We start from the raw sequence: 121,984 nt of genomic DNA, 5'->3' as shown, positions 1-121,984 counted from the left end.
AATTTCCAAGAAAAAAATATATATATAGTGAAGAGACATTCATTAATATTCATATCAGCATTATTCATAATAAGATGAACATGGTACTAACTCTAATGTCCATTTTTTTATTCTTCTCTTATATATTACATCCTGACCACAGTTTCATTTCCTTCCCCTCTCCCCCAGATCCACACCCCTCTTTCTCCCTCAGAAAAGAGCAGGCCTCCCAGGGACATCCACACAATACTGCATAACAAGCTACCATAAGACCAGACACATACCATTACATCAAGGCTGGACGAGGCAACCCAGTAGGAGGAGAAGAGTGGTCACACAAGCCCACAAAAGAGTCGGAGACAGCCCCTGCTCCTATAAGGAATCCCACAACAACACCAAGTTACTCAGCTATAACATAAATACAGAGGACTTAGGTTAGACCCCTGCAGGCTCCCTGATCTCTGTGAGCCCCCATGAGTCCCGGTCATTTGATTCTGCGGCCTTTTTCTCGTGGTGTCGCTGACCCCTCTGGTTCCTCCAATCCATCCTTCTTCCCCCTCTGAGCTCCACCTAATGTTCAGCTGTGGGACTCTGCTTCTGCTCCGATCAGTTGCTGAGTGAAGTCTCTCTGGTCTCTTTGATGAGGACTCTGCTAGGCTCTGGTCCCTGAACACTGCAGAAAGGACACACTGTTGGTCTAAGGTTTTGTGGCTGAGTTGATATCACAATCCCTCCACGACGTTTTTCTTGGTTACAGAAGATGGCCAGTTCAGGTTCTTTGTCCTCCATTACTAGGAGTCTTTGCTAGGGTTGCTCTCGTAGATTCCATGGAGTTTCCACTGTAGTAGGTTTTCACCTCAACCCAAAATGCCCCCCAATTACAGTTGGTTCTACCAGTATTTTCTTTCCCCGACCTGATCCTTCCTGTTCCCAAACCCACCCACCCTAAGTCCACCAGCGAAATCCATTCTACTAGTAAATTGTGTTTGTTTATTTGTATATACACCGGAATATTGAAGATCAGTAAGAAGGATAGACAAAAGAGGAAATCACATTTCAAAAATACTACAATCAGAAGGAAAACAAACATACAAGTCTATACTATGTTTCCATTTTTATAAAATTCTAGAATAGAAATTAGTGATAGCAAAAAATAGCATGGAGCTAACCTAGGGAAGAGCTGTAAAAGGAAGAACTTTTGGTGCAATGACCCACTGAGAACCTTCTTTTCTCATATAAATATCATAATAAGTAGATGGGTGCATTTTTGAATGGAAATCTCATTTAAAATATAAGCATGGTAGTAGGTAAAATGACATCTTTAAGGTGTTTATAATTTTTCCCAAAATAAGAGACCAGTATGACTTTTTTAAAAAGAAGTTTATTATTAATTTCACTTTTTAATTCCTTTTTGTATGTCAGTATTTCATACAGCATTTCTAGAAGTCATGCTTCTGTACACAGGGCTGTGAGAATACAGAGGGAAGCTCTTGAATCGGGGAGCTTTGAGTGTGAGAGTAGAATTCTTTGTAAAATCATGGCTCAATTTCTCAAGTCAGTATAGAGTAGACATCTGTCATGATGCCAGGAAGGATGTTCCAAAGACATTGCTTCTAGGCTTCACTGGGGCTATGAAACTGTTTCTTACGATTGCCCTATTCTGCCTGTCTAGACCTGCAGCTAACGTTTATGGAGGGCTTAAGCTGACAGATGCAGATGAGCAATATTTATATAAGCATTTCCACATTCAAAAGTCAGTTACGAATTATGAGCTAAGTGATTTCTCATTGTGATGTCTATGCCTTTAAAAACCAAAATGTAGACATTTATAAAGCAATGCCTTTCATGTAAGTGCAAATCAGTAAACTCAGCATATCAGTGAATCTAATTACTAATGTATATATCAAAATCATCTGTAAATGCACAATGATATTTAAATGAACAATAAAATAATGACTATATGTAATTTTTAAAGTTAACCTCTATTTCTTTTTCACAAAAATAGTAATTATGTTCTAATGGTGATAGTTACATAATTTTTGTAATTATCAATTACAGCAATTACCTAAGGAATTTTTAATTTAGTAATTATTATATTTTTCACTGTGCCTAAAACTTGATGTTTTCATCCCAAATATAAATTCATGTAAATGTGAAATTTAAAATATTTTCCTAATAATAGAATCATGAATTAAAATAAACAAAAAATAAATTGTATAATTAATACATATCCAAATTTTTTATTTAATTCAATTTAAATCTCAAACAAAATTATTTAATAACCATTTAGCTTTTGAAATTTTTAAAAAGTTGAGTCTTAAAACTGAAATTAAACCTTAAATGTATTTATAAAATAAAAAATTTGCAATTTGTTTTCTTTTATGAATGATCCCTTAATCAGCATTGTAAAGGATTGCTCTTATGCTCGGCATATACAGACCAGAAGATCTAGTACAGGACAGACAGACGTGGGAACTAGATGAGAGGTCACACAAAAGAAAGAGATGGACAAAATGTAAAGGCCAAGCACATTTGCAGGCATTTGAATCGAAAAGCAGTTGTAAACACTTTGGGAACGTATCAGGCCCAGTGCTCAAGCCAAATCCATGGTCAGTGGCTGTTCAGAAGCCACTGTCAACTGTCTTTTGAAGCTGTTGACTCATGCAACACACTATCTGTTCTGCAACCCACCTGAGGCTCATGCGTACTAAGCAGGAAACGGCTGACAGTCCCTGCCCCAACCTAAAAGCATGACAAAACCAAACCCTGAAGCCGGATTTTGAGAGAAACAGTCTCTTAGTGTTTAATGAATCTCTCATTTTTAAAATCCTACTTTATGGGAGGCTGCAGTGTGGTCATCACCACTCTGAACATGCCAGAAAGTTGACCAAAATTGACAAAGGCTCAGTAAATAAGTCTGGCGGTAAGGCCAAGCAGAAGCAGCCCAAAGGCAAAATTCAGATCAAGCTCAACAATCTAGTCCTGTTTGACAAACTCCATAAGAAAGTTCCCAACTATAAACTTTTTTCTCCAGGTGCGGGCTCTGAGAGACTGGAGATTCACGATTCCTTGGCCAGGGCAGCCCTTCAGGAGCTACTTAGTAAGGAACTTATCAAGCTGATTTCAAAGCACAGAGCCCAAGTAATTTACACCAGAAACCAGAAGGATGGAGATGCCCCAGCTGATGGTGAGGATGCATGGACAGGTTCAATCAGCTATACATTTGGAGAAATACAACTTTATTTAATCAAAAAAGAAATCCTATTTTAAAACTGTAAAAGCTTTTCATCACTTGGTGAATGTGAGTTTTCTGGAATACTGCTCCAGATGCTGCCACACTTTCACAGATGCCATTTCTGAGATTTAGGACCATTGTCATCAGCTAAGAATAACGCCCCATTTATGACACCTTGTTTCAAACAACTGATCATTTGACCAGAATATGTTCTTTTCTCCTTTTACCATTTGTGGACTGACACTTCACTTATTACAGCATATTATTGATGCTCCAAAGATTTTTAATTTGATAAGTCCAGTTTGTTTGGTTTTGGCTTGTGGTTATCATTTTTCTCAATAGGCTATCCCAAAGTCTCAAAGATTTACAGCCATGTTGTTTTCTATGAGTTTAATACTTTAGCTCATTTATTTGTCTAAACAGAATATCTTTTTAAGTTTCAACTTCCCATATTTAAACTTACCTAGTACAAGATGGTATTTAACAATATTTATTATTATAGGCTCAGAGTCAAATAAAACTCATATGTCTTTTTGAACTGTTATTGACTTTTTGCTAGTATTGACCCTGGTGACATTTCCTGACTTGAGAAAGACAAACTTTTCTAATTTACTCTACAGCTTTGCCATGCAGGACTAATCACGATTTGACTTAAGTTTCACTTAAAGTAGGAATAATATTGCTTCCTTTATAGCTCAGGCCTGCCTCATGCTGTCTTAATTTTTCCCATGCATAGGTACACCTTGGGGTGCATTTTCATCCCTCACCTCAGTGCACTCTACAACAATCAACACCATTTATCTGCTCTTTAAACATAAACAGAATCAGAAAATGAGTGCATCGAGTGAAGGGACAGAAGTCCTTAGCACACGCTGTGAGCTAAGCATGTGCTTAAAGTGTTCCATTTGTTTACAGACTACACCGAAGACTAGAACATACCTCCACCTCCTTGAATTTAACAAAGAACAATTCTAAACCATTAACTCACCTGTCCAAGGTCACACAGCTGGGCAGTGACTTGGTCAACCCATCTGAGCATGTCTGTTAGACATCAAAGCTCATTATCTCCATCTTTCCTCTTCTTTGATTGTTATACACAGCAGTACCTCAGAAGCTGCCATGTCCTCTATTGACTCTATTCCTACATCAACTATATATTCGAGTTGTTCTTTTTGTGTTTTTTTAAATTTTACGTACAATATTTAAACCCATTGAAGCCTAATATGGCCTTGACATTGAAATACTTTTTTTTAAAAAAAAAGACAATGAGATATTTTCTATGTTATAACATTTAAGCTCATTTCATTAGAAGTTACCAAGGAATTTAAACAGATAGAAATGTATTTCTTCACAGAGAACTCATAACATTAGTTCATATCTCCTCTGAAGATCAGGGGATGACTTGAAAGATTAATGGGATTAACTTTAAAAAGTGATGAAATTTTCATAAGGTAGAATCTCATAAGATGTAAAACAGACTTAAATGCAGTTTAATGAAATTTTCAGTGTCATTTGAAACTACTCTACCTCAAAGAATTCTCTGGGAAAGAAATAGACAAAAAGCTATGCAAAAAGAACAAAAAACGACTGAATAGTACCAAGGTCTAGAACCACCATAAACTAGTTTTTCCTAGATTGATTAACTCTTTGGTCTGCAAAGTTAATTTCTGGACTTTGACTCAATAATGGTTTAACCTAGACTCAGTGGTTAACATTTATTTCAAAAGTAAATAAAGATCCACAGAAGTTCTTCATTTAGAGATGACTCATTGTTGATCATTGTTCATAGCATTGACCTGTACAGATGGATAACTGTCTTATGATTAACTACTTCAGGTCCAATTGGCATAGTTACCAAGCAAATTATTAGTGAGTCAAGAATTTTCTTTCTTGGTTACTTACAGTTTTTGCACCAAAAGAGGATACCATGGCAACCAGAATGTAGAGAAGTGATTGAAGGATGTTGCTGAATTGTGACAAAACCCTTTTTCAGGAAGTACTGAAGCTATGGGGAAAATATGAAACAGAAATTGAGTCTTGAAAAGGAAAAAAGTCACCATAAAAGGAGAAAACCAAAGAAAGTCTGACCTTTAAAAAAGATAAAACCTTCCAGATGTAATATAAAATGAGAAGTTACTGCAGGATGCAGAAGTAATAGTAATTCAAAATCCGAAGGATTTTGAAGACATCAACTGAAATTAGGTAGTTGCTCAATCACAGTTTGAGCAAGTGTGATGTGCTAACCAGTTGTCATGAACCATCGTCATCACCTTCCAGAAGCCTCTAGGAAGTGTGAAGCTCACATGGCCGATATTTTCTGCCAGTTTCTGGCATGACAGTTTTTGGTGTCTGGAGTAATTTCATACTTCTACTTTCTCCCTACCACAGTATTCCCTTACACATGTTTTGTTAGGAAGATAGAAATCATCTATACAGGAATATGAATGAGAATAATGATCAGAAATGGTCTTCAGTCTATCATTTAGTAGATCTCCAGAGAATAAATCTTGATAAATAGGCTGAGGTGCTAAAGATATTCAAGATAACACAGAAGAAAGTTGCTACAGAGTTTAACTGACTTATGATAAAGGAAATTTCATTCTCATCTCTAGGAAGGCACACAGGGAGCAAGGGAGGATATTAGTGTACTGCTAGAGGTGGGTGGAAAATAAACAAGAGTGGAGCGATTTGGGCTAGACACTCACTAATTTCATGATATCCTTTGCATGCACTGGAGATAAGTCAAACCATGGAAGAGCTTATGGGAAGACGTTGGCCAATAATAGGGAACCCTGTATATTTCCAAAGAAATAAAATTGAGTTGATTCTGAAAACCTACATTTGAAGGAGAGCAGAGAGGGTTTTGTGGTTTTTAGATTGGAGAATTCCAGAGTGTGATGCTCTCCTGGAATTCCTACTTTCTAAGCACAGAAAGGAAGATGGCAATTGAATGTAGGGATTAGCATAGTTAGGCTGTGGAATATTAGCTCAGTGGACACTGAAGTCAACATCTAAACAGAAAGAAGCTGCAAGAGAAATAATCTAACCCTATAACCATAATATGTGCTTTATTTAAGAAAAGATTTTAACATTAGTCTTACCCTCTCCTCTAATGACCTCAGGGTTAGATACCTTGGCCACTTGTGTTTCAGGGTTTATTGATACAGCATAGTGTAGTGGGTAGCTGTTCCAGGTTTGACCTAGAGGTACTACCCCCATTGAGGCTTCCGGTAACTGTCATGTCTACAAGGCAGGGCTGAGACAGGAGCCCTTAAGATCGAAGATCCAGATGTGCCGGCTCTCTTGGTTCCTGGATCCTGGACACTGGAGGTAGATCGAGGCGAGTTCTCCAGAGAATACCACTGGACTGCACTTCACCTCTCCCAGACCCTGTAACCTATCTCTTTACTTGTAAGTTACCCCACAAAATAAACCTCCCTTTTAACTATGTAGAGTTGCCTTAATACTTCAACCAATATCTGAGCATCCAGGATCCAGGAACCAAGAGAGCCAGCACATCCAGATCTCAGGTCTTAAGGACTCCTGCCTGGGCCCCGCCTTGTAGGCTTGACAGTTACCAGAAGCCTCATTGGAGATAGTACCTCCAGGTCAAAGCTGGAACAGCTACCCACTATAGCATAGCATTGCCTACACTTAATGGTAGAGAAATTAACTAATTGAACAAACATATAAAACTACAAAAACTCTCATTAACAGTTTGATTATTCACCCAACAGACAACATTTAAAGACCAAAGTAAGAGCCTATGGAGCTTGAATTGAAGAAAGACTTCCTGGTTCAGAACAGTGCTGATTAGAAAATGCCAGCAAATATAAGACTGGGATCCTAAGGTTCAAGGACTCCAAGAATGGTTAGTTTGCCTATGACAAAAATCCAAGCCAGAACTGGGGAAGGAGGGAACATGGATATGGTCTCCAACTGGGCTGATGTCTAGTAATTGGTCTCTAAGAAGCAACAATTACTTTTCAGGTGTCTGACAATGAAGACCCAAATGCAGGCTGCACTCTAAAAATTTCCCAACTATTTGTTATCTGCAAATCCATTACTTGAAAATAGCCTATAGCTTCTGGCCTAAAACACAGAGATTCATTTCCTTTCTGATAAATACCTAAAAAGGGAAGAAGAGGCAATGGAAAAAAAAAATATGACTAACCCATCACTCGGTTCACTTGGGTGACTATTTCCCTGGACCCTTTGTCGCCTCTCCTTCAGTATTAAATACACAGGCCAATTAAGCCTAGCTCTGGTTGTCCACAGGGATTCTTTTCATACAAAAAAATGCAATTCTTTCCAAGAGTCTCAGTATTACCTAATGGCCTGCATAGAATCAGTGTGATGGTCTCTGGCTACTTCCCAGGAGACGAATTGATCACCATGGTAATAATCAGAGGCTCTCATCCTATGGAGGGACAAGGTAAAATCCACAGAACCTCACAAGAAGCATATTTGATTATCTCAAGAGCTGCCTCCTCGGAGTAGGCTGCTGCCGCCGATTAGGCTGTTCCCACACACACTGTAGGGTCTGTGCCAAAGTGTGGAGAGAGACATATGGTTGGAAACTGAGATGGGAAAACATGCCAACTTCTGCTGCTGTCCAGCTGCCTCTGCTCCAGTGGTCTGGGTCAGCACCGAGTAAGATGCATGCTGCCCCAGGAAAGGGTCCTGATGGATATTACCAGAAATACAAATGGATAGCAAATCAGTCAGCTGCTCCACTGACAGTACAGTAGGAGGAAAATCCAGGCAGGCTGATCTTAGGAAAATGCTGTAAAAAGCAACAAGAGTCTAATTCTCAACCTTACTCTCGTGAGGTTACATTTTATGGTACTTTTGTGAAGATCATAACTGCCAAAGAGCAAACTACATATAATTAAATGTTTCCTGCCATACTGACCCCAAATAGATTGTTGACATTTATTTGAAGCATCCCTTTGCAAAGAGTAACTAACTAAAATATAGATAAACAGGAGAAATGTATAAGAAAATATGCTGCTTTTGTTTAACTGCTATAATAAAATCTAAATGCATGCCACATAGAACCAAGTACCCTCTTTGCTACGATGGTGTGAAGTCGGAGAGTTCTCAATGAATAACACTGGACCAGACCCAGTGAATGTATGCATTTTCATTATTATTATAAGGAGTGACACACACTTCCCTTCATGACTCTGTGAGTACAAAAGCCTTCAGGGCACACATTCACAGGTTTCCTTTCCCTTGTCCCTGAAAATAATTTAGGAACACTTTTCTATAGCTCATCCAGGGAGCAAAATATTTTCTACTTCCTCCTTGAAGCTTCCTACTCTTGTAAGGTCAGAGGTTGACATGCAGCCCCATAAGGCAGGAGAGATGTGGGCTAACAGTCAGACCACTTCTCAGGGGGGCTCTGTGCAATGAGCTCTGGGTAGAAAGATGGTCGCTTGCAGGACTTTAATGAGCTGTTGGAAACTGCTGCACTGAACCCAAACACAGAATGACTTCACAATTAGAATCTGGAATTGTCTGTTCTCTTACTGCTCTGTCACTTTTTTTTGTATTGGGTGTTAATAGGTCTTTCCAACCCTTTCTAACTAACACCTTAAATAGACTGCAATTAAACAATTCAGCAGTGCTACGCTGTGTAGGATAGATCATACTTTCTATTTTCAAAACTCAAATCTACCCCTGTCTTCCTTTGTGTTCTGTTGTGCTAACTTGTACTCAGTTAAGTGTAGGATGGATAGGGCATTTTACAGAGCTGTGCTTTCCTTAAACCCTTTGCTATTTGAAATACACAGCAGCCACCTTCTTTGATGTGATAGTTGAATGAATTTAATCTACATACTTGATCTGTGAGTCTCAGCTTCCTCGATGCTCAAAGAAATTGAGATGTGTGTGTCTATTTCACAGGTTTCTGAAGAGACTTTAATGTTTGCTACAAAATACCCTCTCAAAAAAATCAATGACACTTCTCCCTCCCTTTTCATTCACTGTAGCTAGAGTTTTCCTGCCTTGCCCACAGTCAGGACAAATCTTTGTCACCTGCCAGTCCCACAGCCACTCAGACCCAAGCAAGTAAACACAGAGACTTATTTTGCTTTCAAACTGTATGGCCATGACAGGCTTCTTGCTAGCTGTTCTTATATCTTAAATTAACCCATTTCTATAAATCTATGCTTTGCCACGTGGCTTGTGGCTTACTGGGCATCTTCACATGCGGCTTGCCCTGGCGGCGGCTGGCAGTGACTCCTTCTGCCTTCCTGTTCCTTTATTTCTCCTCTCTGTTAGTCCCGCCTATACTTCCTGCCTAGTCATGGTCAATCAGTGTTTTATTTATTGACCAATCAGAGCAACACATTTACCATACAGAGCATCCCCCAGCACAGCCAAGTGCAGATCATCTCAGACACCTGCACTCAGGCCCATGGTCCTAATCATCCTCTATGCGGACCTGCTGGGTAAAGCCACGAGGAACCCAAGAACGGGCTCCCACAGGACATACAGAACATCCCACAGCAATTCACAAACATCTTTTTGTCAAATCTTTGTGTTAAATATGCTTAAAGCACAAAATCCTATTTACTAGGTTGTTTTTAAAGTGTAGAAAAAGTTTTTAGAACTTAGGACTTGGGTTTTACTGAGTACTGGAGAAGCTGAGGAAGAATGCAACCGCGTACGTACATCTGCATAGATACACGTCTTCCATATCAACCAAAAGCATCTGCAAGCCAAGCCAGGATATATGGTCTTTGAAGAAGCTCATTGTTACTCAATTGTAGTCTTAGCACTTGCACACTCACTGTTTGGCCCTAAGAAAGTGTTGCAACTTACAGGAGGCCTTCACCTTTCAACATGTCACAGATAATGCACACTGTCTTTTAGAATTTTCAAAAACCTGGTTGGACTTGCAAAGATAATGACGCTCTTGGATGACTCACTTGCCTGAATTTCTTCCAAAGCTCCATAACCAATACATCTTTGTACTTTTTATTAAACAAATCTCAATTTGTATAAACTTTAGTTACCATAAATACTGTGTATGTATTTGTTTGGTGACTAAAAAGAAGAGAAATTCCTCCATAGATAGTATTATTGTGAGGAAGCAAATCTAGTCGACTGCATGTTTGAATCTGGCTTTAACTATAGAAAAGACTACCATTCAATAATGCTTATAGTTTATGCAATGTTTAAATCATCCTAAAACATGCCATACCTCAGGGCAGAAATACAGGAACCAACCTCCAGAAATGTATGCATTTATATTTTAATCTTAAATATGGAACCACATTGAGGGGTGTTACAAGTTAGGCTACAGTGAGTTAGATCATAGGATAGATAAAAGGGAGGAGTTCAAATGGAAGGGGAAATCTCAGAACAGTTTGAAGAGCGTGTCACCAACATGAGTTTTTCTTTAACAGACAATGAGACACCATTAATTTAATACTCTTCTTTCTTGCTTATACATTTGTTTCCTTGGCTTTTGGAATGAAGTAATCCTACTCATTCAACTTTTGTGTTTCTCAACAGATTCATTTCTCAGCATTGTATTTTTAAGAAGCTGCATCCTTAAATTAGCAGTGAGGCAAAATGGGCTTATAAGGGCAGTAAGGACTCTAGAAACAGCCTTGCTTAGTTTGTGGAGGAAAGAGTTTGTCTTTCTTCAAAATCAGTTGTCTGTAGGCTTGCTCTGTGTTCCTTAGTAAGACTATGGACATGTGAGGATTTCAAGAAGGTTTATTAAGTTAAATATAAGGATATATGGTTGAGGGACACTTAAGTCACTCCAGAAATACAACTGAGAAACCTGGATGGAAGTGAGTTCCAGGGAGGTGGGGGGGAGGGGGGAGGTATCAAGCAGAAATTAAATGGTGATGCAGCCAATCCTACTACCAGATGACATCTCTCTTCTGAGAGTAGAGTAGATAGATGTCAGAACCACAGAAGCCCTTCCATCTTTTTTTTTTTTTAACCTAGCCAGCTCAGGATTCAGACAGTAAGTTGAAGCAAGGGAACAAGCAGAATGTAACTAGAAGTGGAAAATTTAAGAGGGGACTTGAGATGCTCAGTAGATATACGTGAGACATGGGCAAATGGGCAGATTCTATTGTAGCCACTGGAGGCATAATGGAGGGGGGACTCCACCCAAATCCTCACTTTCATGCCATTTATAGCCTAGAAGGGAGCCATTGTGAGAGGTCCTTGTCTCCTGCTGTAAGAACAGAGCATAAAGAAAAAAAGTGGGAAGTAAAAAGAAAGCGTAATTGTGCCAAGAAGGACTTTTTAGAATGAATGCAATTCAGCCTAAATGCATCCCAAGACTGCTTATCAGTGAAATTTATTCCACATTAATATTTTGCTGCTTTTCTCCAAAGCTCTGCAGTCTATTCATTCAGAGGGCAGCACCTTTCTGCCCCATCCCCCTCTTTAAGTGCCCCCAAATGACCATCTAACTCCATCAATATTGATTGCTTTCCAGGGTCACCACTTACCAGATGTTACATCCATCAAGGCAAACAAGTACCCCTTGACATATTGATTATTTCATCTTTCTTGTCTTTCGGCCAGAACCTCCCTTCTAATTAATGTATTGCTCATTCTATCAGGGTAGACACAAAACCATACTGTCTGCCCAATTATAAATTCAGCTGCCTGATTCTCACAGCTGCTGTTTCCAGTGTCTGCTTCAATGGTCTTGAACCATGGTTTTTATGGTCTCACTTTAAGAGAAATGTGAACCCTTTGCTGAGTCCTAGTTACATTATCTCCTCAGCTTGTATTTATATTTCTCAAAGCCATCTTTGGTTTCATCACACATAAGCATCTTTAGCAATGAATAGCTCTACCTCCAAGGGCCTTCAGTAACCAAGTAGCCCCTCACTTTCTCTGTGCTTTTATGTTTAGTTCTGCTCACCTCCAGGAATAGTTGCTGGGCCCTGGAGGTCAACTGTATGGGCATTTGTGTTAGTAACCTCAGCAAGTCACCACACATTGATCTTTGGTTTCCTAGAACACTCATATTTCTCTCACTGGAATTAGAAGCTCAGCTATCTGCCCGGGGACCTCTTCACAGATATGCTCTGATTTGAACCAGCTGAGGATTCTTCATCATGCTGTTATAGAGGACTAAAACCTCAATGGCTTGTATAGTCCTTCTGTCTTAGTGAGGTTGCTGAATTCTTGCCATCCAGTCAAACCAGGGCCTCAGTCATCGATTAATCCCACCTTGCATATATCCTTGAAGGGGGAAATTTGTTGCTGTGGTTCTCTCCTTCATAAAGGCTTCAATTCAGTAAGTGGTTAGAATTAAATTATGCAATCACTTCATCTATCTGTTTGAAAGCCTGTCATTCCTATGCCAAATTTGCCAATTTGTCCCTTTAACAGAGGGTCTCAATACTGTGAGGAGTAGAGAAGGGAGTGAGATGATGCTGTATAATATAATTCAAAATACCATGAAGCCCATAAAATGGGGAGTAAGTGATAAATAATTTATATTTATCAGAATGACTGAATCTTATTACAAGTTCTGCAATATGACAGCCTCTCTCAAAGCATGCTGGGGTGGGCAAAGGGATGAGAATTTCAATACTTTACCAGAGCAGTGTTGAATTCCTGGTAAAAGGCCTCCCAACTTGATATGGACCTGGGGGGCTTTTACTTCATCCATCCCTAGGATAAAGGGGGATGCTTCTCTTACAAAATAGGGGTTGACAAATAAATAAAAGAATCTAATGTAACCTGGAAAGGGTAGTAAATTACAGCAGTAAGTAACAGAGATAAAAATATCATTGATGTTTCTATTCTTGCCTTGCTCCCAACTGTCCCTACATAAAGCAGACAATCCATTTGTTCCTTTGGCTTTCATCTATTTCTTTGTCATTCACTGTCTTGTATCCTAGACCATGTAAGATACTGGGTAAAGAACTGCACAAGAAGCATCAATGGAGTCTGGCTGTGATTCCTACCTCAAACAGCTTCCTCTCAAATGTGGCACTTACTCTGGACTAATCCTCAGGAAACCGAAGTCCAGATTTACAAAGGAAAAGTGAGTCTAAGGCCTAGGAAAGTACTGATTGATACATTATGTGTGTTCGTATCCTTCCATTTTGACGTATCTGCCAAGATCAGACTTGAAAACAGTGAAAAGTCTTCCCATGGAGCCAGGTATCCAATTTGAAGGATGTTATTAAAACAATATAACCAGAATAAAGTCTTTTTTTTTTCAAATGAAAAATTATCCTTTGTTTTTGATCTACTTTTGACAAAAAGAGAAATGACCAGTGACCAGTGACATACCTGTCTGAAAACGGATCTCTACACACATGATGCCAAAAAATCAGATTCCCTTTCTTGGACAAGAAATGGTACTTTAAAAATACTGGTAGATTCAGCTGAGGCAGTTCCAGTCCCCTCCTCCCTACATCAAGGCTGAGCAAGTCCCAGCATAGGCCCCAGGTTCTACAAAGCCAGTTCACGGACCAAGGACAGGTCCCAGTTCCACTGCCTGGGGGCCTCCTAAACAGTTCAAGCCAGGCTGGGCTGACTCCCCAGGGGAGACCTTGCCTTGGAGGAGGTGGGAACAGGGGGTGGGAGGAGAGAGGACAGGGGAATCCGTGGTTGATATGTAAAATTGAATTAATTATAAAATAAAAATATTTTTAAAAAAATACTGGAAGCTAGGCCTGGCAGTGCACTCAGGAGGCTGAGACAGGATGGCTGTAATGAACTTTCAGACAGTGGCTGCAGAGAAAAACCCTGTCTCGTAAAAGGGGGTGGGGCTGGCAAGACAACTCAGTCTTAAGGTGTTTATCGCACAGCTCTGAGGACCTTGGTTGAGTTCCCCAGCACCCACAAAGAAGTCAGGCACAGCAGCGCTGGGATGGCTGAAATGGGAAGATCACTGGGGCTGGCTGGCCAGTTGGCATCGCTGAAAAGAGGAGCTGCAGATTCAAAGGCCTGGGCTCAAAAAAACAAGGTGGCAAACAGTGGAGGAGGACACCTGATGCCAGCCTCAAGTAAGATGCTCAATTAAAAGCAACCTCCATTTTTGTCTTTTCTATACAAGGGGCAGTGGTCAGCTTCAACAGTAGGTCACTCTGTAAGCACTCTTTGGGCATGTGACTGGGTTCCCTCTTTGGGTGAGTGGCCAGTACTTGTTCCAAAAGAGGTTATTATTAAATCAATCATCCTCCAGGCCATGACTGCTCATCTTGTAGCATTTCTCTCCATTGAGTGCCACTAAAGAGATGACCAAAGTGGAAGCCTGAGACACACATGTGCAGGCTCTAGCTACTGGATTCCAGTGAGTGAGCAGAGCTGCTGTGCTGGCCCCTTCTACCAGTGATAGTGGAGCTCTTGGGAAGTATGTCGTCTCTATGAAAAGTATTGATCACACCACAGTGACTTACAGCCTAATCCCTTCCCCTCTGCAAATCTTGTTAAAATTTCTCAACATAGCCTTGCTTAAGAAAAGCCATGAAATAAAAATAATCTCTAAAATTCCCCCCAAATCACCAAGTCTTTGTGCCTAGCCATAAAGAAAAAAAAGCAAGGAACATTTAATTATATGTTACTACTTGACAAGAAAATATAATGAATAAAAGTTTATATCTGCATTTTTAATAGAACAAATTGCTTGAAAATGAATTCCAATTAATTTGGGGGCGTTAATAATTCATAATCACAAAACAAAATCCAACCCATCTAGATGAAAAGTTAGGTCACAGTTTCTTGTTTTTGTAAATAAAGCTTTATTGGAAACAGATATCTCTATCCATTTGAGTGTGGCTGCCAGCATGTTATATAATGGAAGAGTTGAATAGTTACAGCAGAGACTGTATGTTCTGAAAGCCTGGTCAACTTACTAATCTGCCTCTTTACTAAATAATACCTGCTCATCTGTGGTCTAGATACTTAAACTGATTATGTTTTGTTAAAGGTAGTTGGATTAATTGTTCTGAACGCTGAATTAGGATTTGGCTCTCATGGCAGGTTTGAATGTCCAGTTGTTTATGTGTCATTTATGTGTTCAATTAGAGGGCTGATTGGTGTTTTAATCCATAGTCATGAAATTATACTGCTGCTTCATTTGTTTGCTATAAATATCTTCAGAGCTCAGCTAACACAATGGTACGTAAATTTCTTAAGCAATGACCAAGCTTCCTATTCCCTAACCCTTTCATCAGGAACATGGACCAAATTGCCTTGTCAGTACGAAACAGCAGCATCTTTAGAAAATTCCTTACGCACTCATGGTGTGTCACTTCTACTTCCTACTTGCCTTGTCTGGGTGTATTTATAGATGTTAGAGAGAAAATAGTCACTTGCCTCTTCCTGATAGACGTTAATAATTTGTAAGAGGAAATAAAATGAAGGAGAGAAGGAAACCAGGAAGCAGACTTCGCTGATAAAAATGACACTTTGACAAGGATGGCTTTGTCGGGTATGAGTCTCTTGTTGGTTAGTTGATTGTTTTGGTGTTATGTGATGGTTCAAGGCTAGCCTAGAACTGGCAATTCTCCTGCCTCAGTTCCCCCAGTACTTCAATTATAAGCATACCCTCCCATGCCAGCTTCAAATATTTTTTTTTCTCTTTTGGATTAGTTGGCTAAATTAGATTGGGCTGATTTTTTAATCCATTTTTTTTTAATTATTATTATTTGACAAATTCACACTCTTTTTTTTTGAGACAGGATTTCACTGTGGAAACCAAGCTGTCATTGAACTCACAGAGATTTGTCTGCTCTGCCTCTTGAGTGCTAGGATTAAAGGTGAACTGCCATCATAACCAACTGTTTAAATATATTTACTTAATGAATTTTAGTCATTTTTACCTCATTCCCTTTCCTCAACCCTTCCCCCTGGTCCCTCCTCACCACGTTCTCTTCCTCCTTTCACACGTTTTTTTTCTGTAGGGGACCCACCTACTAAGTTCGATTAGAGTTACTTGCCAGAGCATGGGTAGGAGGTTATTCAGTAGAGAATGGGCAATTTATACATGCCTATTACCATAAAGAAAATGACAACCCCCCAACAGGTGTTAATTTTGAGAAGAAATGATGTGGAGTGCAGTGTCCCACTTGGGACAGCTAGAACAGTTCCCCCAAGCCTTGGGGAACATTGAGGAAGAGGGGGTGGAAAGAACGTAAGGGTAAGAACAAGCATTGTACAACAAAATGTCTTCTGGATACAACACAGCTGCTGCACTCATGAAGTCACTATAGCTGTGGTTATCTGCCCAAGATCTGCACGAGACTGGGCCTGTCAGGATTTTACAATGAATGATGGAAGGCCCATGTCTCCCCCTCCCAAAAGGACAATTAGCTTCCCTTTTTTAAACCACTATTTTATAGTATACACATAAACCTAGAACTTTTGGCATGTTTGAACAGAGAGCAAATATTTATTGCTCAAGTCACTTTTTAAATGACTATTTGTTCTTTGATAATTTTACACATGTATATAATACATTTTGATGATATTCACCCCCTGTTACCCTCTCTTACATCCTCTTCTCCTTTCCCGCTAGTTTAGCTTCTACTTTGTCTTTTGCCAAATCCTTTTACCTAGGATCCCTTTCACTTAAAAAAAAAAATGCAGCATTGAACCTACTATTCTAAATCTAGTAACATTTAACACGGCTTCAGATTCCCAGGAACCAGAATTAGAGTATTACATCCTATCCCAGATTTTACACACTAACTTGCTGTGTAAACTTAGGTTAGGTATTTCCACGTTTTCAGTTTCCCCATATGTACAAAGTGGTTACACCAATGTCTTCTCCATTTAGCTCACAGCATGATGTCATGATGAGATGAGGTAATGTTTGTGAATTTGGCAGGGTGTGATCGAGTGAAAGATGTTATTATATGATTTTGGTCTTCCCAAACTACAGATGATATTAAAAATGTGATGGTCATGACCATCTATGGTCACACTCCACGTCTGACTGTGAAATTCTCCTTGTAAATTTGAGAGTTCAGATTTTATTTTGATGTAATAAATGAGTGTAATTAACTTTTATTGTGTGCATTATTTGTGAGAATGTTTTACCACCTTAAGTATGGCCATATTTCTCAATGGTACTCAAGGGTTATCAAGCTGAGAAGAGCTGTCGTTAAAAAAAATAAAAACGATGATTTCATTTTGAGATTTGAGTTTGCTTTTATTGCTGGGATTAATAAAATGTTGCTGTTCAAAATGAAATTGTTTTCTTTCCAGGACTTTGTATTTCTGCCTGGTTAAAGAAATAGCAATAACATGATTAGACGTCAGTTAAATATCTCGGCAGAACAGTTTCTTAATAGCATATATTTAGAACACAACCATACCCCAAACATTCAATTACATGGATATGGCTTTAATATTTAACAGCTTGTTTCTTAACTACCAGCCTTCTGGTGAGCCGATGTTGACTGTGGATGAAGGAAAGCGAGCAGTTTAGTGTCAAATTAAGGGAAGTAGAATATATTATGATGGTACTTTTTATGTTTTTGCTGTTCTCATAATCAGCTTAGCATAATGTTTTTATTTAATATATCTAACTATCAATTTATCTTTCTTGATTTTAGCAATAGAAACCTTCAATTTTCTCTAAGCAAAATGAAGGTCTACCCAAGGACCAAGTCATTTCATATACGCATCATGAAAAACAAACAACTGTTAAAAAGCAATAGGTGTTAAGTAGGAGAATCTAGTCCATGAACTGTTAACTCGAGGATGGCGATGGAAGACTAGCACAGACCCTTGCTATGTGCAGTGAAGGAACTGAGGAAACTGGAGAACTAAGATTGGTCTGGTACCATTGTGACGATGACCTGAGACTCCAACTGGAAATCTCCAATCTTTGAAAAACCCAGAAGTGAAAAATTTGCATGGATGCTGAATGAGAATGAGAGGATGAGATTTGAAAACACTGAAAATCCTGCCACTTCCAGTGATGGGACAGGGAGACCAACCCAGCAACAAAACCTTTGATTTACAATATGTTCTGCCAGCAAGATGTGCTGGGACAATGGTGGCCTGGAGCTTGCAGGAGTGGCCAATCAATGACTGGTCTATCTTGGGGCCCATACTGCAACAGGAAGTTCATGCCAGACACTGTCTGAATAGCCTAGAACCAGAAGCTAGAGGGCCCAGAGACCTAGGATAGAACCAAACAGGACTGGCAAAATAAATAAATAATAATAATAAAATTTTTAAGTCAATGAAATTATTCCTAATGATATTCTGCTATATCAAAAGATTGTTGTCTAGCCCAATCATCATCAGAGAGGCTTTCTCCAGCAGCTGATGGGAGCAGGTGAAGAGACATTAGGTAGAGCTTGGGTGACCCTGCAGAAGAGGAAGAAGAATTGTGGGAGCCAGAGCAGTTGAGAACACCAGGAGAAGATAGCCCACAGAATCAACTAAGCAGAGCACATAGGGGCTCACAGAGACTGAAGTGACAATCACAAAGCCTGCATGGGTCTGTTCTAGGTCCTCTGTATACATGTTGTGGTTGATTAGCTTCGAGTTTTTGTAGGACTCCCAATAGTGGGAGTCGGTGGTGTCTCTGACTCTTTGGCCTTCTTTTGGGACCCTTTTTCTCCTCCTACTGGGTTGCCTCATCCAGTCTTGATGTGAGGACTTGAGCTTAGTCTTATTGCATCTTGTCATGCTGTGATCAGTTGATATCCTTGGGAGGCCTGCTCTTTTCTAAAGGGAAATGGAAGAGCCGTGGATCTAGGGGAGAGAGGAGGTGGAGGTATGCTGGGAGGAATGGGGTGAGGCAGTGGTTAGGATGCATTGTATGAGAGAAGAATGTGTGTGTGTGTGTGTGTGTGTGTGTGTGTGTGTGTGTGTGTGTGTGTGTGTGTGTGTGTGTGAATAGAAAATCCTGACAATAGTAGCACTGTTAGTGAGTGAAGTAAGTACTGACTTTGTAGAAAACCATAGTGTCAGACATCTTGAAAAAGAGAAATGGTGGATTTACTTGTCTACTTAAAAAAAAAATCCGTCTTTTCCCATGGGAAACTAGAACTATCTTTCCTGTCTTGGCCTGTCCCAAATGGGATGACTGGTTTGGGATTGGAGTGCTGCAAAAGGCAGTCTGGCCTTTGCCACTGAGCAGACAGATAGAGCCTGAGTCTTGAGCGCATCTTCACTATACTGTTGTACTTGGTAGTGCACATGTGATGTAGATGTAGGCCTGTGGGGGATTTTACAGTCTGAGAACGAGTGTGTGTGAGTGAGGCGGTACCCACTTTCTCAACTTCAAGCCATTGCAGCTTCTTTTTCCCAGAAAACAAAGGAGTTTGGTGTTGCATTTCATATAATAACTAAAGTTCTAGGACAGCACAAGAGACATGTTTTGAAAACTATTAAGAAGGATAATAAAGGATGGGCACACTTTTTGGCTTTGTTTTTAATTATTCTAGAGAGAAAATGCTGATGAATGGCCAGCTCTCTGGTCCTGATCTTTTCATCAAGTTGCCTCTCCTGGTAATATGGTTCATGTGTGAGTGTAGCTGTGGGGAGCGAGGAGAAAAAGGAACCTCTGCAGTTAGAGGATATAGAAAAGCAAAAGTATAGTTGTTATAAATAAGAAATACAGGCTTCAAAGACAGAAAAGCCACAACTCAAACCAAAATTTAATGCTTGAAAATTGGCATCACAAGAGCAAAGCTCTCTTGTGATTTGTTTTGTGGCAGTCGAATGTCTCCAGGACATGTATCAAAGAGTTTAGAAAACAAATGTACAAGAGCAATACATGCTCAAAAGTGCAAATTCCAGGAAACTATTTGAAATTGCAAATGGCAAAAATGTAGTGTTTGAATGATCTGATAAGATAGACATTTGGAAACTGAAGAAAAAGTAAATAAATAAAATAAAAGCTGTCATTTCTTCTAAGAGTCAGGAAAAACAAATGAATGTTAAAAAGCAGTAAGTGTTAACTGAGAGCCCAGTGACAGTCTCTGACTATCAAATGCTTAGGCCACTTGAAAGGACACAAGATATCTTGGACAGGACACAACAAAGCCACCCATGCTTCTCTTGGTAATGGGAGGAATAAAGAACCCAGAATCAAATCAGGGATCCTATTATATAAAGGTAAATAAATGAAGCTAATCACTGGTTTATATATGTTTATTTTTATTTTAAAAGATTTACACTTTCCCAAAATTTTTATTTTGATTCCAATTTTCATGACTGTTTCCTATATACTTTAGTCTCTGCCTGAGAAATTCAAGACTTTTTTGCTAAACAAATGAAAGAGCTAAGCAGCTACTAGAATTGGGAGAGTGAGGACCTTCAAATATCTATGAAGGCAGAAACTATTTCTGGATCCCCATGGCAATCATGATGGGGACTGTTTAAAGAGCAAGATGTTCACCAGTTACTGATTCACTTCTGCAGTGGAGAGCAATAAATCAGTAAAATAATACAGTGCTGTATCTGAAACACGGAGGCTGAAATCAAACCACCAGGCTCACAGAGGCTCCAGCCATTCCTTTCCTGGGTGACTCTGGGGCAGATGCTAACTGTCCAGTTTTCAGCCTGATACCCATGAGATGAGAACGAATCACAGTTTCCAGTTCCTGAAAATGTCACAGTATGTAAGCCTGGAGTGCATTTGGTGCTCAATTGATAACAGAACACAGTTGAAACGTTGCTGAGGAAGAATCGAGCAAGACTCACATGGTAGCTCAGTCGATAAAGTGCTTGACTTTCAAGCACAAGGACCTAAGTTCGATCCACACAACCCACATTTAAAAAGCCAGGCATAATCCGGGGGAAGTGGAGACAGCCAGATCCCTGGGGCTCACTGGCTAGTCAGCCTAAGCTATTTGGAGAGTTCCAGGTCTGGGATAGACCCTGGTCCAGAAGGGAAAAGAAAAGTTGGATGGTTCCAGAGGAATGACACTCAAGGTTGTTCTCTTACATACACACACGCACACCTCAGCTGCAAACATACTTCCACACACAGGCGCCTGCACACACACGTGATAGGAAATCAAACAAAGAGGAGGCTGTATATGAGAGAGAGGGGAAGGAGTGCCTTGCTTGGATTGCTGCAGATCTCCGGAGGAGGTAAGTAAAGAGGGATGTAGGAGGAGGGCTTTTATCAAAGTTGAATGAAAAGAGAAAATAAGCCACCCCATGGCTAACTTGGAACTCTTTCTATTCATTACAGTAGTGGGGTTAGCCAGAGAGATTCAGTCTTCCATTTCACCTTTGATCTTTCAAACATCATTCACGTGGCCTTGAACTTTTATGATGATGATGGTGATGACAACAGATGGTGACCAGAAGCAGTCGGAGTACACTAAATGAGAAAAGTTGTTCTTAGACCTCAATATTCTGATTATTAATTTGTGCTTGATAACTATTTGCAAACAGTTGGCATTCTGGTGATCCTGTAGCTATTCCAGACCATTCTCCATGGAGCACTAAGTTCCTTGCATGCAGATAAAAGAGGGCAGAGGGGAAGTACTTAATCTTTGCAGCAGATTGAAGACACTGAGGCCCCAAGTGAGACGCCACTGAACAACTCTGCTTTGTGCAAACTTCAGTTCATCTGAGTTAAAATGAGCAATGTAGCAAAGGACTGTTCCCTTCTGCCCCTCAGCTGCATTCTCTAGCCAAGATCATAATCAATGTTCCTTATCACTGACTGGCCTATCAATGACTGAAATGGAAAAAATAGTTTATTTCTGACTTGTCTTTCAAGCTCCATCCCAGAGCTGGGGACCGTGATAAAGAAGAGCAGTAAACATCCTTGCTGTGGTGGGGCTGCGAGAAGACAAACACTGCTCGTTTTCAATCTGTTAGGAGAGAAAACGAAAGCCTGTTGTAGAAGCAATATTTCTGCACAATCCTCTCTGATCATTTCCACTAGGGTCTGCTCAGCTTAAAAGGCACACAACTTAAAAAGAAAGAAGAGGGGGAGGCATTGCTGTGGATAATATGAACATGTAAAGGGAAAGGCGCAGGAGAATAAGTCAGAGAGATAGCATTAAAACCTCTTTTCACACCCGACACAGAAGAAACCTTATCTTCCAAAGCAGAAAAAAAAAAAATGCCTGATGAATATATGAGCTGCTAATGCTATACCAGAGCTGAGATTCCATCTTGGAGGCAAAAGGAATGATCTCATTGTGGTACTTTGAAAAGAAGCCACCAGAGAGTGAGGAGCAACTGTCCCCACTCTAAGATGGGCCACTGTGATACCTCACTCTGAGCTGTCTCTGTTAGAAGCTCTCACAGCATCCTAGATTTTTATGGGAGTTGACAGAAACAGGAGTGTATGGAGACTCCAGGGTGATTGTTGTTTTTATTAACCTCCTGTTTAGACAAAACAAACAGCAACAACAATAACGTAGTGTGAAGATGTTAGCTCAGAAAACGGTTAGCTATTTTAAGTGGGTAGTTTTAGCCAAGTCATGATCAGACAATGCTGAGGGAAGATGGACTACTGAGAAGTCTGGATCTATCATTTAATTAGCTGTCAACCTATCAGAAATAAACAAGCTGAAACCTGTTCAATTTGCATTAAAGTGACTTTAATGCAGCTCCTTAAAAATACGTTAGTGGGGACTAGAGAGAAACTCGGTGAATCATTGCTACCCAAGCCCACAGTAAGATGGAAAGAGATAACCGAATCCACAAAGTTTTCCTCTGAACTAGAGCACTATAGCATATGTACGTACACACACACACACACACACACACACACACACACACACACACACTTGTTAAAAATCTGTATATTAAAAAAATATCTTTGATCCCACAAAGAACTATCAATGCTGTGAAATGGGCCAACTACTATCTCTCACTTAAATACCTTAGCGCCTCCCTTGCCCAGGGTTTCTGAACTTATTGTTGGAAGGAAGGACTATCTTGCATTGTTCACAACATTTCCAAAGTCTTAACCACCAGAAAATTGATGTCACTCCCCACACATGTTATGATCAAGTTGTCTCAAGGATTGTCAAATGTTTCTAAGAAAGGGGATATGCAATATCAACCCCAGTCCAGAACCACTGAGGCCCACCCACTTTCCACTGAGCAGCACACTGCTTTCTACACTGCTGGCAAGGCCACCAACTTTTGGAGTACCTCAGGATTCACTTCCGGTGGGCCAATCCACTGTCTCCCTAGCTACGGACTCTGGTCATTGTGTCCCCTTAGATGGCCCTTGAAGAAACTACTCCAATACCATCCTCTAAGCTTTGGTGTCCCTCCCAAAAGTCACATGTTGAAGCCTATCTCCAAGAAAATGGTATTAGGAGTTTGACCCACTGGGGGTAATCAGGCTGTTAGTGGGGACCTCACAAGGAGAATGAAATTAGCCTTAAAGGAGATCCCAGAACTCCCCCTCCATCTATTCTGTCAGGTGAGGTAAGAAGATGCTATCCAAAAGGAGGAAATGGGCTCTCATCAGACAAGTCTACTGTTACCTTGATCTGGTCTTCCCATTTCCCAAGCAGCAGGACAGGCATTTCTGTTGTGTACAGTAGTAGTTCATTAGAGATCCAACACAAACTAAGATACCCAGCTAATTGATGAAATAGATAGCAGGAAATAAACAGCATTCATTGCAGAGCTGGCAGCCTTGGGTTCAAATTTCACCTTTAGGACTCAAGAGACATGAAATTTTTAGTCATCATTTTTCTTTGAGTCTTGTCTTTTTATACAAAAACAGTATTTTTAAAATGTCTGTCTGTCTGTCTGTCCGTCCCCCCCCCCCCCCCGCTCCCGGTCTCCTGTGTATGTGTGTGCACGTGTGTGTGCAGGTACTCACAGAGGACAGAAGAAGATATTGGTTGTATATTGCCAGATTGGGTGCGGGGAATCAAATTCAATTCCTCTAGGAGTCACAAGTGTTGGTAATTGCTGATCCATCTCTCCAGCTTCTCTCTTCCTCAAGACCTTAATTAATTGAGGTCAAGAGATACTAATCTCATGAGGAATTAGAGCATGTTGGTTATGGTTTAAGGTTAACACAAAGGTCTATTTTGAGAATATTTGATGAACTAAGATAAAAATCAAAATCATCACTGTTGAGAACTAAGGAGTGGTCAGGAAAGGTAAACAGGAGCACAAGTAGGCTCAGACACCTGGTCATCTGCAGGCAGCTTAAAGGTCACAATGAGGGTTGGAGATATGGCTCTGTGGTTAAGAGAATATACTGCTCTTACAAAGGACATGAGTTTGGATCCCAGGTTGAGTGGTTCACAACTGTTTATAACTCCAGGCCCAAGAGATCTGATGCTCTCTTCTGGTCTCCTTGAGTACTTGCATTCACACACACACACACACACACACACACACACACACACACACACATGCTCGCGCGTACGCTTGCACACAAACACTTCAAAACTTAATTTAAAGATTACAGTGGTCCAGCCCATAAAATAAAAATTATGATTTTTTACAAAGATGGAAATAAAAATAGCTGTCACTGAAAGTGAAATAGATGAGTGAAGTGGGAACTCAAATAGATGTAAATTAATCAAGCAGTGATAATCCTTCTCTGTTTCATTGTGTTTCCCTGACCACTCATTTACACCTCATTGATTTCTTGCAAATTTTTAATTGTGTATCTGTTTGTGAAAGAACTCTCCATTTCCATTAGATTTTACTTGTTCATGCTTTCATGGGTTGGCTTACTATTTCAGAATCAAAACGCACTATTGATGAAATTTTACCTTTTCATTGCACTCGTTATTGTAACACATGAAAAGGAAAAGTGCCTGGAAAATCTTTTCATTGTTGGAAAGCCTGTATCACTAAAGGAGAGGGAGTGTTAAAACCTCAACTAGTTTAAATAAGTAGATTTCCCAAAACATGCATAGTGTTGTTAATTTCATTTACAGAGTGCAATTCTTTATGTTTACAATAGCACATTTAAAGTAAGAAAGTAAAATTTGATAAGTACCCTAGATAGTATGCCCTTCTAACGCAGTGTAAGTATAAAATTTGTTATTTAACTGGGGATTGAGGTAGTAGGTCAATATATGCTTTTACTGTAACAATGGTCATGAAAAAATATTATTGTAAGGCATCAAAATTATAAAGGGGTAGCTGACAAGTGCATTTTTCTCTCTCGTGAATTCCTAATAGTCCCGTACAAGTACTATTAGGCCAAGCTTCCGTAAGTAGTGTTGGGAAAATTAAAGCAGACAGGCATCTCTTTAAGGCACTTGGTACAATTTAGTTTGACTTAATAGGATCTTTCTCTGGGAGTCCGCCTGCTCACCTAAACAGTTTCACCAAGCTTCAGAGTGGGTTAGTGTGAGAAATGTTGGCTGCTTTGGATCATGTTGGCTGCTGAGCTGTCTGATTTGCTTTGGCACGAGGCGGGGCTCTTACTGGGCAGTACGGTACTTTGCTATTCATCAGGGCTCCTTTGCTTTTGTCATAGTTTCAGCAAATGGGCAGCAACTTCTTGTTGGTCCTGGTCAGAACTATGTCCACAGCTCTTCCTCACTCCTCTCCTCTGCATCTCTGTGTGTCTCCCACGATAGCCACTTTTAGGTGTAACGTATGTTACCCCTTAACAACTAGTTCTGTCACTCTATTTCCAAACACCTACAAAAGAGCTCTTGTCCCTATCAAAATATGTCAAATGGCTCAACTAATAGAAGAGAAATCCTATGTCTTCTGTTTTCAAATGCCACCATTGCTTTAAATGTTCAGAATTATGATTTTTTTTACTGCATTGTCTATTCCATCTTTGAAAACAGATTAGGGTGAGTATACAAACTGTAAATTGCTCCATAGCAACAAGAGATAAGGGAGGATATGGCTTTCTTTTTGCATTTTCCATGCTAAGTGGCCAAGAGCTGCTTTGAATCTTGTATTTTAAATGCATTTCTGTAATACTCAGAAGATGCATACCAAAGTTTAGAGTGCATTTCTCAAAACCAAACAAATGATTTCTATTTCAGTATTATATCTTTAATCATTAATGTTAGGTATTGGATTTTAGGGAGGTAATTTTCTTTTTCTATGTGCTAGCATGAGACATGAAATTCATTTATTTTACAAAAATCTTAGAGATAGAGAAGTTTTATGTGTAACGAAGGAACTTGGTCACACATGCAGAGGCTATGTGACCCCCAGGCTGTCAATCATGGAAGAGCTTTGGTGAAGAAGAAAGTGATTGAATGTTTGTATACGAGTAAACATGGTACCATTGTTAGTGGTGAAACCCCTTAGAGTTAGAGGAAGGTTTGCAAGTTCTAAAATCCCAGAGATCATTGCTGTTTTGTTGATTTCTCCACATTCCTGAACATTTCATCTCCCCTGGGCCTCACTGACCGGGCAGCTTCAGTAAAGGAATCATTTCATAAAACCTCAAAACCACCCACCTACTGGCAGGAGACTGATAGTTTCAACATTGTAACCACGAAACCAAGTCTCAACTTTTATACCATCTGGAGTTCTTTTGAAAAAGCTTTTGCAAAGCAGCTTGTGGGTACTGAATTGTTTATTTTTTCAGTGCTAAAGATTGAAGTCAAGGCCATACACTTGTTAAACAGGTGCTCTGCCACTGAGCTACACCCCAGCCCTGGGACTTTTGAAATAAAGTCATGTTATGAAGTTCAGAGTGGCTGGCCTTGGAACATATCTAGCCTACACTGACCTCAGACTTGTAACCTTCCATCTCATCCTCTCGAGTGCCAAGATTGCAGGCATGCACCACGGTGCCACAACCTAGAAAATTATATTTTTGCATGAACAATTGCATCTATGGTCAACAAAAGAAAGAATAAGGCCTAGTTGCTAGTATTATAAAGAAAAAGGATTTATGTCATTTGAATGTAGGAACTAATAATAGGTCTTGAAAGTGATGTTATGGAAAACTGGCACTAATGTTCACTGTTTGCATGAAAACATGTCTTTCACAACCCATGTTTAGGTAGTTCTACCTTCCTTCAGGAAAGGTGCCCATTACATATTTGTTGATATTCTCTTACCTTGTGCTGTTCACGTTGTTTTGTTTTGTATAGGGAGAACTGCTAAAGTAAGAGTTTTTCTTCATGTTTCTTGAGAAGCATCTATTAAAGACTGAATGAGGGTATGGGGAGAGTGCTAGGTCGGTAAGGTGCTTGTTATGCAAGCACGAAGACCTGAGCTTGGAGCTCCAGAAACCTTGTCAAAATCTGGGCTTGGCAGCATGTGCCCGCAACCCAAGTGCTGGGAGGTAGGCACAGATGCATCCCTTAAGTTCATCAGGCAACCAGCCTAGCTGACCTGATCAGCTTTGGATTCCGTGAGAGACCCTGCCTCAAAACTAAAGGTGATGAGCACTAGACCTACAATCTCAACATCTGGAAGGTAGATACAGGAGGATCTAGATTTCAAGGCCAACCTCAGTGACATAAAGAGCTTGAGGCCACCCTGGGCTACATGAGACTTTGTCTCCAAAAACAAACAATAAAATGGCCCCTACAAACCTACATGAACATGTGTATACACCAACACTAATTATGTGCACACACACAAACTGAATGAAAATGAAAGAATACTTATAATATGTGTAAGGTATAATAAATTACAAGAAGAATGGAAACCTTGTGTTCACCATCCAGATAAGAAAGTGTTTGGGGCACCACTGAAGATAACTTTTGATATATATAGTAGTATGATATCACTTGCCTCTACATGATAGCATACCTATCCTCCACAGAAGAAATCACTGCCCTGAATTTTGGTCTGTTAGTCTCTGACTTTTCCTTGTAGTTTAGCATGTATGTTGGATGTTTTCAGTCTGTATAAATGGAAATATTATCTGAATTCATCTGCAAACTTGACTTTTTTTCACACAGTACTATTTCCTGTTTACTGATATGCATCCACTATGATTTATATACCTTTTTTCCACTGGTATGTAGCATTTTTACTATTCTAAATGTTTAATGTCGTGTGTGTGTTTGTTTTGTGTGTGTGTGTGTATGTGTATGTGTGTGTGTGTGTGTGTGTGTGTGTGTGCGCGCGCGCACGTGTGTGTGATGAGTTGGTCTTTCCTTGCACTTTTACATGGGTTCTAGATCTCAAACTCAGGTCATTGGGCCTCACAGCCAGTTCTTTTACCACTGAGCCATCTTTCCCATCTGTATTATTACATTTCTATTTTAAGAAAAAAAAAACATTTAGTTGGAATCAGTGGGAAATATGAAGTAAAAGCACATGAAGCTGGGAGGGAATAAGGAGTGAGCAGTTCCTCTTAGAGGAGTTAGGAGGAGCAGTGGAAGATGAAAATGACCAAAAAAACATTGTATACATGTATGAAATTCTCAAAATAGTAAAAATAGTGTATTTTATTTATTTTAAAAGACAAATTGACAGAAAGAAAGAAAGAATAGCTTGAAAAAGAGAGATTGGCTATATCTTCATTCTTCTTTTCTTTTTTTTTAAATTTTTTTTTGAGACAGGGTTTCTCTGGTTGGCTATCTTGGAACTCATTTTATAGACCAGGCTGGCCTCAAATTCACAGAGGTCCATCGGTCTCTGCCTCCCTAATGCTAGGATTACAGGCATGAGCCACCATGCCTGGATCAGTTTAGTTTCTTTTTTTAATTATTATTATTTATGTGCATTGGTGTTTTGCCATGGGCGTTGAGTCCCCTGGAACTGGAGTTACAGACAGTTGTGAGCTACCATGTGGGTGCTGGGAATTGAACCCAGGTCCACTGGAAGAGCAGTCAGTGCTCTTAACCGCTGAGCCGTCTCTCCAGCCTCTATATCTTCATTATTATTTTAGAAAGTCCCTAACTTCATTTGTTTTCTCTTTAGCTGGTGATTTAATTTTATGCTTCGGTTAAAAAGCACAACATGTGTTGGTTATCGGTATTGAAAGGAAATTTAGAGATAGTTTTGCTCATTTATTTACCCCGTGTGTGCTAATGAATGCCCTGACCCCTGAAAAGATTCAGAGAAGGTTCTAGAACAAGTAAACCTTGAAGCATATCCAAGCCCCCATTTCACAGGGCCTCAAAGGAAAGAAGAGCTCACACTCTCCCAGTCTCTGGCACCTTCTTTATTTTTCAGGAATAAAAGAGAGGAGCAGTGTCTAAGCTCCCTTCAAAGCGGCTTCAGGTCCCAAGTCCTGGGGGAAAACACAGGAATCTTCACTGCATGATGCATCTTCATGCTTGTAATTAGTTACTCCATTCTATCATTGTTGTGGATTTCCAGTGCTTTCTTCTTCTCATTTTCTCTGAAAGAAACTAGTGGTAAAAACAAGTAAAAGAAAGAAAAAGTAGGCTCTCTCCATCTTAGGTTTGGATAAGAATCTCCAAGAAATCCAGACTTGGAAAAGAGACCTTCTGGAAGACGGACTTAGAAGATTTCTGAAGGAATCGAGCAGCCCCACCTTCAACAACTACGTGACAGAGGGGAAACAGTCATTCAGTCACATCCCTGGAGGAATGTACAAAGAAAATAAAATGACCTTGTACATTGTCTTGGGACACTGATGCCTAAGACTGTTCTTAGAAGCCATGAGTAGGATTTAAAAAAAATCCAAATATTTTTGTACATGCCTGTGATCTGGCCCTGAGGAAGGAATATTGAGAGCTTAGGAATAGCTTGGTCTACATAGTGAATTCAGTCACCCTGGATTATATAACAAGACCCTGTCTCAGAAAAGAAAGAAAAAGGATGGAGAGTGAGGACTAGAGTAGGAGAGAGTAAGGGTGAAAGAGCAGGAGAGAAAGTGTTAGAGAGGGAAGAAGAGAGAGAAAGAGAACGGGAAAGGAAAATAAAAGAATTTTGAAAAGAAGAGATTGGAGAGATAATTAAGAGCACTTGTAGTTCTTCCAGAGAACCTAAATTTGGTTCCTAGAATCCATACTTGGTCACTCACAACTACCTGTGCTCCAGCTCCAGGGGGACCCAAACCCTCTGTCCTCCATAGGCATCTGCACTTATGTGCACATAACCCCCCCCCCCACACACACACACACGTGCACACACAGGCACTCACAAATATACATACTCAGTAATAAAAAAATTTAATAAAAGAGTAAGAAAATTTTGCCCATTACATAGCAAAGAAATGATATGACCAACAAATGTACTGAGCATAGAAAATAGCCCAATATTACAAAATGAATGATAACAAACTTGTCTTTTTTTTTTTTTTTTTGGTTTTTTCGAGACAGGGTTTCTCTGTGTAGCTTTGCACCTTTCCTGGGACTCACTTGGTAGCCCAGGCTGGCCTCAAACTTACAGAGATCCGCCTGGCTCTGCCTCCCAAGTGCTGGGATTAAAGGCGTGCGCCACCACCGCCCGGCTTCAAACTCATCTTCTGATGAGAGTGTTAAAAGAAAATGATTCAATATCCAAGTACAAACCAATAACTCACATAGCCAATTCTATTTTGAAAATGTAAATGATTGCAGGACAGTTGTCTTGTCATCATGCTTTGACTTACCAACATCTCTACCTTTGCTTGTATTTGGACAACATTCAGCCAGCAGAAATCAGTGTGAATCAAAAATCTACCTTTTACTACTGAAGTTCAAAATACCAAATACTGAATTTTACAGCCTCCCTTGCAGCTAGGCATTGGTCACATGCATCTTTCATCTATCAATACATAAAAATCTTGATTAGCTTTGAAAGGAACAACAACATCCAGCTTCCAGAAAGAGTACTAGATGAGTAGAACAACACATATAAAAATGTAAAAACAATGAATTTATAACACACAGTTTTTCTTACTTTTCATGTGTAACTGTAGCAAATACTGCATGAAGCCACAAGCATAGAATCTTTAGGAACAGCAGCCAGAAGACAAAGCCAAGCATCAAAAGAGATGCTTAGCATTGATAAGGAAAGTTATCTCCCTGTGGAAGAATACATTGATTGATAATTTCTAGTATGAATCCGTGAGTTCATTCTCTTTTTATTTATCCAGTTGCTGCTAAAATTCTTTCTGTGCTTGGAAGCACTGTCCATCTCTAGGGCTGGTAAGGAGGCTTCCCGAAGATATTCACAGCATTAGCTCTTGTCACATTTTTCTTTCAAAGACACAGAGCAAGAGAGATGGAGAGGTGTTTTTCTGGGGTTTGAATGTGTTTGTCTCTCAAACAGATGCTTAGGATTATATCACACTATGCCAGCACTGGGTGCCAGATCCCAAACACCAAACATGTCCCTACGTATATGTATGTGGGACCCAGGCACTCTGGCCTAGATTTAAGGGCATCAGGGATAGGAAGACAGCTTGTCTCAGAAGCAGCCATGACAATGATGACTGGTCCAAACTGAGGTCCTGCCACTGTGTGGTCTTCCTTTTGTTTCTCTATCATCTTCTTCCTTCTCTTCTCCCAGATACCTCTACTGGATGTTTGTTTACGTAAACGGATGCTTTGCTGCTTAGACTCTACAAGTTGCTTCACCATCCTTGTACAACACAGGTGCTACAAACATGGCTAATCTGCTAAACTGTAAGGCTTAATGGCAGAATTGTATAGGCTAAAGCTTAGATCAGCTAGAAAGTTTCTTTCTTTCTCTTCTTGGTAAATAGTTGTACATATACAAAAAAAATCCAGGGAATTTTCAGTGTTTCTGTAAAAACCCTTCATTTCATGGCTGTTTCTGTCCCACTTTGCAGTCCGTCAAAAGATCATTCCTAGCAGACAGAAGAGCACTGTGTACTTAACATTCAAGAAGCAAAGGTTTAGATACTTGACACCCTCTTCTTAAAGGACATTATTCCTCTAGATAAATATTCACCAGTTCAAAGTCCTTCTGAACATCCTTGGTAATTTTTAACAATAAACTCTTGGTAAGGGAGAAGACCCTTTTTATTTCGATTCATATTGATGAATACCTTTCTGAAATGCATCAACTTTTTTCTTAGTTTTTGTGGTTTTCATGTGAAATGCTCCTTAAAGGTTGATGTGTTTGAATACATGGCCCCCTGGTGAGATGCTCCTAGGTGGCACTGTGTCTTCACATCGTGGAAGGGGCAAGCTACCATGTTGCTGTTTCTGTTATAAAAGCACTAAATCTTTCAAGAGGGTTCCTTGTGGCCTAGTGATATCCCAAAGTCCCTGCCAGTGTTTGCATTAAGAATTTTCAATGCTTCAACACAAATATGTAACACAAATTGCTAAATGGTCTTATTAATTAAAAAAGAAAAAGGAGGGAGCCAGATACTGAGATGAATGCTAAAAGATCAGAGAAACAGAACAAGCCACAGCCAACCTCACCTTGCCAACTCCTCAGCTGATCCTGTTTCCATGAATCCCCAGACTGAAAGCCTCTGAGTCTTCACCCCTGAGGGTCTCAGTTGAACTGCTGCTTAGTTCCTGTCTCCTCAAGCCTTATACAATGTTCTCCACCCAGCCATGTCACTTCCTGGGATTAAAAGTATGTGTGCTTTCCTAGAAAAATCATGAGATTTCAAGTGCTGGGATTAAAGGTGTGTGCCACCACTGCCTGACTCTGTTCCCAGTGTGGCCTTGAACTCACAGAGATCCAGACAGATATCTGCCTCCCAAGTGATAGGAATAAGGGGGTGTGCCACCACTGTCTGGCCTGTATGTCTAATCTAGTGGCTGGCTTTGTCCTCTGATCCCCAGATAAGTACACATTATTAGGGTACACAATATAACATTATATTTAGGGTACACAATATATCACGACACAAATATATAAAGCATAAAAATTCACAAGTATCTTAATGTGAGCATGTGTATGATCATGGGATTTGCGTGTGCAAATACCACAGAAAGAGTTGTGAGTCTACAATTGTGCATGAGTACTTGAGTGTGGGTTTTATTTTATTTTATTTTATTTTAACAAAATAACTGGATTTAAAGAACATAAACTTGAAGCAACAGGGATTTTTGCTTTGGATTGATGGAACATTGAATGGCAGGTGGTGTGCAGAGGATGGGCAGAGAGTACTGTTGGGTAAGTGAGCTCAAAAGCAACCCTGTTCAGTCACTTATGAGAAATTTCCCAGTGGGACTGGACTGATGGCTGCTTTTCCAGAGGACCTGGTTAAATTGGCAGGAGCTTCTTGGCGGCTCACAACATCTGTAACTACAGTTAGATCCCCACAGGGGATCTAACACCCATGTGGTACACAGGCAAACATGTAGGCAAACCACCTATACACATAAAATAATTTTAAATTATTTTAAACAAATCTTATAGTGAAGGGAGAATATATAAATAGGGATTCCAAGACCGTGCACGAGAATCACAAAAAGACCAAAATGGAGGTGAAGAGCATGAAAGGCAGGAGGAAGTAAAGGTGATTTTTGTTCATGGAAATCTTTTGCCTGAGAACAGCCTATCCAAGAAAAAAAAAATCCAATACTTCTTATTTTGGTGAGCCATTAAAGCCCTCACTTATTCATGGAGAGTTACATAAAATAATTTTTCTTAAGTCAAATATACGTGAACATAATTTCAAGGAGTAAAATTGTAGAGATGTTAAAGAATACAGTCAGTGCCTAACAAACACTACACTCTGTGACTCTCCAAATGTGACTTTCCAAATGTATTTAAGTGTGTGTGTGTGTGTGTGTGTGTGTGTGTGTGTGTGTGTCTGTATCTGTGTCTGTGTGTGGTGTGTTGCATGTGCATACGTGTGCAGATGTGCATCCCTTTGCATGTCCATGTGGGAGCCAGAACAGGGATGCTCAGTATCTTCCACTAATGCTCTGCATTTATGACCTTGAGACAGGGTCTCTCTGTAGACTGAAAGCTTGCTATTTTGGTTACACTTGCTGACTAGCTGCTGCAGCTAATTGACTTCATCCTCTCCTCATGCTGGGGTTACAGGCACACATAGCCAGGCCCAATTTTTTAAGTGGATGCTTGAGGACTTGAACTTGGGTCCTTGTGTTGCAGAGCATGCACTCTTATGCACTGAGCTCTTTTCCCAGCCCCCACATCAAACTTTAATGTTTTCCTTTTCACCAGAAAACAGATTAAATTTTGGGTTTTTTTTAAACCATTGCTCAAAAGCACACATTTTTAAATTCTCTATTTTGAGTTTATTCTTTTAACGAGAGTTTGAAGATTTTCCCTTTGAGTGGCATCCTCGGTAGTCCCCACTGTGGAGTATGAATTTGTTCTGTTAAGTAAAGTTTCAGTGAAGATGGCATGCATGTGCACAAATACCACCATAATTTTTAAATTAAATGTGTTGGTTTTAAAAGTTTAGGGGTTCACTTGATACCAGCATCCCCTCTGTCTAGAAATGGAGTGGTGGTGAGTCTGCTTGGGTGGGTAGAGTATCATGTCAGCCCTGTAATTCAACCAAGGCTCCTCAGTGGCTATGACATTGAATCACATCCCTTTCTGACTGAAGGGGCAATGGGTCCTGCTTTAACCAGAGTTTTGTTTTATTTCCTTTCTCCCTGCCCAACAGTCATGTTTTCTACTCTAACACTCACACAAAATGAAATATTTTCACAAGAGGTTTGTACTACCTGTCAAAAGGCCCAATCTGCCCCTTCTATGATGCGCTAAAATATTTGTACCTTATGAAGTGTTAATTAACACGGCAGCTTGCAACTTTTTTTTTTATTTACTGAAGCTATTGGTGTTTGGTCTTGGGTTAAAAGCACAGGCTGACATAGCTCTTCTCCTTTTACACTTACTCCATGTTCTCTGGATGCTGACAGAAATATTTTTTTTATGCTGATAAATCAGGCTGTCCTATTATCTGAAAGAAGAAAGAAGGTAGGTAAAAAAAAAAATGTCAGGGAAATAAATATTTCCAAGAGTCTATCCTTACCAGAGGGAAACAATAACCCTACTTCTGGGGGGTCCTTGCGAAATCTTACTGTGTAAAATACTGAAGTTGCCAGTGTTCAGAAAGCAGAAAGTAGTGTCTTTATTACTCTAATGACAAGAGTGGAAGAAGCTTGCCCTTCCTCATAAGCCCCTGATTCATCTCAGCGCTTGTCTTTTCAACAATTTTCCCTCTTTGCCCTCCTGTCTATCCCCCACTGGTGAGGAAGCCATCATCAGATAAGGCCTGAGAACCCTGAATCTGAACAAGAGTCTCTCAATACAGGTATGACCACGAGGTGAGGCTTGAGCAATGAACAGACATGTAAGGTCGCCATGCAGCTCTGAGCAAGAGCCTATGTTTAAGCAAGGCAGGAGACTTCTATCCATCCTGCCAGTCAGGTAGAGAAATGTGGTAGCAACTCTTTCACGAGAGCATGGCTGCTTTAACACAAAGCATAGTGTATCCTGTGGGAGCAGACACAGAGCCGCCACCAGCATCTCCACTCTGAAACTCTTGAGTCTAGAACATGCAAGCAGAGGCAGAGAAAAATGTGTCAAATTTAGTGGCAAAATCTGAGACAACAACACTATTTTCAGATCCTTGATGTTAAAACCCTCTTCTTTTTAAAATAATAAAATGACTTACTTAACATCATTGTCTTTATTTACTTAATTTAGAGAAGACAAAGCAGTACTTTCTTATATTATCCTTTTATCAATTTCATTACTATTTCACTCTGACAAAGTCACATACCTTCTTATCATGAAATGTGATTGGCTCCAGCAAGTCTCTAGTACCCATGACTGATGTCAACACATTTCCTTAGGAGAACTCAAACCTGTTCAGATGGAGGACCTGATACCCAAGGACTCTCTTGCATTCCTCAGGGATAAGAGGGATCTTAAAGGCCATGTGACAAAGTCATCTTTGCCTTAGTTTTTTGGGTTGTTTGTTTGTTTGTTTTGTTTTTTTCAGACAGTGTTTTTCTGTGTAGTTTTGGAGCCTGTCCTGGATCTCCCTCTGTAGACCAGGCTGGCCTTGAACTCAGAGAGATCTGCCTGCCTCTGCCTCCTGAGTGCTGGGATTAAATGTATGTGCCACCTCTGCCTGGTTTTCATGTGTATTATTATTAGCTGATGTGTGTGTGTGTGTGTGTGTGTGTGTGTGTGTGTGTGTGTGTGTGTCTGTGTGTGTGTGTACGTGTGTGTGTGTGCACACACTCACACGTGTGCACGCACTACAAGACTAGAGGAGGGTGACTGCTGTCCTGCCCTATGACCCTCTTATTTGCTCCCTTGAGACAGGGTCTCTCACTGAGCCTGTAGCTAGGCTGGTGTGCTGTTTGGGGATTGTTTCCTTTGTCTTTTTTCTTTTTTGTCAATTTGACACAAGATAGAGTTGAGAAGAAGGAACTTCAACTGAGAAAATGCCCAAGTCAGATTGACCAGTAGGGCATTTTATTGATAGATGATTGATGTGGAAGAGCCCATCCCACTGTGGGTGGTGCCATGCCTAGGCATGAGGCCCTGGGGTGTATAAGAAAGTAAACTGAGCAAGCCAAGAGGAGCGAGCCATTAAGCAGCATTCCTCTGTAGCTTCTGCTTCAGTTCCTTCCTCCAGGCTCCTTCCTTGAATTCAGGTCCCGACTTCCCTTCATGATAGACTTCAGGCTGTAAGATAAAATAAACCCTTTCCTCCCCAAGTTGATGTTAGTCGTGGTTTTTAATCACAGCAACAGAAACCAGGCTATGACAGATAGTGATGAGCAAGCCCCAGGTCCTCCTGTCTCTGTCAGTGCTCGGCTCACAGATCTTATTTAGTGGCCACACCTGAGAATTTCAACAACCCAAGTCCCTGTGTTTGCACGCCAGGTGCTCTCACCCACTGAATCATCTCCTTAACCCCATTAACTGATTTTAAAGACAAATCAAATATGGGGGTGGAGTGGGGGTGAGAACAGAAAGGGGCAGGCTGCGGACAGTAAAATTGGCAGAAGCCTCATTTTTCATTTGGTTACTGGGCTTTGTAACCTATTTCCTGGGTATTTGAAATATCATTCTGTCTCATTTCAAAAACAAGAGTTTCCAATATTCACACATGATTGACTGTTAAAGCATTCACTTATTTGTATGTCTTATATTAAAAAACAAAATTTTATGAAAATCTCCAAACTATCCTCACATTAAATTACTATCTAAATACCACAATAGCCAAAAAAAAAAGTCTGTTTAAAGAATCTCAATCAAAATAATGTTAAAATCTTGCAATTTTTCCAGCACTCCGGTTACCTTTGGCAAGCATCTAAGCTCACTCTTGCACACATGCCCTGATTGTGAAGTGTCTTCTGACTCACCCTGCTTCTCCAAGGTCAAAACCTTTCCTTGAGACTCCCAGCTCTTTGAGCTAAAAGCCCTGTAGTTTGCTTTTTCTCAGCAGCTGGTGGTTTTTTTTTAATCCCAGAGATGTCCTTTGTCTACTGCCATGAGGAGAGGACCAGATATAAGGTTTTTCTCTTTCTTTTTTTTTTCTTAAAATCTTCCTCTGGCTCTAAAAGTGACCAGTTCTGAAACAATCAAGGAAAGTAATAGCTTGCCTTTCCAACATTCTTGTTATCAAAGCCTCCGGATTCTTCCCTACACTATTGAAGAGGAAGAAGAATTGGCTACTTGACCTCTCATTTCTTTAATGTGAGTCCACCTTACGCACTGACGGACCTCTCCCACCAGCTCCCCATTGCCTCCCTGCTTCCTCTACACATCCCCAGCTCCACACACTGTGTATCAGGAGCCTGACCTCCCTGTGTCTCCGGGTTAACTCTTATCTTGCTTCTGGTCTTTCCTACCAGATATTCACCCCTTGTCTAAATACTAACATATTTCTATTGAACCCTCTGCTGTGTGTCGTACCGAGCACATTATTAGAGCTGCTGACTAGCTCTCATGGTTTTAATTATAGCTTCAGCAAATCCCAGATTTGAACCTCAATTTAATTATAAGATTTTAAGCAAGAATTTTTCATATCTCTGAGAATCTGCAAAAGATGGGTCTTACTAGTATTTATCCTACACCCACAAAGATTTGGTTATTAGAATAGGGAGTAGCACAAGACAGCCAATAAATGATAGTTATTTTTGCTACTATTATTGTCCTTATGCAGATACCATGGCATTGAAACCATGTTGGCCAACGTAGTACAGCAATGTAAGAAGGAGAGGGGAGAATAAATTTAATAGTCAGGTAGCCACCTGATAAAATTGCGCCACTCTTACAAACTCCAAAAGGAGTTTTTAGACAAAAAAAATTAAATCCATTTAATTTAATTAATAAAAATATCTTTAAAAAATGAGACATAATTTAAAATCATAGTCTTTAAAATATGTATTTTTAAATTTTGTGGGTATAAGTGTTTGCCTGTGTGTATATATGTACACCAGAAGCATGCATTGCCCTCAGAGACCAGAAAAGGGTATCAAGTGCCCTGGAACCTGAGTTGTAAGCTTCCACGTTCATGCTGAGCACAGAACCCAGGTCTTCTACGCAAACAGTGCATGCTCAACTGCTAAACTCTCTACCCCCCCCCCCCCCCCCCCCCCGCCAAGATGACCTTTCCTTTGACACCAGTAGAGACAACTTAGGGCCAGTGTCTAGTTCCCTCGTTTATGGGTTATCTACAAACAGCTGCTTAGAGTCAAGTGTTTTTGCTAAAACAAGACAATATTTTACCATTTAAACTTTTTGAAGTGTGCAGTTCAATGGCATTCAGAGCATTTGTGTGGTTGAACAGCTATCACCATTGTCCATCTGTCTGAGTTTCTCACTGTCCAAACTGAAACTCTGTGCCCAGTAAATAATTCTTCCTCCCCTGTTCCTTTTCTCCTATCACCTGGCACCACCATCCTACCTTCTGACCCTATGAATTTAACTATTCCAAGTAAATCATACATGTAAAATAGGACATCTGTCTTTGTTGAGTCCAGTTTATTTCAACAAACAATATTTAACAATATTTGAACAATATTTTCATGGCTCAAGGTTTAATCTAAGGGTAAATAATATTCCACTATATGTACATCCACTGTGTGTACATAGCTGTTTGCTTTCTACTGTGTGCACATAGTGGTTTGCTATCCACTGTATGTACATAAAAGTTCACTTATCTGACCAATTAACAGTGGACAGTTCAGTTACTGTTTTCTTTTGGAAATTGTGAATAATGACATTATGAGTACAGATGTATAAAGGAGAGAAATTGCTAAATCATGTGGCGATTTGCTTCTTTCTTTTCTTTTTTGAGGAACCTTTTCATAGCAGGGTGGGCTTTGATTTTCTGAGGCAGCCCTGGCTTACCTCAAAGTCCCTGTGATTCTTCCTGCCTCAGCCTCCTAAGTGCTGGGATTACAAGCATGATTAACATGCCTGTCTGTGCCAAAATATCTTTTAAGACAAACTGGTCACTGAGCCTTAACAAAGACTGTATAATTACCAATGGATATTTTGCTCAGTAAAAGTTTCACTCAACTGGAAGATTATATGTTTTCAATTTAAATTTTAATAGTCAAGATAATTTTAATTTATTTTCACTTTATTGCATTACTACAATTATTATTCTTTGAAGTGCTGGTGACTGAATTCAGGACCCTACACACAAGTTTTACTTCATTATTAAAAAGGAAGATAAACTATGTTGAATGGTTACTTCGGAAGGGGGTTGTGTAAAGGATAGAAATTTAACAGGAAAATTACACACTGAGAATTTGGGTCTGGTTCTTTTATGCACTGGTCTCTAGTACATTTCCTGGAAATGACAGAAATAGTTCACCACACTATGATCAAATTTGAAACTAAGAACTGCTCAAGACCCCTGTAAATGCTAACTTTTAATTAACAATTAACCCTGATAGTCATGGCGTGTAAAGCGTTGACATCATGAGTTGTGCTTCCCATTGTTATTGACCTGATGCTTTTCTGGATTACTCTGGGTTGTATTATCTAGAGTGTTTCTATAAACTGTTCATGTACATAATTAAAACAATTAACTATGACTGTAAAAAGCCTGGGTATTTTTTGCATTTTAACCCAAATAGCAAGAGGCTATGAAGGTCTGGGTTTGATTTCATTCTCTCTCTGCCAATTTAGCATGACTGAGTACAGGTACTATTGAAATCCAAAGACCCTGTGAGAACAAAAAGCAAATGCTATAGAACTGAGAGTGTGTTTGAACTAAATCCTTAACTGAGAGGTTGATTTAGAAACCTTTGGTCCCTTAATAATGTGATTTTCAACTTCGGTATTTCATCATAGGCATTGTTACCCCAGGATTCAAAAATATCCCCAAACTAAGTGTCCCCAGAAAGAAAGACCTAATAGTGAAGTGGAGCACACACCTGATGCTAGAGTATCATTTTTGTCTGTTAAATATCACAGCACTTCCTTTTCAGTTATTCTTGTTTTGTTATATACAGAGCTAATACATTCTGAGGTCAACAACAGTTATTTACTTTTTTTGACATTTAAAAGAAGATTTAGGGCATCTTCTGTGACATAGTATCTTCTATATATGACAGGGAAGTTGTTCCCATGACATCTCAATAATATGGCTGCCTAAACAAGACCTGAAAATGATAATACCAACTGACAGAGCAATGTGGGTGGGAAGGGATCTCACAAGGTCCCACCCTTAGATGAAGAGTGCCAGACAACTAGTAGCTGCTGGGAGAAGAACTGACCTTTTCCACGGAGGAGCTCCCCCAATAAGTGATAGAACCTAAGTGGTCAGCCCTAAACACATATACATATAATTGACACGAAATGAACTCAGCAGGTTGTATTTATAAATTTGTGTGTGTGTGTGTGTGTGTGTGTGTGTGTGTGTGTGTGTGTGTGTGAGAGAGAGAGAGAGAGAGAGAGAGAGAGAGAGAGAGAGAGAGAATAGTAATTAAAGATTCAGAAGCCATGAATTTGAGAAGGAAAGGGGAGGACATGTGCTGGTGGCCATGCCAAAAGGAGCAGCAGGTGGCAGCTGACTTCAGAGAATTGGTCCACCAGCATGCAAGGCACTGATGAGTGAATCTTAGATAGGCAAGGCCCAAGGTCTTCGGTCCCAGAATGTCTCTTGTTACTGCTGTGACTTTACGTGTTTGCCCCTGCCATTTTTCTTTAGTATCTGGTATGATGTGAATAGGCATGGGGAGATTCCCTACTGCCTTTAATGTAGTGTGATTATCTCATGGAAATGTCCCATTCTACTGGGCATTTTTACCTGTGGATTACTATGAAGATGATTTCCTCCTGTTTAACTAAAGCAATGATTTTATACAATAATAGTGTTAGCTTAAATAGAATTTTGATGACTGAGGGTCTTTAATAAATATAGTAAGGGACTATGATAGAGGTTAATTAACTTAGTGGGAAAACTAATATCGGTAAAAGCAAGATATAGTGTTTCTCCCATCCCTGATAAAGCAGGGGCTGCAGAGGATAGAAAATAAGAACAAGGAAATGTCACACAGCTAGTTTCTCTTGAGGAACTGTATAGACTATGGCTTAGGTTAATGATTAAGAAAAACAATTGTGTCCCAGAAGCTAAATTAGCTCAAGTTCTGTTAATCTTAATGTTGAGAGGCATGTTTACAGATTTCAATGCGCATCATAGCTAAAACAAAGCTTTAAATAGTTAATTAAGGTTAGGTTAAAATGTTTTTATTAATAGCTCTGAGGCAAAGAATCTTGGAAAACAGCATAAAGACATCCTCTTAATAGTTGAGCAAGGAGCTCATTGAGGTCAGGGAGCAGGAACAATGACAGCCTGGCTACTTCTGGCTTATGTACCTTTCTTGCTAGGATGGGTTGGTGATCAAGGGTGATGGTTAATTCTTTGTACCCATTTCTGCCCTCACTTTCTAATATAAAAAAATAAATAAAAGCTGTTGATGAGTGGGTATGCACCCTGAGGATTTAAAGTGGGGCTGACTGTTTTTCAGATATAAAAGTTTAAATTTGTGATTATTTTAAGATTTCTTATAAGATTACCTTACAAGATAAATATAAAACGATTGGTCCTTTCTTTGTAACTGCAAAATACAGCCTGCCAGTAAAAGAACTGGCTAAGAAAAACATCTTACTTGCTTACACTTTGTTAATATATAACAAGTTGCTTGGATAGGAACCTATGTAGGTTCTTGGGACAAGTTGTTTTCCACCTGTAATACGTAAAATGTTTAATCATGTAAGGGATATGGAAAACATGTTGTTTTTTACTTGTATTTATTGTAATCATTCACTTAAAAATAGATTGTAACCACATTGTAATTTTAATACTGCTTGAAAGATTTTGCTGGGATATATAAGCTGTAAGGGAAAAAATAAAGTTAGTTAGAAGGAAAACATCAAGAGAGACAAAAGGAAAACATTGGGGTAGAAAGACAGAACAGAAAAGGAATACAGTAGAACAAGCAACAGTGAGAATACTAAAATGAAGAACTAAGCCTTGGCCCTCAGAAAAGTCCTCATGTGTCTGTCTGTCTAGTTGTTTGCCTGCTCTGCATCTCCTTTTCAGTTTCTCTGACTTGATGAAGGCTTGCCATTCATCAGCATCCTAGGTGAGACCCTGACATGCTGGAGATGTGTGTGTATGTGTTTGTGTGTGTGTGTGTGTGTGTGTGTGTGTGTGTGTGTGTGTGTGTGTGTGTGTGTGTTTCCCTTTTTCACAGGCCCCAGAGAGTTAAGCTTTACTCCCTCAGATAGAGAAGTCAAGTTGAGTGATTAGTTCACAGACTCCATGGCTCTTCTCCAATCCCTGAGCTGCTAGAAGCTGGCCCTCACAGCAGCCATAGACAAGAGAGAAGTTGTAGGGAGGATTAAAAGGGGGCGGGGTGAAATAATGTAAATACAAACTGTAATATGAAATTGTAATAAATAAATATTTTGTTACTTTTAATTACATGTATATGTCTAGGCTTGGGTCTGTGAATGTGAGTATAGTTGCCTGAGGAAGCCAGAGAAAGGTGCTGGATCCTTTGGAACTGGAGTTACATGGTGTTGTGAGTTGTCCAACATGGGTGCTAGAAGCTGAATTGGGGTCCTCTGCAAGAACAATAGGGGAGTCATCTCTTCAGCCCCTATTTTATTTATTTTTAAAATCTAATGGTATTTGTTATCTAGCTAGCAGTAGCATACAAATCACTTATAATATGCAGCAGGACAGCAATATATATCTTGACACGACATGCTAAAATTGTTTCATTATTATCCGCAGTCTAACTATGCTGGGGGAATGTTTTAATATAAGTAAATATTTTACATATTAATTTGAAATTTCTTTGTTGTTGTTTCATTCAAAGATAAATAAAGTGTATGGTCACTTTTCTTTAGCTTTAGTACTATCCTTTTAAGGAGTAAAAGTCACAGAATTAAGTCTGCATGTGAGGTCCATCATGAATACTGCTCTATGGGTTTAATGTAGGCAGCAGAGAGTTTAGTCACTTCCACAAAAGAAAAAACAAAGTCCGTTTTTAACATGAACCTTGTGCATAAATTCATCTCTGGCAGCACAGACTGATAAAACATATAACATAAATAATGAGCCTTTAGGCCTCTCTTTAACAACCATTGACAGGTACACATTTGGCTTCATGGCTACAGGGAAAGCAATGAAAAGTGGGAGCCCACCCTGAAATCCCTCCAGAAGACCCTCTCGGTCCATCTACTCATCCTACAGTCTCAGTGTGAGCCCACTCATTCCAGCAAGATTCAAGCCTCCCAGTACTCATAGGAGGGTACTCTGCACTTCCTTACCTCTACATTCATTTCTGTCTCAGGCCCCACGTCTATTCTCATCCCTGCTTCTAGGATTTACCCAGCCACATTGCTCTCAATATCGCCCCTTACTATCCTTTTCTCAAGGGCTTCTCATACTGTAACACTGCTTAAAAAGAAAAGTGAATGAGGAAATAAGGAGAAGAGAACTGTGTAACCTTTTCTTCTGTGCCTTCTGACTTGAATAAGTATTTCCTGCCCTCCAATCAGGGGCCGCTATGAAGATAGGATACCATGGTTGCTATCAACTAAACTGGATTTTACTCCTGGCCTTGAACTTAAAGATTATTCTCTAAGTCTGTTTTCTTGTCTGTAACTAGAGAAAACAAATCATATGTAGGTTGTTCAAAAATTAAACACAAGGGCCTGCAAAATGGCTTAGCAGACAAAGGCAGCTTGCCCGTCCAGTCAGATGGCCTGAGCTCCATCCTGGGACCCACACAGTGAAAGGAAATCTGAGGAATACAGTTTTCACTCACACAAACAAATAAATAAAATGGAACAATTTTTAAACAAATGAAAACCTGTGTTTAAAAATTCAGCACAAAACACACTGTTTTTAAAGCATACCAGAAGGGGCTCCATCAACTATCAGTTGTTCCCCCTAAACCTCTATCTTCCTTAGAAATGACTCTCTAGGTTCTTCCTCTTTTCCTCGGACTTCAGATTAAAATGAACTGGTGGTTCAATCCAGAAAGGTGCTATTCTGTATTCTGACAGCAGCTCCTAGGACGATGTTTTGCAGACTCGTGTGCATATTTACTAAGCCTGTTTCACTGATATCAAGTACCAGGCCTGCTTCAAGTGCTCTAGAGTAGCACTCTAATTTTAAAGGCAGCAAGCAAGTCCAGGGTAACGAAAAACAAAAACCCGTTAAGGAATACAAAGCCAGGGCTCTCTGTTAAGCAGGGGCATCCAGAAGTGCAGTGTGACACCCAGGTGACCGTGCTCAGTGCTCTGACTTGTAGTCTTGGAGGACACAGAAAAAGTTACTCAAGGAGTCCCAACTTTCCAGGCTGTTCTATGGAGAACTGAGACCTGGAGAAAATCCTGCTGCCTCCTTTCCCCTTGGGGATCTAACGTCATCCAAGCTAAAGAGCAATGGGACGGTTAGGGTGTGGAGTAGGTGGGCTCCTTGCCCAGCCCTTCAGAGCAGCTCCTTAGCTGCAAGCCTGAGGCTTGCACTTTAGCAGGCCCTCCAGCTGGTAGGAGCCCAGCCTAGGCCTAAATGCTGGCCTGGCAAAGCGGCAATCTAATGGGTGTGGTCTCCCCGCAGCGTGAGCTCGCTGGGTGTGGCTTTGGGCTGGAATGGGGCGTGACTTAGGGTCAGTGGGCGGGGAAAAGATAAAGTTGGAGTGGGGGGGCACAACTAAAGGGGAGGGGAAGCGGACCTAGCTCAAGTTCCCAGGGGAGCAAGCGGCGGCGCACGGCAGGAGGAAGGACGCCCCAGAGCTGGTGCAGGAGCTGTGGGCCCGGTAGGAAAGGTGGGGACCAAGGCCTGGAACTCGGGGATCATCTGCAAGGAGACACGTGGAGCCCCAGTGGGCAAGGAAAGCTGCTCTGTGGCCCCGCCACTTTTCTCTGAAGCTCTCCTGAGAGGTTGCAAGGACTAGGGGGCCTGGCTTAAGGAGCCCGGGCCTTGGGGAGCTGGCCCGGGCTCAGAGGGCGCTGATCTCCCCCAAGTTTCTAGTCTCCCAAAGTCTAACTTGTAAGCTGGCGATCCTGGGCGGGTCCTGCGCTTTGCTTGCTCTGCTCAGCTTGACTGCTGAGCTCTGGGGACCGGTTGGGGCCCGCTGTGCGGGGAGGGAGGGGGAAATGGAAGGTGGAGGCGTCTGTTCCTTGCACGAGTTTCTTTAACAAGCTTTGGCTTCAGAACCGTCAGTCTGGAGCCCTTACCATCTTGTACATGTATTCTAGCACTTATGTGAGTCTCCTTAGATCTCTTAGAAAAGTTTATACAGCCCTGATATTGAGTGATGGCTATAAAGATGCCTGGGTATAGTGATACCTGCCAGTGAGGACGGGCATCTTCAAATCTACACCACAAAGAGGAGATTGACAAGCGCCGAATCCCTGTCCTTAAGTTCCCTTTATTCCTTGCTACAGAGGAGGAAACTCTGTAAGAAGAATCCCAGGACTGAACACCCACTTGGCACAGTCCTTTATAGTTTACATAGACAGAGAGGATGTCCAATAGTTATCCTTGAGGCCCGGTACCATTCTAGAAATAACCAATGCCCTTCAAAGAAAAAGAAATGAGGAAGGAAGAAAAATAAAGAAAGGAAGGAAGAAAGGGAGGGAAGGAGGGAAGGAGGGAGGGAGGGAGGGAGGGAGGGAGGGAAGGAGGAAGGGAGGGAGGGAGGGAGGGAGGGAGGGAGGGAGGGAGGGAGGAAACTACAGTGCACACTGAAAAGAAACTTCTGATCATTTCTGACTGTTGATGGGTCAGATAACAATTTTCAAAAAGATAATTTGAACTCCAGCTTCACCGTGTGTCTTAATGAAATTATGTTTTTCATTTGTGGAGGCTAGATGTTGCTTTAGAATTATCAAAGTCATGAAAACATATGTAGTTTTGGATTAAAAAAACAAATGGATTTTTTTTATTTCTATTCCTAGATTCTGGATGACCAAGTACTTTTTTTTTTTTTTTTTTTTTTTGACATTTAGTGAAAGTTAGCTGTCAGGGATGGTACCTGAAGTCTACATTCTATTTCATCACACAGCCTTGCCAGGTAGCTTCACAGTACAAATGAGCAAGATGAGGTACAGAATGTTCAAGCCACACTACCGGGAAGCGTTAGGAGGGGGTCTGTTTTTCTGACTCTGAAGTCTATGCTCTCCCCAAGACTGTCTCCACCTTGTCTATTGTAGACTTGTCCCACCTCCAACAGGGACTAAGGTCATGATCCGGAATACAGCATAAGAATCATTTTTGTTGGCCTAGTCTGGGGGAATATACCTGCACAAGCTACTCAGGAGGCTAAGGTGGGAGGATTTCAAGTCCCAAGCCAGCTTGGGCTACTAAGTAAGAACCTGTGTCAAAATAGAAAATTCAAAAGGGACTGAATCTCAGTGGCACAGTGCTTGCCTAGCATGCACAAAGCCCTTTGTCCAACCCCCAAAAATGAAAAATAAAATCATCCTATTTTAAGAGAGAGAAAGTGGCTGCTGGTATGAACAACTCAGACGTATCATGAATCTGTCTGGTTCCAGCTCTGCAGTCACAGAGCTTTGGAGAAGTTACTTAGCTTTCCTAAGCACATAGAGGTCATTGATCTCTAAGTCTTGGCTCAACCTAATAATCTATGGATTTATGAAAATAAGATACTGCTTTTAGTTAATGATATTTTGGTCACATCTGGTGTTGAAATTACAAGGTGGTCAGGAAGGGTTACTTTATTCAATCAATAAATATGTACTCTGCGCCTGAATAGTCACAGGGACTATAATGAGAGCAAGACAAATAAAGACACCAGATTGTTGAGTTTATATTCTGTTTGGGGGTGGAGGAGCCAACAAGCAAATTAATATACAGATACAACTTGTAAGTAGGGGGCTGGGGTGGATAATGATGCAGAGGGTGCACTTAGGATTTGGTGATGGAGATGCCGCACCAATTTAGATTCTGATGTAAGAAGATAACAAGGACTTAAAGATGTCCCTCTTACTGGGACCTACAAGAGCAGGGGAGGCATGAAAGAATTTGATATATTCTAGGGACTTCAGGAAGGTTTCAGTGTCTGGTTCAAGATGAAGTTGGAGATCTGGGTGGGAGTAGGTTATGTTGGGATTTGTGCCATTTGGAAAGGACTGTGACTTTCCATGTACTAACTACAGGGAACAGGCGACTAACACCAAGGTGGGTCTGATGAAACCCAAACACAAGCTGAGGACAGGTCTAGTGATGTCAGTGGCTGTGGGGGCAGAGAAAGCAAAGTTGTCAATGTCATAATCAGTACATCTTCCTGATGTTCGCTGTAACCCTTCAGTGCTCTCATTTTGCTTAGCATTCGTTGTCTTCATACTCACTTTCTCCCCCCCCCTCCGCATATTGCTAATCCCATACAGCACACTATATTTATAACTCTGTTATTTATTCCCTCTTTTGAGAATGTCTTGTACTTGAGGACTGAAGTGTGTCTGAGAGAGACAGGATCTCCCTATGTTGCCCCTGATGGTTTGGTGCTGTGGATGTCTTTCTGTATGGTGTGAATATGTGTTGTTCTGATTGGTTGATAAATAAAGCCGTTTGGTCTATGGCAAGGCAACTTAGAGACAGGTAGTAAATTAAACAGATAGATGAGAAGAGAAAGGAGAGCAGAGGAGATGCCAGGCAGACAGCTGTCTCTGTCATTCTAGATTTTTGGAAGTTCCTTACAATGCTCTTCCTGCTTACTTAGATAATATTGTATCCTTCTGAGGTCTTTGATGTAGTTGAAAACTAGATAGTTATAATAATTATAATTTTCCTTGGTTGTGATAAAAGATAAGTTAGATATGAAACCTTAGACTCACAAATATAGGATAGATAAAATATTTTCTTTAATTTTGCCAAATACAAATAGACTAGATATTGTAACTGTAATTCTTACTTGATAACTGTTGTTAAAATATTAACATTTTACTATGTTAAAGATAAAACTTTCCTTTGTAATTAAACAAAAAAGGCGAAATGCTATGGGATAATGATTTTGTACATTGGTTTAATAAAAAGCTGATTGGCCAGTAGCCAGGCAGGAAGTATAGGTAGGATAAAGCAGACAAGGAGAATTCTGGGAAGATAAAGGCTGTCAGGAGATGCCAGCCTGTCATCTAGGGAGCAACATGTAATGATACACAGGTAAAGCCACAAAACACATGGCAATATATAGATGTACAGAAATGGGCTGAGTTTGAGTATAAAAGCTAGTCAATTGTAAGCCTGAGCTAATGGCTGAGCAGTTTTAATTAATATAAGGCTCTGTGTATTTACTTGGGTCTGAGCAGCAGTGGGACTGTGGGGCTGTGGGAGCCAGGTGGGACCAAAAAAACTTCAGCTAAAATTTGGTACTTTAGTATGTAGCCCAAACTGGCCTCAAGCTTGAGTCTCCTTCCTGTGTTTTCTATGAGTTGGGATTTCAGGTATGTGCCACCACAGCCAGCCAAGGACTGGGTCTTTTGCCTGTTGCCTCTACTGCTGTTTCCCCATGGCCAATGCTGTGCTGCATGCATATTAGATTCGGATTTCTTGAATGAGTGGAATGAGTGTGTTTGTTGAGTACTTTAGATCCTGATTCCATTGAATTTGCTATTGAATGTGGTAGTGAAAGAAAGGGGGAACAATCAAAGATGAGTCTCAGTTTGCCAGCTTGAAGACTGAGTAGATGTCAGGGTAATAATGACTAGAAAAGCAGTACCCGTTGGGGGAAAGACAGAAGAGAAGTTCTATGTGGTAATATGTGGGTTTCATCTTCTCTTGTCTCTTTGTCCAAATCCCTGACAAGGAGCCATTTAAAGGAGGATACCTTTTGTTGTTTTGGCTCACAGTTTGAGGGTGCAGTCAACCACGACAGAGAAGGCATGGGGATAGGAATATGGGATAACTGGTGATGTTATGGTCACCAGCAGGAAGTAGAAAGATGAATACTGGTAGTGCTCAGCTGGCTCTCCCCTTTCTTTGTTTTAGCCAGTCCAGCATCCTAGCCCATGAGATGCTGCTGCCCATACTTAGGGCAGACTTTCCCATCAGTTACTCCCCTCTGGAAACACCCTCCCAGAGCAAGATTAAGATGAAAAAGATTAATTGAGCTCCATGTTACCCTCTGAGAATTACTTGATTTTATGGTTGCTGCGATGAGATACCCTCGAAAAAACTCAAGGACAGCTGGGTTTCTTCTGGCTCGTAGGAGACTTTCTACCATGGTGAGGCAGTCATGGCAGCAGGAGCTGAGCTTGAGGTTGCTGGTCACATTGCAGCTACAGTCAGGAAGCAAAAAATGGTGAATGCCAGTGCTCAGCCAGCTTTCTCCTTATTCAGCCAGCATCCCTACAAGGGTCATGGTAACACTTGTAGGGTGACTCACCCCACCTCAGTTAACCTCATCAAAATAATCCCATACAGGCATTGCCAACAACCAATTGACTCAAGATAATTCCTCACAAGTGTGCCCGGAGCCTTGTCTTCTAAGCAATTCTAGATTCTTGTCAAGTTGACAATCACACGAACCATCACATAGTGTAGACTATGAAGTGATCTACAAATACACTCTCCTTGCCTTTAGTCTCAGAGATTGGGGAGTTTGCTAGTGTGTTAGTGCGCCCTCACCTAGTCTGCGTTACAGACTCCAGGAGGTCTGAGCACTGTGCATCCAGGAATTTCTGTATCCAATTCACCAGATACCCCGAGATCCTGGAAGGTGCTACACAGGGCTTTTATTGTGACTAATGTCCATTTCACTGTTGGGAGGATGGCAGGCCCACTGTTTCCCACGGTGCCCTAGTCAGCTTTGTGATATTAAACAAAGGTGGAAAGAATAGCAGTTATAGATCAGCAATTCTCAACCTGTGGGTCGAAACCCCTTTGGGGGTTGAACAACCTTTTCACAGAGGTCACATAAGACCATCAGAAAACAGAGATATAGCTTGAGAGTTTTCTCTCAGGGTCCCACCAAACCCCAGCCATCCAACAGCCCACTTATAAAATAAACACACAGACGCTTATATTATTTAAACTGTTTGGCCTAATGGCTCAAGCTTCTAGCTATCAAGTTCTTACATCTTTAATTAATCCATTTCTATAAATCTATACCTTGCCACGTGGCTCATGGCTTACCGGCGTCTTCGCATGCTGCTTGTCATGGTGGCAGCTGGCAGTGTCTCCCTCTGCCTTCCTGTTCTCTCAATTCTCCTCTCTGTTAGTCCCACCTATACTTCCTGCCTGGCCACTGGCCAATCAGTGTTTTATTTATTGACCAATCAGAGCAACACATTTGACATACAGACCATCCCACAGCACAGATATATTTACATTATGATTCACAACAGTAGCAAAATTACAGTTATGAAGTAGCAACAAAAATAATTTTATGGTTGAGGTTCCCCACAACATGAAGAACTATATTGAAGGGTCACAGCATCAGGAAGGTTGAGAACTACAGATTTAGATGCTTATAAACATTCTATAAGCACAGCCAGGGTCAAAGTAAAAATACATACAGACTCAGTACCCAGAAAGGGTGGAAATCAAGGCTCCCAAATTTATTTGGAAAAAAATGTGTGTGTGTGTGTGTGTGTGTGTGTGTGTGTGTGTGTGTGTGTGTGTGTGTGTGTGTGTGTTGCATGCTGCTAACTTTTCCGGCATGGAGGAATGACCCTGGATGAGTTGTGAAGAGACATTCCTTCCCAAATGTAGTTATCAGTGAATGCATTTCCAAAACTGATTTGTCACCAAAGGGCATTTGAAATGAATCATGTATATTTACCATTGACTAATATTTTTTTATGCAGCTTAAGGGGCCTTTAAAGTATGGTTTCCTGACTATCTTACTCGGATATCAGAGCATCAGATTTGGGCTTTGCTCGCATCGTGTGCTCTTTGGCTCTTTGATTGTGACTTAAACAGAAGTGAAGCAAGGAACATTTTGCTTTGGGCAGAGCCAGGCTGCATTCTGAGGGGCGCCAGCTATAAATCCAGCCTCCCTAGAGGTTAACAATCAGCGTTCTCCCCTTCTCGTGCTCAAACGAGTGATATGATGATGATAAATTGCTTGGACATGACTGCCCCAAGCACTGGCGTGATGAATTATGTTGTTCAGGGCATGACCAAAGATTCTCTATTGTCAGTCTGTGATATTCAGTATCGACAATATTCATAAATAGCCTTCTGCCAATTTTGATCTCTGCTTTGCATATTTAATTCTCTGGATACAGGCTCAGACTCTTGGTTCTTAGGCAACTCTGTCTTCTGCTGAGTTCATATAGACAATCAGCCTTTTGTTTCTTCTGCTCCCTCCTCATTAAGATGGTGTGAGGTGTGCTTAGTTATACACAGTAAACACTGTCTTACTTCACAGAAACTGTTATAACAATAATTATTAGTCGTTTTCACTAAATCTGCAGTAATAACAGCTTATCTTACAGTGGCTTAATTGGGTAATTATTTGGCGTTTGAAAAGCATTTTGAGCAGAATATTGGTAAATATTATTGTTAATTGAATGCTCTTTTGTGTAATTAAAAGCCTATGCCTCCATGAAGTCTTCAGTATTATTCAAAGATTTCTGTCTTGTTGTTGTTTACTATTATTCAAACTCTACATGTATTGATCTTTAAAATATTTTAAATATTTTCACGAACTCTTAAACCTATCTCTTGTTTACCCCATCACACTGCTATACGTGTCCTCTCCACTACATGGCTCACATATCTGAAAAGTTAAATACTGTCAGTCTCATTCCCACCCCAGTTCAGGGCTAGTTCACATCATACCACTGCTGCATGTACCGTGTGATACTGTTTAATTTTTCGATGAGCTTCCTGGTTTACTTTGTCTAAGGCCATGCCTCAACTATCACCTGATGTCATCAAAATCTGTCACATTGTGTTATGTTGAACTGCACGTGTCTGGCCTGCCTTTCCTACAGTTGCCATTCCGTTCATAGAACCCTGAACCGTGAGGAGTAGCTAAAAGGGCATTTCCGTAGCTTAGATTAGATGGCCTCCACTCCAGGATTACACTTGTTTGTTCGGTCTGCGGTAACAAAATACCACAAACGGGGTGGCTTCAGAAGCGGAAATGAATTCTCTCACAGTCAAGAGACTGGACGTTCAAGATGTGTCAGCTGCCCAGGTTGTCTTCTCCTGAGGCCCCTCTCCTCGGCTGGCAGATGGCCAGCTTCTTCCTGTGTCTGCACTTTACCCTCCCTTTGTGTCTGTGTCCCAACCATCTCTTCTTTACAAAACTCCCAGTCCTGTTGGGTTAGTGCTACCTTGGCAACCTCACTTTCACGAAGTTCCTCTGTAAGACCCTTTCAACGAGCAGTCTATTTCTGAAGGGCTGTGGGTGAGGAATCTAAATGAGTGGATAGTGGAAGACAGGAAAACTCCAGTGTACCGTGGTAATGGTCTCTCGAAATGACCACTTTGGGAGTAATTTTCTCTATCAAATATGAGCTGCTAAGTGATGAATGCAAGTCCTGGGAGGTTGCTTTATGCAAGAACTTCTCTTAAATATTTTTTGAAAAGGAACTTTATGCCTATGACTTAACACTGAAACAATTAGATTAAAAATGAAGCGACATCATTCAGTGAATTAGGCAGAATTTATTAAATAGCCAAAATATAGTCAACTTTATACTTTACTAACCAAACTGCAACCATTTAAATATTTCCTTAGTAATTTGCAGCCATTTTGTTCTAAGAGTTTTCTCTAAGTCAAAAATATGCTTTCAGCTGTATAGTAAATTCTAGGCCAGGTTGTTCTAAAACTAACAAATAAATAAATAGAAAAGAAGAAGGGATAAGAGGAAATGAATGATATATGCAGCCTATAATGATGCAAGCTTTGGTGCTTAAGGCCCTGAAGGAGATGAAGTTTGCATGCACATGTTAGATAATTCTTACGTAAGAAGAATAGTTTTAGTTATATGATTGTCAATTTTCATTTTCCACTTGGTTGAATTTGGGGTCACCTAGTAGACATACATGTAGGTTTTTCTCTGAGAGAATTTCCTAAGAGGTTTAAATGAGGAGGACTCACCCTGAATGTGGGCAGCACCATCTCATGGGCTGGGGCCCTGGGCTGAATAAAAAGGGGAAAAGGATTAAGTGAACTGAACACCAGCATTCATGTCTCTCTGTTTCCTGATTGTGATGCAATGTGATCAGCTGCCTCAAGCTTCTACTGGTATGCCTTCTCCACTCTGATGGACTGTACCCTCAAACCATGGCCCTGAATAGCTTCTTCCTCCTTTTCATTGTTTCCAGCAGGCCACAACAATGCAGAAGTAACTAATACAAACTACCCGTTCCTCCACTGAAAAAGTACCGCTGAAACCTTTATGCAAGAAGGCTATGAGAATGCCTTTCCTGGCTAAATGTGTTTGGTTATTTTCTATCATATGGCATGTCTATTGCTTCCACAACTCAGTGCTTTTCTACTAGTTTATTGGACTCTTGGGATATGGTTTCTTGAATTTAGTCTTTGACTTGGGAGCCTGTTAATTTATCACTACACTAACCATTGAACTTTGTGCCCAATACTCTGCTGTAGCAGGAACAGTCCTAGAGGTTGACATTAGTCAAGCGTGTTCTTCACAGGGGTGATTTTCTGAAGCCCAGTCTCCTTCTGTCATTGGCAGTGCCTGTCCAAGTTCTCCCATGTGTAGGATTAGAAACTCTGCTGGACTTCACAGGTCACATGTCTTGGGCCCAGTGTAGGTTTCCATTGATTTCTGTGCTGCTCTGAACTTGACTCATTATCACTTAGCTAAATGCATTTTTCAAGGGTGGTCCTCCTTCTCCTCTAATGGAAATATCTTGTAGCAACTCAGTTCCTCAGTAGTATAGCATCTTCTACCTCAAATAGTGACATCACTGAGACTTTTCCATATTATCGATGTGGAGGTGATGAGGCAGAAAGGGAAGGCTCTTATGCTCAGTGTTGCAATGGCCATCTTAGTCGCCCTTTATTTCTCCTCAGCAGGATCTTCCCACTTTTTATTTATGAATGTTTGGGGGTAGACAGAGGGAAATATTTCCAAGTAACAGTTTCAGGTGGAAAATACTCTTCTTGAGGAGTCAATGGATTTCTGTTGGTCTGTGGTTTTTTTCATTGTTAGACTTGTGCCATATAAAAACATCCTCAATTTTATTGCAATATGGATCTTCATGAGCCTATGCTATTATTCGTTCTTTTTACAGTATGTTCAAAGAATATATGGAATTTTGGAATGTATTATTGCAAAACACAATACAGTATAATGGCATTGTAGGATGTATGTGTGTGTGTGTGTGTGTATCAGATAGTTTTCATTTTATTATATTTTTGTTTGTAACAACTAACCAAAATAAGTTTATATTATTTATTGCTTTAAATGCAATAGCTTCACAGGATATTTTTGTTTGATTTTGTTTATAGTGCTGGGGACTAAGTCCAGGACTATGGCTATCACTGTGCTGTACTCCTACCCTCTGACATTGTGGAGAATTCTTATATGTTGTTTCTATACAGTGAATGATGCACAAAACTGTGGAGCGTCAGTCTATAAATACTACAAAGCTTGATAAGTAACTGTACTGTGTCTGACAATAATGCCTAAATCCATAGTCTTCAAGCAATATATCATATATATGTCTTTAAACAAACATCATTTAAAATAATGTCCACAATTATAGGATCAATAAACAGGTCTGAGAGTTGAAATTGGATAATAGCTTTCTTTGCCGAGCTAGAAGTCAGGATTATATTTCTGATGAGTTAGGGGCAATATTAGTAGTTACTTCTGTAACAGGCTTGAAAATGAACCTTACAAGATGCTATAGACAGGTAGACAGTCCTGTTCATTTTCACAAACAATGTAAGTTTTACCCATTCCAATGAAACTTGGTTCATTGTCCTATCATCTTCAAGAGAATTTGCTATTCCTACATGCTGATTTTCAGCCAATCCACTATTTAACTTAAGCTTTACCTTAATGTATAAATTGAAATACAATAGTGTTTATTATATTTTTCCTGGAATAGAATAAAATATATACTTGATTAAAACATTTTAAAATGCCCATGTACCTAATATCAATTTGAACCAGCAATGAGAAGTATATCAACACTTTTAAAACATTAACAAAACCGAAGTGAATTATTGATTTTTAAAACTGTACATCACTGTACACTAAATAAGAAAACATTTATTGGTAGTTTGGTTGACACCAAATCTTCAGAATACTTTCTGTGTTTCTACTGTAATGATTGAAAATAGCTGTTAGTCTATATGTACACACACATACACATGTACATGGGCAGATCATGGATAACTCACACAGCTACTTGGGAAATAATAGTGTTGACTTGCTTCAGTGGAACATCTTATTTGAGGGCTAATGAAGCCATCATTCTGTGCACTGTGCTTTATCTTGCTCTTATGAACAGTATAAAGAGTAACAAATACTTAATACTCTGGAACTTCAGCGTTGTAAACTCATTTGATTTCATTCTTTGTTAGTACTAATCTATGGTTTATAGTAACTCAAAACTACATGCTGTAAAAGGAGAATTTTAGAGAAAGGTATCAGTAGGCTTCATATTCCTTGTAGAGAAGGTTTACAGTTTCTACTACATATATATCTATTCTGTCTGTCTCTGTCTCATTTCTGTCTATCTGTCTCTCTGCCTATCTCTCATCTCTCTGTCTCTCTCTGTCTCTGTCTCTATATCTCTGTCTCTCTCTGTCTCTGTCTCTCTCTCTCTCTCCCTCTCTCCAAGATCTCACTACATAGCCCTGGCTGACATGGAACTCTATATAAATCAGGCTGACCTTAAATTCATAGAGCTCTGCCTGCCTGTCTGCCTCCTGAGTGCTGGGATTAAAGGTGCGGGCCACTCAACTGGTAATATTCCTATCTTAACATTTAAATATTGAACTTGCAGAAAAACTGTGGAAGGCACATACAAAATGCCTCTTCAGATACTACCCTAGAACTTGGATCTGGAAGACACTTTAGGCATCACCTTTGTTCAACTTTTTCATTTTGTTAATGAGAAAACTGAGGTCCACAGACTGAGGTCCAAAGACAAGGTTTTAGCACAGTAACTTTCCTTTTAATATTTATGGAGTTGGTATAGTTCCAGATTTTATTCCTCTTGAGGAAAATTGTGATGTATTCAGAAAGCCATCATTTCCCCAATCTGTGTCCATTTTCTCATATTGATTGGCTGTGCTAGGTAGTTTTATGTCAGCTTGACACAAGTTAGAGTTACTGGAGAGGAGGGAGCCTCAGTTGAGAAAATGTCTCCACAGATTAGGCTGTAGGCAGGCCAGTAGGGCATTCTCTTAGTGATTGATGTTGTAGTGATGATGTAGTGTAGCTGTGGGTGGTGCCAGCCCTGGGCAGGTGGTCCTGGGTTCTATAAGAAAGCCTGAGCAAGCCAGTAAGCAGCACCCCTCCATGGCCTCTGCATCAGCTCCTGACCGCAAGTTCCTGTCCTGTTGAGTGACTGTCTTGACTTCCTTTGATGATGTACGGTGATGTGGACGAGCAAGCCGAATAAACTCTTTCCTCTCCAACTTGCTTTGGTCATGTTTCATCACAGGGATTGAAACCCTGACTAAGATTTGATTAAGTTGAGAGTAGCTCTTGGTAACATTCAAGATATTTCATAACTGTCACTTAATATATGTTATATACTATAACTTATTGAATTAAGATATTCTAATAAATCAGGAATTATTTCTATTGCTTTTGGGAGTCTTGAATAAGAGGGAAAAATTAATATTTTTTTCCTAAATGGCAAGATACATTATACATAGTAAATATGATTTCTGTTCTTATATCAAATATACATGGATTTAAACATCCTAAATTCTTGATTTAAGAAAATGACATGTATTTGTTTGCTTTGTGTATATATCTGTGGGTATGAACATTGCATGGCATGCATGAGAACATCAGACAGTATCTAAGTGGTCAGTTCTGCCCTACTATGTGGATCCTAGGGGGTCAGACTCGGGGCCTCAGATTTGGTGGCAAGGACCTTTACCCACTGAGCCATCTCACTAGTCCCCCAAATTATTGATTTTTTTAAACCTGTGATCATGTCTAGTAATAGAGCAAGTGATAAAAACTGATAACCAAATGTAATAAAAGCACATTTTTATACCAGTACATCATGAAAAATGCATGAGATGAATTTACTGGAAAGAATTAGCCAGGAAATGAAATTAAATTTCACAGGATGCCTAAACAAGAACCCAAAGCAGAATAGAGTGGCAAGGCCTGTAAAGACTGTACCTACGAAGTTAAAAATAACTTCAAAGGATCCAGGACAGCTAATTCTGTTTATGTAATCGGTTTATATTGCTCCGCAGCTTGTTGGTAAAAGTAGCTTTGAGTACTTAGAGAATGTATCTTTATCCTTACTGTGTTCCAATTAAAAAAGTCTTATTGCTTCTTTTTGGAAACTGGAGCCTTGGAGTAATTCTGGGGTCTTCTGGGTGCACACAATCCCAGAAAGGGAATATTAGCCACCACCGTGCCTCAGAAGGCTGCCATCACCATCCCTCAGAAGACTGCCATGTGCCATGACCAAGAAGACAAGCAATAATCTGAGGAGCATTGCCAGTTGGTAACTATTCTACCGCTAATGTCACCAGAGACTACATATCTCAAATCTGTTCCCTGTGTTTTCAGACCCACAGTGGCTCTGAAACCCACATATTCTTTCCAGTCAAGTTAATTTATTCATCCATCCATAAACATTTATAGAATGCCTGCTTTGGGCCAGGCATGGCGCTAAGTGACGTTGTTCTCACTTCAACATCGAGCAGGGAAGATTCTTCATGAGTTATGAGAATCTGTTTGCAATTCTCCTGTGGGGTCCCCCGAGAATACTGAGAGATTAGAGGCCCCTCCAATGAACACAATATCCTGCCAGTCCCTGCCGTGTGTGTCATTTGTCATTGACACGATGACAGTCATTTTACACCGTGGTTTCAACTCAGGAAACCAAGGAGACTACTGGGGGATGGGCAGCGTTTTCTCTCTACGACTTTCTTTTTCCTGGTGCTGGATCTGAAACTACATAAGGAAAGCTGTGCTCTTTCTTCATCTAGCAATCCGGAACAATGCAGCTCCCATTCTCTGCATGGAAAATACTAAAGGAAGATAAAGATAAAAAAAGTTTATTTGGCCTGTGACACTGGTAACCAGAATGCCCAATAACATAGTTACAGAATCTGAAGAGGGTTGTGTTACCGTGTGTGTGTGTGTGTGTGTGTGTGTGTGTGTGTGTGTGTGTATAATATAAAAGTAAAGAGTGAAAGACTAGCTTACTTTATTTGTTGGTTGATTGATTGATTGCTTAATGTGTTTGTGTGTGACCCTGAGTGTTTATATGTGCACCACATGTGTGCAGAAGGCTGTGCAGGTCAGAAGATGGCATTAAATCCTCTTGCAATAGGAGTTACTGTCAGTTGTGAGTTTCCATGTGGGTGCTGGGAACCAAACCTGGGCCCTCTCTAAGAATAGTAAGTGCTTTTCACCACTGAGCCATCTCTCCAGCCCTTCCTCACTCACTTTCATAGAAACTTACCTACTCCTGGGAGATGCAATTCATCCCCTAAGATCAGCCAGCGTTAGTCCCCTCTCAGGATGATCATGATCCTGTTACCTCCCACAAGGCCCCTACTCTTTTTTTTTTTTTTTTGAAGCTGAGAATCGAACCCAGGGCCTTGTACTTGCTAGGCAAGCGCTCTACCACTGAGCTAAATCCCCAGCCCCAAGGCCCCTACTCTTAAAGGTCCCAAGCCCATTTCCATATTTTTAAATGAGGGAATATGCCCCAACATGGGTCTTCAATCCACAGTACTGCTTCCAGCCTGTGCTTAGGTGTTACAGGGGCCATGTATTCTCCTAGAGTTCTTTTCTCTTCCCAGAATCAGTGAATGCAAAGAAGCCATCCAAATGCTTATAACACACATTCCATTTCTCCCAAAATAGTTATGCTTACTACATTCAACTCTCCCTAGTTATTAGATATTCCTTCTAGTTGGGGATGTAACTTAGTGGTGGAGCAGTTGTCTAGCATGCAGAAGGCCTTGGGCTCCATCCTCAACACTGCAAACAACAATAAATTCTTCAGTAATACCCAACCTCTGGGTATTACCAATCTCTTCAGAGTACATTAATTTTCATGAAAGCATTCAACCCAAACCCCATTAAATTGTAAACTCCTTGTAGGTAGGAACCGTGTCTACTTTTACTTCATCTGCCAGGAAGGTACTGACCCAGTTCATCCTCACAAACAAACCCAACCTTGACATCTTAGGAAAGGATTAACATCTCAGTCAAGGGTTGTCTGATGACCTTATTACAAAATGCACTGACTTTTGGAGGAGATGAACTCTATATTGCTGAGCGTCACTCTTTGCTTTTCAAGCTCTTATACCATGACTTGGTTCCATCACGATTAATCTTGTATGGCAATGCAGTGACAATGAGATGATTTCTCTAGAGAATCTATGCTAATACTATTAAAATGCTCTTACAATGTCAGAATGATTGCAGCGGAGCACGAGGGGACTGTGCTTATGTGATTATGATATTATAGTGATGGGCGATTACCATAGGAAACTACTAATTCAACCCTGCAGGGACTTGCATTATGAAGCCATTATAACATGAGATTATAATGACACAATAACTTGGATGCATATTCGTGATGTGAAAACTAAAAGCTAATTGGAATGCAAGTACTATTTCCATTAAATTGTAATTAAACACTGAGAGCAATGCTTGTTTAAATTTGAGATGGAGATATACAATTCAGAAAGGAAAACTGTGGGCTTTAAGAAAGAATACATGTTGAGTATAAGCTTAAAAATGGTTAGAAGCCATTTTCAACCTTGCCTTTTAGTACTAGCTGCATGGAGTGGCTTCCCCTGTGAAAGCATCATCAAGAACTGGGACCAAGAATCCAATCAAAAAACTGGCTCCAGTTCCCACGCTGTCACTACCACCAACTCACATTCCCAACTCTCTAGTTTCATTTCTTTTGTGAACGTCATACTTTACTTTGCCAAGTAGAAGAGACTGAAGCAAAATATTTTTCACATAAAAATTACATATGTGCATATATACATATGTATATGAAATCAAAAGTAATCCATGTTTGTTTATACTTATTTTCTTATTTTTGTAGGCCTGTGGATTGAACCCACAATCTCAGCCATACTAGGTAGCACACCCCTAACCCCAAAGTGATCCACATTTGAAAAAGATAAGAACAAAGGAGAAAAGGAATTTCTAAAAAAGTTGCTTTTAAAAGAAAATCCTATCCCTAAAGATGACTCCGACCCACCCTGGTGCTGGAGATGGAACCAGGAATTTTTGCATGTTAGGCATGCATTTTATCACAGACCTTCCCTCATAGTCCTATTTTTCTATACCTAACATACTTGCCTTTCTTCAAAAATTTGCATTACAACACTTTTATAATGTAATTAATACTTCCCACTCTTTCCTGTTGCAGAATCTATTTCTTATCCGAGAGGATCTAGTCAATAATTTTTTTTTAAAGGTCAGCTCAAGCCAGACAATTTTGCATGTCACCTGGGAAGCTATATTTTACTATTAGGGAATGATACTTGGCAGTGCTTCTGCTCTGTTACAGGAGAAATGCACGGTGGATTCTTCAGGGTGTATCAGCATCAACAAAGGTACCTACTTAACACTGCCTCCTGCTTAAGAATCGACGGCACCTGGGAGGAGGCACTGACTTCTAATTTGGTCTCAATACATAATTGTTACACGGGTTAGGTAAACACAAAACTGGATTATGGAAAAGTAGGAACATTTAGGAGCCACAGAGCCTCTTAGATATGCAACTGTATTAGCTTGCTCGGGTGTTATAGGGACACAGAGACGCTCCTCTCTACTCATTCCTAATTATGACTCCAAGTGGTTATTGCTTCTTGGTTTAAATATAGTTGAGATGGGTTTTTGTTATTAAGCATTTAGTTTGCATTTAGCTATGCCGTATGCTTTACGGTTATTTTTATTATTGCTTCTTGCAACAACCAAATTAAATAGGTGAGTCTAAATTACTAAAGTCCTTGTTTTTATAATTAGGAAAAAGAATACACTGCAATCCAGTGACTGCTCTGTGTCACCCCCAAAACAGTGCAGTTGGGATTAGATTGTTGTAGCAATGTTTCTAGAACCATAAATTATATTTTCTTTGGAGTAGCACTTCCATATTGAAGAAGACCATGAGAACTCATTGTAAAGTTCATAGCAGATGTTCCTATGACTTAACAAAACCATCATGAGGTTGAGAAGTTAAGAGACTGTTCTGGTGTAGATTACTGGACCATTGAAAGAGAAAGGATTCAGTTTTCACATCTGTAAAACAAAGACATGGAATTGAATGACCCCCCCCCATAGCCCCTTTCAGTTTAAAAACTCTTGGGCACATAACATTTAACATTAATTGAAACTTAAACATCTCCATTGTAAACACAACCTTTTTAATATTTAATAAAAATATCCAATATTTTAGTTACTTTAAAATCATTGATCTGAATTCCAAACCATACTTTGCTTGGATGGCATTTCAGCATTTGACATGTTTTGGCAGTAGATTTGTGATTTGACTTAAAATGACTTTTTTATTCAAGAAACTGAGTAAAATTCTTAAAGTTACAGACATAAATAAGAATCTCAAAAAAGAGATCAAAATTATAGTCCTTGGGTATTTTAGCAATTTTGATTAAGTGTATTTTAAGCTACAATTAAAGGAACTTTCTGCTTAACAATTGTTTAAGAATTTAGCTAAATAATGTCCAGTAATAATAATAAATAAATATGTGTCTACAAGGTCTTAGGAAGCAGTGATAGGATGCACAAGATAAAATATTGCATTGGAGAAACCTTTCTTGTAAAGATGCATGTGTGTGTGTGTATGTGTGAGAGAGAGAGAGAGAGAGAGAGAGAGAGAGAGAGAGAGAGAGAGAGAGAGAGAGAAAGAGAGAGAGAAAGAGAGAGAAGTGCCCAGGGAGACCAGAAGGGGATGTCCCCTAAACTGGAGGTACAAATGGTCATGAACAGCCAGGCTCAGGTACTGGGAACCAAACTCTGGTTTTCTTTAGGAGCAGGAAGCATTCTTAACTACTGAACCATCTCTACCCTATAGAAAACCCTGATAGTGATCTCTCCTCCCTCAACTCCTCCCAGATACTTCCCACCCACCCCCACCCAACTCTATTACCTTTCTTTCTCTTTTTCTCAATAAAACAAACACTCTTTTCTCCAAATCCATTCCTGTATCAGGTGCCATGTTCTCTTAGGACTAAGCAGATTCTACCACCTGATTTCTTTCGTGAGCCTGTTAATAACACTTCTCTTGAAGCAAATTTTTCTTAAGCTTGTGGTTCTACAAATTGCCAACCAAGGTTTGGATTTTCCATTTTTGTTATTGTGATAACTCAGTACAGCAATCACTCTCTAGGATTCTGATTCCGTTTGTTGTCAAAATGTTGCCGTAGAATTTCATTGTTTGTATCTCTGTGGTGTTTTTGTTTGTTTGGTTGGTTGGTTGGTTGGTTTTGGTTCTGGTTTTGGTTTTGATTTTTTTGAGACAGGATTTCTCTGTATAGCTTTCCTGGAACTCACTCTGTAGCCCAGGCTGGCCTCGAACTCACAGAGATCCCCCTGCCTCCAGGAATATATATATTATATATATAATATTGTTTTATATATATATATATATATATATATATATATATATATATATATATATATATATATATAATGTCACAAAACAATAACATTTGTCTTCTTTTTAACTGAGGTCTCTATTTCCCTGGAAACCACAATTTTTTCCTGGGATATTGGGAGAGAGTTGGATTGAGTGGATGCTATCAGTCTGATAAAGCAATTAGGGCTCTGAGGTTTCTTTATAAGAAATCGAGTTTGTTTATGTAAGACAGTTGCACACAAGTTTGCTCTTCAGAGCCTGAATTAGGATCTATACCAGTATAGCAGGGAAAGAAGTAGAAGGAAGGACTTATTCCATTTTCTAGTCTGCAATAATCCATTTTTCTGTTACTGTAGCAAAATACCTGAAAGTGGGTGATTTATAAAGAAAACAAATCTACATAGTTTTAGAGGTTCAAGAGCATGGACACCAGTATCTATTTGGTTTGGGCATGAATCTTCATGATTGTCACATCATCATGGGTGGCATCATGACATCATTGTAACAGGGAAAGATATCTACTCAGGGAGAAAGCTAGAGGGACTAGGAAGGGGCCAGACTTACTTGGTGACATAACAATCATATACAAATTAACCTGGATCCCAAGAGAACTCCTCACTTCGTTCCAAGGACAGTATCCACAATGAGCCAATTCTTTTTTCACTAGACTCCATCTCTTAAAGGCCATACCACTTCTCACATTGCCGTGAGGACCAGGCTCCCAATCCATGAACCTTAGGGGTATGTGTTTAAACCATAGCCAAACCATGCCATAGTCTTTTCAATATCTAGTCCTGTAAGCTGTACTGTATATGCGACATAATCAACCCTACTCCTAACACACCCACTAATGACCAGGGAGTACCCACTCATCTCTCTGGAGCTAAGTTAACAAGAGATATAGGGAATATAAGAACTTCTCTAGGCAGAGGAATTCTCACAAGATGCTTGTGCTTATTAGTCTTGGTGGGCAACTTGATTGGATTAAGGATTGCATAGGTGACTGGTAGGGCACACTGCTGGGACCTTTCAGGAGACGGCACATAGTGAGTGGATTAATCCCCCGTTGGATTCATAATGTAATGGTACTAATGGGTGGTGGTAAAATGTAGGAAGTGAAATCTAATGGGAAGAAGTAACCTGAAGTTACACTTTGCCCTGCCTCCTGCAGACTCCCCACCCCCATCAATGCAGTATGGTGAAGAACACTCTCTGCTGTATGCTTCTGCCACCCTGATGATCTATCTACCTAAGCACACAGGACCAAGAAAGCATGGAGGGAGTTCTCTGAAATCAGGAGTCAAGATGAGTCTCAACTCCTGTAAATTCTTTCTGTCTGGTATTTTGTTATAGTGAAAGGGATACTTAAGACACTTCCCATAATCAGTTACATGTCACTCACCACAGCATGTTGGCATTCATGTCCTGTGTTTCTTTTCCAAGAGCAAAAGGATGTATATATTCTTTGGCACACATTTTAGGTCTTTATTAATAAATGTTGGTCGACTCTCAAAAGACAAACCTCACAGGTCATGGGTGTGATGCTATTTTTGAAGGTCTCCAGGGATGCTTCCAGAGCCTGCAGCAGTGTGTTTTGCCTTTGGTGAAAATGGACTAGAGCTCCTCACCCTTGTCCGAACAAGAACTCCATTTCCTCATTGCTGAAATGGGAGCAATAATAAGTGGATTTCATCTCAAAGCACATCCTGCGGTCCAGTCTTCCACTGTTGGGTACTTTTTGATGACTCACTTCCATCCCTTGCCTGCTTGTCCTGGACATTAGGAGATTTAATTAAAGTGTGCAGAGTGTCTTAAACTCTTCAGGGAAACACCTGAAATTATTATTGTAAATAACTATTTTGATGCTCTGTGATCCCTTAAAGGTAATGAAACTAGCTCTATAGAAAACTGGGGCTATAATATAGAGTTTTATTACAATATATTCATGTGTACAATGCTGCATTAATGACTGGGTTTTAAGAGTTCAGGGTTGAATTGCTGGAATCTTGCTGGCCATTTTAAATGATGTAACTTTCGCCATCACTAAGTCACATGGTTCAGAGATCAGCTCAGTAATCAAGTTATGCTGGTTTGAGTCAGCTTTCAAGTTTTAGCAATTTGTTCTCATATGATAATCTTTCTAACACTTTCACATATCACGGGGAAAAAGAAGAGGGTGCTCTCCAAGCTGGCAAGTATCCTTAACAAAACAGATCTTAGTTTCTTTTCCTAACTTGTCACTCCTGCCGCCCTCTCCCCGTGTTCGGTTCATGCCCTGTACGGCCCATTTGATGATCACTCTAATACAGAGCTCAGTTTGGGGCCATGTCCACGTGTCATTGTGTTTCCAAATGCACTAGTCATGTAGTCCATGCATGAGGCCTTCCAAGCCACTTGCAAGTCCCAATGTGTCTTTTGTTGCTCGTACCAGGTTCCTTCTCCAGGTGGAGAAGTCTTGGTGCCTGTCATGTGGGTGGCCATTGCCCAGGCACACCCAACAGGACATCTACCTTGCACTTCCTTCCTGACGTCACCGTAATTCATGATTTCATGAATATCCTGTTAATATAAAAAAAACAAAAAACAAAAAACAAACCAGCTAACCTCTCATTGGTGTTCACCTTGTGCCAGCGCTGTGTCATGGGTTCTGTGACTTCCTATCTGTTACCTTTTCATCTTCATTTTCTTTAATATCTTCCCCTGAACACGGGAGATCCTTGAAAAACATAGGCTACATTGAGTTAAGATGTACTCAGGTAAAAACTGTGTGCCTGGAAATCTTGGCTTCCTTATGTTGGCTTCCTAGATCTTCTGCACTTAGATATCAAGGTATCCCCTCTAAATTTTTATAGCATGGTTTCCTGTCTTAAGGCTAGCAATGGCTGGTGACAAATCTTCATAGACAGCATAATACTAAAGAGAGCATGTGTCTTAAAATACGTTCCATTGGAATGGAACTGAAGGATGGAAATACAAGACTAAATATCAATTCTTTGGTTATTGAGTGCCAGTTAGTTGTCAGCCACAGTTATAGCTCAGCATTGGCATCTGCGGCTCAGAGAGCAGGAATAGACTCTGGTCGTTAGCAGAATAAGGCTGGTTTCAAGTCCCACTGTCCCCGCCATGTTGGTTGTCCACATAGTTGTCCAGTTAGGCAGCAGCCAAGCCACCACATCAAGGGCCAGAAGAAGGCTGGCAGCATCTCTAATGTGCTCAGCTGTGTCTCTTAACCTTTTTCTGTATAACTATCCTGTTGTGGTTTTATTTCTTTTTGGTTTTTGTTTTGTTTTGTTTCGTTTTTCCTTTTTACACCAAACAAGCTCAGCCTGACTTCCTAAAACCATGTGGCTGGCACCGGTTCTCTATTAAACTCTGTATCCGCTACACAGAGCAGCAAACCTCAAGCCCTTTTCATCTCATCTTCAAGTTAAAGGATGTGGGAAGAGTTCATAGGGAGTATCTTTTAATACACAGTGGCGCAATTGAATCTGTGATTCAAGGAAGACTTTCAAAATCAAACTGCCTTAAAAAGATACTAGTGTGGATGGTCTGGCCTCAATACATTGAGGGCGTGAATCTCGGGGCGTTTGGGAGATGGCTCAGCCAGTAAGGGGCTTGCCATCCAAACACGAGGTCCCGACTTCACACCCAAACACCCACATAAAAAAGCCAGGCATGGTAGCACAGACATGTGGAGACAGACGGAACCCCAAGGCTTACTGGCCAGCCAGTCTGGCCTAATTGGTGAGCCCCAGCTTCAGTGAGAGTCCTGGTCTCAAAGACTAAGGTAAAACATGATGGGGGAAGACCACCAGCATCACCTCTGCCTCCAAATGCGCATGTGCACAGACCCACCCCCATCCACATCCACACATGAAACACAAGCCTAAAAGTCACTGCTCTGCTTTCCTCTTCGTAAAATAATCCCTGTGGCCAGGCACCGCTGCTGTAACTTTCCTTGGTTTCTGTGCTTTTCTGGTTTACAGTTGGCTTCCACTAACTTAGTTGGGAATCGAGATGAAGTCACTTACTGTTATTTTTAAGTGTACAAAAGTCATGTATCCCTATATAGTATTGTGTGGGGCACAGAAGAATACGCTAGCAAGTTGTGTTCACTGTCTTCCAAGAGCCTGGAGTGTGAAGATACAGGCAAATTGAAGAAACAAACCTGGTTTTAAAATCTGTCACCCAGAAACTGATAGAAAACATTCTCCATGCTTTTAAGTAATTTTTGACATTATGATTCAGGGAAATAATGTAGTTCTCAACAAAAAGAATCTGTTACCTGAGATTTCTCTATTGTCAGAATTATATTAAATACTCATTCCAGGAAAAAGCATAACCTTTTATTAACAGTTTTTAACATCTGAGGAGTATATGTTTATGTTGGAGTTTTTGTTTAGTGGGTGCTTTTGTTTTGTCTTGTTTTGCTTTGAAGTAAGGTCTCTGATATAGGTATAGCTCAGGCTGGCCTGGAGCTCATTATGTTGCCAAGGCTGGCCTCGAAATCAAGACAGTCCTCTTGCCTCACCTCACTGTTAGAATTATAAGCACAAGCCACCACAGTCAGCTTATGACACCCTGTTCTGATCCTAAGTCTACATCTATTTATAATTTTCTTGGTTTGGCTTTCATAAAATTCCCTTTCTTCATTATGTTTCCTTTATGTAAGTCATTTATAGATTACAGCTTGGTTATAACAAAAGCATATAGATATCAATCGCTCCCGTGTGCCAGGCTCTGAAGAGAGCTGAGGACGGATAAGATATAGACTTACCTGCAGAGGTCAAATTATAATAGAGAAATAAAGCAGAAGTACATTGTCCAGGTGCTGGCCTAGTACCTGAAACCAGTACATCACTCAGATTGCTTGAACAATGTGAAGAAATATCAAGAGAAACGTTTGACTAGAAATGATGCCGACCCTGTGAGAAAGGCCAGGCAGGTTAACCAGGAAGGGTTAGGGATATGAGCCAGTTGAATTTACAAACTGATTAGGAAAAGGAAGATACCCATTCAAAACTTTGAACCAATGAAAATTTGTGAAGTCCAGACGCAAGCAGGCTGTTTAGGGAGATTAGGGTTGGGGACCAGAGCGTAGTTATGGGGTGGGGGTGGGTATCAAACTCTAGGTGAAGATTTATTTGGGGGCCTGCAGAGATGGATCAGTGGTTAAAAGCGCTCTCTGCTCTTTCAGAGGACCTGAGTTCAATCCCCAGTACCCACATTAAACAGCACTGCTGTCTCTAACTCTAGGGGATCTGATGGCCTTTTCTGGCTTCTGCAAGCAACTGCATTCATACAACTTGCGTGGACAGTAAAGGAAGACTATTTAAAAAGACTTGTTTTTAGAGTAGGAGGACTCGGGCAGAGAACAGTTTGTGTTTGCATTCCAGAACACTTGGCGAGATGGGCTGCAAAGGTGGAGAAGCCATGAAAAGCTCTCACCTTACGCTATGTATGTGAGATGATGATGCCTCCCACTGAGACAGACTTCCCACGGCAAGATTAGGAAGAAAGGATGAATTAAAAAAACAGTTACCTATGCAGTAGATGCAGTATCAGAGAGAATATAGACATGTAAGCTGTTTGGGGACTAAGTATGATGTCCCATGTAAGTGACCAAGGGCTGTATTTGGCACAGAGTGACCATTCAGTAAGGCTGCTATGGCGTTCGTCATAGGCTAACCTCTGGCTATCGGTGAGCAAACTTTCTGTGAACTACTCTCCATAATGAATACTGACATTCTCCACAATGTGCCCTAATTCAGCTGCCAGCCCTTTAGCAAATTCCTTAAATTTCCTCAGCCTCGGTTTCCTCGTGTCACATCAACCCGGAAGCATTAGCAACCGTTCAAGGTAAGAGAAGTCATGGGCTTGTAAGGGGACTCGGCACATGGAAGGAACTCAGTAAATATGGCATAGAAAATGGATAAGAGACACTGCTGTTGTCTCTTAGCATCTGGGGGAAGGTGGGGCTTCCCTCTTGCATTTCGTCAATCTCCCATTCTCTGTCTACCACAGCACATAATAGATGCTAAATATAATTTTATTAATTCTGTAACAACTGTTCTTCATCATCTTTTATTGTTTTTCTGATGATCTACCAAGGATTCCCCATCCTTAGGCAAAGATGCTCTCTGTGATCCTTGTCTTGACTTGAAATTTCTTTTGCTTGATTTCTCCTTTTCATTTACCCTTGATCTTTTCAGGCAATTTTGTTTTAAAATGTCTCTTTGACAGCCCCTGTTTCTGCTGTGAGGCCCACACAGGAGTTTATTCAAGTGGAATCTTGGCTCTTGACTGAGTTGATGGTGATATAAGAAAAAAATACTATGGAAATTAAATATGTCTTCAGAAAAGTGATGATGGTCTGTATTAGAGATAGAAATTGATTAAAGGGTGTAACATGTTACAACTATTCTGTATAATCAATAAAAAGAATTTTTTTATTATCTGTCCTTTAGAAGAAAAAGAAAGAATTACTCACAGCATTGGATCATTTCCAAATTTGTGGTCAGGCTCCAGAATTTCCACCCTGAGTCCCAGACTTTCATGTCAGGGCGATTCCAAGGTCAGTCCAATGAATACTCAATGAAACCACTAGAATTTAATCAAACTGACCCACAGCCACTGGAAAGGTAAGGACTTGATCTGAAATATTGCATAAGAGGCAATACCAGGCATCAGGCAAGAAAGGCTCTTGAGATGATTCATCTCTGTCTGCGTTTCTGCTTAAGTAGAGGATTCGCACTGTTTGATTTTTACATGTGTTTTTAGTATAGGTGTTGATCTTTTCCCATTTTATTTTCTTTTACTGATTATAAATATAAAAGATAAACATAAAAGCAAAAGAATATACTGTTGTAATGAGAAAAATATGAACTGTCTTTGCTTATTCTCCTAGCCTACCATAAACATAGTGTTTCAGTATGTGCAGTTTTAAGCTCTCATGCAGATGTATACACTGGGCATATACTTATCATACTTAGTATAGTTTGTTTTGCTTTCTCATATATTACAATATGAGCATCTTTTTAAGTCATTAGATATTCTTTGAAAATTTGGTTGGGGGAGACGTCTCAGTGGTTAAAGTGCTGGCTGTACACTCGGGGGATTCAGAGTTCAGTTCCCCAAACCCTGTGTAAATGCTGGGTAGGTAAGGTGGCCCACCTTTTAATTACAGTCTCAGAAAACAAGCATGGAGCGATTTATCTATTGAGAATAGCTGTATCAGTGAGCTCTGGGTCTGATTGAGGGGACTTGTCTAGTAAATAAGGTAGAAGAATAATAAAGAATGATTGCTGGCAACAATCTTGAGCCTCCACATGTACATGCACATACATTGCACGCATGTGTGCTCACACACTAGTGCCCACACACATGCACACACCACACTAAACACACACACACACACACACACACACACACACACACATACACACACACAGAGATGTGGAAAATATTCTTTGAATATTTTTTCACCTATTATATAAAACTCCATAGGATATATCACCGTTCTCTTCTACGATATTTCTGTTGCTTTTTTTTAAAAAAAATACATTTACTCTGTGTGTGTGTGTGTGTGTGTGTGTGTGTGTGTGTGTGTGTGTGTGTGCCTGAATGTGGGTATAATGTTCATGCAGTGCCTGGGGAAGCCAGAAGAGGGTTAGAAGTTATAAGCCGTTGTGAGTCTCCATATGCTGGAGCTGGGAACCGAGCCAGGGTCTTCTGTAGGAGCCATGAGTGCACTTCACCACGGCTCTGCCTCTCCAGCCCCCAAGAACTTGGTGCTGTTCTAGATAATGACATAATGAAATCTTTATATGTCAATATTTGTACATGTGCCTAGACAGCTCCTTAAAACAGATTCCTAACATCGAAGTAACATGTTTCAGACTGTGATCCAGATAATACTGCCGAAGTGTTTTTCTTTGAAGTGGAGGGAACCTTTCACTTCTGCTGTGGCGTTTCTGCCTTCATTGTGGTGGTGTTTATTTTCATAAGCTGCTCAGTGAAGTGGCAGATTTGTGGTAGCTGTCATCCAAGGGAATTTTTCTGAAGGAACCCTACCATGTTACCGCTTCTGCCAGTGTTTAAGGACTAAGTTACCATTTCAAATGTAAAGCTCTTCCCTGATGAGTGAAACAAGATTTCTATCCATGAAAACCACTGACAGCCGTTCGGTACTGCTGCTGCAGATGTAAGTTAGGATCCGTAAATGACAGACTGTTGCATAACTTTGTATGTTAAACAGTACATTTTGTCTATTTGTGTGTAGGTACATTCATCACAGTGCCCAAGTGGAGGTCAGAGGGGGACTTTTAGAAATCTGCTCTCTCTTACCTCACAAGTTCCAGGGATCAGGTCGGGGCTTGGCAGCAAGTGCCTTTCCTCACGGAGGCTTCTCACTGCTCTGTATCTTTATTCTTTAGAAATGTTCACACCAAACCAAACTGAAATCACATGGCCTTTTCTCCTATCCTGTTTTGGAGTCTTACCTGGTGGCATCAATCCCAAATAAATGCCCTCCTTATCTGTCAGTGGAGCATTTGGATAGCTATTTGAAATACAGAGGGGGTGTTGCATTGTGTTGTGTCCCTCTTTGGAAGTTGTTTTTAATATAGCGTGTATCTTAAAAACTATAACAATATATTTTATATGTTCATACTTTTGAAAATGGTCTGTCCAGTCCATGCAAAGGCTTTCAAAATGTGCATGAACTTAAAAAAAAAAAAAGGCAACTCTCAAAAAGATCAATAACCAAAACAACCCTGAGCAAAAAGAGCAAAGCAGGAGGCGTTACCTGGTTGGTTTAATAAGTACAAAACTGTAGTAATTACAGTGGCATGTACTTGCATAACAGCAGATGCATAGACCACTGTGAGAGCCTGCCTGGAAACCCAGGTGTCCACAGCCAGCTGATCTTCAGCAAGGCTGCTGAGAACGTGCTCTGGGCAGAGGAAAATCTTCAAAATCAGACACTTGAGTATAGAGGAGTCAGAGTGGATCCCTCTCTCCCCACATTCACAAAGCCACTGGAAATGTAAGACCTGAAATTGCCATAAGAAAATACAGGGGGAGATCTTCAGCCTTTTTTATGGATTACATCTCCAAAGCACAGAACAAAAGCAAAAAAAAAAAAAAAAAAAAAGTTACAAGTGAGATGACATCAAGCTAAAAGGCTTTTGTCATAGAAAAGGAAACTATCAGCATAGTGAAGAGAAAGCTTTCCAAAGAAGAGAAAGCATTTGCAAACTATGTATCTGATGGGGGGTTGGTACCCAGAATGTATAAGGAACTGACATGTAAAAATGTGATTGAAAGTGAGTGACAGAGCTCAACAGGTGTTTCTCGAAACATGATATGTATGTTGCTAACAGATATGTGAAAATTTTCTCCACGTCACTAATCATCAGGGAAATGCAAATGAATTACAACAAAATACTACCTTTCTCCAATTAGAATACCTATTATCAAAACGACAAAATATGAGCTGACAAGGATGAGGAGGAAAGGGGACTCTTGTTTACTGTTGGGGGAAGGGAAATTAGTCAACCATGATGGAAAACTGTTGTTAGGGGTTTTTACTCTTTTTGGGGGGGGCACCACCCAGTACCAAATAAATCATACACAGAGGCTTTTTCTTGCTAATGTATGCCCGGCCTTAGCTTGGTGTTGTTTCTAGCCAGCTTTCCTTATTTTAAATCATCCTATTTCCCTTTTGTCTCTGGGCTTTTCCCTTTGTCTCACTTCTGTAAATCTCACTCTTACTCCGTGACTTGCTGGTTGTGTAGCTGGGTGGCTGGCCCCTGGGGTCCTCCTCCTTCTCTGGCTGCTAGATCTCCTCTTCTCCCAAATTTCTCTCTATATATATTCTCTCTGCCTGTCAGCCCCACCTATCCTTTCCCCTGCCTTGCTATTGGCCAGTTCCTTATTAGACCACCAGGTGTTTTACACAGGACGCAGCTTCACAGAGTTAAACAAATGCAACATAAGCAAAAGTAACACACCTTAAAATATTCAACTACAGAAAACTCGCGAATAAACCCAAGACTAGAATTAGCATTCATCTTACGATTGGGTACATATTTAATGGAAGTTAAATCAAAGACATGTCAGCACACCCATGTTTATGGCAGCACGATTTGAAATAAGCAAGGAATAGAAACAACCCAAATGATTAATGGGTGAAGAAAATGTATGTGGACATATAGTGAAATTCAGATACCCAAACCCAGAGGACTGAAAGGAGCCAATCCATCTTTTGTGTCCACAGAGGTGGAATTATTATGTTAAAGCCAAGGACAAAGACAAATACCACGAGATCTCACTCGTACACGGAATATGAAAGAATTGATCTAGTGGAAGTTGAGATCAGAAGGGTGGTCACTGGAGGCTGGGGAGACTAGACTGAAGGAGAGAGACCAGGATACATGCTGGTCATTGAAGATTAGCCCACAGTGGGATGAGCCACAGAAGCTGTGGGGTGCATTGCACAGTAGGGGGATTAAGGCAGTAGTAGTCTAGTGTGTGTTCCACAAGGCTTGAAAAACGATCTTGACATTTTCACCTAAAGAAATTATAAAATGTTTAACCTGATTTAGATAGTATACAATGTACACATATATCACAATGTTATATGGCACTGCATTAATTTGTATATTTTATGGGTTTTTTAAAATTATTTTATGTATATGAGTGTTTTGCCTGCATGAATGTATGTGTGCCACACGTGTGCCTGGTGCCCAAGAAGGTCAGAAGAGCACACCAAATCTCCTGGAACTGGAGTTACAGATGGTCACGAGCCATCATACAGGTGCTAAGAACTGAACCCAGGTTCTCTGGAAGAATAAAAAGCATTCTCAATTGCTGAAATATGTTTCCAGCTACCCATTTTTGTTTTTTAATATGTCATTTACAATGTTTAGAATTGATATGACACAAGCATAACTTACCACAGCTTACCTTTTTCATTAATGAGATACATATTAATAATTTAATATCAAAAATATTTATCGGAAAAATTACTCCAACCCTTTTTCACATCCAACACTCAACTTATCTTCATTATAAATAGGATAAAGTTATAATTATGACTTAATTTGAATAATATTTTTATTCTTCTAATTTGAAATATTTTTCAACCCTTTTGTTGATTTGTTTTGTTTTCTGCAACAAGTTTCTGCTGTATAGCCCAGGTTGTCCTCAGTCTCCCCAGAACTATGCTTCTGGATGTGTAGCTTGATTAAACCTTCTAAAAATTTACTTATTCAGCATTGATCTCCAACATATGTTATCTCTTGCAGAAAAGTATCGTGCCTGTCTCCGTCCATGCAGTATACAAAAACAAAGAATTACAGACTTTATGTCTTATATGACAGACATGCAGTCTCACATGATACTTCATAGTTCTAGAAGCCTAAAATATAAAACAGTTCTTGCAGATTTTTATCTTCTTTGTGGATTGTAAAAGGCCTGTCATCTTGTTATGTCTTTACGTGGTAACAGGGGCAAAGAAACTCGGAGATCAACTGATCTCATTGCCGAGGGCCCTGCTTTCATGATCTCACAGCTTCTCCAAAGCTCACCATACCGTAATTCCACCACTAGTGATGAGGATTCCATTGTATCAATTTGGCCTGGGCAACGATTCAAGGTTCAGTCCACAGCACTACCTTAAACCAAAGGCTTCAAACAATAGCCACTTTATAATCTCCCACAACTCTCTAGGTGTACCATGCTCTACTGAGCATGTGGGAGAACTTTAAATCTATATGGGATCTTTATAGAACAAAAGCATTGAAGGTGGTCACCCAACTTCCTGGTACCTCCACAAGACTGAGTTCACAGGGGCTGAATGGCTGAGAGCCTCCTCTTTCCATACACTCTCAGGACCTCTCCTTCACATGCAAACATAAAGACTTCATGCACTGTAACTCAGTTCCCCAAAGCACAAAGGAAGAGGCTGCTTGCCAAGATGTTGGTCTCAGACTACCACCCCATTGGTCCATCACTTCTGCCATATTGTTTTGATAACAGTGAGTCACAGGTGAGCTCAGGTTCGGGGTGACTGGGGGCTGCCCAGGAGTGGTGATGTTGGGAGGCATGCTCACTGAAGGCCATCTGTGAAGACTAACACAGTGTACTACGCAATTCATTTTAAAAGGCGTTTCTAGTTGCAGCTCCCTGTGGCTAATGAGGACCTCCCGCAGCTTTAATCACTTCGGTGGGCATTTCCAAAAACCTAATGAGCTCTGATGTCAATCGCGACAGTCAATCTACTTTTCACAGTCCCGGGTCTCAAGTGCAGGAATTCATTTATAAGCAAATTAGAGCCTCAGTTTGATTCATAAACTTCAACCCCCTATTGTTAGTTTTAAAAAAGAACAAGTTCAGGTCCATTTGACTGTGGGTACTAAGCAAATATTTGGGAAATAATTCAAAGTTTGTAATAATTCCAAACATTTAGATGGTGCTTTATAATTTGAATAGTGCTTTGGGGTGTTCTCTTACTTGCCTTTGCCTTTCCATCTTGTGTGGTAGTTCAGGAGAATGTTTGAGTTTTCAAGTGAGGAAAATAGCTCCTCAGAAGCTGTTAAGTGTTCGTTAGAGAAGAAACATCAGAGTCAGGACCCAGTCAATCTTCTGATGTTCTTTTAACTGTTGAAGGGCCTGGGCCTGAAATCCACCCTCCTACACTGTGTGTGTGTGTGTGTGTGTGTGTGTGTGTGTGTGTGTGTGTGTGTGTGTGTAAATACATATATTTTAAGGTCTTCCCCATAAAGAATAAGCTTTGGAGCTTGGACTGCATTGGAAATTCATCCTTCTGACCCTTCATTTCATAGTTAGGAAAACAGATTCAGATTGGTTATGCCACTTGCCCAACGTGACACCATTGTTTAGTGGAACAGCCAAGAACTATGGACTCTGAAACCTGCTATTCTTCCAGCTTCATTTGTGTCCTTTAAGAATAGATTTCTAAGTAAAATTGTGTGAAGATGCCGGGTGTGATGGTTTATTTCTGTAATCCTAGCACTCAGGACACTGAGACAGGAAGACATCCATGAGTTCAAGATCAGCCTAGGCTTCATAGTGAGTTCCAGGCCAGCCTGGGCTACTAGGATTCTTGAGAGAGAGAGAGAGAGAGAGAGAGAGAGAGAGAGAGAGAGAGAGAGAGAGAGAGAGAGAGAGAGAGAGAGAGAGACTGATATTACACAGTTCAGATACTAATTTGTGGTTTTCTAGGAATTAAATGTAAACACTGTACTTCTTTATCATTTGAGTACAGGTCAAAACCAGCTTTAATATTTGTTCAGAGTATTGCAATTTCTGGGTGACAACCTCTTGCTACAGAAGGCACCTCTATATATAAAAATCTGAGGACTAAATTCAGTCCTTTTTCTTTCCTTCCTTCTATTTATTTATTTGTTTGCTTATTTGTTTGTTTGTTTGTTGACTTATTGCTACAGAACCACACCAAGGGCCTTTTGGCCTTCAGCTTGCTGGACAAGCATACTACTACTGAACTAAACCCCCAACTCCCAGTGTGAAATATACTCCGTGATGGAAATGAGGTTATAACTGGCCTGTCTGGTGACTGGTATATGTTTCGCTTTCAGGACTATTGGTAGCATTGAAATCAAAGCATTTCACTGAGTATTCTCCAAGCATCCAGGGTGGAGCCTTCTCCCGAATTAAGGACATACAATATGACTGCCTGATGCCTGACAGTCCAGACTGTGACATTTCCCCAGACTCCTTTTGACTTTAGTAAAGGTACCACTCTCTTCCCCCTTCCTCCTCTCCTCTTCCATTGCCCTCCTCTCTTTTTCTTCTTGTTTTCTTTATAACAAGAGTATGGCTTTAGTTGTTTCACTAAACAGCAAGCTCACAAAATCAACAAGGCACTTACCACAATCTGCACAGTATATGATCTAAAGAGTTGACCAAGTGGCCCATTTTGATGGACCTAGAGTCAGCTAAAGCCCAAGCCACATCCTCAGTCATGCACCACGATATGGTTCCAGCTTTCATAACATTTCTACATTGTCTGTCGACTTTTTTACTCTAAAGGTAACCAAAAAAAAAAAAAAAAATGAGCTTGTGAGCGAAACCCTTTCCTCCAGTTATTACATGTGAGCTGTTCTCTGAACAACTTTGTTTCCTTTATCTCCCAGTTCGGAGTGTACTGAGTTCCATTTACATACTTGTAGGTCTGATAGCATCTCTTTCCCTCTCTTCCTTCCTCCCCTGACCCTCCTGTATAGGACATGATACCCAGGCCTCATCCTTATGCTAGATCTTTCCTTCTTCGAGCATAAGTACGTGGGATGAAGAAAAGGCAGTGGTTGTGTGCAAGATGGACTCCTGGGGTCGCCGTTGTACAGCAACCAAAACCATGCTGTTTTGGAGAGGCCATGTCACAGATTTGAACTTTTGCATGATGGAAAGTATTCCGACAAGCTTTAAAAAATATTACATAGCTGTTAAAATATTTTTTATCACAAATCAAATGTCAGCTTTAAGTGCAATGTTTATAGAGTACTGCTGTACTGTGATGTAACACATAAAAAAATAGAAGTGTTGATATATTTGGGCCATTTATTTGCAGGGTATTTTTTTAGTACCAGCAAGTCCAGTGAGAAAGTCCCATCTGCTCTTCTGCTTTTTTGCCATCTCAACTGGTGTCATTTCAGACCAAGGCACCATCTGATTTTTTTTTTTCTTTCTGCATTATAGCGATACTCTACAGGTCTCGGCAGGGACACGGCCTTGGTTCCATCTCTTCTCCCTCATCAGTAAGGGTTTATTCATGGAGAAAAATGAGTGAAAGGCAGCAGAGGGTTTCATAAAAGGCACTAGACCTTTCACTGTTGTGGGAGAAGTCGGGGTAGGGAATTTTAAATCATTTCGATAAAAAAGTCAGTTTGCCAATTTGACCATTCTGTCTAAGTTGAAGTACTAATGGCTTCAGTCAGCTCTGGGGCTAGCACACCAGTGTAGAAACAGGGCAAGGGATGATGTCTACAGTGTGCAGAGGATGTGTATCTGAAAGTTCCCACTTGCCTGTACAAAGCATCCAGACTCCCGGATGTCCTCTCTCCTCTGAAATGTGAAGACAACTGTGTCCGTTACTTTTCTCACCAATGTGACAGAATATGACATGAATCACCGGACAGGGGGGAGGGAAACATCAGTTTTGATGAATTGCTTCAGAGAGTTCTATCCACAAAGTCTCTGGGATTGTTGATTTGGCTCCAACAATGGTAGTGCTGACCATCATGGCTGAGGGAAAATGTGCTAGAGGAGGCTGTTCATCGTATTGTGTCCAGGAACAGAGAGAAAGAGTTAGGGAAGAGGACAGGATAAGAAGCTATGCCTCTAAGAACATGTAGCCAGTAACCTGCTTCTTTCTTGTTGGCCCCACCCTCCAGCTCCACCACATGCCAACATTTATGAATCTGTCAGGGCTTAATCTGTTCACTGGGTCAGAGCCCTTATGATCTAATTGTCTCTGAAACTTCCTCACAGACACAGCCAGGTGTGTGATTTACCAACATCCTAGGTGCATCGAGGTCCAATTAAGTTGATAAATTAACCATTACTGTAGCTGAAAATGATATTCAACTTAGGTAGACAGAATATGCTTAATCATAATGGCCAGACCAAAATAACAGTCAAAATTCCAGTGAAACTGAACAGAAACTGAAGTCATATCCAGGATTCTTCCTCCCCACCAGATCTTCGGTCATGAAGCAGATTTTTTACGGATCTTATAACAGTTAGTATGTGCATGTATTTGTAAGTAATCACATCCCACTTACTGTCTCAGGGTTCAGCTGTGGTACATCAATTTCGTTCCATTCTCTTACTCTCTTCTTGTTTGCATTTTTTTTGTTGTTCAATGTTCTCTTTTTATTCAAGACCCAGCAAGACTAGAAGGGTTGACAGACATAGTGACTCACACCTATATTTCTGGGACTTAGGAGTCTGAGGCAGGAGGATCACCATGAGTTCAAGCTAGTGTAAGCTACATACAGAGACCTGGTCTCATAAAACAAAAACAAATTTGAAGAAAGGTTAGGAGGGTTCTACATTAGTTACGTGTCTTGTTGCTCAGACATAGGATAGGGCAAAGACAATCTGAGGAAGGAAGGATTTACCTGGGGTTAGAGTGATACCATCCATCAATGCAGAAGCACCCGGGCTGTGTCTGGTCAGACTCCACCCACAGCAGAGAAACAGGAAAGACGAATGCTAGTCTTCAGCTAGCTTTCCTCTGTCCCATGTGGTATCCCAGCCCATGGCATGTCTCTGCCCACATTTGGGCTTGCGCTTCTCACCTCAGTTAACCTAATCTGATAATCCTTCAGACACATGCCTGGAAGCTTGACCCTTCCATGAGTCCAGATCTGTAGCTAGAGTTTTCCTGCCTTGCCCACAGTCAGGACAAATCTTTGTCACCTGCCAGTCCCACAGCCGCTCAGACCCAACCAAGTAAACACAGAGACTTATATTGCTTACAAACTGTATGGCCGTGGCAGGCTTCTTACTAACTGTTCTTATAGCTTAAATTAATCCATTTCCATAAATCTATACCTTGCCCCGTGGCTGGTGGCTTACTGGCGTCTTCACATGCTGCTGGTCATGGCGGCAGCTGGCAGTGTCTCTCTGCCTCAGCCTTCCCCTTCCCAGAATTCTCCTCTCTCCTTGTCCCACCTACTTCCTGCCTGGCCACTGGCCAATCAGTGTTTTATTTATTGACCAATCAGAGCAATTTGACATACAGACCATCCCACAGCACAGATCCTCTCAAATTGAAGCTCAATATTAACTACCATAGGCTGTTGGTTCTGCCTGGGCTATTATAATACTTGCGCACTATCCTTCCACATGTGATTTCAGAGATGATGTGGAACAAAGCTTTGGTCAAATGTGCTGATCGATTCAGCTATCCCTTTTCAAAGCAACTGTGTATAATCCTGAACTTCCTGTGGGCAGTTCTGGAGATCACCAGAAGCCTCCTTTGGTGTGGGTGGTCATTCCCCTGGGCACAGATGTGCACTGGCACTCACATCCTTTATTTGCCATTCCTGGTTCTACAAGTGCTCATCCTTAAGATGAGGGGTCATGAGAGCCCTCAGCTTGTGTGCTGCGAGTGACTTCCAGCCCGAACACAGGCAGAATGGGCTCCTTAGCCACGCTGGAACCCTGAATTCCTGCTCTGTGTCTTGCTCCATTCAAAGGAGCCTAAATTCCTAAATTCCCGCCTAAATCAGTGCAGCCTGCATTTTGTTCCTTAATCTTTTCTTATCCTCTGCATGCGCGTTCCATTGTATGTGATCACAGAAGAGCCAGCCAGCTCTGTTTGAGAGCAGGAGAGGAGGTTCCCAGGGGGGATGACATTTCTTAAATAATTTTTTTTTACAAAGACTCACAGCTTGTAAGCTTGAAGCGTGCCATGTTGCTCTTTCAAATACACATCAATTAAGTATGTAGTTTGGTACTTTTCTAGTAGACGTGGTAGTGTTTTATCAATTTATCCTAATTTCTACCCTCCTCTGTGACTCTCCTGAATCTATCTGCAATGCTGTCAGATGGAAGGAAACAGAAAATGAACCCATATGGAGGACTGAATCTATTATTAATGGTGCTGTGATCTCATCAACCAAAGGAATAACTATATACTGTTTATTTTTAGTAGCAAAGGATAAAGCTTTGAACGGTAAGTTCCAGTCTATAATCATCACCTTCCATGTAACTCTCATCTGAACAGAGAGATCACCAATGAAAAACACTGCCTATGTGGGGACTGGCAATTGTATGGTGATTCTTGGAACAGATACCATGTGTTCCTCTGGCCTCCACGGGTGCAGCCTAATGTTGGAAGTATGGCTTGCATAAGAGCACTGTCAAACAAAACTCATCAGCCACACAGGCCACAACCCTGAAGTTCTCTGTGAAAAGTATAAATTGATCACTTACGACTGTCAGCTAATTTCCCCCAAACATCCAAGTTCAAGGTCATTGAAGTGGCTGGATAAAAATTAACCTATAATTTGTAAACTTTTTTCCCTGACCTCTGACTTTGTTTTCAAAGTTGGTACTGTACCTATTACATTTTTTTTACAATTTTTTCTTTTATTGAAAATACATTTTTCATACAATATATTTTGATTATGGTTCTCCCCCCAACTACTCCCAGATTCCCCCCATCCAGATCCATACCCTTTCTTCTGCAGAAAGAAATAATCCAGTCAAAGTGCAAAATAATTCTACTCTTTGCTGATTACAGACTGTGTGCCACTTTTACTGGTGTTTTCTGTGTAGTATCCTATTGCATTTTACTTAATTCCTTCTGATTCCTATGCAATGTATAGTCTCTAACTTACTTATGAGAAACCAGACTCTCAGATCATTATAGAATGTGGCCAGAAGGTGCTTCAGCAGATAAAGTGCTTTTCTTGTAGGCGTGAGGCACTAGTAATCCCATAATCAGAATTAGTCATAGGTAGATTGCTAGAGCTTACTGTCTAGGCTTCTTTGTGAGCTCCAGTCCAAGGAGAGACTTTGTCTCTAGAAGCGTGGTGGATGCCTTCGGAGGAATGACCTCTGAGTTTGACCTGAGGTTGAACTCTGACCTCCACATGCACAGGCTTAAACTTGTGCACCACCTCCATACATACAGAGAAGGCTTCCAAAGATGTGGGGGGAAATAATTTAGAATGTCTGTTGTAGGAACACTTTGAAAACTTTAAAAGCTACTCTATTCTCAGTTCCCAGCCTGTCTCTTCTGGTCCTGTGAGCATGTCTGGCTGGTCCTCCGGATGGAGCTTCACTTCTGGCAGTGCCACGGTGGTCTTGCCCTCAGCTATGGGGTGTCTGTTCACAAGTTCAGTGTCATCTTCTTCTTCATCATCCAGTCCCTTCCGTTAGGGATGTACATTGGACATGGAAGTGCTGAAGTTGGAGTCCTTGCTGTCGCTGTCACTGAGAAACACTTGGGTGAATACTTAATCTGTGTCTGAAAGGAAAGTACATGGGGGACAAGGTGGTCTTCGCTCTTTTTAGAGACAGCAGCTGATTTCTGTTTCAGTGGTGTTCTAGCTTCATGTCTGTGGCTGTGATAAAATACCCTGATGCAAAGTCACTTAGGGGAAGAAAGGTTTCTGTTAGCTCTGATTCCAGGTGACAGTCCATCACTGCAGAGAAGTCACAGAGGCGGGAGCTGAGACAACTGGCCACACCATACCCAGTCAAGAGCGGAGAGAAATGACCACGTACACATTCGCTTGCTTGCTTGTGCTCAGCCCAATTTCTCCACTCTGATGTAACTCAGGATCCCCTGCCTGGGGAATGAATGTTGCCACTGGTGATGGGCTGGGTCTTCCCATGTCAATTAACGTAATTAAGATAATTCCTTACAGACAGACAGACTAACCCAGTGTAGACAATTCCTCGCTGATACCCTTTTTCCCAGTGATTCTAGATCGGGTCAAGCTGACTTAATCATCACAGATAGCACTGTAGTCACTTTCATGATAACAGCGGTGTTTTGCTTCTAAGAATTTTGAAGGGTTACTTTCTGTTCACACTAGACGATAAACTCTTGAAAGTGAAATGGTTTGTTTCTTCTCACTTTTGACATTAAAAAAAAAAACTAGTTACGCATTTCTTCCTCTTCCAGTTATTTTGGGGCCATCCCCAATGAAGCCATGCAGGTTAGGGATTTCATGTTATGCTTCTGACACACAGCAGGTCTTCAACAGTAGTTCATTCCCTTCAGTGACAAATGGGCAGTGCCATGCGTAGAAGCCTCTGTATATTTCATTTGGGTGAAAAATGATGAGCTAATATTAATACATGACTAGTTTTAATGGCGGTTATTGATTACGAAGGAGAATGGTTTTTGTTGACATATCCAAGAAGCATAGCTATAACTGGGGGAAAAATAAGTGAAATATAAATGTGAATTGAATATCAAGAAATTTTTCCAGTGAATAAGGTTGGAATTGATCCATCAGAGGTGACCTGGTGGGAGTGACTGGCGACATCTTATCCACACACCCCACTTGGGGCAGATGATAAATGAGGTCATACCTCTAGTTTCATTGATCATCCATCCAGACTGGCACATTCACAACCCCACCCTCCACAGACAGACTGCATGTTTGTGTTAAATGTTCTAATTCTGTTTTCCTGGTCCCTCTTTAGAGAAAACCCTTGTGACACTACCAGGGATGTCTTCCTTAAGTGGGAATGTACAAACCGTTTTGGGCCTTGTAGAACCAAGCCACCTGGGACGCACCTTGACCCACGAGCATTTAACAATGACCTTTGACGACTTTTACTACCCACCTCCTCCGTGCCATGAGGCTACCTCCAAGGAACCTATCATGCTGAAGAATTTATTCTGGATTCAGAAAAATCCTTATTCCCATCGAGAGAACCTTCGGTTGAATCAGGAGACGGAAGCCATAAAGGAAGAACTGTTGTATTTCAAGGCTAAGGGTGGAGGAGCCTTGGTGGAGAACACGACCACTGGGCTCAGCAGGGATGTGCAAACACTGAAGTGGCTAGCAGAGCAGACTGGAGTCCACATCATAGCTGGAGCTGGGTTTTATGTTGACGCAACTCATTCAGCAGCAACCAGGGCCATGTCAGTGGAGCAGGTAAAAAGTTCTTCTTATGACGTTGCTTGTATATAAACTGAGGACAGTCTGAACCTTGGAAATGCTATTGGCTCAGAAAAAAAAGCTGGCTCACAAAGACGGCTGCCGACTAGGACCCAAATTAGTGAGATTCCGTGTCTTTCGAGTGTTGAGGAAGGCGCTCTCAACACACTGGTCATTGACAGTTCCGAGGCCTTACCGCTGAGTCTGTACAATTGCATCAGAGCTCAGCGGTTCCGCTCCAGTCTGTTTTGTAAACCTCGTGTTTCCATCGTGAGCTTCAGCCACGCAGCTTCAGCTTTCCCCTCGGGTTTTTATAATAACCAACGAGGAAAATTCACAGTAGGGTGAGACTTGGCAGGCAGAGACTTGGTACATTTGCAAATACAGCTTCTTCTCTTATTACAAGCTGGGAGGGGTGGGAGAAGGTCTGTTCTCTTGTTTATAATATTAAGTAAGAATGGGAGGAAGGAAGCTGAGCTTGCAGGGCTCTGTTGTGCGTGTGTGTGTGTTCTCTTGTTAAACACGTGTCAGTTTACATGTGTTTGCATATAGTATATACCCCTGTATATTTCCCAGGTACAGACTGTCAGGTAAACTCTTGGTGAAACATCTGTTAGTATTTAAAATGATCTGTTTTGAATTTTCGTCTGCATTATGCTCCAATGAACTTTTAAATATATACATTTATATTAGTTGAAGACTGAGCTAATGACAAGGATTATACACTTGTCAAACCATGCTTCAGTGTTAGTGTACATATGAACCAGGTAATGTGGATACTGTGTTGTGAACTTTCTAGGCTGAATGAAGGTGAGAATTAAAGAATTACATGATAGAGTTGACAGATTCAATGGGATCCATAGGTACTGTACCCAGATTAAAATGAAGACGCTTTTATTCAGTCTGAACACACTGTCTTTCTCCTTGCCCCTACAGCATCGTTAAGCTATGAGCTTCTCAAATAGTCTCAATAAGATACTTAGAATAACTTGTTGAATTTGAAAATTAGTTAAAAATCCATGGTTCATTAGGCAATATTCACTAAATGAATGTTGAGTTTAGTGGTGTGTGTGTGTGTGTGTGTGTGTGTGTGTGTGTGTGTGTGTGTGTAAGAGAGAGAGAGAAAGAGAGGGGGAGTGGGGGATGTTAATATATGTGCAGGTGCATGGCAGGGGACATGTTCATGGAAGCTGGAGGCCAACCTCAGATGGCATCCTTAGGAAAACTGTACATCTCCTTTGAGATGGGGTTTCCCATTGGCCTGGAGCTAACTGGTGATATTAGGCTAGACCACCTGGCCAATGAGCCTTTGGGATCCATCTATCCCTGTCTCCCCGCTGCTGGGGTCACTAGAATGGACCACCACACCTAGTATTTGTATGTGAGTTCTGGGGGTGGGACACAGGTCTTCATGATTGTGAGGCAAGCTCTTGACTGACTTAGCCATCCTCCCTGCCCCCTGGCTCTGGATACAGTTTTGAAGGAGTACATTCCTGAATAAATACCTTTGTATCCTATGAGTTTATTTGGATGTATTTCACAACCTATCAGATAGGCTCATCCTCATTCTTCCTCAGCTTACAGATATCCTTATTAATGAAATTCTCCATGGAGCTGATGGAACCAGTATCAAGTGCGGAGTTATTGGAGAAATCGGCTGCTCCTGGCCTTTGACTGACAGCGAGAGAAAGGTGCTTCAGGCGACTGCTCACGCCCAGGCTCAGCTTGGCTGTCCTGTCATCGTCCATCCTGGAAGGAGCCCAGACGCACCATTTCAGATCATCCGCATATTGCAGGAAGCAGGTGCAGACATCTCTAAAACAGTTATGTCCCACCTCGACAGGTAAGTGGGCTACTTTACAGTTCACTGCAAACCACTGTGCAACTAAGGGGTCATCAATTAGAAAACTCACTGGTGATGAGATCGATGAAACACCAATCACATCAGGAGATGCAGTTGCTACCTGGAAGATAATTTTTTTTCCATCTCTGAGTATTGAACACAGGACCTGACACATGCAACCATCACACACTCTACTGCTGAATTATACCCGCAGTTCCCAGAAGGCAGTATTTATGGAGTCCTGTAATGAGCATAAATTAAAATCAGTGCTGCCGTTTACATGCCCCTCTTGTGTGTCACATTCTGTCTGAGACATTTTGTGAAAGTACTTTCTTGACCTCCCCTGACTCTTCAACACAGGTTACTACTGTCTGCTTCATTTCTTTCTCTTATGAGTTGATATCATGCACGTGCCAATTCGACTTGTTCGGTATTTGCCCACAGTTGGGGTGATAAAAGCATCTATATATAAATAAGGAGAAAACAAATGGTCTCACCCTGAAAAGAAAACCAAAAATGTCGGTGCTTTTGTTTCTGCCACCTGTTTTTGGTTTGCAACACCTGAATTTTGGAAACTGAAATTATTATAATAGTGGTAAATATGGTATTTCTAATCTTGGCATATTAGTATTTATGACTGCTATAACAATCACAGCACATCAACCGACCCAAAATAGTGGATTTGATTGGTTCATGGTTTTGAAGGTGGAAGTCAGAGAGTCAAGAGTCACAAAGACTATGGGAGTCCAGAGGCTGCTGGGAGAATCCTCCCTTGCTTATTCCATTGTCTGGTAGACACTGGTGTTCCTCAGCTTCTGTCTGCGTAGCTAGTTTCTGTCTCTGCCTTCCCTGGGCCTTGGGTTTATGTCTGTCTTCTCTTCCATCTCTAAGGACATTTGCTATTGAATTTACCCACTTGTAATAGAATGAGCTCAAGTAAAGATCCTTAATTATAATCTTCAAAACCCCTTTTCCCAAATAAGGTCATTTTCAGAGATTCCTGGGGTTAAAACACAGACGTGTGTTTTCAGAGTGTGCATTCAACCTACTGCATGTCATATGAGAGGCTTGACTTTATAAACAGATGCTTGGCCACTGTTAATATACACACATGCAACAATGTTGCCAATGCTAATCCTAAACCTTTAGATTAACTATACTAAAATTAGCATTAGATTAACAACCATTATATAATTCTACCTCTTTTTAAATAATTGTATTTTTTCTTTGAGAATTTTTATACATGTATACAATCTTGATCACATCCGTCCTCACTCTCCACTCCAACACCTACACGCAAGAACATTTTTCATTTCTTCAGTAAATGTCTGGGTTATAATGTTATTTTGTTTGTCTGACAATACCCTTATTCTGGTTTTTGTTATGGATAGTATGATAGAATTGATCATTTCCAATGGAGACCCCACTTGCAGATTATTTTCCTAAGCAAGCCCTTCAGTGATCTTCCTGCACTGTTATTGATAACCAGCTGAAGCCAGGTATTCATCCTTTCAAATACTATCTATGTCCTTGATTTGTTTGTTCCTTTGTTGGTTTGCTGAAATCTTCTAAGGCCATGTTTTCATTATGCCTCGTTTTTCTATGACCTGACTCATTGTGGGTTTGTTTGTTCATTTTGGTTTTGGTTTTTTGAGACAGGGTTTCCCTGTGTAGTCCTGGCTGTCCTGGAACTCGCTTTATAGACCAGGCTGGCCTCAAACTCAGAGATCCACCTGCCTCTGCCTCTGAGTGCTTGGATTTAAAGTGTGAACCACCACTGTCCCACTTCATTGTGTCTTTTTTATTGTGTACTTGGGATTCCTGATATAAAAATATATCTTCCACTACTTCTGGAAAGCTCCATCCATTATCTCTCCAAATATTGTTTATTGTCCATAGCATACTTCCCAGCCCAGTTCCAGCACGACCTTAACACCTGTCCTTCTTATCCCTGAGCGTCTCTCTCATTGTTTCTCTGCTTCTATCTTTGAGCTGTAATTTCTTCAGTTTTTTCTATTCACTATGGTCTTCCCAGTGGAATCCATCTTTCTTTGTGTGCTTTGCTTATATTATTAACATAAAGTTTTCTTTATTAAGTTCCACTTCATTACTTTTCAAATCTGTATGGTTAAATTTAAGAACTTTTATTTACTTCAATGTATTTTCAGTTTCTTCTTGTAAAAAAAAAAATAATAAGCATAAAGCCAGGTATGGCTGGTGCACCCTCAATCTTAGCAGAGGCAGGTGAATCTCCATGTGTTCATGACCAGCCTAGTCTAAAAAGTTGCAGCCCAGCCAGGGCTACATAGTGAGATACTGTCTCACAAAAAAATTAAGTATAATCTTATAATTGATGAACACAATTTATTGTCTTTTTTATTGGTGTGGTTTGCTATTGACTAACTGTAGAAGGGTCCTTCATAGGAAGTGTTTCCCTGTGTTATAGAGTAAACTGTTTCACTATGAGCATATCTCACACTCCTTGAAAATTATTATGACAGGTGAATTATTTTTCTTCTTCTTTAAGTGTGTTCATTTACTTATTTATTTTTCAGACAGAGTCTTACTGTGTAGCTCAGGCTGACTTCAGAACTCCAGACCTCTCCATCTCCACCTTCCAAGCATTAGACAGCAGGTGTGCTCCTCCATTCCTGGCCCTTTTTTTATGTTTTTTGCTGGGGTATTTTGGTTTTGTTGTTGTTTTTGTTAGAAGGGAGTTGGGTGCCATTGTCAACTTAATTCAATTTTAAGTTACATTTAAAGATGTTTCTTTTTTATTTATTATGATAAAATACATGTAACATAAAATTTATCATCTTAAATATTTGAAGCATTCAGTTCAGTCATGTTCAGGACACTTTCTCTCCCCTTCTGCTTTCCCTCTCCGTGAATCTGAATGCCAAATACTTCAAATGAATGGAAACACACACAGCTTTTTAATGGTTGTTCACATTTCTGACAGGAGAGCCTGTCACACATCACACAGCCGCTGTGAGTTCTCACCCTTACACTTGTTAGGCACACAGTTATGGCTATAGATTCTCAAGACTTCTCTCCCATCTTTCCCACTTCATCAGCTGAGAGGAAGGCAAGCATGCACTCTTGAGAACTCTGTGGCTCAAGGTTTCTCCCTGTTCTGGATTCATGGAGAGGGAAGGAGGCTGTTTTTCCTGGTGGGGCAGATTGCCGCACATCTCCAGACTGATCTTGCTCCCACTTTAGTTCCAAGCCCTGGCTCCCTTAGCTCTCCAAGCCTGTTACACAGTGCTTGCATTACCTGACCTTAGTGCTCATTTTCTCACTTCCGTTGTTACTTCTGCCCCTGAACAAGTCTCAACTTTGCCAGCAGCCCCAAACAGGCATTTACAAGCATGAGACTGTTTTCTCTCTTCAGTTTTAGTCAGTGTTTTACATGGACTCTGTTGGAAAGGTTTTCTGTGAACATTTAGTCTACCACACTGCTTGAAACTGGATCAAGCTGCTCCTTAAAGCAGAATCTCACTATCCTTCTTTCTTCACAGTTAGACGTTAAGTTAGAAAAATTATGCTTGGCACACATAGAAAATAAGTTTTCATTGTAAATTGTGAAATAAACCTGAACTACCACAACATTATTTCCTGGCTTATAAAAATCAAACAATATAAAAAAGAATTAGTAGTTATTTCCTAGTGGTTGAACTATGTTTTTCACTAGACCTTTATATACATTATATATACACGTATACACCATGTATATACTTTTTATATTAAATGATAAAGACATTTAGCTGATTTCCATTGGCTACAAGTTCATTATTTCCCTCTTGGATGGCTCAGGACTGAATGGAATTGACCTGACCCCACACAAGCCCTGAGCAGACGGGTACATCCTGAGGCAATTGCTAGAGCAATCACCCGCTCTGCACCCATGGTATGGATCATTTGGGATTCCAGTGCATGACAAAGAATTACATGGAAATATTTCAATGGGGAAGCGACCAGGGAAAATGACTTTTGAAAACAAACCAAATAAAGTAACAGAAAAAGATCAGGAGGCAGATGTAGGAAGTGGTGGCTATTTGAAGTGACTGTTCACAGCAGACCAGTTGCCAGGCTGGAGCTGGACTGGGTCAGCTTCCCACAGGCTATCTGAGCTCTGCTGGGAGGTGCATAAATCTGATCTGTGCTGAAAAAGCAGGGGCTTCAGCTCTTTGTAATGGGGACAACTCACAAAAGAGCTGGACACATGGTAGAAGACATAAAAAAGGGGGAGCGTTCCCTAAAACACAGTCTCTAAAACTCCCCAAACCAAACACAACGCCATTTCATTCTCCCACCATGTTTCTGGGCATAGGATAGAAGGTTCTAAAGCTGTGGTCTGTTAAGTTTGGGAAGTGGTACCTTGGGGTGACCAGTGTGCCTTTTGGCTCACTTTGGGACACAAGGGGTCGGGACTGAGAAGGGTCATCTTCACCCTTGACTACCCATTAAAATTACGTTAGTTCTCCCTTCAAATGCAGATTTCATTTGGGAAAACACAAATACAAAACATTTTAGTGTGCTCACCATCCTATGGAAGCAGTTAAATATTTCTGAAGATTTGTGAAATCTGCATAAGGATTTACCCAGACAGGCAGGCAGACAGAGAGACAGGCAGCCACACACACACACACACACACACACACACACACACACACACCACTACAACAAGAATGTTTTGCATGGTTATCCAAAGGGGGCGATTGGGATGCTGAAAAGAAAGAGTTAACAGATGACCATCTCCTTGAAGACCCCCAAACCACACTGTTACCATGTGACCATTGGTTACCAGTTTAAGGTCATTAAACAGGCAACAACCTGATAAAATAAATCTGCTGTGTTCCAAGCTCGCCCCTAACCATCTGTTTCCCTTAAGGCACAGGAATCTGTTGAAGAGCAGTCTGACTGCTGTGCATTTAACCCTTAGGGACATCAAAGGGGACTGTCCTTGACAGTGATGTCTACCCAAAGTCAACATGGATTAGAGAATCGCAGCATCCCTGTGTTCTTGTTTGGGCTTTTAATGGGAAAGTCTTTGCACCATTACACGTTTATGATAATTTTACCGCCTGCAGAAACTAGCCACACAGGTAGGTGGCGGCTATCAACGGCACCACTTTGGGGCAGGTCTAACATGGGCTATGTGGGCTTTAAAGAATGCCCCCCCCCACACACACACAGCTGTTCTTTTTGCCATTTGTTTTCAAACAGGGTTTACTATGAATGCACTATTAGAGTACTTGTAACAATGCATACACAACAGAATTATTACTTTATCAGAGAAAAGCTCAATGGGAAATAAATAAATAAATAAAAGGTCCAAATAAGAAACATTTGGGAACTATTTGCCAGTTCAAAATTTGAGCTTCCTGGAGGGCAACAGACAGGTGCTATGCCTAAATCTTTTATCTTCTGGGATATCTATTTAACAAGCCAGAGATTTTTGATGGACGTCCAGGGTCTGATTAGGGGCATGATAATTAAGTGTAGGAAGATAGCACATCACTCTCTTTGAAAATTGCTCCCTGGGGAAGGTAAAGGAATTTGACCCAAGGGTATCTGAAAGAGCAGAAGGAAAAACTCAGGAATGCTCCAAAAACACTTCATTCTCTTTGCCTTTGATCATGCATGCCAAATTGGCCGAACTCTTGGAAGGATACAAATCTGACACTTTTTTCCCATGCTGCTAATTAAATGAAAGGAGTGCAATATCACTTCATTCGTACAACAAATATTTGAATGAGCAATTACCATATGTATATATCAAACATTGGACTGCAATTCTGTCAAAGTGATTATTTAATTATAATTATGGTGACTTTTAACCTTAAGATTTTCTTTAAGAAGGCACAAAAAAAAATAGTTCTGCAGGAACCTTGGAGCTGTACACGTTTAATTCCTATAAATTCTAATGAATTAATTTGAAGTCATTCAGAAATAGTTCCAAGCAAATGTCTGGCAAATGGAAGTTGAACAAAACATCTTTGTATTGCTAAATGGTACAGTAGCATTCTTAAAAAGAACAATTGGAGTACTATGCACCTACAGTGGTGTGCAGTGTTCAGAAGCCTGTAAATACAACTCCATTTCTTAACAGTTTATAATTAGGAGGATGCATGTCCACACATTGTAGACATGATGTACAAAATGCATTAAGACAAATGAGTGTGCATTGTTTAGCATGTGCAGCATGCATTTAATATACAGGAAAAATAAACAATATCAGTCAGTCTGGTTGGCTGAGATCCAACCAGAGTGAGAAATTAAAGAAACTGGTGCAGGCAACAAAGGATGAGCAAGTGAGAATTTTTAATAGAAAATATTTACTAATATCACTTTCTTTCCTACAGTGACTAATGCTCACTGGCATGTCCTCTGCTTTCATTACGACAGAAGATTCACTGTGTAGTATGTGTTATGTGTACGTATGTCACATACATAATAACCTAGGTACTTTTTAACATGGCATCTTTGTTGCTTTTGTGTACATGTGGATTCTGGTAATACATTTTATGTAAAATATGCATTTTAATAGAGTCCTTACCGATACAAACCTTGAATGTATTTTAAGTTAAAATTATGCAATGACATTGACTGCAGTGATTCTTTACTTAATGCTGCCCAGACTGGACACTAGAGAGAGGAGATGGAGCTGGTTTCCCTGGTTTCATGTTTCAGTTGCTTGCCGAGTGACTTTCAATAAGTTATTCAAGCCACCAAATCTGTCTGTTCAAAGAGGTTAAGAAAAATTATTTGTGTATGTGCAGATGCCCATGTGCACATAGAGGCTCAAGGAAGACATCAGGTACTGCTTGAGACAAGGTCTCTCACTCAACCTGCCACTAGGCTGGTGGCCAGTAAATCTTAGCAATCCTCCTATTCCAGGTCCCATAGCACTAGGGACATAAGTGTGTTGCCTCGCCTGGCTTTTCACATTTGAGTCTGGGGATTTGAACTCCTCGGGCCCTCTTGCTTACACAGCAAGTACTCTTTCTCACTGAGCCATCTCCCCAGTCAAGAAAATTATCTTTAACCCTTAAAGTGCCATGTAAATGTCTTCCTATTATTGCTTATCATGGATTTCCTTTTAAGATGGAGCCTACTTAAAAGACAGATGGCTCAGGGGTTAAGAGCACTGGCTGCTCTTCCAGAGGACCTGAGTTCAATTCCCAGCAACCACATGGTGGCTCACAACCATCTGTAATGAGATCTGGTGCCAGCAGGGATACAAGCAGACAGAACACTGTACACATAATAAATAAATCTTTAAAAAAAAAAAAAAAGACAAACACAGAAAGAAGAAAGCAATCCAACCTAGCCTTTCACAAACTGAAAGCCAGCTTAATTTCTATGTACAGATACTGTCCAATAAAATGCAATTATACTACAGTGGTATTTGATATTTTCAAGTATCCCAAATTGTCATTTGTAGATCTGCCAATATCACAACAAAAGACCACCCTGGTCCTGTGTTATTCCTGGCCCATTCTACCTACCCAAACTTTCCACTATTAATTTTTTTCCTGAAGCAATTTGTCATGACTCTGACACCATTCACATGAAAGGTGACATTTTAACAAATAGGATTGTCGTGTCCATGAGATTTATCTTCACTGTCCTCAACACCATCATCCCCTGAACTGTGTACTGCAGAACATGAAAAACGCAGCCTCTTTTGTGCTATGTGGCAGCCAGAAAGCTCATGGTCAAAAGCTCTTCCTGGGGTGTATAAACCGTGAAGTGACTTTTAAAGTTTTAATCACACTTTGCAATTCAGAGCCACCTTGTGGTTTTAGTCTAATTTAAAGAAGTGTTTTTTTTTCCTTGTGGCCTGCTGAGCCTTTTACTAAAACCTTAAGTCATAATATTTAAAGTCATAATATTTAAAGTGTGACATCAGTTCTTCCTATGACGTCATCAAACAAAGACTTGACCAGTCAGGACTGGGGAGTGTGGAAGATGTTTATTAAAATGTAGATAATGGCAGTTGGAATTATTTTCCCCTTGGCTTTTATTCTCAGTTAATCACTAACCTTGAAATACTGGCCCATAATAGGATGTTAAAAAAAATCTTATAAAACATGTATGTTGATACTTTAAATACTTTCAGATATAGCCATGAGCTAATGATATATTAATCTAATATGTCATTCTAAATAAGTTTGAATGAAACTCAAATTCTTGGTCAACATTTAATTGAAATACAAATTTGTCTTAAAATCTGCTGGCAGTATTTACTCCTCATATTTTTGACATTTATTTTTAATTAATTGAAATTTCTTAACTGGTATCTTCCATCCCTGTGGTGGCAGAAATAGAATACAGACCACGTGTGAGGCCCTGGGTTCAATACCCAGAACCTTGTCCAAACAAAGTTTTTTAAAGGTTTCATTGCTGTAAGGCTGCCAGGAGCTGTGTAGAACATACATGAGGAGAGTGTTTGGAAATTATTTTTAAGTTGAATTTTTTTCATTTTTTGAGATAAGTCTCAGGTTGCAACCCACCCAAGCCAACCTAAAATCAACAGTGTAGCCCAGAGTGGCCTTGAAATTGTGATCCTCCTGCCTCAGCCTTCAGGGTTCTGCAATTATAGTCATGAATCACCAGGTCTGACTTCATTATTAATTAGATTATTATCATTGGATTATAATAACTTATATATTTGCTTAAAATATCATCAAAGATGTTAAAATTCATTTTAGGTTATTAAATGAATGTTTTTAGTTGAGTTTAGTAATTTAAAGTAACTACTGAAGTTTTTATAGCATAATTAAACATTCCATATACTCTATCTGTACAAATATTTCTTGGCTTTAAAGTGAAAAATTCAAGGGGTCAGGGGGACAAATAAATTACTTTTTTGGCAATTAGTTTTTATGGTGGGCATTCATCAAAACTCAGTTTTTAAGAAAGCAGTTGCATATATGAATGAATGTCTATCTTTGCATGTGTGTGCCAACTTTTAAATTTTTACTTGATCCAGAGTATATATATATTGTGAGAAATGCAGTCCATGCTTCCTCATGTGCCGGTTCAGTGAGACAGGACTCTCTCCTCAGTTGCCAGCCTCTAGCCTCAGGAATCCATAGGTCTGAGTGTCTGATGACTAACTAGGTCACTGCACAACCTAAGGAGAGAACATTGGGCTTGGGTACCGGAAGACCAGGCTGCCTATGCTTTGCGGGATCCACGCTTCAGTTTCCTTTTTGTGTACTGACATTTTCACCTGGCATAATTATATCCTCAGTGTATTGTGTGCTTCAGAAACTGCTCCTCCCATGTGCTTGGAATCGCTTAATCCAGCTAATTAGCTGACCTGAGTTCATTCCCCATCTGCACCATACTGACAGGCCCCCATAGTTCCCCCCAGCGGCTTGCTGCTTTCCTTCTGACCGGTGCCAGTGCTCTTCACTCTGAACACTAGCCTGGGTGTTTCTTTGGAGTCCGGGCATGCTACTGTGTACTCACCTCATGAAGATCTCCAAACACAGCTCTTGCTATTCACTCTTCTCTTATTGCCTGAATTCAGGCCTCTTCGTTTGTCACCTGAACTACTGTGAGTCTCCCCAAAAGGACTCGATTCCTTAGCTTCCTCGCAGAATCTGGTCTCCACAGTCAACTAGACACATCTTCTCAAATACAACCCTGACTATGTTCCTCCCTCTGACTTAAAACCCTTCAGTGAGTACCATCCGCTTAGACCCAAAATACCTTGGTCCTCTGGTGCCCACCTCATGCTCTATCCAATCTCCCATAAATCTCCAGGAACTATTTCAAGTGTCCTGTGCTTCCAGGCTCTCATACAAATGTGACAGTCTACTGTAATGTCTTATTCTATTCTTGGTGCCTGTTTGGAAGATATTCCGTCAATATGTAATTCACCCAAGTTTTCCCTGAACCAGGCAAGATGCTTTTTGCCTTTTTCTGTTTGCTAACCTCATTCTTAGAAGTACAATTATCATGATACTTGGTAAATTCTGTAAAACAGTTATTTGTTTAGGTGTCTCTTTTCCTTAATAGACACTATTTTTTCTGAAGAAAAGGACTGTATGCTACATGCCTTTGTTCTCCAGCTCATAAGTTATGCTAATAGGAGACCAACAATTTCTTATTAATTAGAAAGGTGAATGTATGGTGTACTGGGTGTAGGAATAGATGGATGGGTGGACAGATGCATGAATGGATGGATGTTTCCTCTTTCAGTTACTTCACCTCGGATAAGCTATTGCCTTACATTCAAGAGCAATAAGCTCGTTTCTTAACTCTCAACAGGTGTTCCCCCGGATTGAGCACCTCTTATGCAACACCTGAACCCCACCTAACTTTATGTAAATGAGATACTTCAAGACGCAGCTCAAGTGAATCCTTTCATTCACTGTTCTTTCATAATACCTTGTATTTATTTGCACTATAAAAACTCTGGTACATTTCATGATAATTATTACTTTTAACATCTGTCTTCTTCAACAGACTTTAAGTTACTTAGCATGACAGCTGAAGGTCTTTATTCAGATTTGTATTCCCAACATAAAGGATAACACAAGACAGGTGACAGTAAGTGTTTGCTGAGCTAAGTCACAAGGCATAATTGGATATATGAAATGACATACTATATTCAGGAGATCAGTGAACTGGGAGCCTCCAGACAAATAGTAGGTACTGCTGCCATCTTTGAGGTACCTGGGAATCACAGCCTTTTCTCTTACTCTTAGTTCTTTTACACAAAGGCCTCCAAACCTTGTCCAAATTGTCATTTTATGCAGACATCCCTACCCCCATTCAGGGTATGCTTTGATGTTAAATTAAATCCCTCAGGACATGACAATAACTAGAATAGAGAGGGAGCAGGAAGAACAGAATCAATGTTCATGCCCATGTTGACCCCAGGCTTGAAACACTAAGTCATTTGTAAGTGTGTTTTGAAAATGAGGACAGATCACTTCAGATGCCACTTCCTATTCTAGGAAGATAACAGTTCATCTTTTATTTAATATATATTTTTATTAAATATATTTCTGTTCCTTCTATAGATGCTACTTTGTAATATATGTAGTATCAATCCACTAGCTGAAGAGCAAAAGTTTAAAGTACGCAGCAGATGAAATTTTATCACAGGAGTGAAAAGAACAAATACTTGACTAAAAAAGGTCTGATTTTCATGCTGGAATTCCCAAGATACTTCATAAATGACTTGGAAGTTATTTCATTCATCAGAAGATGAAATGTTCTTCATGTTGTATTTAAGAGCACTTTTAACAATTTTATATATATACACACATATGTATATAAAACATATCTGTGTGTGCACATGTAGGTATATATATTTATGAAAATGAGCCATGGTATATATGAGGAAGTCAGAGAATAATTTGTGGGAGCCACTCATTTCTACAACATGAGTCCCTGATACTGAACTCAGATTGTCAGGCTTGGTGATAAGTGCCTTTACCCATGAAGCCATGTTGGAAGCCCAGAAGCTCTTTTACATGTCATAGTTGGTACAAAGAAGAAAAACATCAAGACTCTTATCTTAAAATCTATGGATTCTTGGGTAGAGAAGAATAGAGTTACTCATGGATATAAAATATGGAAGGCATTGGCCTGTCTGCAGTTAGCACCTCCACTTCTATAAGCTGTCCTCTGACATCACTGATGGCTGGAAGAGTTGAGATCTCACCTGACAGACTTCAAGTGGAGTCCATTTTTCCATATTGGCATTTGGGAACAACCCTTCTCCAAGTGAAAGAAAAATCATGTGGGTAAACAAAACTGAAATAGCACAACTCCAGTCTCTGGAAATCATCCAACTAGTGTCAGTTTCACATAGGTAAGTTGACCCTGTTGAAGTTTAAGGAGCTGTGGGTAAGTGAGTCTTTTAGATCTCAATGCCAGGAAGCCTGTTTCTCCACAGAGTAAGAGTCAATGGCATTGAATAGAGCTTCTTTGGTGAGCGGGTATTCTCAGTATGGATGAGGCTGGTAGAAGTCAATGCTCCTCCTGAACACAGAGCAGTCTGGGTTTCTTCACACCACCATTAGGAGCTGTGTATTTATATTTTCTTAGATTCACCTTTTCCATCTATAAAATGAAGATGTGTATATTATATATATTTTATTAAATGTCTATGTTATAGTTTGAATAAAAAGTGTTTCCCCAAAGGGCTCATGTGTTGAAGTCTTGATCACTAGCTGTTGAAGCCATTGAAAAGTAACAGAGTCTGCAGGGGAACAACTTCATTCATCGTCTATTGATGAGTTTACAGCTGAATGGACTGACAGAAAGTGGTATCTGATTAGAAGAAATAGGTTGCTGGGGCATCTCCTAATGGATTTATCTTGTCCTTACACCCATTATTGTTCTCTCTCTCCTTCATTATATGATGATGGTCAGACAAAAACAACAATGTGAAATGAATCAACTTATAAAGAATTTGGACCAGCCACATCTTAATGGCGAACGTCTTTAATCCCAGCACCTTGGAGGCAGAGGCAGGCAGATCTCTGTGAGTTCAAGGCCTGATTGGCCTACATAGTGAGTTCCAGTACAGCCAGAGCTACATAATGAGACACTGTCTCAAAAATAAAATTTAAAAGAAGAAGAAAAAGAAGAGAAGGAAGAAGAGGAAGCAGAAGAGAAGGAAAAAACAAAGAAAGGAAGGGAGAGAGAGAGGAAGAAAGAAAGAGAGAGAGAGAAGGAGGAAGGGAGGAAGGAAGGAAAGAAGGAAAGAAGGAAGGAAGGAAGGAAGGAAGGAAGGAAGGAAGGAAGGAAGGAAGGAAGGAAGGAAGGAAGGAAGAAAGAATCTGGGTCATAGTCATGGAAGTAGAGTCTGAGATCAGGAAGATGCATTACCGTGAAACTCCTCTGTTGGGAATACAGAATGCTATGGTGGGAGCACTTAGCAAGACAAAGATCTTCAACTCATGGCCAAGCGAGAAAGAGAGTAAGAAGGGACTGACATCCAAATACACGCCTCTCCTGTTGTGTTCTACTTCTCTAGGGTTCTGCCTGCTAATAGTGCCACGAGCTGGGGGCCAAGCTCTAACGCATGAGCCTTTGATAGGCATGCCCTCAAACCACACCATAGCATAGTTTATATGAACTGAGGTAGGGAAGGGTGTGGGAGCAGCCAGCATGGGTGGTAGATCAACCAGCCATCTTGTCTGACCTGGTGAAAGAAGATGCCTATGTGCCCTTTAGCAGCGAGAAGGAGCCCAGAGCGATGTGAGGCTCATGAGAAGAAAGGAAACACTAGTCAGGACCAAGGTTGTTCCTTCTCCTCCCTTGAGCATGTTAGTCATTCTGTCTAAGATAATTGGAAAGGCTTCATCTTATTACCTTTTATACTTACCATATTAATTATACCCCTACCTAGGAGTTAAAACACTCTACAAGCTAATCTTTTTTGTCCTTCTGGAGTTTTCCCTTCCTTACCCACATATTCCCATTTGATTCCCATTTTTTCACACACAGTTTCAGGATAGTGTGGGAGAGGATACAGATGCCAAGCTTTAAAATGACATATACTATACATATATTCAGCCCATATAGGTTTTCCATTAAGTGAAAAAAAAATGGTAATGAGACAAGTTGTGGATTGTGATGGCTAAGAGCATGGCTTCCAAACTTTGAAATGAGTTTAGCACAGTACCTTAATACCACTTTCCCAGTTCAGCAATGAGATCAAGAACTGTAGGATTGTGGGAAACATTAAATGAGATGATAAAACAGCACAACTGCTGGGGAGTACACACGGGGGAATTCATGTACATGTGTGTTCATGCATGTGGAGGCCAGAGGTCAGTCCTGGGTGTTGTTCCCCAGGGGCTGCTTGCATTGCGTTCTGAAACAGGTCTCTCACTGGGGCTTGGGACTTGCCAGTTAGACGAGGCTGGCTGGATGGCAAGCTTCAGGCATCTGCCTCCATCCACTTCCTCAGCACGGAGATTCCCAGCGTCTGCCACAGTGCATGGATTTTGATGTGGTGCCTGGAATCAGTCCCGGGTTCTCATGTCTGCTCAGCAAGCCCTTTCCCAGCTGGAGCTACCCCGCCCCCACCCAGCCCCCGGTGTTTACTTTCAGTTGGAACTAAGACTGAAGATTTTCCTGTGGCTTTATACCTACTATATTTGTTGTTGTTGTTGTTGCCTTAATACATTACTTAAAATGCAGAAAACTTTGTTTGGGGGCATTGGGCCAAAAGAAGAAAGGAAAAAATATTAGGAACAGAAACGAGAGTCTAATCTGACCTGTCAATGCCTCCTTCCTCCTCTGGCTTCCCATCTGACCTGTCAATGCCTCCTTCCTCCTCTGCCTTCCCATCTGACCTGTCAATGCCTCCTTCCTCCTCTGGCTTCCCATCTGACCTGTCAATGCCTGCACCCTCCTCTGGCTTCCCATCTGACCTGCCAATGCCTGCATCCTCCTCTGGCTTCCCATCTGACCTGCCAATGCCTCCATCCTCCTCTGGCTTCCCATCTGACCTGTCAATGCCTGCATCCTCCTCTGGCTTCCCATCTGACCTGTTAATGCCTGCATCCTCCTCTGGCTTCCCATCTGACCTGTCAATGCTTCCATCCTCCTCTGGCTTCCCATCTGACCTGTCAATGCTTCCATCCTCCTCTGCCTTCCCATCTGACCTGTCAATGCCTCCTTCCTCCTCTGGCTTCCCATCTGACCTGTCAATACTTCCTTCCTCCTCTGGCTTCCCATCTGACCTGTCAATGCCTGCATCCTCCCCTGGCTTCCCCATCCAGTAACTTGTGCATATTGGGTAATTAACAATTCAAATTTGACTCAAAAAAGAAAATACTAAGCTTAATCTCTTCTCCCTCGTGTTATTTTAATTGTGTATATTTTGTTTCTAAGCATGGTTCTTTGGGAAAAACAGAATATGTTTACTACATAAAAACACATATCCTTTTAGCTTTGTAAATTTGGAAGCAAAAGTTTGTCTCCATGGTAAGAAGATGGGGAAGGAGTAGTATTAATAGACCTTAGCACAGTGGTGATTTGAGTCTTAAAGAATAAAGAAGGCCTCCTTAGCCTCCCCTCCTAAAACAGTACCATGAGCTCTAAGTTGTGTTAAACTGGTGAAAGAGAAAGTCAGCAGCTTTATTCTGACAGCTCAGAGTGAGGCAGTGGCCAGCTCCCCAGAAGCATGGGAAGCAGCACCTCTTGCCCCACAGCACAGGGAAGCTTCATTGATCCTCCATCGTTTGGGAGAAAAGCTTTGAAAATACTTCTGATTGCTTAGTAGCAGAATCATAGACATATAGTCATGCTCTAATCCTTGGAGCCTAAAATTGCAAAGTGGTAGAACATCAGTGCGCATAAGAACCCACAAGGTAAGGAGAAGCCAGTCTTTTTGTTTCTTCTCCAGGCTAATTTTGGGCCCCAAGTAATCACTTCCTCTCTCTCGGCTTTTTCTCTAGCCCTTCATGCCGTGTCTGATGGAGCTCCTCTCCCTATATTATTTTCCACTCTGTATTCTGGCAGGATCTATTTATTCCTTCCTATTTCTCTGTGTGATTGAATGTCTACAAAGTTATTTGGGGGTAATATAATGCATTCCTTTTTAGCTGTTATAATCTAAATTTCTTGAGATATCTTTTGCTCTGTCCTCTGTTGCCCTGTCTGTATTTTCTTATTTCCATTCACTTGCATGATTGTATTCTAAAATAGAGAGATTTTTAATATACCTATTAATTCGACAAGATATTGACATAATAAATTTTAAGAACATACATATGTATATATATACACATATTTATGGTGTATGTACATGTTCATATGAGTATGTGCATGTATGGACATGCACATATGGAGGCCAAGGTTGATGATGAGTGTTTTCCTCAATTACTCTCCACCTAATTTTTGAGACATGGTTTTTCATTGGAACTGGACCTCATCAATTCAGGTAGGCAGACTGGCCACTGAGATCCCGTAATCTACTGTTCCTCCTTCCCTCCCCACCCTGCTTCCCCCCTTTTCTGGGGTTATAAATACACTGCATCTGCACTTGGCTTTTGATGTTATGGAGGATCTGAACCCAGGTCCTCATGTTTCTGTTTCAAGCACTTCACAGACAGATTCCTCTCCCCAGCCCCCTAAACATATTAATTTTATGGATATCGCCCATTTGAAAACTGTTGGAATAATACTTATGTAGGCTTTGGAATTAATTTCAGAACCATTTCTTAAGAAAATCACACCGCTGCCACCATGCAGCAAGAGCTTCCTGTTTCAGCCAGACTGGCATTACTAACCTAACTGGTTTGGTGAGACCTGATACCAAATAACTTCGACAGCTTTCATAGCTCGTGGTGGTTCTACAGGATGAAAATACTGGCTAGTAAAGATTTTTAGAAGAACGTGGGACATATCTTAAAAGCCATTCTGAAGGAGAGTTATAATATTCTGCTTAAATAATAGCAGAAAAATTGATGTAAGGACTAATTCTTAAGGACTTTATAATGGTAACTTCATGTTTTAGTTAGATCTCAATATTTCTGTTAATGAATTGAACTTAGTTTAATTAAACTCGAACATAATAAGGGCCATAGTTTTTATGACATTTATTTTACATATGTGTGTGGGCATGTTCATCCCATGGAGTAGAGTTCAGAGGGCTCCTTGAGGTAATCCGTTCTTCCCTTATACCATGTGCATCCTAAGGATTGAACTCAGGTCATCAAGTTTGGTAGCTAGTGCTTACGATACCCATCTGGAGTCATCTCCAGTCCTTAAGGTATATATATATATACCCGCAGGATACATGTAGAGAATATGCTTTCAATAACAGCAATAGCAATATGTCTGTCTTGTTGTCTCTAGGTCTATATTTAATAAGAAGGAGCTGCTTGAGTTTGCTCAACTTGGCTGCTACTTGGAATATGATCTCTTTGGTACGGAGCTCCTTAATTACCAGCTCAGCCCAGCTATCGATATGCCTGATGATAACAAAAGAATTAGAAGGTAAATATGCTGGAGGCTCTCATCACATTCTCTTCTGCCAGCCCTTTTGGCTTGTCATATCTGGGTGAGTATTAGCAAAGATTTGGAAAATAGTAAGCAGGCTGAAGCAGCATTGGCAGAGAAAAATATATCTGAGCTGTTCCAGGGAGAAAATCTCTATATATTATTTCAAGAAGAAAAATGAGTCATAGGAAGTAGGCTAAAGCTATCAGAGCCTTAGAAGTTCAGTGCAGATGGACAGCTGACAAGAAACAGGTAATACCCTACCTCTGCCATAACAAGGAGAGAATGAAAGCCATCTCCCCCTTTTACCCTTAGTGGAATCAGTTCTTCCTTCTTCCTCAGGTTGATCTCACTAAAGCCAAGATTTTCTGCAACTATCATTTAAAATGTTTTATTAGATGTATCATTAAGGTGGTGGTTACAACTTAAATGATAAAGTGCCACATGTAAACACCATACATCACAACTTCCCAACACTGCCTACTGTGTGTTGAAGCAAATCATGACAGCATTCATTCCTTGATGGAGTCGAAGAGGGCTATGTTGTTTGGTGTGGGTCACAGGGAGACATGAAGATTGAAGATTAAATGAACTAAGACAGGGAATTGGAGAGGAGAAATACATCTGAGATTGTACATCTGATTGACAAAGAAGACTTTAGTTTAGGAGTGTCTAAGTATTGTTATCCCTAAAATAATAACTAACATCAGAGTGTGAAGCACATGCAGAGTGGGTATCTGGACTGAGACAGACAAGTAGACATAATTAGTTAATGAGATTGCTCAAATCTTTGGAATACATAAGATCATGGAGAGGAGAAAGAGGACAGAGACCTGGGGACACAGATATTGAATAAATGGAGTCAGTAACAGCCTCTTAGGGACAGGTAAGTAGAGATGTCTGCAAGCTGATACCGTCAGGGGTAAGGTAATGGATCTCAGTGAGAAGGCATGCTTTAAGCCAAGGACTTGAACACGTACACTATGCAGCAGATATCAAGAAGGATCAAGGCTGAAGGATAGCAACTAGATTGCAAATTAGGAGACTCTGGTAGTCAGGAAGTATGGTCTCAGTAGAGGGCTTGAGAAGTGAGTGGGAGCTAAGCAAGGGGGTAGAGAATGTGAAGGTTACTCTTAGCAAAACTGTAGTAGTAGAGAGGAAGAGGGAGGTGGGCTGATGCTAGAAGACAACAGGTGACCCAGGGGAATGTTTTTCAAAGTTAAACAGTTTATCAAGCTAAGATCAGAAATTGGGGGGTACAGAGACAAGGAGAATGGGTCCAAGAAAGAAAGGTAATCCTAAGAGATTAATACACAATTTATATAAAATATAGTATGCAGAGTTTTTGTATGAACATCTGGTACCACATATGGAAATATTCAATGAATGTTCACACAAAATATCTGAAAAGGTAAGAAGTATAGATCTGGCTGCCAAAGGAGACAAATGGGTGGAATCTGGGGAATGAGTAGAACACTATTTGAGAGAGCATTTCTCCTTGGCATTGGGAAAGCAGGAGGCAAACTACAATGTTCATGCAGATAAATGTCTTAGCAAGAAGATCCAGAACTGAGGCCAAAGCCCTTTGTGTTCTCCAGTCTTCCTGTGAGGCAGCCATGATTGTCTCCTGAGAAAGCAGGGGCAGATTAAAGGCAAGGTCTTGTGGAGAACAAGGAAGAATAGGAGTGAATGGCTGCTGGGTTGGAAACATGATTCTGAGACCCACTCAAGGCTGGAAATCATGGCTGCAGGACTCTGTGTTGGCACTGGTACACAGAGTTTACTGATTGTTTTCCCAAAGGATGTTGTAATATTGATAATAGTGTTAGTGAAGCATTGTGGGTAGAAGCACTAAGTGTGCACACATAAAAAAAATTTGTTTAAAATCCCATAGGATTGGGATTTTTATCGGAAAGATGCAGTTGATAGCCAGGGGAACAGAGGAAGGGTTGAAATGAGGGGTGGGGAGTAAAAGCTGGAGGTAAGTACATGAAGAAATGTGTACAGATTTAGAAATAACATAACAGGACATTGAATCTAGAGACTTTAAAGAAGTGGGTGAGTATATACAGTAACTGAGCAGGGTGAGTGGAAACAGACCAAAGACGATGAATAACCAGCATGGGAAACTGAAGATTAAGATTTCAGAGAGAGAGGTCCTGTGGTAACAAGGACCAAAGTATAGGTTTTCAGTAGAAAACTGTTGAAATAGGAGTGTGCAAACAATAACTGAGAAATAATGTCCAAAAGTGAGACAGGTATCAATAGTTGACCATGCATACAGTAGGACTATCCCAAGCTCATGTTCAACAAACTGGTTGCTCCCTCAGGAAGGTGACCTTTCTATCTCTGTGCTTTCCTAGGCTAAATGTACTGCATTTGTCTATAGTGACCCAGTAACTGTGAAATATGCTTCCATTCCGGTGCCATTAGGTAGAGAGAGCTAGCTGGTACCTTTTACGTTAGTTGTGTGAAATGAAGACTGTTCCACACGAGTAAAGTACTTCCTCCTCCCTGACCAATGAAGCCGTCTTTTTGTTTTTGATCCTTGAACTAGTTCTTTGGCACACAAATTCATTGCCTCATTGTGTTCCTTTTGTGTATGCCTGTGTAGTATGCATGCGTCTTTGAGGCAAAGGGTGCACATGAAAGAGTATGTGAAGGTCAGAGGTTAATGATGAGTATTTTCCTCATAGCTCTCCACCGTATGTACTGAAACAGGTCTCTTGCTGATCCCAAAGTTTGCTGAGTCAGCTTATCTACCTAGCCAGTGTGCTCCATGGATCCCCTGACTCCACCTTCCAAGTCTGGCATTACAACTGGGCCGTCATATCTGCCCACCTTTTTTTATGTGGGTGTTGAAGATCTGAATTCTGATCTTCACTCTGATAGCAAGTGCTTAACCTTCTGAGACATCTCTCCAGACTCTATTGGTTCTTATCATTTATTTTGTTTGGTGATTTTAATTTTTCTGGTCAGGAACACCATTAGTATGGACAAACAGGTTTCTTTAAGGCTGTATCAGTTTGTGCCATACTCAGAGGTAAAGCTTCTTTGTTCACAGACTTGGATTTTAAAATAATGTGCTATAGTAAGTTATCACCTTTCATTATCTCAAGATAAGACAAAACAAAGCATGGAGCTAAAGAGATGGCCCAGCAGTTAACAGTACTTCTGTTGGAGAGGCCTGGAGTTTGGGTCCCAGCACCCATTTCAGGGCCTTACAACCACCTATCACTATAGTTCCAAGGGACCTGATGCCCTCTTTTGGACTCCACAGGCACCTGCATGCATATGCCTAAACACACACACACACACACACACACACACACACACACACACACACATACACACACACACACACACACACTTCTTTTTCGAGTAGATCTTCAATAACTTTCATGATGAATGTCTTCAATATATTTTAAATTCAGTTTGGAATGAGAAGTTTCCACTCCGGATCTGTTTCTTCTTCCTGAAGCTCTTTGGCCAGTGGGGTGTGTCTTTGCATCCCTGTGCCTTCGGTGAGGTTCCCAGGCCTTCTGGAACAAGGAGGGGAGGAGTGGTAACGGTGGAATATGATAATGGGAAAATGGCTGATGGCTTCCCAATTAATCCTTCTTAACTACTTTGGGCTCTAATTAATTCAAGAACAAAAACAAGTGATTTTGATTATCTCTTGTGCCAATGTAAAAATTCTTTATGTATTAAACATTGAATAATGTGTATATGTGTGATTGTGAAAAAATATCTGTATATGCTGTATGCATGCTTATATATTTCTTGCTTATTTGTCCTTAAATCAATATCATGCATTTGTTCATCTGCTCATCTAGTGATAATAACTGAATGACCTCTGGGGTTGTATGCATTCCCGACTCCCACTGTCCCCATGTGCTGAGCACTTGCTTTACATCATTCATGACAGTCTTTTCTCAGCCATGGGAATCTGCAGTTCCCCCAGTGCAGGCATGAAGACACACGCTTCTGCCTACCTCTGGTTCTCAGAACCAGAAATTCTGTGTCTAACACCTGTTTTCAATCTTCTGCTCCATTTCTCAAATCTTATTATATCTCTGCCTTTTCACACTTTGTAGTCTCTCTCTAATATTTGTTTGCAAAACATGGACTCATTTGTATTGCTATAATTACTGTGATTTTTTGTCTTCTCGTCTGTAGTGGTTCCTCCCTTCTGGCAGCCTCTCTGTAACTCCTGTTCTTCTTCATGGTGCCATACCATCAGAGATGAACTCTCCAAGTAGGCATGTCAAGGCACGTTCCAATCCTGGTCAGCATAGGATTGTGTTTCTGGAACCAGAATATGATCATGCTCAAGAGATAACACAACTCTGGAGCCTTGACTTCACTGTGATTTCTAAGTGTCCCCTCCTACTCTGAAAATGAATTTATTCATAGTTTAGCCAAAATAGGGAGAGAATGATTCCAAGTCTCCTTTTCTGGGGTGGTATTACAATTTTGTAGGGGTCTCATTTTTAATTACAAGCATTTAGTCCATCATATTCTCTCCTGCAACTTCCCAGTTGAAGAACTTTGTGTTTCCAGGTGGGATACAGGTATATTATAGGAATTTTTCTGTATGTAGGTCATTGGAGTAATGACACATCAAAATTCTCAGAGAAATACCACTCTACCACTGAGCTACAGCCTCAGCTTGAAGAGGAATGGCCCAGCTTTTCTTTTGATGTTTTTGGGAAAAAAAACAAAACAAAACTCTGAAATAGCCCCGGTGGGCGACCCTGGAGTCGTCCGAAGCCAAGGGTAAACCTGAAGTCCCACTCCAGCTTCTCCAGCTTCAACCTCTGGGTGGGATTACATTACAGACCTGTGTGCCTCCTCTGCACCTTTTTAGACAGTGCTGGAGGTTGAGCCCAGAGCCCATGACACGCTAGGCCTAAGCGCTGCCTGCTTTTCTGAGCTACATCTGCAACAGGAAATATAGTTCTCAGAGAGTAAGGAAATAGGTAAAACCTGAGAACTGCTCAGAAAAATCAATCAGGCAGCAAGAGCACCCCAAAAGCCCCCCTTACTGTGACATTCCCTTCTGATCAGTGTCGTCCTCCTCAGGCTCAGCACTGCACATGTATTCAAACTTTTCCCTTTGTATGGTAAATGATCGTATAACTCTCTTAGCTAACCACCCTGGACTACAGTTTCTTCAAGAAATAACTGCAGATCAGGACTTCGGGACCAATGTTAACAAGGCAAATAAACTTAGTGACATAAATGAGGTTCCAGGGGCCATGCTGCTGTAGGACAGGTGTGGCGTCCATGTGTGCCTGCTAAATGCTGGCTTCTTTACCCAGCACCCAGATTGGCTCTTTTCTGTGGCACTTAACATTCCTTTGGCCTTCAGATAGGTCTAGTATTCAATTGTAACTTATTTTAAAGGTCCTCAGAGGGCAGGCTTTTGTGCCTTGGATTTTTGTGTGCAGTATCCCACGACTACCACAGTAATTATTAAATAGGACTCATGCCTGAGAATACCAAGAAATGCTCCTATCTATCTACTAAAACAAAAGAAGACTTTTCCAAGAGCGTGATCCATCCACCTACATCCATTGGTACTCTTGATACTCACAAGACTGTACAAGAAGCCCAAAGGAAAGCCATTGTTTGCAAGTTTGCACCTCTGTCATCAAAGGCCCATGGTGGTCAGGGACAGACACTGTCCAGAGTGCAGACACACACAGATGGTGGCTGTCAGGGGCTGACGCATGCTGCAGATTACAGCTCTTAACTAGGCAAAGAGGATTACATTTTTTTTTTACAGCCAGGAAGCTGTCTTTTAGTCAACTGACTATGGATTTAAAGGAACAGCTTGCTATGTTAGCAGCCTTGTTGACAAGGAAGATATACTAAAAACTTTTGGTCAGTTTCATCTGCTGCTCGGAGACTACTACTAAGTCAAAATTCCTATAGACTTCAGAGGAACAGATGGCTCGGATACAGAGAACTTGGCCAACCTATCTTCATTGACTGTATAACCACATAGCATGGACCTTGCACTTGAAAAATCAGCTGATTTTACTCTAAGTATTTTATTCATATGAAGAATCCTTTTGTTTCTATATTTTAATCACAAACACCCACTGACTTTAAAAAGAGAGAGAGAGAGAGAGAGAGAGAGAGAGAGAGAGAGAGAGAATGGTATTTCAAAATTGAGCCTTAGACAAGCATTTTAGAGAGGAGAGCCAAATATAAAATTATTCAGTGAACTGCTATTGTGGCCATTCATTCAGATGGCCTAACCACTGTAAGCTCTCTTTAGTGCAGTATTGCCAGGCACTGTCAGAAATATCACTGGTTAGAAATGTCTGTGTGTGCAGAATAAGGATCTCATTCAGATGGGCGTGCAGTAACACCTGCATCCTCACCACAGTGTGCGTTTAGAATCTCCTGGTACATATGCCACAGCGAGATGCAGAATCTTTACAAGCACAGTATGTTCAGGAGTGAAAGGTAACATCTAAAAGGTGAGGCTGGTGGCCTGTAATGAGTTAACGTTTTCTTCACAGGGTCCGCTTCCTGGTGGATGAGGGCTATGAGAATCGGATTCTCATGGCACATGACATACACACGAAGCACCGATTGATGAAGTATGGAGGTCACGGCTACTCGCATATTCTCACCAACATTGTTCCTAAGATGCTTCTTAGAGGAATAGCCGAGAGAGCAGTTGATAAGATCCTCATAGAAAACCCTAGACAATGGCTAACATTTAAGTAGGATGGCTGTTGATGAACACAGACCTCGAGGATAAAATTTGTAGAGAATATTCAGTGACTTCAAATCTATCTGAGACTTTAATCCAAGCTACACAGGGCCAATGACTGATCACTTTCCTCCTATAAGAAACTATCACAGGGAAATCTCTGATTGGGGCTACTGGGCTCAAGTAAGTCCTATTGTTTTACCTTAAAAAAAAAAAAAAAAAAGAGCATGTCCCCAAACAGTAATTTAAAGCTCTATCTCCCAAGAGTTTTTTCCCCTGACTCTACCATCTACACTACTTGAGAAAAATGAAAGTGTCTCTAGTTAAGTTGCCCCCTTCTGGAGCAATCTAATGTTTCTTGTAATATTGATGATCCTGCTAATTATCCTGCTGTTCTTTAATTAATGCTTAATGAATAATATGGCATTTTAAAATCACTTTTGCAACAAGGGAAGTTAAATTTTGAGACTTTTTTTTCCCCAAAGGAGACTGCAATAAAATTACCAATTCACAATAATAAAAATATTTTGGAAGGTGAACTGTGTTTTTTATCTATATCTGTAAACTTGTAATAAATCAGTTTTGCTGACTTTGGCTTCCTGGTCTCCATTTTTGCTGTTAATTATGTTGTGTTTTGCGAAGTCTATCTAAGAACACATAATAATAGTGAATTATAAAAATGAAATCATAAAAGTAAAAATATATTACATAATATAGTTTAATGAATCATTACAGTTATAATAACAAAGGCCACAATTTAATTAATTCATAAGTTATAATGCAAAGAAAAAGAGAAATGCTTGCCTTATATATAGTCCCTTTATTTCATTTACCTTTTATTTTTTTTCCTCAGGCCTAAACAGAGAAAATAATGCTTATTTATCCAAGAAAAGGTCAGGTCTATTGGAAATGACAGTCTGTTTGTAAATACTACTCTTTAGAAGAGATCCAGCCATGAAGTTCTTTGCTAATAAAGCCTTTTCAAAAATATTAGTTAAAACGCTTAACTGATGTACACTGTTGTTTATAAGTTAATCCCTTGAATCCTCACTATGTGATTTGATACCTAAGACAAATCTCTAACCCCTTGCTGCCAATCCATCTTTGATAAATATATGCCGTTAAATAGAAATTAAAACAGTGGCAATTCATTTGTGAGTTACCTTACATATTAGAAGGGTCAAATCAAATTAGTCACTACTCTTTATGAATGATCTAAGTGTTTTTTATCATATAAATCATGACAGTTACTCAGACCAAAGGCATTTAAACACAGCAAACACCACCTTTAGATGGGAACACCATGCGTAACTCTTGGATCGAGTTTTGCTAAACTAAAGCTATTTCAGTTGATCATAGCTGATCAAGCTCTCTGTGTATTAGAACAAAAAGTACCGAAGTAAAATGAGCCAGGGGAACAGCCCAATTCCTTTAAAGGGGAAAATGCAAATGTCCTTCACCAATAAAGCAAGCAGATTTTTAAATCTCTGGTTTTGAAACCTACTTGTCAAAGAGTGTTTAAAGGCAACTGAAAGGGGAACAGATTTTCCATTGTAAGAGGGGAAGTTGTGTGTTGGTAGGAAGTATTCTCATGCATTTTGATCTCTCCCTTAGATTAAAGAGCTAGCTCTTGGCAGTGTGTTTTAACTAGAGAGAATGGGTCTGCACTATACTGTCAGCTTCAATCTGCCAGAAAGAAAAGAAAGAATTGACTACTCAAATGTGTATGTTTCATAGACATTGTGAAGGAGCTCTGCTTGCTTCCTCAAGTCCCTTGTTAATGGTCTGCCAGAGAATGCAGTTAAAATATCGACTGCATATGGAATACAGTAACCATGGGATCAACTAACTCACACATGTGTGATGTGGGGCATTTGAATCTGCTGTGATTTCATTGCCTGGATAACTCTTAAAGAGAAGTCACTTTTATTGTTTTGCTACTCTACATATTTGTATCATCTAAAATATATTTCAATCTAAAATAAGTCAAATAATTTGTGCATGGTTCTGTGTGATACATAGATACTTTTTAAATTACTTTTTTGAGCTGTACAGCCACCGTGTCTAGTGGACTGAAGCCATGTATATATAATATTTCATCTAACATATATGTATATAAATAAGTGTGTGGCAGATATTTATATAAAATATATACACTTTGTTTTCATATTGGTTCTATGTGAAACTGTTAAGTTTGAAATAAGCTCAGGCCATGGATTTGCGGTAACTGTTTGAAGGCCTTACATACTGTCCCCTTGATGACGCATGCAGTAGCTCAAATTAAACCTTTGTGCCTTAGGTTGTGAACAATCTTTTGTTCCAAAGAAGGCAAAAGCCTCCATCTGACTTCATACCAAAGAATAAATTTCTCTGACTGTTCAAGTGAGTCTAAATGTATTCTATTGACGAAATGGACACACAGGGGGGTTCTAAATACCATACATAATTACACATTTTCACACTTAGAGGGTAATCCTATGATACAATTTCAATCTCTATTTTCTTAAGACTATCACCAGAAAAGAGAGAAAAGAAAATTCACATGAAAAGAAAAAAATGTGAAAATGATCACAGGCTTGGGAATTCCCACAAATCCAGAAAATTCCAGGTTAAGGCTTGAAGTTGAATCATTCCCAGGTCTAGCTCTAAAGTTAACAAGAGTACAAGGCAAACAATATCTTTGGGGACAAGCAGCATTACTTCAATTAGACCTCCTGCAGGGTAAAATGACTCCTCCCCACACTACAAATAGACTCCAAGTATCTTATTAAGCAGGTGAACTCACAAGAACCAAAGCTGACACATGGATAAAAGCAGCAAGATCACGGTACACCAAAGTATCATTGATATTGAAGAAATAATTCAGTGTCTTAGATTTTTCTATAAAAATTTGTGGTCTATATAGGACTTCATTCACATGGACACTAACAATAAGGAGTATTTGCTTTGGCGGTAGTAGATCACACATCTGCTTATCTTGCGTTAAATTACTTTTTTACATAATGTGTCTGAGTGATACAGATGTGAGTCAGGTAGCATTTGATCTCCCCACATTTACACAACCGAGATGCCCTGCAATCGGCATCCCCCAGGATCCTTGATTCACTGACGTTAGCCACACGAATCCAGCGTTCAAACTCAGAATAGCAAGCTCAGTTTCTGCATTATCAGTCAGCATAAATAATAAATCCAGAAAACGTGCTGTATTTGTTGTTGTTTCCTCCATGGGCTTTCCCACCATCTAATTTGATATAGACTTCATCTCCTGGTTCCAGGTGAAGGACCACACTGTTACTGGCATAGTCGTAATTCTGATCAGCGTCTTGGGCAATTGCACTAGCACGCACCTATGTGAAACAGACAAGAATTAGAGCTTGTAGTAGAGAAGCCTCAAGTTGCCCCTTTTGCATAATACATTCCATAGCCTGGAATGTAGCACAGTAATGTTGCCGTTGGTCCCACATCTTTAGGAGGAATGTCTGTAACAACTTCAACTGTGTTACTAGAAAAGAGAAGATATTGCTTTAATAAGGGACATTGCAGCAATCTTTTCTATCCTTGTAAATAAAGCATGCCAATCCAATTTCCCTCTTCGATTACTGCTTTTTCTAATTCCTTGAATCTCCACTTTCAGTCACTTTTTGAAATGGAAATGGCAGTATTGTTTTGCATTTTGATTTAAGCCAAATAGCAGCATTCCAACCGTGTATTTCAATGGCTCATCATAATTATTAGAAAACTGATATCTCAAGTGGCAAAAGACCTAGGGAAATACCACCCTGTTACTATATAGAAGGGGGAAGCTTTTTGGTTTAGAGCTTTGGAAATCTGATACAAGCAAAGCCCCCCAACCCCCCTGAAACCAGGCTTCTTCAGAAAAAGCTTAACTCATTTAAACATCTTTGTTGATGTCTCTCACATTTCCAAACTTCCTTTACTTTTTTGTGCCTTTTTGTCATTTAATTATATGTTCCTTTAAATCAAAGATTTAATCTCACCAGATCCAAAAGTTTTTAGAAGGGATTGGATTTGTGACCTGAGATTGCTCAGTTCTCTAGTATTTATGCATTGTATTGTTGCATAGCTTTTCCTAGCTGTGTGACTGTAAATGTGTCTGGCTTTGAGGATGGGAGTTGACTATAATCTGCTTATGTTCTGCCTTTAGTCTCATTAGAGAGTTGATCAACATTTGCAAACAGTCAAATTGCCTATCATATCGTGTCATATGGACATTCTGTCACACTCTCTCCTTCAGCTTCATTTAGACATATTTTGATTCTGCCATGGAAAAATTCTTTCAAAAGGCAGGCTTGTGTGTGATTTATTTCAGTAACACATCTTCTACTCTGTGGCTTGTTTCTGTTCCACTATAATGGTATTTCCCTGAATAACATAGCAAGTGATTTAGTGGTTTTTGTAAACCTGCACTATGTAATAATGTATGACTTGGGGTATAATATGCTAGGTTTTATCACTTGGCAAAATGAGAAAAATGAGACATAAGTCAAGAATTTCCATGCATGTCTTTCAAAATCTAACTGATGGGTTTTCAAATTAAATTTTCATGGGAAGATATGTTCTCACATTAATGCTGAAATGCCATAAAAGGAGAAGGCTCTTGGACACCACTGAACTTGGAAAGTAATTTGAGTAGTATTTTAACATTTTTTTTTCTTTCTGAGTATCATATAGCAAAAGGAGAGAAGAGCTTAAAGGATTTAGAATTGCTTAACACTATGCTAACTGGCATTAATATAATGAAACCAATATATGCTGCATGATTATACTCAAAAGCCTTGTCTCAAACTTGTGCACCACTAGTAAGGTGATTCATTTTAACCATTACATAACAATGCATTTGGACTTCATAATATTTCCCAGGAATTAATCTTCAGTTTGTAGAAGCTGAAGGCTTTGGTTCATTTATTTCATCTAGTTATTAATTCCCAGTGAAGAAAATCTACACACTGAGAAATCATCATTATGGCTTGACTTTTAGAACATGTGGACTTTTAATGATGTGAAAAATTAAAATACAAACTAGCAATTATCTACATTAGTAATATGTTAATTAATCATCAGACTAATATACTTCTCAGCTATTATTAATGAGAATACAGTTTATTCAGCATTTTGGATATTTAGTATATGTCCTATGAATGTTGTCCATCATCATTGTTTTCTACATGAAACCTTAAGGAGCCAGGACTCAATGAAATCTTTGATTTAGAGACTGTATTCTTTAAAAAAAAAAATAGAGAATGCAGTTTTTATTCTATAGAATATAGCCACAAAACCAAGTAAATGTTACCATTTTTAATTCAATAGGTAAAACCACAGAAACCTGCTAATGCATTAGTGTGATTCCACACACTAGAGGGTTATCCTTAGCGCATTTTATTTCCTTTGTTGGAAAAAGCCAGTATGGTGGCTTTATAATAAAGAGCAGTTCCCTAAGATTTTAACCTATGCAGCATTAAAGGGCTTTTTCAATTAAATACCCACTATCTGCCAGTGTCCATGATGTCAGTCTGACTGCCCACCCATCACACTCTGAGAGTATAATGGGACTTGGAATTTCAAGCTCTGATATGTATCCCACTGACTTCGGCAATTCTTCCTCGAAGCCATCAAACTATTGAGGAAGGTAATGTGTTCACCCTGAAGGCTATTTTCAGATTCCTAAATGTGCACCTATTTCAGCATTTTGTCTGGGAGTATAATGCATCCTTTTCTCAGCCCGATATACCTATTTCTTCCTAAATTCTCTTTAATATCTTTTTCTTAGTATGTTAACTACATAGTTCCTGCTTTATCTTTAGTATGTATTTCTCTGCCTCTCAAGAGAGGACTAATTTAGCATGGCACATCATCACTCTTCCTGACAAATGAATATAAAAGCACACAGTATTCACTCTTTCCAATGTAGTTCACGTCCATTGTTACCATAACTAATAAATTCTTGTAAGTGAAAGGCTTATCTCTAATTATTTTATATGACTAATGTTCTGGCAATTTAGTTTTTATTATGGTGGCTTACAGGAATGACATTATAGTAACTATACTCAGAAACTATTTTTTTTCAGGTTTTTAACTACAAGTATGCAAGCATTAGAAATTCTTCCTGTATCTATATAAAGCTATTTAAGCTCCATTTTTTAACCTTTAATATGCAATATGATTGCCTCTCAACAACTGATACGATTAAGTGTAGGCTAATGATTTCATGGGGAATATGAAAACCATGGTCTTTTATAGGGAATGATAGGTTTGTGAGAATATAATAGGCTGTATAGTTTTAGCATTGTCTTATTATTGAGTGATTATCATTATACAAAATATTTACTGTAACATTTACCAATTTAATTAATTGCTTCTGATGTTCTGGTAATTTCATTTTCATTGTACTCCCGTGGAACCATAACCAAAAGGTTAAGTGGTACATCAGGTTAATGTATTGACCTTTGATGTTCCCATCTGTGACCCTACATTCAACACAAAGCATAAATAAGATGGCCCTCCTATGGTTATGACCCAGCCATTGCCCCCTCCTACACTGAAGAACTGCATTCTTCCCTTGGTGTTTCAAGTCTGTGCTTCTTCAAATCCACTTAATCCCTCGAACACCACTCTGACATGGATCTCTGAGTTTCTGTTTTTATGAAAACAAATTAGGTCAGCTCAGAGGGGGAACTGTCATTCTAAGAAACAACCACACAGACTATAATTGAAAATCAAGGATAAAATATTTATTTAAAATTAATAAAAAAGAGATTTTACAAGATTTCCCACCTGGCCCTGGCTGCAGCCAGACTTTACGAAAGAGTTTTATTCTAAAGACAAAACTCCTTAGCCATAATATTGCAATAACCTTTTCTCTAAAACAGCCCACACTGAATTCAGAAGGATGTTGTTTACCACTATTCATATATTTTTCCGAATTACCTGCTACCCACTTTTTGAAGAAGCAGGAACTTGATAAGCAGCTAGTGAGGAGCATCAGAGGTCTTTTACCCACTTGCTTTCCTGATCCCCACAGAATCTGTACCACTCAAGCAGTACAGAGAAGAGCTCATGCACCAATGAAGTGGTTTAAAAAACAAAGTGCATGGATGTTTTCATTTTAGAATTTGTACACAGAATGCTTTCTTTTGACTAGTGGGTATATGTCAGGTTCTACCCTCTAACCACCAACAAAGTCTCAACTAACTCCATTGTGCTGCTTCCTAGGGATTCCTGCATTTGCAGTCTTCAGATATTTAAAAAAAAATTGCCATTTCTATATTTGTTGACAATAATAGAACATTTTTAATGGGTGCCTCTAAAAATATCTCACCAGTATAGTAGTGTTTTACAGACCCAACTTTTGCGTCAGACAGAGTCGATTTATAAATAAAAAAAAAAATGCCCCATGGCTGGCTGCTGGAGGAGATGGGGGGGGGGTGGCATTTGTAAGCCATTTGGTCAGCCAGACACAATGCCTCTATTTTGGTATAGTGAGTCACGCCCTTTGTAGCCACATACCTGCAACTACCTAGCCCACTTTTGGGGGAACAATTTTTATTACCTTAGTGTTATTTTCATGAATAATAACTGTAATGAACAACCCTGTCAGTGCCTCCTGGTGGCCATGTTTCCTTTTTTTGTTGTTCCTAGTATCTTGGGTGTTCCTTAAGGGATTTGCAGGAAAGAGGGACTTGTAAAAAGTGTATCATACATTTAGGACCTGCATCTTTTACCTTTGAGAAAATTCTGACACTAAATTGGGTTTTGAGGAAAACAAAGAAAAAACAAACAAACAAAACAAAACAGCCTTAAAGGTGCTCAGTGGAAAATTGGGATTTAGCTAACATCTGAATTTCCAGGAGACCAAAGACCTGCAGCACACCAGCCCTTGTTAAGTCAAAATTGCTGCCTGAAATGAAGCATCTGGAGGGCGATGGCAGGGTCTCCGGGTCTTTCTTCCTGTCAGTCAGTAAGCAAAGTTTAGGGCTCTGAAACTCAGCTCGCACAGCAGGCTTGCAAGCTCCAAGGCCTCTACCTGGTGCCAGCGACTTGGAGTGTGCAAAGTCCGGTCACACTTTTAGGTAGAAATGTGTTTTCCTCCTGTGGCTAAAAGATAAAAAAAATGCTTCGGTTTTGCATTGACTAGCGCTTGACTCTGGCAAAGAGAGAGTATCCTTGGCCGACACTGCAGACCAGTGGCCTCTGTGGCACCACCCACCAGCTCTGAATAGCAGGTACCGGCTGGGACTCATCTGAGGCTACTTTACAACCAAGGCAAGGTGGCTGTGAACAAGTAGGCTAGGCTTATAGAGCCTCTACCAGGGTGCCCTGGGGGCTTCCCCGTGATGAAAGGGTTGAGCCCTGACCGGCTACCTTCCCAACCACGTCCTCGTGTATTTTTTCTACTCCAAACAGTGGAGTGGAGGTTCCCGTGTTTTGGGTGCGAGCTGCTGTACTTCTACAACGTAAACCCAACTTTTCCTTTTCCCGGCAGTCTTTCCTTTGGAAACTAGTCGGAGTGTAAAGTGACTCTGAGTTTCACTGCCTAAGACCTCTCGAGGACCATGCGGTTACGCGCGCAGCAGAGTCCTGTCTGAGTCGGAGATGGTCCTGTCTGAGACTCACTCTTGGGGGTCCTCCTTTCACCCTGGGGTTCCTGGTCTATCTCCCCCGAGTCTGGAGCCCTGACACGCCCATTTCGGGCTCCGGAAGCCTTCTACGTTCTCGGGAAACGCTGTAAAGGTCCCTAAGCTGTTGAAGATCTCACCCGCCAGGAATTTTGCACAGCTCCGGGACTCCCCTAGTACACGAGCTGTCCCGGGGCCAAACTCCCAGTTTCTCACCCCCTCGAGGGTCGGGCTCACAATTGCGCGCGCCAAGCAACAATCTGACACTCTAGAAGCACCCTCGCCTGGCACCTCCGCGTACGACCCCCACCTCTCCAGCATGTCTCAGAGTCCCCCTCGCCCTCGCTCCCAGGAGCCGGGTTGCCGCGCCCTTCCTTCGCGGCCTCCCACCCCCATTTCCGGGGTCTCCTCCCTCTTGCTTGCACCTTCCCGCACTCGCTCCCCGCCCTCCCCACTGCCTGCTCGCGCTCACCTGGTTGTTTTTGCAGAGATCAGCCCACATGCTGGTGCCATCCCCTCCGCGCATCAGGACGTGGTAGGTGAAGAAGTAGATACCCGGGATGGAGCAGGTGAACTTGCCCGTAGTGGGATCATAGTGGTTTCCGAGGTTGGTGACCACGTCGTCGAACTTGAGCACCTCATAGCCTTCATGCTGCCGTTTGAGGCCAGCGTAGAAGGCGATCTTGGGCACCGTGCTGTAGGTGGCCGCGCTGATGGCCCCGGCCGCATTCAGGCCAGGCGCCCCAGGCGGGCCCGGCAGGCCTTGGCGGCCAGGTTCGCCCTTCTCGCCCGGGGGCCCCACGGGGCCCGGTGGTCCGGGCTCTCCGGGGGGCCCACGCGGGCCTGCCTTCCCCGGCCTGCCAGCCTCGCCTTTGGGACCCTGGATAAAGGTGGGGAGGGACTGCATGAGGCCGCGGTCCGGAGTGGCGGCGGTGCTGGGAGCCTTGGTGCCCCCGTAGGGGTCGCAGACCATACGGCAGGTGCCCAGCATCTCGTAGTGCGCCGACGTGCCGGCCGAGCTCACCAGCACCGGGATGAGGATGACCAGCAGAAGCACCATCACCACCCCCAGCGCCCCGGCGGCGATCAGGCGCCTCCTGCTGCCCACGAGCCGGCTCAGCGCGGGCCGATCCTCTTGTCTGCTTTTGGACAAAATTTTGAAGGTTGGGCGGGGACCTCCTCAGAGCCGAAAACAATCCCCCTTCGAACCCCAACTCCCCTGGGCGGGCGCGCGCCGGTCGTTCTTCTCCGGCTCCTGCTCCCCCCGCTGAGGCTGCGGCTGGGGAGGGAGCTGGGGCGCCAAGTGACTTGATCTGAAGTCCCGAGCGGGGGGGTGGGGGCTGGGGGAGGGGTGCTCAGGGCGCCCTCTCGCCTCCAGCCAGCCCCTTCGCACCTGTGGCTGCCGCGGGTGCCTGCGCGGCCACCCGGAGGGCAGAGCCAGCCGCTGCCTCCTGCGCTCGCCCGGGGCGGCTCACACTTTTATGCCGCTGCTGCCGGCGATCGACTTTTCCTTTTTTGCAGACTGCGCCAGTTCGCACCAACTTTCCGTCTGAAGTTGCCTTTTTTTTTTTCCTGGGCCTTGCTTCTTTTCTTTCTCTGGCTAGGTTTGTCCCTTGCTTTTTTTCTTTCTTTTTTCTTTTTTCTTCTTCTTTTGCAGTCACCACAACTCTAATAGAAGCGCACCCTAAAAGCCCTTAGTGGGCTGTGGGAGCTCGGGTCGGGCGCCCCCCGAGATGCGCGGAGCGGCGGCTGTTCGCAGGATCAGCCGCTCAGAGAAGCTCAGAGCTGGAGATAGGAGCTAGCCGGCAGCGGCGAGAGCCGAACGAGAGAGGCTGAACGCAGAATTCTGCCTGGGTACCACCTGCCAGGAGAAGAGGAGGCTGACAAACGCGCGCCGGAGCAATTTATAGGAACCCAAGGCACAGAGGAAGGGGAGCCGCTTTGGCATCTCTCTGCAGCATCTGCTCTGCTCATCCCACTCACACAGAGTTTGGCATTACTCTGACAATGTGGGATTTTTTTTTTTTTTCGGCCTCTCCTTTTTTTTTTTTTTTTTTTTTTCCCTCTCTGCAAGGGATGAACAGTGAAATCCTGAATACTCCCTTGTCTAACCCAGGCGATGGCAGCGCCCTAGCTGGACACACAAGGGGAGGGAGACAGCTGTGCGACAGCTCTCAGGACTCAAGGGTCACACCTAAATCTATTTCCCCAGAGCCAGCAGCCTTTGTTGGAGGTGGAAGTGAAGGTTGAAAGGAGGGAGGTTTGATGACAATATTTCTCTCCTGGCTCATCCACAATCAGTGCTTCAGGTGTTTTTCAAAATGCCACTTTTAACATAAGGAGGGCCCTTTCCAATTTTCCAGACAGTAGATGTGCGGTTTTTTTTTAACCTTAGCATTTGCTTCCACAGCCTCCTAAATGAAAGAAGATGTTACCCTGAGAACAGTAAAGTGTATTTAAAAACCAAAGGACATTTCTTGATTTAAATGAACTTGTCCACCGCCCAAAAGGAGGAGGGCTGGTTCTTCTTACAAGTGTCACGCCATGGTGAGAGCATACATGGGCATTTGACTTATGGGCTTCCATTGCAGCTGCCCTTTAGAAGATACGATCATTGGACTTGAAGTTGCGTGTGCTTAAAGGTGCAACATACAGGAGAAATAATCACTTGTCAGTATGCCTTCGAAGGTCTTACAATAAAGCAAGCAGTGTTTGCAAAAGTGCCAGGTTTCATAAGACAGGGAGAGAATTCTGTAGGTGCCATGGCAGACTTCCCAGATGTGCATTGGGGGAGGGGAAATGGGGACCTCATGACAGAAAAGCCACCACCCCTAACAGTTGGAAGAGCTGGATGAAGAAACCACTTGAATTTAGAATATCAATAGAAGGCCCCCAGAGTGGGTTTTAGGAGGGTTATCCCACCAACAAATACATTTGACACATAAGGATGGTTTTAAATAAATAAGTAGAATTGATTCCTAAATCATACTTCTGCATTCAGGAGCAATAGATGTCAATCAAGCCTGGGTGACATTTGCTTGTCAATACGGAATGATGGCTGGGAAGACAGTAACTTATTACAACAGGGTGAGAATCTGAAATGAGAAACAGGAACAAATAATAATATAACAAGCAAGTAATAAATCCTAAGTGACTATCAGCAAACCCTGGTCTTGTCTGTAGGCTCCACAGCACAGCATCTCCTTCAAGATTCTGCAGCCTCTCCCCATTCTCCCCTATCTCAACAGTTAAGTCCTTTCTCTGATTCAAAACAAAGGAAGGTCAAGTGAGCAGATTCATTGATTCCTTGGAGGGGAATGTCAGCAGTTCCTTGAGGGCTTTCTGGGGGAGTCAACACTAAAGACCCCGGCTTACTTTCCCATGGTACAGCTACCCCCATGTTCTCTCACCATCAGCCAGGCTACTAATAGGGTCCTAGGGTGCTGATAGGGTGATGAGAAATGGCCTTCCAACTCTCAAAACCTTAATTTTCATTTTAGGAGAATGGTTTTTATAAATGTGCATCAATACCTTTGGCATATATATTCTGTAAAGTTTTGTTCATGTGAGCTACCTGATTTCTGTATTTTTAAGTAATAAACACAGAAACTGATTGCTCCAGACCACAGTACCAACACCTATCCCCCCCCCCCCCCGACATACCTTCTTGGTTGTTTCTCAAAAATCTTTCTCCAGGGTGAGAAAATGGTAACCTATGATGCATGCCCACAGTGGAAGGAAATGTACTCATGTAACAAACTCTTCTTTCATGTTCCAAAATATCCCAATTGATAAAGCCTTCTAAATTACTAAGGAGAGTCTGATGGAAGGGATGTCTGAAATGGAGTTTTTAAAAGATA

The 121,984-nt window shown here is 40.8% G+C and overlaps 2 protein-coding genes across 4 annotated transcripts; one reads left to right on the top strand and one right to left on the bottom strand.

The window, feature by feature from the left end:
- Positions 1-45,166: 45,166 nt before the first annotated feature.
- Pter (phosphotriesterase related) lies at positions 45,167-109,967 on the top strand. 3 transcript variants are annotated; one of them, XM_006985927.4, is made up of 5 exons: positions 45,167-45,267; positions 83,460-83,917; positions 85,498-85,763; positions 102,615-102,755; positions 109,295-109,967. In XM_006985927.4, the coding sequence occupies exons 2-5, from the start codon at positions 83,486-83,488 to the stop codon at positions 109,503-109,505; spliced, it is 1,050 nt and encodes a 349-aa protein (XP_006985989.1). In that variant the 5' UTR covers positions 45,167-45,267; positions 83,460-83,485; the 3' UTR covers positions 109,506-109,967. The 3 variants fall into 3 exon arrangements, with proteins under 3 accessions (XP_006985989.1, XP_076428816.1, XP_006985990.1); XM_076572701.1 differs by lacking the exon at positions 109,295-109,967 and adding an exon at positions 108,550-108,897; XM_006985928.4 differs by having other exon boundaries at positions 45,170-45,276.
- Positions 109,968-109,984: 17 nt separating this feature from the next.
- On the bottom strand, positions 109,985-120,149 carry C1ql3 (complement C1q like 3). Its single transcript, XM_006985929.4, has 2 exons — positions 118,597-120,149; positions 109,985-112,838 (listed from the first exon to the last, which is right to left on the bottom strand). The coding sequence occupies exons 1-2, from the start codon at positions 119,182-119,184 to the stop codon at positions 112,659-112,661; spliced, it is 768 nt and encodes a 255-aa protein (XP_006985991.1). The 5' UTR covers positions 119,185-120,149; the 3' UTR covers positions 109,985-112,658.
- Positions 120,150-121,984: the final 1,835 nt, after the last annotated feature.

This window comes from Peromyscus maniculatus, chromosome 5, assembly GCF_049852395.1.
Source record: "Peromyscus maniculatus bairdii isolate BWxNUB_F1_BW_parent chromosome 5, HU_Pman_BW_mat_3.1, whole genome shotgun sequence".
NCBI lineage: Eukaryota > Metazoa > Chordata > Mammalia > Rodentia > Cricetidae > Peromyscus > Peromyscus maniculatus.
The sequence above is the reverse complement of the archived record's forward strand: the minus strand, read 5'-3'. Positions and strand labels throughout refer to the sequence as shown.

Excerpts from the sequence above, each read along its gene's own strand:
- Pter (XM_006985927.4), top strand. The coding sequence starts at position 83,486 with ATGTCTTCCTTAAGTGGGAATGTACAAACCGTTTTGGGCCTTGTAGAA. Across the intron at positions 85,764-102,614 it reads GTTATGTCCCACCTCGACAG|GTCTATATTTAATAAGAAGG; the intron begins GTAAGTGGGCTA and ends TGTTGTCTCTAG. Across the intron at positions 102,756-109,294 it reads GATAACAAAAGAATTAGAAG|GGTCCGCTTCCTGGTGGATG; the intron begins GTAAATATGCTG and ends TTTTCTTCACAG.
- C1ql3 (XM_006985929.4), bottom strand. The coding sequence starts at position 119,184 with ATGGTGCTTCTGCTGGTCATCCTCATCCCGGTGCTGGTGAGCTCGGCC. Across the intron at positions 112,839-118,596 it reads ATCTCTGCAAAAACAACCAG|GTGCGTGCTAGTGCAATTGC; the intron begins GTGAGCGCGAGC and ends TGTTTCACATAG.